The 142,842-nt window shown below is 45.6% G+C and overlaps 6 protein-coding genes and 2 long non-coding RNA genes across 16 annotated transcripts in view; 2 read left to right on the top strand and 6 right to left on the bottom strand.

Moving 5' to 3' along the window:
• The window catches only part of arhgef6 (Rac/Cdc42 guanine nucleotide exchange factor (GEF) 6), a 17,335-nt gene extending 14,033 nt beyond the window's left edge, over window positions 1-3,302 (bottom strand). The window contains 3 exon segments of the mRNA XM_029164552.3: window positions 1-63; window positions 1,681-1,764; window positions 2,785-3,302. The exon segment at window positions 1-63 is cut by the window's left edge and continues 22 nt beyond it. Of these exon segments, the coding sequence (XP_029020385.1) occupies window positions 1-63; window positions 1,681-1,764; window positions 2,785-2,949 (312 nt within the window). The 5' untranslated portion in view covers window positions 2,950-3,302.
• A 1,333-nt stretch (window positions 3,303-4,635) lies between these two features.
• On the bottom strand, window positions 4,636-8,101 carry rbmx (RNA binding motif protein X-linked). 2 transcript variants are annotated; one of them, XM_029164556.3, is made up of 9 exons: window positions 7,954-8,101; window positions 7,557-7,675; window positions 7,153-7,259; window positions 6,907-7,072; window positions 6,689-6,829; window positions 6,486-6,603; window positions 6,151-6,273; window positions 5,977-6,068; window positions 4,636-5,256 (listed from the first exon to the last, which is right to left on the bottom strand). In XM_029164556.3, the coding sequence occupies exons 2-9, from the start codon at window positions 7,663-7,665 to the stop codon at window positions 4,940-4,942; spliced, it is 1,173 nt and encodes a 390-aa protein (XP_029020389.1). In that variant the 5' UTR covers window positions 7,666-7,675; window positions 7,954-8,101; the 3' UTR covers window positions 4,636-4,939. The 2 variants fall into 2 exon arrangements, with proteins under 2 accessions (XP_029020389.1, XP_029020390.1); XM_029164557.3 differs by lacking the exon at window positions 7,954-8,101 and adding an exon at window positions 7,775-7,927.
• Window positions 8,102-10,224: 2,123 nt separating this feature from the next.
• LOC114863974 (transmembrane 9 superfamily member 2) lies at window positions 10,225-18,317 on the top strand. 2 transcript variants are annotated; one of them, XM_029164553.3, is made up of 18 exons: window positions 10,225-10,527; window positions 11,333-11,400; window positions 11,508-11,601; window positions 11,709-11,836; window positions 11,976-12,105; window positions 13,088-13,215; window positions 13,339-13,456; window positions 13,547-13,626; window positions 13,753-13,858; window positions 14,198-14,248; window positions 14,566-14,698; window positions 14,874-14,993; window positions 15,091-15,148; window positions 15,256-15,415; window positions 15,538-15,689; window positions 15,797-15,908; window positions 16,086-16,257; window positions 17,218-18,317. In XM_029164553.3, exons 1-18 carry the CDS (start codon window positions 10,390-10,392, stop codon window positions 17,283-17,285), a joined length of 2,016 nt encoding a protein of 671 aa, XP_029020386.1. In that variant the 5' UTR covers window positions 10,225-10,389; the 3' UTR covers window positions 17,286-18,317. The 2 variants fall into 2 exon arrangements, with proteins under 2 accessions (XP_029020386.1, XP_029020387.1); XM_029164554.3 differs by lacking the exon at window positions 14,198-14,248 and having other exon boundaries at window positions 10,226-10,527.
• Window positions 18,318-18,988: 671 nt separating this feature from the next.
• Window positions 18,989-22,183, bottom strand: gpr101 (G protein-coupled receptor 101). The gene has a single exon (XM_029164555.3). The coding sequence runs from the start codon at window positions 21,271-21,273 to the stop codon at window positions 19,999-20,001; it is 1,275 nt and encodes a 424-aa protein (XP_029020388.1). The 5' UTR covers window positions 21,274-22,183; the 3' UTR covers window positions 18,989-19,998.
• Window positions 22,184-36,997: 14,814 nt separating this feature from the next.
• zic6 (zic family member 6) lies at window positions 36,998-86,017 on the top strand. Of its 2 annotated transcripts, XM_029165870.3 has the most exons (5): window positions 36,998-37,400; window positions 46,445-46,538; window positions 46,993-47,072; window positions 82,044-82,781; window positions 84,556-86,017. In XM_029165870.3, exons 2-5 carry the CDS (start codon window positions 46,513-46,515, stop codon window positions 85,179-85,181), a joined length of 1,470 nt encoding a protein of 489 aa, XP_029021703.1. In that variant the 5' UTR covers window positions 36,998-37,400; window positions 46,445-46,512; the 3' UTR covers window positions 85,182-86,017. The 2 variants fall into 2 exon arrangements, with proteins under 2 accessions (XP_029021703.1, XP_029021702.1); XM_029165869.3 differs by lacking the exons at window positions 36,998-37,400; window positions 46,445-46,538; window positions 46,993-47,072 and having other exon boundaries at window positions 81,052-82,781.
• Window positions 69,718-74,953, bottom strand: zic3 (zic family member 3 heterotaxy 1 (odd-paired homolog, Drosophila)). Its single transcript, XM_029165873.3, has 3 exons — window positions 73,629-74,953; window positions 72,693-72,856; window positions 69,718-72,113 (listed from the first exon to the last, which is right to left on the bottom strand). Exons 1-3 carry the CDS (start codon window positions 74,617-74,619, stop codon window positions 71,931-71,933), a joined length of 1,338 nt encoding a protein of 445 aa, XP_029021706.1. The 5' UTR covers window positions 74,620-74,953; the 3' UTR covers window positions 69,718-71,930.
• Window positions 86,018-99,915: 13,898 nt separating the features above from the next.
• On the bottom strand, window positions 99,916-130,583 carry LOC114864977 (uncharacterized). The gene is made up of 3 exons (XR_008695835.1): window positions 130,400-130,583; window positions 118,392-118,461; window positions 99,916-103,727 (listed from the first exon to the last, which is right to left on the bottom strand). It is a non-coding gene; the product is annotated as an uncharacterized LOC114864977 (long non-coding RNA).
• Window positions 120,947-123,204, bottom strand: LOC114864875 (uncharacterized). 6 transcript variants are annotated; one of them, XR_003787428.3, is made up of 6 exons: window positions 123,057-123,204; window positions 122,536-122,599; window positions 121,898-122,180; window positions 121,615-121,760; window positions 121,396-121,486; window positions 120,947-121,278 (listed from the first exon to the last, which is right to left on the bottom strand). It is a non-coding gene; the product is annotated as an uncharacterized LOC114864875 (long non-coding RNA). The 6 variants fall into 6 exon arrangements; XR_003787427.3 differs by lacking the exon at window positions 123,057-123,204 and having other exon boundaries at window positions 121,898-121,998; window positions 122,080-122,180; window positions 122,536-122,744; XR_003787429.3 differs by lacking the exon at window positions 123,057-123,204 and having other exon boundaries at window positions 121,898-121,998; window positions 122,085-122,180; window positions 122,536-122,744.
• Window positions 130,584-142,842: the final 12,259 nt, after the last annotated feature.

Raw genomic sequence — 142,842 nt, 5'->3', positions numbered from 1 at the left:
CAGCAAAGTGTTGAGGACTTTGCCAAAATTCTCCCCAGTGTATAACCACTCTGGTTCAAAGCCCTGGGTGGAAAGAGCACACAAAAGATGATGCAACAACAACAACAACAACAACAAAAGTCAAATTTAAAATTCCAGTTTTATTGATGCGAGACCTGAGAAGCAGCTCAGTGCATATACAGGAGAGAGAGAGAGAGAGAGAGAGAGAGAGAGAGAGAGAGAGAGAGAGAGAGAGAGAGAGAGAGAGAGAGAGAGAGAGAGAGAGAGAGAGAGAGAGAGAGAGAGAGAGAGAGAGAGAGAGAGAGAGACAAAGTCCAGACTGGGGCATAAACAATAGAGATACACACAAACACAAAAAGGGATTTGCATAAACCCATAACAGGACAGATAAAAACTGACATTTTGAGTCTGGCCCATATTTTGTGCCTTAGTGGTCTGTGATAAAACAGACGGGGCCACACACACTAATTTGCAATTTGTAGACGCCCAGCGGCGAAGTGCTTCGTTCTCTGTAGGACGACTATCTTCTTTCTTCTAGCAGATAAAGTTTCACATTTTAAATAAAACATATTAAATGTAGAGTTTAGGTAGGACAGCTTGGTTGAAGAGCGTACCTGGAAATCAACATCCACATCCCCAGTTAAAGCTAGTGCAGCCGTTACATCTTTCAGTCAAACGAACCATCAGAAATAACTTTCGCCTGTGCAGAAACTTCAATAGTCGTCAATAGTTCCACTGGGTCAGGTTATGTAACATGCGCGACTGTAAAGGGCCCGTGGCGGCGTTTACAATCGGCGCACACAAATCATCCAAGTTCATAAAACAGGAAAGGATCCGAGGACTTGAGCAGTAATTGGCACTTCCTCTTTCTTGGTCACGCTGCAGAAGTGAAAGCAGCAAGACGGCTCTGTGTACAGTGACAGGATGAAGAGGCGCTGGCAGAACACGAGAGAAGCCCAGGATGGGCCGGGCTCGTACTGTACTGGCTGACACATGTAACAGAGGTTGTCCCAAAAAGAAAGCTTCGCCCTATGAGTTACTGGCAGACCACAAAAAGGCCTAATTATGGGCCCGGGCAGGGCTGATGGATGAAAAGCAGAGGGGACCTCCCAGACGCAACACGCCAGCTGGGCAGAGCTACTGAAACCGCTGGGCTTTGCTGTGTGCCAGGCTGGATGGCTCCATTAGCTGGTTAAAAGGCCAGGAATGTATTTAAAGCTCGCCGAGACGCGCGCTGTCCACTGCGGCCGCAAACAGGCTGGTGCAGAGACAGAGACAGAGACAGAGACAACTCCCAACATCTGCAAGTGATTCGCCCTGTTCCATTATTCAGACAGCCTGCAGAGTGTGACTATGGGACTTTCAACCTGCAGGGAGACGAAAGGCTGCTATCAAGTCACCAGAGCATGAAAGAGAAAGAAGAGGACAAGGAAGTAAACAGTGGGCAAAACTGTGTGAAAACAAGGGGACTGGTCATGAGGGCCAAAGGTCCCCTTCCTGTCCCGTCAGGGGGAGTGACTGACAGCGTGCACCTCCACATGGACGTATGAGGATCCATGTGGAGACCCGCTTCAACCCTGCACCGCGTTCCGACAGCCAAGGAGCTCGTGCCAGAGACACGAGCCTCGTGGACGCATGGGGACGTCCACGGACGCGCCTCCTCACAGTGGCTCCACTTACCTCCACTTTGAGGGACGAGCATCCTCTCAGGAACTCCCTGATGTTGGACAGGCAGTCCGCCTCGGTTCTCGGCTCCTGGCAGTACTGCGCACACACAGACCGCACACATATGTTAAAGATGCTTCGGTGGAGTCTGCGAGGCTTGTGCAACGCTTCAAAGCGGCGTCTACGGGCAAAGGCGCCTAAAGTAACGCGGGTTTAACGATCCGAGCGAGTAACTGTCTAAACAACTGTGGATTCTTCCTGTGTCCCCTTCATGGAAACATACCCATTAACAGCAAACCGCGGAAAGCTAACCCGATTCAAGCCAAACATCCGCTTACTTTTACCATCTTTCAAAATAAAATCCGTAAATAACGCCACAGTCGCGTTAAAGTTTAAAGGCGCATATAGCACGCATGTTTGGTTTGACTCTGAGGGCTGCAAGCTTCCACTGCTTTTTTAAATGGCAGTGTATGATGTGCAAAAGGAGGGGACCACGCATCAAAACAGCAACAGCGACCCGCTAAGAGAGACGCTGCTACTTCCTGTTTTATTTTGGCGTTTCAAAGTCCGTCTCAGAGGAGGTCGCACCGGGAAGAACCGAGCCTTTCAAGAGGAAGTGACGAACTGTCTTTGCAACTGTTATTTATCTTTATCGACTTTGTCAGCCCAACAACTAAACATGCGATATGAACGCTCTTTCTGGCGTCAAAGTTTAAAAGTGTGCGTCAAGTGAAAGGCGCCGCTCCGTCGTCCCACCGGGGCGCGTGTTTAGCACGAAACACAGCCTAGACACCGAAATCATCCTGATTTGGTAGGTGTCAAGAATGCGGAACATTTGGCTCGCTTCACAGGAAACCGCATCTTGAAATCTGACGTCTAAAACGCAGTCGCCAAACGCAGCTGCAATTCGATGCGTTGCGCTTTTACGCAAAACGAAAACGGGCGGCCGCAAATAAAGACAGGTTAAACAACTAATGCGGGCTAAAGAGCACGCAGGCCCTGCTGCAGGAAGAAGTTCCCGTCGGTGTCAGGCTCGTCAAACCCCTCACTTCCTCCTGCCCAGGGCGGTTTTATCATTTAATATGTGTTGACTCAAGTTGACCCAAATCCGCAGCTCACCTTGGGGGTGAATCCAGGTATGAGTCGCTCCGTGAGTTTGCACAGGACGACCCCATCCTTCAGCGACGTCTTCAAAAAGTCCTCCGGGTCCGCTATGTTCTTTTTAGGCGAGCTGAGCACTCCCAGTGATATCAACCACGTTACGGTCTGCTCCTCTGGATTCATAGCTCCACAAAACGATCATTGCCCGAGCACGCGTTTGTTTAGAAAAAAAAACTGGCGGCCTGTTCCGTATCAATATGCAACTCACATCCGTACTTCTGCTGCAAGTTAAAAAGAGAGAGGCGGTGGGGGGAAGGACGACACGGTTTCTACGCGCAAAACTGATGATCACCCCTACTGGCAAACAGGCACCTCAACAATGCACAGGAGCAATATTTTAATCATAGAGGAACACATGCTCGCAGAGGCATTTCCTGGTCAATTACATAAGTCCGAGTGCAGCAAAGACCAGGGAAAACTGATCTGGACCCTTTTTCTACGGGACAAATATACAACATATAGTAAAACACTAGAAATACATCTATATTTGGAAAATATACAAGACTGTGGAAACTATTTCACCTGTTAATAGGGATCAGAATGTTGTAGAATAAAAAAAAAAACAAGTAACCTCCATCTTATTTTATAAAAAGACAAAACAAACAAAATACTTTGGTATCAGATTTTATTGAAAACCACCCAGCATTGACTGCTGTTACATTCTCGGCTCGCGTGCTTCCTATTTCCAACTTTTTGTTCCACTTGAAGATTCAGTGAGCAGTCTGAAGGAAACCCTATACCATCATCTGAAAGACAACAAATTATATAATTTTTAAATGACAGCAGTGTAAAATCCATTACGACACACACCTGGTTGACATACCTGCATGAATGCACTGAGTTTTCAATGGTTTAACAACTGGAGGCCACTATTTGGGTTGGTTCCGAGGGCAGTTGCCTCAAGGTGCCGTTCATCCTGCAAGAGAAAACAGTATTAACACTTTTCCCTTTTCCTAATTATGTATTAATACAATAATCAAAGTGATATGTTGTCCTTGGTCCGACTGCGAAGTTGCTTCAGTGATCGTTTCCAGTTTGGCAGTAGGACGAGTGTGTTCTTCCAGAGGTCTCCATTGTTTGAACAGGCATGCTTGTGGAAATGGTTCAGATACTGGAAAAGGCTCTTACTTTCTAACTGGTTGCAAGTTGTCTCCCAAGAATATTTTTACACATACTTTTAAATTGATTAAAAACGTGCTGTGGCCAATACATTCACTCAGGTTGGAAGCTTTCAGGCAATCCCCATTGTTTTGAGGGGTCAGCTGTCCAAATGACTTAATATTTCATTGCTGAAAAGGGATGAAACTTCATGGCATGTTGAAATACTTTTGACAAGTTTAGCTGCTGAAAGCGAACTAAAATAAAAAGGCTCATTCAGCTCGTCTCTCCTTTTGGTCCCGAGGCAAACGTCTTGGAAATCACCTTTTGAGATTTGGAGATTGCAATACAGGACAATGAGAAACCCATTACAGATGAGAAACAAAGAGGTTTGCTTTGCTTACCAGCTGTTGACTATCAGTTGAGTTGCATTTGTTGTTGTTGCCTTTGGTTTTGTCGTTGCATGCCATCAAATGGCTCTAGGGTGATGGGTCCGTTTCCAAGGAAACTACATTGAAACATTCTGACAGCAACATTTCCCTATCTCCTAAGAACAGTAGCATCCAGCTGGAAGTACATTTGTGTTATGAATCAATGTGACTCCACTAATTACATAGTCCGAGACTCAAAGTTTTGCTGAGAACTTTGTTAATTCAACAGTATTTTACATTTGTGTTACGGTCTGTTTTTCTGAAAATCGACGAGGAGTGGTGAAAGGTACAACTAAAAGCTTTATTAGTAGGAAAGCCAGACTTATAGGGCATTGCAGATTCCAACAGCACTGAATGTACAAAAACTAACACTCACTGGTAACTGTACTGTTACATGAGGAAGAAAAATACTTAAAAAAATGTACACATAAAAACTCGGAAAGTCAAGATACAGCTCAAAGCTAAGCTTCTTAATCCACAGATTTAGACATGGCTAGTTTGTCTCGATGCCAGTTTTCATCCAAAGCACGTGTTTACTGTGCACGGAGACTAACGTTGGTTTTAATGCGGTTTCCAGGTTCAGTTCAGTATCTGCTGCGAGCCATTCCTCTATCGACTCGATTGCCACCACGGCCACCGCGTGGCCCTCCGCGACTTGAGCTGCTGTATGAATCACGAGGAGGGTAGCCTCTATCAACAGGGGGAGCTGGGCCCCTCTCCTGCCTGCCCATTCGCTCCCCACGGCTAGGTGGATATGGTTCACTCCGACTGCTGGGGTAACTGTCACGACCGCCATAGCCATCCCGGGAACTGCTGCCATAGTCATCATAACGACTGCTTCCACTGCTCCCACCATAGGATGGTGGGGGGCCCCGTGAGGGTGGGGCGCTGCGAGAGTTACCTGCAGGGTCAATGGGTCAGGTAATTGGCAAGGTTTAATTTATACATTCTCTTGCACGTTAAGGTGCGCATTTTGTGCCAATAGAGTTCTCTTTGACAAACATATTTAATGGATGACATGTTTACACGCCCCATTCTGTGAACGATCTTAAATTGAACATGGATATTTAGTTGGTATGTTCAGTAATATTTCCAAGCACAGGGAAGAAGCGGGCAGTGTTAACCATTTCAGCATGCCATCGGTTTGAGTAGCCACTGTCCTTTCAGAGCTCCAAGAGTTAGAACTGCAGGTCAGGACGAGGTATTCACAGTTGTCTTGACGGTTTGGAAGGTTACTCCTTGAGGGAGTGCTTTGCTAGGCAACATACTGAGTGGTAAACGGATGTTTCCAGGAACTTTTTGGATTTCCTCATTCTTTTGATGATTGCAGCTGTGATATGGACAATGAATAAATTTTGTTTTTTTCAGTTGGAATGCCAATGTGTAAAATTTCAGATTATCATGAAAATATGCAACTTCAATGCAGATCAGTGTTGCAACAGAGAAAAAGAAAAATGTTTAGAGAGTCTGAATGCAATTCCACTTCCTCTGGGGTGGGGAGAAACGTCTCGTAACTGTAGGTTGTGGTGGTCAGCGCTATGATTCGGTTGCTTATTTGTGCAGCTCTTCTTTGTGCCCAATAGTTATCGGTTGCTACTAAACTCATGGCCGAATATCTTACCGTAACCGTCATAGGAATCTCTGTAGGAGCCACCACTTGGACGATCCATATAGTTTCTGGGTTCCCGGCCACTACCGTAACCATCACGATCACTAAAATATTGAAAATAAAAAATAATTTATTGAATGTGAATTAGTAGGAGACACCTAGAGCTGTATGAAGTATTGCATGTACCTGTAGCCCCTTGACATTGATCCATAGTCATCTCTGGAACTAGAATACTCTCTGTATGAATAATCTCTTGGTGGTGGTCCATAGTCTCTTGAATCTCTGGAATTATAATCCCGACTAGAGTAGCTGCAAAACAACACAATTAATTTAACAGATGCAGCTAGACCTTACTTGGCCAGTAAACAAAGGAAGTTGTGATAAATCTACATTTATAGAATATAGAAAATTAGCATTTGCTATTTGTTTGTCCATGCAAAATGTCCAGATGTTTTTTTCTTATTTCAAAATCTTAGGTCTGTAGGTAGACAGGTTTCTTACAACTGAAAAAGTAGTCTTACCCATCTTTAGAGCTGTAATGATCATCTCGTGGTGATGGATAGTCATCTCTTCTGGACATCATGGAGTCTCTGCGTGGAGGGGGTGGACCATAGGGATCCCTGTCCCTTGACATGGGAGCTAAAATCCACACATCAACAAATAATAGATGACTTCAGTAAATTAAACCAACAAAATGTAAAACCAAGAATTTTCTCACACTTACGTCTGCTCATAGGACCAGAAGGGGCAGACCTCTTGGGTGGGGGACCTCCATTACGGACCGGGGGCCCTCTCTTTAGTGGAGGTGGGCCTCTGGATGACACCCCTTTGAAGAAGGGTTCTACATCCCCTGAATCATAGTAGTCTTAACAGACAAGAATTGCAAAAGTCAACACACCAAGCTCCAACTCACTGATAAATACAAACACACTGACTATTTACCTCTAGATGGTGGGCCTCTCATGCCACCGGGACCTCCTCTAGAACCCCGGGGGCCTCTGGGTGGACCACGACTGCGAGAATGCATGGGTGGATGCCCTCGTCTGAGGTTGCTCTCAAACTGAGGTTTTGTAGCTTGCTCCACTTTGATAGGCTTGCCATCAAGAGACTGCGGGTCAGGAACAATTAAAATGGTGATTTCAAGAGGATTCTTTGTGAAGACGATGACAGATTGAACATAGAACTTACTTTTCCATTCATCTCCCGCGCAGCATCCTTAGCATCAGCAGGATTTTCAAAAGTGACAAAAGCAAAACCTCTTGACTTGTTGGTTTCACGGTCCTTCATCAAAAGAACTGAAATCAGAGAGGGTTCATGAACATTTCAGTATTCAAATGCAAAAGTTATAATAAATGACAAATAAGCAGTGCACTGGTATTTATAACATAAAAACTAAATTGTTTAAATAGTTTGTGCGGAAATTGTTTTTTTGATTTGCAGATTTCATACTAAACCTCTATAAAGCAAACGAACAAAACTAAAAGAGAGCTTTTGAACAGCACCAGGAAAACTGCATGAATATACACAAAGTTTTCAAAGTTTGAAATATGTTACGAGTAAAAGGCCCAGCGGCGGGTGCGCTTATTTCAGACCTTCGACAATCCTGCCGTATTTGCTGAAGTACTGCTCCAGGGCCTTCTCGGTGGTCTCGGTGTTGAGTCCACCGATAAAGAGCTTTCCTGGACGGTCTGCCTCTGCCATCGTGCACAACCTGGGAAAAAAAGTTTATAGAGTTAATAAGATTTTACACAATGCAAACAATTCACATTATAGCCGTATCCCCTCGGTTTACTACTACCTTCTTACTCACTAAAGTATTGGGCTTCTAAACGCGCAAAATGGCGATAAACGTGCCAGTGGTTGTAGCTTGTTAAATGGCTAACGCTAGCTAGCAGCTACTTACAAAAGCCCAGAATTTTACAAATGCTACACTTTAAAAAGGCAAAAAAAATATTTTACTTCATAAAGACTATGCAAACTAAATGTTACCTGCTACTTTAGTGCGCAGTGTTAGCCCGCGGTTCTTGCTATATCAACGGTTTCTCGTGCTTCCTTGTCTTTCTCCTTCTCTTGCACTTCCGGCAGGTCGTTCGCATAATTGCGTAACACCGCCACCTACCGCTTTATACAGGTTACAACTCAGTAGAATCAACTCATCTAAAGCAGTCGTCTTCTTTACATTGTAGTATGTGCGACAACATCTTGCAATTATTATTCACGTAAAAAATTTCAGATTAATTGACTCAGCTATCAACATTTTGACAAGAAGGAAAAGTAAAGTTTGTGCTTCTGTTATGAAGTGATTAAGGTTTTCAATTATTTGAAAATTCTTTAGTGCAAATTTTAGTTGCAACACAACATACTATAGGCAATAGGCTTAGGTAGTAAAAGTTGATTACATTATGTAGTACTACACTATTTAAAGTACATTTTAGAGCATGCGCTTTGACTTGAGTTTAGAAACTTCACTACTACCAAATTTGCCTGGTTCTGTTTTGCTGTGGGTAATTATGGGTATAGACCAACAACTATACATTAGTCAGAAACAACAGGTTTTTCTAAACATTTAGAAAGACGTAGACTGTATTATCAAACGCAATGTCTTAACCCATGAGTAACATTTTTGGGGACTTATTATTTATAAACTAAATAGTCCAGGCTCTAATCTACTAATACATTTTGTTTGATGATCAGAAGCCTCTTCACTTTTCTGGTTTCGAAAGTAGTTAGTTAGTTTTATGTAATGTATAATGAAATTAAATAATAATATAACATAAAATGGTAAAAGCCTAAAAATACTACATAAGTATATCCAAGCAGGACACACGAGTAAAGAAGGCATTTTACTTTTAGCCAGGCAGATGTAATATTTAATCACTGATAATGCTATAACACAAAATTGCAGTCACCTAGAGGAACACCCAACTGGGTTTTAGGTATTTAGAATTGTTAGACCAGTTATACTTTCACACTTTCACAACCGCAGATACCGAAATGTGACAGCAATGGTCAAAATTCACAATTATGTTGATTGTTCATACCACACACACATGTTATGTAACAAATTGGTCAAATACAAATTGTGTAGCACATTTAACTATTATTAATACATATTGCATTACACAGCAAACACAAGCTCCTCCTCTTGCCTTCTGTGGAGATTGCCAGTGTACTTGTGATGGAAATTGTTTTTATTTTGTTTGCATACTCACTGAAAGCAGTGGATACAACAAGCTGAACTAGTTTTACACCTACTAACAGTATCAAACCAGATAAACCCACACCACGCCTTACTCATTCATTGCTTATTTCTGACAGTCTTCTAACATTCATGACAGTCAATCAGAGTGACCAACAAACATTCATTGTTCATTGAATTGTACCCTCATCCTTCCCTTCTTATATCATGGGTATTGTCCATGAAAATACAGACCTCTCCCTATTAGCATTTTAGACACACATGCACAAAAAGGTCAACACATTGTTATCAAATATATAAATATTGAATAAATCAGTTACTTAAGTGAGTTCTTATTGAAGCACAAAAGCACAAAAAAGATGAGACTGTAGGTGCAATACCATTCATATTTGCCAGTACAACACTGCTTTAAAACATTGTTTTGACCAAATAATTTCATTCATGTACATGGACTACACAATGACGTCCTTGCAGACTCCACCCTTCTAACCCTTTGTCACATTCTCTGGGGACGCATGAGCTGTTATTGTCCACAAACTGGCAATACAGGTGCAAGTTCCTTGTCAGAAATAGACACGTAGCTCCTTAGTTGCGCCTCCTTCATTCAGTCAGCAGTGTTTTACAATGATATCATGTGATGTGGTTTTTCTTCTGCTGGGTTCTCTTACCAACTACACCACCGTGTATATCATGAAGCATTTTTAATTTACTTTTAGTAGTTTTTTTATGTGTCATGCTGTTAAAAAAACAAGGATAAATGTCTGCAGAAGCAACGTCAGAGCTACTTCCTAGGTCTCCACACGTCAGAGAAATAGATCAAATCCGACTCCTCTTCTTTCAAAGTAAATTAACTGCCAAAGTATTTTGAAAGTGTACATATTTAAAATAATGTTTAACATTGTATATGTACGTAAGGTTAACGTAAATGCATTAAATCTGTATTATAAATAGAATAAAATAACTTTAAATGTAAAATCATTGAACGACATGCAGACTAATAAATGTACATATTTATTCTGAAGGTTGAAACCTTTAACTTCCGGTGTTACTTGTGTGGCTCGCCCACAGCTTGACAGAGCAGGTCAGACAGGTCCTAGACAGCGCTGCCACTGAGTAGCCCGTGGAAAGACCTAGCTAACCGGGAACACCTTCTGCGTTTAGGAGAACGAGTTCTTTCTTTTGACAGAAGTTCGCTTAACTAGCTGAAGGACCGCGTCTGCGATAAAATGAAGAAGGAGAAGCACTTTGGATTTTTGTTGGTTTATTTACTGGCCTCGTATTTCGTTGCGTGCTCGGCGTTTTATCTTCCGGGTTTAGCCCCAGTGAGTTTTTGTGAAAAGGACAAAAGTGAGGCGGATTGCCAGGTATGCTCATGAAATATCATTCTCAATTTGTATCTTCTACGTGGATTTTGTTCTGACGCGAGAAGGGTGTGAGTTTGCAAAATGTTATCGTCCGTAGTTGCTAGCTAATCAGTCCTCTCCGTAGGCCCCGGCTATTGCCTGGAACCAACCGGAACTCTGGCTTAGCATTGGGATGCATTTGTGGCATAATTCATTTATCAGTGCCCGCTGTCGTTGCCAAAGGCTTATATACGCACCCCGATGTGCCGTGTTTGACGGTAACCTAGCATGATAATGTTAGCATTTTTACATTGACTCAGCGTGGTTTTGACTCGTCGGCGCTCTGCTGACGTTACGTGGGGAGGTCCTGTTCAGTTTGGATGTCCGTAGGGTTTTAGCGTGCTGTTCACTACGTGACGCTTGGGTCAAGTAAAATCGAAAGAAGTTAAAGTTTTGTCTTCCCTTTATTTCTATAGTTTTCACTGTAGATCACAAACGACATCTACAGCAATTAAGGCCAGTTGTTCAACCGTAGCCTTCAAAGTTGTGCACATTCCTGTCATTCTTTCGACTGGTACCAGGTTCTGATCACCTGAATTGCTTTTCTTCCCTAAACTGAGCCCATATTGGCACATTTCATTTATTAAGGAGTGTAACCTAACCCAGGCCATCTGATTTGGGTTCATGTCATCAACATGTCATAACACTCCTTTATGTGTCAAATAGGTCTTACACCAAGTGCTGGTGTGGCATTTACCTTTTGACAAGGTGCACCTGCTTGTTGAAAACCTGCGATTTTATTTAACAGATGTTTTTTTCTTCACAGGACAAGATTCAACTGTTTGTTAACCGCTTAGACTCAGTGGAGTCAGTCCTGCCTTACGAGTATGATGTGTAAGTAACATTTTGTCTCTGCCTAATGCTCCTTGTGTGTTCAGATATGTGTTTAACAGCCCATTAACTTCCTCTTAACTTTGTGTATAAATCTGTATTTGTTAAAGGTTTGACTTCTGTACAGAAAAAAATGAAATCAGGCCATCTGAAAATCTTGGACAGGTGCTGTTTGGTGAACGAATTGAGTCTTCACCATACAAGGTGGGTCTTACCAGAAGATCTATATGCTCACGATGTGTATGATGTCCCTAAAATATTATGGCATCTGTATAGGTTTTTGCAACATGTTTCCAAAATATCTTTTACAGTTTAGCTTCAAAGAAAATGTTCAATGCAAAGGGGTGTGTACCAGAACATACAAGAAGGATGACCAGAAGGATACAGCCAAACTGGATTTCATCAAGATGGGAATGCAACTTAACTACCAGCACCACTGGTTAGTAAAGTGTTACATGTAAACTGCATCTGTAATAAGGACATTTTGTTTAAAAAATCGTCGAGCTGTGAGCAAGAGTACAAGAGGAGAAAACTGATATTTTGGGGGGAAGGTTGTTGAGATTAACCTCTATTTTTAGGATAATAGACAACATGCCAGTGACATGGTGCTATGATGTGGAGGATGGTCAGAAGTACTGCAACCCTGGCTTCCCCATTGGCTGCTATGTTACAAAAGATGGTCGAGCTAAAGATGCTTGTGTCATCAATGTAAGTTACAACTTCTGATTTTCTACCTTTTATTAATTAGTCTGCTTGTGAACTGATCTTATTATTTTCATATTATATACATGTAGCTGGAAGTAATTGGTCCAAAATGTATCATGATGACTACTACTGATGAAACCATCAGTAGTAGTAAAATGCAAACACACTGTTATGATCTATGTTTGCTAAATCAGAGTAAACTAAGAAACTGAAGAACAGAAGTAGAGCACCTAATTTGCAAATTAAAGGTTTTTGTTTAAACAACTTGGTGAATCCTGGAAGCATTACTAAACAAGCACACATGGTTAACAGCTAAAACAAATCTGACCCACCTTTCCTTTTGCAAAAGGCCAGTAACCTGTAGAGTAAATAAGCTGTAGTGACACAGTAAACATCCAAGTTACCACAATCACCTCACAATGTTCTCTGGTTTTACTGGTTTCATATCGGATAACACAATACCCTATGTTTAGTACATGTTGGGTGTGTTACTCACTGTAACAATATATCCCAGGTATATACAATGCTAGGTTACACCACATTTATCACTGCAGAAGAAATGTCAACATTCATATTGATTTGTGAAATGTTAAAAGTAGTTTGTCAATATGCACGTACTGTCATACAACACTGGGAAAAGATGGTGGTTGTGGTCATGGCGATCTCAAGTTTTCAAGTTCAAAAAAACAACACTGACACATCCTCAAAGGAATGTGTTCTGACATGCAAGAGACTGACCAATGCAGCGCCTTGTCAGGTTTCATACTTTACTGTTAGTATCTTTAATGTTTAACTCAAGATTTAAATTAGTGATGTGTTTTATCTCAAGCCAAATGTTGTTACAATGAGCTGCTACTAGCAAATCACTGATTTGGTGATAAGAAAAGTATTTTAATACCTAATATAGTACCTAATAGAAACAAAGCAAATATTGAAAGATAAATGAAGAATTGTTTGTTGTTTTTTTTGTTTGTTTTTTTGTCAGGCTGAGTTCAACAAAAAGAACACTTTTTACGTCTTTAACCACGTGGACATAAAGATCACGTACCACAATGGAGAGCCTGAAGGATGGAAAGGGGCCCGGCTGGTTGGTGCCACTTTGGAGCCTAAGAGGTAAAGATACAGTGCCACACTCTACTGATAGAAGTGCAATATGTCTCAACCTATTGACAGTCTACCATCTAAAATGAGGACCACAGTCACTGAGGTGATCTGATGAACTGTCTTTTAAAACAGCTACAAACATGTGGATAATGAACACACAAACTGTGACCCAACCAACCAACCAACGGAGGTCCCTGGGGAATTTACCAACGATGTTTCCATCACTTACAGCTACTCTGTCACATTCACGGTGAGCCTCGCTGAAATTAGTTCGATACCAATTTGTATATATAAATGTAAACATGTGTGTTTAACTAATAGAATTACATTTTTGTTACAGGAAAACAATGATATCAAGTGGGCCTCAAGATGGGACTACATCCTGGTCTCCATGCCTCACACCAACATCCAGTGGTTTAGGTACTGTATAAGTGCTCCAGCAGCTTTAAGATGTTGATGTTCCTTGTGCATAAACACTTCCTGCGTATTTGGTGCGTTTTGTTGATGCCAGATTGTGTCTCTTTTTTTTTTTTTTTTTTTTTTTAGTATCATGAACTCACTGGTCATTGTTCTCTTCCTTTCTGGCATGGTTGCCATGATCATGTTGAGAACTCTGCACAAGGACATTGCCAGATACAACCAGGTGGATCAGGTACAGACATTTAGTAGTTGAAGCCGATTCATGTGTGTGTTTAAAGCACTGTCATTAAAATGCACTCTTAAAGGCATCAATTCTTCTTTGTTTACTATAGGACCACACTACCCAGAGAAATATTATCTAGTTTGGCAGGAAATATTTCTAAGAAAGCACATTTCTGTTTTTTTCATGAGTTATTGGAGTTTAAACCCACATTTTACTTTAGTGGCTGTAAATACTTTTATCCCAGAGCACGAGATGGGATTATTAAAATGTAGCTGAAAAAGCTAATTCAGATATTAATCCATGGATGCAAAGTACCCAGAATTATAAGTGTGTTGTTACATTTTGCAGGTAGACTTGATAAAGGTTCCATCATCCAAGGAAAAATCATCTCTAACCTATGTAAGATTATAGAAAGCTACTTTCAGCACAACCTCTTATGTGGTTGAATAAGGTGTTTGGGTTTATAATTGCAGCAAACATGGACATTAAAGCCAGAATGTGAAGTGTGGTGTGGATTGTCTCTGATTTAAGAAATGTTTTGTTTTCCACCAAATGTTACAGCCTTTGCTTTAGTAAATGTCGTCTAATTTTTCACGTTACCCCGCTGCCAGTGTGTCAGTGTGTGTTTCATTCTAAGGTGGCATTGGTGGTTGGTGAACCTCAGCAGCTGGTGCTCTGTTGGTCATGAGCGTTGGGGCTTCTGCTTCCTTTTTCAGGAGGATGCTCAGGAAGAGTCTGGGTGGAAGCAGGTGCATGGTGACGTTTTCCGTCCCCCCAGGAAAGGCATGTTGCTGTCTGTGTTCCTTGGACAGGGCACTCAGATCTTCATCATGACCTTCATCACACTCTGTAAGAGCAAGATTACAACAGCAATATTGGGCAGCAAATAATTGTGACTTTTATTGCGGAAAACGATGTACGTGCACTCGTGGCAGCCTGAAAATCTGTCTTTGTATTCAAATAGTTAATTTGCAAGTTGCTTATTTATCCTGCTGACTGAACTAATGGCTGCTTGTCTACGTAGTCCTGGCCTGTCTGGGTTTCCTGTCACCAGCCAACAGAGGGGCTCTCATGACATGCGCTGTGGTCCTCTGGGTTCTGCTGGGCACACCTGCTGGCTACGTGTCTGCACGCCTTTACAAAAGTAAGAATGTGATAGAAGCTAATTGTTTTGCAAAGTCAACGCGACTCTGTCACTGTGGTATTTCTTATCTTAAACGTCTGTCTTGTTTTTCCTGCAGCTTTTGGAGGCGAAAAGTGGAAGACAAACGTTTTACTGACAGCGCTCCTGTGTCCCGGGTATAATCAAGAAGCTTCTGTTTCTTTCTCATTGAAACGTGTTTGCCGTGCCTTTGCTCTGTATATTGGTGTTGTCCATCTAACGTGTTCCTTCCTGTGTTCCTCAGTATTGTGTTTGCTGACTTCTTCCTGATGAACCTGATCCTGTGGGTGGAGGGTTCCTCAGCCGCCATCCCCTTTGGTACACTGGTGGCGATTTTGGCCCTGTGGTTTGGAATCTCTGTGCCCCTCACCTTCGTTGGCGCCTACTTTGGATTCAAAAAGCCTGTGAGTCGGGTCTCCTCGATTTGTTTATTTGTCCAATATGATAATATTAATTGTAGGGGAATTGTTTGTTAGGGTCATTAACAAACTCAAATTTGTTAAATAGTTTTGCTTTTTCTATGCAGGCAATTGAGCAACCAGTTCGAACCAACCAAATCCCTCGTCAAATTCCTGAGCAGTCTTTCTTTACAAAGCCGATCCCCGGCATTGTGATGGGTGGAATCTTGCCCTTTGGCTGCATCTTCATCCAGCTATTCTTCATCCTTAACAGCATTTGGTATGAATGTTGTCATTCCTGATTGTTAGTAGTCCCATGACTCAGCGACCGGTTTTACTCTCTGCCACGCATTCTCTGTTTGTAGTGAATGTATCGTTGTGTTGTAGGTCTCACCAGATGTACTACATGTTCGGCTTCCTGTTCTTGGTTTTTATTATCCTGCTCATCACCTGCTCTGAGGCCACAATTCTGCTCTGCTACTTCCACCTATGTGCCGAGGTACCTGAATGTTCAGACAGCTATTGTTATTTAAAGCTTTTCATATAATTGTACACTGTACATGTAAGTTGTTCAGCATCAGTAAGGCTGAGCTCTGCTTTTTCCATCTCGTCCAAACTGAATGTAGCATGTAGTTACTTCTGGATTGTAACATGTTGTCATTTGTCACTTGTGTAGGACTACCACTGGTGGTGGCGCTCCTTCCTGACCAGCGGCTTCACAGCAGTCTATCTGTTCGTCTACGCTGTGCATTATTTCTTCTCAAAGCTACAAATTATCGGAGCAGCCAGCACCTTCCTCTACTTTGGTTATACTATGATCATGGTCCTTATCTTCTTCCTCTTCACAGGTGAGGCCTCCACTCACTTTCACACTTAAAGCAGCTGACATAGATACTTGCATAGATAATTACTTGTCCTTACCTCACCACGATGGATTGTGTCATTCATGTCTGCTTGTAAATGTGAGTAACATTGTGTACTCAAATAACTCTGTAGCAGTACAATGAAAATACAGGATCTCCATCCTGTTCTAGTGGCACACTTAACTGGTACAGGACAGCTTATTGTTTGCTTATCATTTCCTTAGAGACAGACCCTAGCCTTGTAACCTGGCTCACATTTATGGTACTCTTGTGGCAGTTAATTATAATTAAAGTCTCCATGAACTCTAGCTGTCAGGACGATGTTGCATGTACTTCAGATCCACCTGTGTGGTTAAGACTATGCACATGTATGTGCCACACAAAATCCGACACAGGTTGACTTGGTCTCCTTGACCCTACTCAGCTCATCCACTCGTATAAGACGAAGGGTGTAAGTGAGAAGAGAATACTGACTGGCAAATACATGCAGAGCTTATATCAAGGCTCACCGTCACGGGGTGACGTCAGATGATGACATACATATTACTTGGCCTGTAGCCCTACTTGGCAGTGCTGCACTGTTTGACACTATCTTAAAGTGCTGTAAGTAGCAAGAGGATGAGATGTCAAAAGATTATCACAGAGAAATAATCCATTTTTAATCTAAATAATCCTAATCTTCCATTTTACCAGTTTTATTTTGATGTCTGTATTTTTTTTCTACCTCATCCCAACTTTGATCATAGTTTAATTCAGGATTGGGCTGATTTCCCCTATTAAGCAGTCACAACTCTGTCCAAAGTTAGTTTTTAAGCTCTTAGTGGATGGAACTTGGTTGCACTGTGACACACTAGGTTTGCTATACATCTTGCCACCAAATTTGTGTCAACTGGCAACAAAAAAAAAATTGTTTAATAGTTATTCCTACTTGTCTTGTGTTCCCAGGTACAATCGGCTTCTTCGCCTGCTTCTGGTTTGTGAATAAGATCTACAGTGTGGTCAAGGTGGACTAATGTACTACAGGAAAGACTGAGTCTGTGCTGTCACACTGGTTTGTGTGAAAGACGTCTAAATCACTTATCATTAAAACCTGGAGAGCAAAGAGCCCATTCTTTTTTTGTGCTTTAAACCTATGTTGCTACTGTTTTGTTTTCTTTTTAAAATATATAAAATTTTGTGTTCACTGTTGAACAGTAATCCTTTGAGTCACATCTTTAAGAATCAGAGGGGGTTCCAATGATCTAGTTTCCATAGTGAGTGCTTGGTTTTGGTGGATTTAAGAAAAATGTCAACATTTTTATTTTCATTTCTATAAGCAAAGTGTGTGTTATTCCTTCTCTATTCTCCAATGGTTCCGTGTTTGGTTTTGCATTGCCTGTATTGTAAAATAAAACGCGTGTAAATATACTGTATAGAGAGAGCAGGTTTGAAAGAATGTCACCATTTTTGAGCCGTCCTTGTGCAGTAAAGATGGGGCTAAAATGTCTAAATATCCGCCTTTATTGCGTTCGATAAGTAATAGAAAACAGAGACACTGCAATCATACCTGGCCATTTCACTGTACTTTTGGCTACGTTTATGTTTGCATAGAAACAAGTAGTGCGTGTGGTTATGAAGCACATGCGTGTTGAAGAAAATTCTGCTCCAGCTAAAGTATGTTACACTAAGAATGGCCTCTAAGTGACATGCCTGACCTTTTGTGGCCACATAAGAGATTCTTGCCTAGTTAATTGCCCGTTAATTTACTCATAGCTCCTATGTACCATTGAAGTATACCCTTTTAGATTTTAATGAGCAGTTTGCTGAGTTGTAAATGCATAAAACACTGCAGATGTTTGCTTCCGGCAGTGTGGAGTAATCACCCAAGGTGATAACATTTTTACAAATAAATGCAATTAATTTCAGAAGGCCATGTTTTATATGTTGGGGGGTGTGGTTGCAATTGGAGACATGTGTATATAACCATCTCAGTTTGTGAATGACAGCTGGTTGCATACAGACAGGGACCTGCATTGAAATAATAAAACTGCTACATATGAAGTGTATTAACAGATTTTTCTTAAGTTAAAACTTTAAATCTTCTGATGGTGCTGAGCGATTGTGTGAAGCATAAAGTGCAAGTTATTGTGCAGTCACGTTGGTTTATAGATGGTTTGTCAATTTCTCTAAAACATCAAAACTACATCTGATCGATTAAAAGTCTACACTAATTCAAATAATTCTGCAACTCTCCATCAGGTCAAAGACTTGCGATACTATCTTAAGCACTGAGTTTAAAGACTTGTCCGCTTACAATACGCTGCATAATAATTTAAAGCAAAGCATATTATCGCTCTGTGCCGTCCGATAACACTCTCGTAATGTCTCCTTTTGGCAAGTGACTTTTCATGTTTTCAGCTTTTATTCTTTTTATTTACCTTCATAGTTTTTAGATGATAGGTCTATGGGAGTCATTGGTCAACTTACTCGACCAGCTTCGTGTATCGTCATAGTTAATAATTTAAACTTTGATTAGGCCTCGACCCTTTTCAACTCTTAGGGCAGCTTCTTATTTTTTGTAACACATTTATTGTAAATTATAAAAGATAAAATTGTGTTCAGTGGCAAGTGTTTATTGCGATTTATGACGTAACACATTAAGCTGACCTGTCATATTCAAAAGCAGGTAGACGCTACAGTAGCTGCTCATCAACAGGAAAAATGACAAGTGAATGAATAAGGTTTTGCCAAATGAGTGTTTATCTTTTCTGAAACACAAATACTGAACCTGCGACATCCTTTGGCAACACATTTTCTAAACATCTCAATGATTGTATTTCTCTAAAATGAGTCATGTCAAGCACATAACACTTTGATTAATACTCATCACGTCGCCTTTTTTATGAACTAAGCGCCAGGAGGCTTCTTTACAAATTTAAACGTGTTCGGATGACATAAAAAATCTGTTACAATAGATTGTGTAGCGCAGATGACATTAAGCAGCACACATTCTGTTTGTTAATCACACTTTGCCATCTCCTCCGAGCGGCTGACATTTGAAAGGCATCAAATAAACAGTGACACTTGAACGCAAGACAAAATCCCGTCGACTAAGACTTCCAGCAACAAAGGCTAAGACAAAAGTGCGTGTGTGGTTCTCAGCTCCAGGAAACAGACGTGTGTGTGTTGTAACTGACAGGCACAACAAGCGGCGCTCTGGCTTATTAAGTCACTGCACCGGGGGCCGAGAGCACGTGTTCACCAACTGAACAGGTTGCGGGACTGGAGACGGATGCTGCAGTTTGTTCAGCGGGCATTTCCTGAGGAGAGAGTAGTTGTGCAGATTATCCACATTAATACTGTGTCAGAAACGACTTCTTGGGTTAAAAAGTGAGCGAACAAATGAAACATCAGCTGAGTTTAAAACTTCTTTTAAAATACTTTTTTTTGTAAAAGATGCTAGTTCAGTCTTTGCACATTTAAAATAGTAATAAACCTTCAAATCATAGCAGACAACCTGACAAATGGCCGATATAATAACTCTTAAAAATGCCCTAACAACAACCAACACTTCATAATAAAACAATACTACTTGATTCTATGAAAAAATGTAAACAATTAATATACTAATGATCATTTATGTGATTCTTCCTAAGTGGACAACCCTGTTGTACAGAAGGCCTGTTAGTTTCTATGTGAGCACAGACTTCAAGTAAGACTATGGGCTGTGGAGCTCGTGCAGGCGGCTCATGTGCTGCGCCTGCTGTGGAGCGCGAGCTCCCTCTCGGAGCCGATGCTGGTGGACGTGGTCTCCTTGCGGCTGTCCCGCGACCTCCTCTCGCACGTGGGCGAGGAGGACGTCGTGCACTCCGCCCACGTCTGCAGGGGGACCACCCGGACGGCGTGGGCCCCCGAGCGGCCCTCCGTGGTGGTGAAGCAGCTCTCCGCGGCGGAGCTCTGCCGCGCCCGGCCCCGTTTGCAGAAGAGGCCGCAGAGCAGCGCCAGGAACTCCTTCCTCACGCTGCGGTGCATGTAGCCGTAAATGTAGGGGTGCAGGCAGCACTGTAAGAAGAAGAGCACCAGGGAGAGGGAGGAGAGCCAGGCGGGTATGGCCGCCCTGGCGCTCATGGAGATGGTGTTCAGGATGCTGTAAGGCCCCATGCTGAGCACGTACGAGGCCATGATCACGAAAACCACGCGAGCCGCTTTGCAGTGGTAGTGGAAGCGTCTGTGCCGGACCCGGACCGCGTGCCCTCGGGCGGAGCCGCGGTCGTCGGCTCCGCCCCCCGGCCGCTGGGGGCTGCCGGGCCCCTGGAAGTCCTGCGGGCGGGCCCGGGAGAGCGCCTGCGTCTGGACGGGGTGCACGAGGGCGTTCTGCCGCCGAGCCGCCCTGAACACCATCCAGTAGCACGCCAGCATGACGAGCACGGGCAGCCAGAAGGAGAAGGTGGACACGGCGGCGGAGTAGGACAGGCTGGAGGACCACACCACCGCGCACACGTGGCGCCGCGGGTCGAAGGCGATGGCGCCCCAGCCGTAGAGCGGCGGCGTGCTCTGGAGGAAGCTGAGCACCCAGGTGCAGATGATGAGGTTGGTGCCCAGGTGGGGGGTCATGCGGGTGGGGTAGGACAGCGGGTGGATGATGGCCAGGTAGCGGTCCACCGACACGATTATGATGGTGTTGACGCCAGCGAAGGCGAAGAGGTGCATGAGCACCACCAGGGCCTGGCACAGCCGGGCGTCCAGGGGCCACACGCCGGGCACCGCCGTGGCGATGGCGAAGGGCATGACCAGGACGGTCTGGAGCAGGTCGGCCAGGAGGAGGTTGAGCACGAAGCGGTTGGCCACGTGGAGGAGCTGGGGCTTCCTCTGGAACACCAGCAGGACCACCACGTTGCCGAACAGCGACGCGCACACAATGAGGGATATCAGCGCCATCTTCACCGCGCTGTCGGCCACCGGGGACCAGGGGGCCGCGTCCGGGCCGGGCCCCCAGGGAACGTCGGTGCAGTTCACGTCCATGCCTGGTGGGTCCGTGTGGGGAGAGGCACGCGTGCCTCGGGTCCAGTCCGACTAGGTCAGTCCCATCTCCAGCAGCAGAATAAATGCAGAGAGATCAGCGGACGCGCTCCTCCTTGTTTATGTTATCCTCATGTAACATGGCATCCATGGCCTGGTAAATCCCGTGGAAGTGCCCATCGGGGGCCGTTACCGCTCGTCTCCGCCGATGGCCGCTTCGCCCACCCACAGGCCGCGCTCCTCCGTCAGCCACATCTGCAGCAGGAGAAAAGCGAGGAGGGGGGGGGGGCTCGTCTGGCGACAGCGTTCGAGCCGTCAGCGTCGACGGCAAACGTCCACCGCCGCGGCAAACGCCACTAATCCGCGAGGGGAACGACACCTCGCCGCGTCGCTTCGCCCGAGGACGCGCCGCGCGCCGCGGCTCCGGTTCGGTGGCAGCGAGCTCTCGCGGCGCGTCTTCGCCCAGCGGGGGTCTCTCATCCGGGACTAGCGCGTCGCTCCCGACGCCGCTGCTTTCGGATGCCGTGGCAGATGAAGCGTGCGTCGTTTGATGCGCTTCCACTCCCCCTTCGGCGGCATTAGGCTGCTTGCGCTCGGGTCTCGTCTCTGAGGTGTCAGAATAAACACACGCACGCGCACGCACGCACTCGCGCACAAGGACACCTGCGCGGAAATGTCTCGCTGCTGGAGGCTGACACCGACCTCCCCCTCCCTCCCCCGTTTTCTCCTTGTTGTTGTGAACGCGCACGACTCGCGCCGGTTCCACATCCCCGCGTGCCACGGTGAACGCGTCAGGCGCAGCACACTTTCCCCCGTCGTGTTAAATCTGTGGTTTCCCTCGCTCGGTGCTCCGCGAGAGAACACAACGGAGCAGACGCCGGCGTGAAACGCGTGGCCGTCTAACGCGTTCATCCGTGGCGTGCGGCGACCACGTTTATTTTTAGGCTGTTAGACGTGAGTTAACGAGGGAGGTGGTTATTAAAAGAGCAGCCTTTCAGTTCGACAATAAACTCGCGCGTCTCCTTGGTGACAAGCGGTAATTGATTCAGGCTGGAAACCGGAGCACGAGCGCAGGCTTTATGGTGATTACTGTGGCGTGAGCTGTGCGTCGTAACCGATCATCTGATGGGAATGTGAAATTTGAATGTTTCACTCATTGCGTTTGGTCCCTGATTCTCACCAAAGATGGTCTGACCTGAACATCCGTTCATTTTCAGCTCATTTCACTTCATTCATCAGATGAATTGTCGTGGTTTACTCCTTTTCCTTCCTTCTTTTCCATCTTACTTCAGCTCATGCATGGAGAGGAGAGAATAACACAACTTTTTAGTTCTTGCTTCACATAATCTCTGTGTTCAAGCAATTCAAGGGTTTCTTTACAAAAGAAGATATTATTTTCGCTGGGAAACCTCCATTCACAGAGCGTATTTCATTATCACAACCCAGGTATTTTTAGCCTGTGACAATATTAAACTGAAAACCATAGACTGAACAGGCTCAAGTTCATTATGGTGTGATGTCAATAGTGAAAAAGCTTTTACATGTAATGTCTCCGCATTTGGGGACCACTCAGTTTTTGATCAAATCAGCCCAACCTCAACGCTGAGTGTTCTTGTTTGTACAAACATTTTTATACCATCGCAGGAATAAAAAGCTACTTTCAGCCTTTTTAGAAAAAAAAGAAAGACTTAATTAAGATGCACACAAAACAAAAGCACTGCTACATTGTGCAATCCAATTAGTGTGTTGCTTACATGGCCTACTAATCAACACTCGTAATTAGCCATTTTATTTCAAGCCTTTGCTCTATCAGAAAGCCTTTTGATGCGACTCGAGCGCCCTGTGTTTCAGATTCAGATTGCAAATGAAACGCTGGTGACCACAAAAGGGTGGAGAGATGTTTCCTTGTTTTCCTGCTGAATGCACCGCGGTTCAAAGGGGACCAACGGGCCTGCAGCCTCCCGGGCTCAGCGGCTCCCGTTCACTGTCACTCACTGACACCTATGGGTCAACGCAATAAATCACACGGTGAACGGGGAGGCGCTGGACCTGCAGCCTCATGCGTCTCTGTCCATTAATTAACCAAATGCTTCATTGTAAACACCTCTCACACTCATTACATGAACTTTATGACTCAGTCACATGAACTACATCCTGTCCCTGTCTGCTGGCTGCAGATGAAGACTCTGGGCCTTACTACACCCCAGTGTCCAGTTTAAAAACCAATGTTAACCATTGGTAACTTGTTAACTTGTTTAAGGCTGGGAATTCTGCCAATACTCCAGAAATTCATGTAAATGTAGGAATCGGTATTATAAACCTTGTTGGCACGTTGAATTCGTATATCCTTCATTATCCCTAATTCATATCCATATTGCGACAGCATGAAAAGCCTCGTTCTCGTCTCCAGGCAAGTCCCGCGTGTCAAACTGACGAGATAAGCCTGTGGTGAAGCTGAGGTAAGAGCTGTTGTGAAATGAAAAGTACTTTTCCAGGATAAGGATTTCCTTTTGAAATGTCATCTCTTGTCTGTATTTATCGATAATCCTCACATTAATTGACAATCTCTGTATCTCACCACAAAAAAACATGTTGGATGTTTGACATTAAAGCGATTGCAAAGAAAATTAGCCCGTAACATTTAACATTTGAGTTTTTTTTTTCATTGTAGGCACAGTTTTACTGAAAAGATTCCAACGTAGTTTCTAACTCATGTTATATTCAGCTCTTTTCCACAGTCACCCAATAAACAGATGTTTAATTAGCATTGAATCAAATAAATGAGTGGAGCATTATTTATTGTGGCAGTTCACATCACAGGTTACTTTGAATTGATGATGTCCCCAAGTCAACTACACAATAATTACAAATGCTCAATATCATTAATATGTTCTGCTCTAAATAATTATATGCACATTTGTTGCATAAATATATAATGAGTGAAATATTTTATTTACACATCTCAAAATTATTAATATCAACTGTTGCAGCTATATTGTGCATAAAACAATAAAGTTTTTCAACTCCATAGAAGCATAACCAGTAATGTGTTTTGATCTGTTTCTTTGCTGTCTATTAATAGTTGAAGTCTAAATATCATTTCTATAAAACTTTTTTTGTGCTTCAGTATTTGAATATTCAAATTTCTCCATTTTCCATTTTCTTGTCCGCTTACTCCCTAGTGCGGGGTCACGGGGGTGCGGTGGGTAGCACTGTCGCCTCACAGCAAGAAGAATATTCAAATTTTATGAATCAAATTGAATCTTGAAATGCAAAAAAGTCTGTCTAAAAGGATTGTATCGTCATCATCATCTCGTCATTGCAGCTCCGTTTGCTGATACTTTTGCAAAGACCTGGCTGGAAACATCTCGGCTCAGTATTTGGTAGGAAGAATTTTTAGACTAGATGAGGTGACACAAATTATGTGAGTGTTTTTGTACGTCGGATGTTTACATGTACTTTATTTTGTCAGCCACGCGCAGACATGTTGACAGTAGTAAACCAGTATGTTATAAATATGATCAGCATGGTTCCAGAGGAGACGCGTAAATAGAAATGTCTGTAAACAAACAAATGACAAACAGATTGAGAGCAACCATCACAGCGCTGCTCTCTAAAGGGACCCTTTCATTTCATTGCACAATAGCAGTTGTCTCTGAAGCCCAAACATTTTAGAAGTAATTACTAGTGTTTTCCCCAGAAGGTGATTACTTTGCCACACTTGGCAGCCATTGTCACTGGCCGCGCACCACACTCATCAGCCCCACAAAGGGGAGAAGTGCTCGATTGATGATGAACCCTCTGTGGCTCGGAGAGAATTTAAAAGTACTTGTACAAGGCTCTTTCAGGAGATTAACTTGCAATAAGGGCTACCTGCCATGGACACATTCCCTGTATTCATGGTGGTGGCACAAAGACTTTTTTAAGAGGGGCACAGCTGCATGAAAGCAAATGGTGAATGGGGATAATAGTCACAAAAGACAACAAACCTCAAGTGTAAAGAAATAAAGTGTTTTTTTAAGATGGGAGACTTCCATTCAGGGCCGGGCCATTCCTTCCTTTGACCATTGAGGATCCGGCCACTCCACCACCCAAGGCCTCACTCTAATTATTTTAGTACAAGACATGTTATGGTGCAAAGTGGCAAAGAGAGAGCACTCTGGACCAAAGTGCACTTTAATTCAATCATTCTATTTGACAGATTCCCCCTTCAAATGGACGTCACACACCAGTAGACTGGCACAATCGGGAGGCCCCTGGCAAGGCCTGGGGCTCTTTGGCTGAGGTAAATAACAAAAATCACATGCACTCCTAGAAATGAGTAAATGTATAAGCAGGTATGAGTCGATGTCTTATTTACTCACAGGTTGTGCCACGTAATTCGACTGTATGCGGAGTTTTGTGATTTTCTTCATGTGGAAATTGTGGAAATCTTCAAAGGCTGCCGGAGCACAGCTACAGGGGCCCGGAGCCGATGCCATTCATTAAGCAGAGCTCCGGAGACAGACAGAGAGACTGCATGTGTCCTTGCTTGCCTAAATGTGAAAATTGCTCATGCCATTATTTCAGATGAGAAAGTGGGAACTGAATGGATTTGCTTTAATATAGCAGACATGGGATACCACATACAGAGAGGCGGAGGGGGGGGGCAGACTTCATTGCGTTTGCTCACACAGTGGAAAGGCCCTGACAGGTGTGCTTTTGTGTGCGTATGTCTATGTGCGGATAAGGCACTTTGTGTGCGTGTGTGCGTGTGTGCGTGTGTGTGTGTGTGTGCGTGTGTGTGTGTGTGTGTGTGTGTGCGTGTGCGCTAAGCCTCTCCACGCTGGGGCCGCCACTCCCTGGCGAAGAGAGAGGCCTTCTCACTTCTTCTTGAACTGGCCTTATAGCAGGCCAGGATCCACTGCTGACCTCGAGTCTCCGAATAACCGGCGCTGGCATGGAGAGCGAGCGACTGCGGAGCAAGTGGCGGATGGACGTGAAAAAACAACAGCATTTAGAGCTAGCACGCAGCGTCCTGGTAGTCTCTGTTGTTCGGATTAATTCTAAAGTGCACAAGGAAGTGGTCACTCATCGCCTGCACCTTGGTAAGAGCCTTCAAACTGTCTGGTGTAATATTTGAAACTACTCTGCATGTCATTAGTGCTTTTTTAATAGCAGAATAGCAAATTTGTGAGATGTTTATGTGATCTTGCAATAAATAACCTGTTCATCAAACACGATCGCACGTCAACTACAATCTACTCAGAAACATCTGAGGAAGTATCACTGCTTCTATTTGGACATCAGTGTCGTAGTCAGTGAGGTGAATGACATCCAGGGTCAGAGGTCACCCCACCTAATTTAGTGATGAGGGATAAGAGACCAGGGACTAATCCTAAAGCTGAATCTGAGTATCTTTATTGTAGCGGGTCCATTGTTAAGCGATGACAGGCTGCATATGTTACATTTGGTTTTTTTTTTAGCAAAATTCTCCAAAAGAGGAACGACAGTTCCTGGGTCATCTTGTTTTGCGGCAGCTGGACTTTGACGCAGTTTTATATTTGACCACTAGATGTCAGGGTTTGACTAGTTACAGCGCATTATCCTATACCCCCCCCCCCACAAACTTCACCAGCACCTGAGGGGGAAACTTGTGAGTAGCCTACACATGGTGTGACAGCTTCCCCAGGAAGCTCGGGTGACATTTGCCTCACTTAATGACACAAGCTAATTAATCATTAGCTGTCCCAGAGGTATTGCTGTTAGGGAGGCTTTGTCGTGCCTCTCCCCAGTAGGGGGTCCCAGCCTCAACATGTTATGTATGCATAACTGCCTCATCCCACGCTACAACGTCTTAATTCTGTCCCGTGTAGCTGGTGTGACGGGGCTGCACTCGCTCTCTTTCAGCCCTTCATCACGGATAAAGTGTAATCGTCTCAGGGCTCCGGCACCTCGACGTCTCCCAGCTCCTCGCGTGGAACGCGCTTTGCCATGAGGTCTGTTTCCCTGTTTTGCGTCAGGCTTAGCCGGTAGTGAGGAGGAGAGGTTTTATTGATGGATGATTGAGCAGACGAGGGGGGGGGGGGGGGTGGATTTGCTGCACCAACGATTTTAACTACATCACTTCATCAAGGCCCAATAGGCGCTTTTACAGTCGTATCAAACGAACGCGGGACTGAGGCGTCCGTCTTCTCTAAGCGACGCCTTTCATTGTCGTTTATCTGTAATGAGGTGCTGGTTGAAGTCCGCTCTCTCCCCGTGGCACTTTCCACGACCAAACGGCGGAGAAGCAAGAGGCGGTCGCTCTCTCCGAACCCAACTGGACATTTCCCCAACAGAGGGCGGCGGAATATTTGAAATATACTATTTGTGTGCGTACGTGGAGCCGAGCTAACAGGGTCGCGTGGGTTGCGGGTAATTATCTCTCTGGGGTGAAACTCGCCCCGGCCGCGCTTTGAGTCCGGCGAGAGCGTGCGAGGGGCCTTTGTGAAACATGGAGAAAATGAAACGCGCCCTCGGTGTGCGTCCGCGCCCCCTCGGCATCATTATCCCTCCTCCCCCACCGGGTGCCTGTCTGCCCGCTGCGTAGCGGGGGCTACAGGTGATGCATCAGGTTCCCTCTCCACCCGGCAGAGAGGAGGGCGGGTACGTGGGGGCCACCGGGGCCGCGCGCTGATGAGGACCTGGGCTGTGGGAGGGCTTTGAAAAGTGCTAGAGGTTTCGGGATGAGACCGGGCGAACCCTCGGGATGCCGTGACCCCTGACACCTGCTTTTTGGCCCCTGCGCTTTGTTCTGTGACCTCAGAGTGATATGCGAGACACTTTTCACTTGGACAGGTTGCAGGAGTGAGTCATCAAACCACTGCAAGCAGAGATTTTTGACTTTGCTTCCTTCCATTTCTATTTGTAGGCCCTTTTTTCTCTTTTGATGATTATCATGTGTGTTTCGTCCGTGGCGCCTTTGCATGCGAGCGGAAGCTCCCACATCAGAAACAATCCTCGTACCCCCCCCCCCCTGTTTGATACATCACATTTCATGCGAGCGCCCACTTATTGCTATGCAAAGGACTCGTAGGTGAGGCTTTAGCGCCCCTGCTCTGCCAGGTGCCATTTAATACCACTTGCATGCACACAAGATCCTTCATTTCCACCCGAATCACGGGGAAGATTTCAGTAAGCTACGCGGCGGCCGTTGTAATTGTAATTCCGCCAGTATAGGACAAACACGGGCCCTTTAACGGCGGCAAAGATGTAAAGTCAACTTGAATCCTGAGCTGTGGCGGCGAGAAGGGTGTCTGTAAAACAAACACGGGTGTCTGAGTAAACCCATCCTGGGAAGATGAGAGCGGCGGAGGCACATTTATATGCTATTATTGTGCTCACGCTATGTCACCTTGATGAAGCTCTACATGACTTTGTTTCTGCTCTTACATTTAAAATGCGGCCCGCTAAAGAGGATCTTTTGGTGCAAGACATCTAAGCCTTGACCTTGTGGGCAAAGGCAGAGTTTTCACAACGCTGGCAGGAGGCCCTTTGGACACGACACATGAAGAACCCAGAAGAAGACGAAGCCGAGGCCTTTCAGGCGCCCGGATGAATGTGCTGCCATGATTGTCGGTGTCTCCCGCCGTGGTTCCCTCCGGTGGGATCCTCCATCTGCGCCCAAAGTGGCGGCGCCGCCCGCTCCGCCGTGCCCGTCGTGTTTCTCTGTCAGCAAGTCACACACACACGCATGCACACGCAGGGCTGTACAAGTGTACCTGACAGCAGCAATGTTTGTGCCCTGGATCGCATTTAGCAAAGCACACACACACACACACACACACACACACACACACACACACACACACGCACACACGCACACACACACACACACACACACACACACACACACACACACACACACACACACACGCACGCACACACACGCACACACACACACACACGCGCGAGTCGCGTCTCAGCAGGGGGCCACGGGAAACAGGCGAGGACTAGTCAGCCCACCTTTACCTGCCAGCTGAGCTTATTAACAATGAATCCAATCGTTTCACGTGCGGCACACTTGAAAGGCTCCATAGCATGAGGCTGACGGAGGCTCGGGAACGGGCCTCCTCCCGGTTTCTGGCGGGGACAGTCTGTAAAACTGTCCTCCCGCTTCCGTCAGGCCGAGCGAGTCGCGCAGCCCGTCTCAGGACCTTCAGCGGCATTTGTTTACGCGCTTGTTGATCGCGCATCGAAGCGAGGCAGGCAAACTTTCCTGCCCACCTCCGCCTCGTCTGCAGCCGAGGCTTCTTTCATGACATCGGGGGGGGGGGGGGTTGCGTGCGATTCTCTATCTCGAGGAACCCCCCGCAATTACATCTGGCACGACTCTGCATGAAGCAGCGCTTCGCGCGCCTTTGTGCGTCGGGGCTTTGAAGAGCCGCGGCCTTCTATAAGTTTGCTTTTTGTCCCCCCTTCTGTTGTACAGCTCCCCGACCCCCCCCCCCAACACCCGCCCCATCCCCCAGCTCAGGACAGAAGACAGAATGTGATGTGTCGTCTCTCCCTCCACACAAAGCCTCAGTGCATTGGACACACCTTGGACGCCACAAAGGATGAAAAGCCCAACGAGGCTTGGACGCGCAGGGCCGCGCTGCCAAGCCCGATAAAGACGCTTCAAAAGTCCAGCGGCACACAGTGGTTCTGCTGCTCCGCTCTATTCTTTTCCTTCCCAGGGCCTCGCTTTAAAAAAGGGACGGCAGAGAGAGAGAGAGAGAGAGAGAGGCCGACACTTTGGCCCTCTGTATTTTCACCTGCGCGGGTCGGTGCGTGTGGCTTGTGGGGCCATGTTGTGTCTGCCGCGGAGCAGACGGTGTAAATGTGCGTGTAAACACCAAGATTAACGTTTGTATGTCTGGTTTGGGTATGAGTGCGGGATTAACCAGAAACATCCCGGCTTTGAAGCAGGCGGCCCATAAATACACTCCGCTGCCCCATCTCCCATCCCCTTGTCTCCTGCCTCTGAATCTGCCACCGCCGCGGCCTCCTCTACTTTAACTCGCGCGTTTATGTTGCAGTCGCGGGTTCGAACGTTTGCTGCTGCTTGTCGTGAATTTGAGACAATCAGAGAAAGAGCTGCTGGTGGTTTCCTCCCTCCTAATTTCTGTCCCCTCGTGAGTCCACAAAACTCACTAGACATCGTAAAACATTACTTTTTCGCCGGTATGGCCCTCCTCCTTCCTCCTTCCTCATGCCCCTCTCTCTCTCCCTCGCTCGCTCGCCCCTTCATTCCCTCATTGAAACAGATGGCGTTTTATGCTGGGCACAATCAGGACTATTCAGCGTCAGGCTGGGCAGGCCCTCCCCACCTGCGCTCAGCCCAATCACAACCTAATGAACACATTGGGAACAGTCTGTTCCAAATTACTCCCAGTTGGAGCCAGGGCCACAGGTAACCCCCCACCCCCACCCTCACCCACCCTCACCCACACACACACACACACCCTTGCCATCACACTCTGCCTCTTCCCCTCCACCTCACCTCCTTTGCAACAGTCTCCTCGCCTGAACAGATCGGCTCCAGCGCTCAGACCCTCAACTCTGACTCCTAATGAAATCAAGATTCTTATCTGGGCGCTGTCAGCATTCCAGCACAGCTCGGCGGAGGCTGCGCGTGCGGCCGTATACGTTACGCGCGGGCCGATATGGATTGACAGCCGACGTGTTTATGTGTCGGAGCTGAACCGGTCGCACTTGATACGTGTCTGACAGCTGCTTTTCCATATGCGTGTGGGAATCTGTGCTTTTACTAATAATTGTCCCACACACCTGCACACACACACACACGCACACACGCACGCACGCACGCACGCACGCACGCACGCACGCACGCACGCACGCACGCACGCACGCGCGCACGCACACACACACACTGGTGTTAACCAGATCAGATGACTTGTCAGCATGTTTCCACTGAATCAAAGGGCACTATTTATGTATTTATGTGCAAGCTGTCACAACTTATATGTTGTTGCCCATGTTTTATTCATCTACTTAGGTCGAAAAAGAGAAAATGACTTGTCACTTGCACCTAAGGAACAGTATTATTCTGTGTGTGTGTGTGGGAGGCAGCTGTATATCGTAGGCCGCCGACACCAGAAGTGTGCTGTGGCCAACAGCCGCTGACATTCTTATACACCCTCCAACAACCCCAGGGACAAAGGAGCCAAACCAGGGCGCCTGCCTCGTCATGTCCCATCATTTGCCAGAGGACCTCAGGAACCCCGGGCCACGTGGGTGTCCATCACTGGCTTTGACAGGAGCGCTGCCCCTCCTGACTGGCCTTTTTCACTGTCCCCCTGCTCGATCTGCACCTCAATTGGCCCTGCACCGGTGGGCGATGCCTTCTCCTTCTGCCGCATGTCAAAAAGAGCCAGGAGCCACAGAGGAAGTGCAAATATCCTCTAATGGCCTTGATCCAGATGGATGCGTTCGTGACAATAGGCCCTCGTGCCTGCGGTTAAGGTTTTTTGTCAGTGAGAAACGCAGAGGCCACCACAATAACACAGCGGAATTATGCATGCGGCCGAGTACCATTGACATGTTAAAGAGCAGTTGCCAGTTGCTATGATAATTAAGTTAGCTCATTCTAAGGAAGAGATCTCTTTTCTCTCAACATGTATTTAAAGACACTTGGGGCACATGAGGTTTAAAGACAATAGACATAGGAGGAGAAATAATGGATTTGCTTAACACAGGGCTCTGGGTGAATGCTGCTTGATGGGCCTTTGAAGGGGGTTATGGATTTTATGGACTCCCTCAAGGAGCTGACCCATGCTACGAAGGCCATGATGATATTACCTTCTGGAATATCACACTTGCCATAAGTGATCGCTTGATGTTTGCTTACGTCAGGGGGCGTCTGATCTCCCTCAGCTTCTACACGGCCGCGTTGAGACTGAGCACTTTGTGTACAGCTGGGGCGTGTTTGGCCTGTAACACAAAACCAGGAAACCTTTGAAACTGAACCAAAGTCTCTTCACGAAGAGGTTGGAAGTTCAACGCTTATTTGGAGACTGCGAAGCTGGGAGTCCTGGACACACTGGGGCGGGTCACGGACTCCAGAAGCATCCACGCGGCTGTGGGTGGATTCTAGACGGGGAAATGATGTGAGCCTCGTTCTCTGTGTGTGCACATGTTTAAGTGAGCAGGCCGGCGCCCTGCTCATTCCACATAGATACCCATGCAAGATGTGTGATTGTGCTGCCATGCTAATTTTTCCCTTTTCCCTAAATGCTGCCAATCTGACACAGCAGACAGGCGCTGAGTGAAAAGGCTTTAAACGTGACTCTAGCACTTTCAATGCAGGTCCGTGTTAACAAGATTGTAGTTAATGGTTCTGCTTTTATGGCGGCGGTCACATGTATAATTAAGCTGCTGTTGTATTTGTCATAAAAATCTCCGGGGGTGCAGGAAATGTTGCCGGAGCCATTTTTACTTTGAGCAGTGGAAAATTAAAACCGTCAAAACCTCACAATGTTGTTTTGACATCATTCCAGTGTTTATGGATTTTCCTGTGCGCGGTTGAGGTTTTCGTATTAAAAAACACTTAACGGTCTCACCTTGTGTTTGTTGGGGGAACAAAGGTTGCAATGTTTGCACAATGCAGATTGTCCCTTCTGGGAGGTCTCGCCTCCGGTGCTTCTTGTGCAGCATGTTCTGCCATTAATGGCTGTTTAGCGTTACCTGCATTGTGCCTTGACTCTACAGTCCATGTAGCAATGTTAGATGCGTGCATAGTACAAGCGATCATAACTCCATCATACAAGGGGATTTGCTTCAGTAGCAACCAGTATGACTATGAAATGAGGGGGGGTCCTGCTGTTGAAAGAGTTTCCACAAAGCCACACTGATAACCTCTTACCCCAAATATTAGAACATCTGGAGCAGATGTGTTTCCACGCACAAGGCACAAAGACACAGACGCTGAGCTCTAAGTGGCCTCTGCAGGATTATCTGCAAATCACGCGACCGGTCCGATCGGGTTTAAACAATCGCTGTGACGGTGCAGATTTTCCGACTAGCGCTTCGTTCCTTCGCTTCGGAGACACCCGGAGCCGTATTAGGAGTGGATCACTTAGCGGGATTACGGGGAACTTCATGCAGCAGCTTGTCTGCGGAACGCCATTCACCGCTGCGGAGGCTTAGATGGGCTGACGTCTGCTTCAGTCGCGTGACCCCGGCGATGTCTATGGAGATGAGTCGGGGCGTCATAGACCCGGTGTCACCTCCGCAACGCCACTTCTCTGCCGCGGTGATGACTCGGTATCTATGCTAATATGAGGATCAGCAGGGTGGAAAGTACATCTGGCTGGCGCTTGTGCCTTATCTTATCACTTCTCCTGCCCTGATCCCTACATACATGCTGCGCTGCACACATGAAAGGATCCCAGCCCGTTCTCACTCTATCTCTATCTCTACCTTCACACTTCGCCTCTACCTCCATATCTATGTCTCTTTATTGCTTCCCTGCATCCGCTAATGTTCCGCTCTAACCCTCTGCTTCCCAATCTTAGGCCCTGGACCTGCCATTGAAATGACAAGATCGGCTGAATTAGACCTTCCCAGATTATTTCAGGCCTGTAAATCTGTAGCAACGTAGGAAAGTCCACGTTGACATTTCAACCCAAACAATCATTCATATGTGGTTGTTATGTCATCCACTTCAATCTTTGGTCAAAAATGGGTGCGCCCAGACAGTAAATCCTGTCTGACTTAACTAACCCCCCTCCTGCTGCCTCATCCCTCTTAGCCTCTTTGTCTCCATCACCCCCCCCCCCCCCCCCCATCTCCACCCCTCATCCCTGGCATGATTATTTCTTATCATGTATTTATTTGTTTAATCCACCCCTCCCCCTCCCAACACTTGGCGCCCCTCTCCCTATGCATGAGATGCCTGTCTGGCAGTGAGGCCCCCTTCACCGTCCCCACCTCCCCCCTACTTGTCCATATCCAGTCCCCATCCCATCCCCACTGAGCTCCAGCCCAGCCACAATGGGCGGATGTTGCTTCCAGAGCCTCGTAGCTACATTTGGAGGGGTAGCTCCCCCCTCCCCATACTCACCATCCCCACATCCCTCCCACTTGCATGTGGCCACTACTAGGCAGCCTCCATGCAGACTATAAATAATGGATGCATTAGCATGCATGAATATCTTTTTGGAAAGGGGGGGGGGGGGGTGCCTTAATTCATTATTAATCCCCTTCAAGGCAAACTGGGCCGTGGCTCTGGTAAAGCTGGGGCTCTGCTAAACCCTGATTTTGGGACTTCACTCATCTACACTGAGCTCTTACTCCCAAAATAGGTGACCAGCTCCTCCCATTGAACCATACCCAGCCCCCTCGCTATCAGAACTCCTCCTTCTGCCACCTCAATCTCTGCTAAAACACATCTGGAGAGTGGGGGTAATCTCTCATTTTAGAGTGGGGGGTTAAGGATAAATTGTGATTCCAGGCTGATCATCTCCAATAACATCCCATCGGTTGGTTGAGGTGCATTTAACTGTTCATCCAGATCTTGTAGATGATCTTCCTTAATATGCCAATGCAGAGGCAAGGGGGTGTTTCTGTTTGGAGCTGAGCAGTTGCAGAACTCCTGACTTTGAGTGAAATTTGCTTCGAGAGCAAGGTTTAGCTGAGGAAGAGCGGAAGTTGAGGCGGGGGGTGTGAGGTGGGGGGGCCAGGAGGGTGGGCTGACATCAAAAATGCGTAGAAACCTAGTTAGACAGCATTAAGTCGTGCATGTGGGTGGTTTGCAGGAATTATGTATTATTTTTAAACCTGGAACACTATATGCACCATTGAGGATATTAGATCAAATACACGGGTTATAGGTTAAGCACATGTGTTTCACGGAGATAAATTCCCGTACAGTGAATTAACAACGCACGTGGTTTTGATTGTGAGTGTGTTTGTTGCCGTGCCAGTGAGTGTTTATGAGCGGGCTGCAGAGCGCGTGTCAGCGAGTGTACCCGTCCGATCCATAGCACACGCTGCTCGGCGCCATCCACCCGCCTTCCACCACTAGGTCGCACTGCCTCCCTCGCAGGCTCCCCTCCTGCCTGCCACAGCCTTTTGACTGATCCAGCCAATCATCAACCTTTGCAGCAGTCACATCAGCGCATCACCCTATCAAAGAAATCCAACGCTACACGCGTGAACGTATACTTGTGCAAAAGGCTGTATGCATCTGCTCAGTCCTACACATTCTGGATATGTGCCTGCTCGTATTCACATTAATACAATGTACATAATCCTGTTTGTTTGACGTGCCTTAGCATATAAATATAAATAATCCGCATAATAAAGTCAAATACAGCTTCATTATTCATGTAGAGCAGCTTTTGTATATTTTGCAGACTATTAATAAAGTATATTAAAAAAATGTACCCTGACATAAATAAAATGAGTTCTCCTTTAGGTTTTTGAGTGTTTTATAATCACGACAGGATGAAATCTTAGCTAAAGCTTATACAGAGCCCCAAAAAAGGTAGAACCAGAATGTATTTGTTGAAGAATTAACTTTTATGATCAACAAATTCAAATATTTACAGTATCTGGTGTTTTTATGCTGAACTAACATTGACCAAACTGAGAAGTCCACAAAGCATAAATGTTTCCAGAATAAACAATGTGAGTCCAGAGAGGAGGGGGCAGAAATCACTAACAGCAAAAGTATTTTTAATAAAATATTTAGTAGAGTTTAACCACAAGAGCAGTATTTAATAGGTATTTTGTTCTTTACAGCCTATCTGCAGCGAGCATCTAGCAGTCTAATAAAGGGAGCGTTAGCCTCTCCCCGGAGACACAATATTCACTTTGGAATTGAACAATCTTTTATGTGAGTAATGTTGTGCACAGGGGGCTGCTGGGTTTCCTCCTGCTGTCCGTCAGGCAGGACGATGGCAGCAGGGGTTGTTTTGTTGACACAAGGAGGACCTGGTGTCTGGAATGTTCTCAGCTAAATGTTTGGATCTCGGGTCTTCGGCACGAGGCCGGGGTCTGGTTGTGCGCTGGAGGCACCACACTGTGCCTCTGAACTTCACTCAACCCCTTAAATTCCTCTTCCTGGGCAGGAAATTGAAATATTGTGCAGTATTGGCATGCTGATGGTCATCTATCACAGGGGCCTGCGAGGGGACGGGGGTAAGGAGAGACTCTCTGTAGATCAGAGATGGGCTGCTGGGCGCGGGTTCAAAGGTAAAGCGGAGCAACCTGGGTGAGGAAAGAGGAGAGTGCTGTTGGCAGGAGTCCACTCTTGAACCAGCTTTCATCACCTGCCTCGTTCAGCGTCGCTGCCACACGGGAGCGGCGGGTCTCCTCCAGGCGCCCGCAGCACAAATGTGTGCGTCCTCATTACGGCCGCGCTCATGTTATGTGTTTCAAAGGCCACGCGGACATTTAAAAGCGACTAGTGCCTTGGAGAAATAGTGTGAAAGAGATGTAAGGATCCTAAACCGGCGCAATAAACATTAATGTAGGTGGGAGGTCATTGAAATCATTATTTGACATTACTATTAATGTGACGTCAACAGGTGATGCTTTGTGTTCCTGCTACTCTCTCCGCATCCTGACCCGTTCGCTGGGTTTATGTCTAGACAGCGAAGTGATGATGCTGCCTTCACCGTTGCATAATCGTGGCCGTAAATGCGCACAGCGCACCAGGAAATGAAACTCGCCGGCGCATCACGGGGGGGTAGGATGATGTAGATGTCACTGGTTATATAAATGTATAGGGCACAGCTGGGAAGAGCCAGATGCGGTGATGTTTGTCATTTCAGAGGCGCGTCTTCCCTCGTCCGCGTCTGGAAACGTCGCTCCGCCGTGACCTTGTGAACTTGCCTCGCGCGTGACCTCGACAACTGCCTCCGGCGGCTCCCAGAACGCCCCTCCGCGTCCCCGGGCTCATTTGGACAGGCGTTCTGCCCAAGCAGGAAGTGACATCAACGAGTACAAACTAGAAATATGTCGCAGGACGGAGCGTTCAGGATGTCCAGGAACGGTGCTGGTTCAGGAGGACGCCTCGCACCGGCTCCACAAAGTGATGCTCACTGAAGGATGCGGGCGAGCGCCGCACAGGCGAGACAGACAGACGCAGTGGAGGCTGAGTGAGTCCCACCCGGACTGAGTGCTTTAACGCCGTCACTTCCATTCATGCAAGTTGTAATACGGTGCCATACTTTGCTCCGCTCAGAAGCCGCTGACGCAGCGCGTAACGGAGACGACGGGACTCGGCGTGTTGTGTGTGAATTAACGAATTGCGTCCGAGACGGGGGTGAGGAATGTGGTGCGATGAAATGGAAAACACCTCTGCTCGCGCTTGAGTGTTGAATGGCAAGTGCGGGGAGGAGGAGAGGGATGCGCGCGCGGGGCTCAGTCGCTGCGCGTTTGCGCCGGAAACGCGGGCAGCTTGTTTAAACGCCGGGCTGCAACGTTACCAGCAATGAGCAAGAAAACACGCGGCTGGGACGAAGTTTACCAAGTTGGATGAGAGTCGCGTCGCCGTGTGAGCGTCCGCTCGGCGCGTGAATGGCGTCTATTTTTATCCTCCCGGTGCGTGCGCGTGTCTTCCGCACCGGGGAGGCTCTGACGAACCCCGCCGCGCGCGCAGACCGAGAGTGGCGCAGTCACGTGTTGTCTGCTATTATCCTGCCCTGCGCCAGGTACAGCCCACCGCTGCGTCCAGGCGGCACCGGGGAGGGGTTTAATTAAATCCGGTGTACGACTATTAAACAACAAAAAAACATTTAAATATTTGCTTAATAAATATTCAAATTCGCAAAAAAATACATATATATGTTGTAGATGTAACAAAAAACATTGAACTGACAACGCCTTTATTGTCTCAGCAGTGATTTTATATAAGATGGAAGTGATTTGTTGAAGATGAACAAGCTGCTGGCATCACCTCATCACCTGACTGTCAGCCAGATGAGATGACGTCAGACTTTGCCTTATAGCTATAGTTATTCATAATATACATACATCCGTTTAGTAAATGTAAACCCTTCATATATTTTGCTAATGTTAATATAATAAAACTGTGATTTAAATTGTACTGCTGGCTCCTGTATTGGTGAGTGCATATATCTCTGCCTGGGTATACAGCTAGCACACAGCTAGTCTAGCTGCCTTGCTCATGGGCTTTCTCAGATCTTCACATCCACAAATTGCCCTATTGTGGGATAGTTTAGAGTTAAATGCTCCTAGAACTCATAAAACTGAATTCAAGACCTTGTGGGAGAAAATGTGAGTTTTCTGCCCTGTGAAATAATGCATGGGCTATAAATAGTGCTACTACTGTATAAGTCTGGCACGTGTGTGCAGCAGCCTATGGGATTACTGGTGTATATAACTCACACTGCTGTTGCCTGCCTGTCTGTAGTGATAGCTTCATTATTCATGGTTGCGTGTAGACAGCAGCGCTTAATCTCAGGGTTTAATGGGGCAGTCTGTGACTCTGGAAGTAAACACTCGTGCTCGGTCAGCTTTATCAGGCCCGTGTTGGGGAATGGAGAGGCACCAGGAGGAGAGAGAGAGAGAGGAGGAGTGGGCGAGCGAGCACTGCTGAGCTGGGCCTCAGGGTGGCAACAGCAGCTCAAACCCCCATCCAGTCCAGCGGTAATTAGCCAGACTGGACCAGGGAGCGGGGCCGTATATTGTCTGTGGTGAAAGGCGGTGGGCGGGGGGTCTATTGGCACTCGACAGGTGCAGCGGGACGATTGGCGTCAGGACTTGAGGGAATGGAAACCAGAGATGAGGCCAAACGGCGGCGTCTCCGGCGGGTCGGCCGCTCGCGTTCACCCCTGAAGGCTCCGCGAGAGCCTCTTCCTGCCCTGACCCCGTCTTCCCGGAACGTACGCACGTGTGGACGATTACCTTTGTGTGTGTGTGAGTGTGTGTGTGTGTGTGTGCGTGCGGGCACGTGAGCTCCCGCGCGCGCGCGAGACAGTTACTGGTGTGTGACACGCGGGGTTAAAAGATCAGTAGGGCGTGTTTTGAGTCGCTGTAATCATCTGTCTCACTTCATCTGCCTCACGGGGAACACTGGGAACACTGGGAACACTACTGTTACAGGACACGCCATGAACCTTTGACCACTCAACTGTAACAGGAGCGGTCCAGAACCCGTCGTAATGTGTTTTGACATGTTTTCAATGGCAAGAAAGATTCTGCCGCGTAATTAAGCTGAGGAGGAGTCTGGAACGGGCTGTAAAGAGGACCCACATGAGGACCGTGCTCACCGTCGGAGGGAGGACGAGCGGCATCGCTGACCGGGCCGCGTTTTTTTCCTGCTTCCTGCCGGTTCTGCTTGAACTCAATAATCCTGGTTACAACCATTACAAATCCTGCTGTCTTGACTGGAGAGCCCAGACAGGAGACAGGCCCTGAAACTGGGTTTCATTTAGCATTCCTCTGGGCTTTACGGGCAGGTGTTTAACATTACACCCGGGATATTTATTGGCAACTTTAAAGGCAACTTTTTTTCTGCTTACTTCTCAATTAGCCGCTCAGACGTACGGTGTGTGCGCCCCGCGAGCGCGCACCGGCACACAAAACGTGACATACGAGGATGTCCCACGCAACGGTGCAGGGCTGACAGTCCGGTTGCCTAATGGAGCATGTTCTCACTTCTTTCACCAACTCTGTCACACACTTTATGGCTTTTGAGACACAGATCGACACCCCTTGAATCTACCCGTGACCCGTGACTGTCTTTATCCGGCCGCATGCTCTCTCCTCTCCCTTCACCCATTATGCCGGGTCAGTGTGCGATGCGGGCTAGAAGCAGGGTTAGAGGCGTGATGGGATGTGTGGCTTGTAATTACTGAAGCTTAGCCGGGCCGGTGGCTGTGATGTGCAATTCTCGAATCAAGGTGCAGCCTGGAGACTCGGTCGGCCCGGCTGCTGCCCTCTGCTACTTGATTGCTGGCAGCTGGGTGAGTCATGTCAAGTGGCAGGCTGGGAAATGCGAAATCCCCGATAAAGCACAGAGCCCTAAAAAGCCATGAAGCTCCGGTAATGAGGAGGGAGACGGGTTTAGAGTGTGGGCACGCTTAGCGGGCGGCGGTGGCGCTTTCTCCCTCTTCTTGTTGTGTGTGTGTGTGTGTGTGTGTGTGTGTGTGTGTGTGTGTGTGTGTGTGTGTGTGCGTGCGTGCGTGCGTGTGCGTGTGAGAAGAGGTGAGGGGTGTTTGTATATTTGACTTTCTAATCCTGGATTTAGAAGGATTCAGCCAAACTCCAACAATAGAGGCCTGCGTGTTTAAGTCTGATACAGTTTTAGATACGGCCGCCTTAAATCGTCCCGGGTCGAACCCTGACACAAATCGTAAACCTGCTTCCCATGCATGCCGCGTCTTTTTTTCCCAGGAACAATCCTGAAAATCATCATGATTTCTGTCCACGAAGAGCAAAATAATTCCTTGTGTTCGTGGCAGCTTGAACTCCACCGATTGTGGAGCTGTTGTAGCAGTTAAGCACATTCCTAGTTTTGTGGAGGCTATTATGCATCTTAATCACCCCCTCAGATTTTATAACCTCCCCGAGCCTTAGTGTGTGGCTAGAGGGGACCACATGTAGACGGAGAGCAGGAAATAATGGCACGGCCAGGACTTCCCCTCATCCCAAATAACCACCGCTGAGTGTACAGTATAATCTCTTTACATAGAAAGGAAATAAGCAGATAAACAAAGTATTTAAATTAGATTTACCATCTTAGTAGTAGTTTCTAAATAAATCCGTAGATAAACAATATTTATCAAGAAGATACGTTGAATTTTTTTGCCTTATTTTAAAGCTATGTGATTAAATTTGCAGCTCCTAATTATTCCCCATGAACCAAAATGACTCCGTACATATTTGTTGGTGAGCGCTGTGATAAATGCGAGGCCTCGTGCAAGAGCGAGCAGCAGAGTGAAACAGACCCGGACTGGTTGATGGAGCAAATTAGACTCCTGTGTTTCCCTGTGTCCATCCATCACTCCTCCCTCACCTGCTCCCGGGGCGCGGAGCTAAACACAGGACAGGGAGGTGCGATGACACTGCACCGCTTCCTTTTTGCCACAGGGTTCTCGCTCTTAACAAAGCTGCCCTTTAGCCTCCTCCTCCTCCTCCTCCTCCTGTGGAGGAGCTGCTCCAACCGCTGCGTTAGCCGCCGTTAACGGAAGCACCTGGGCGCCCGGAGCCGTGACGGACGACGCGCCGTCACTCCGGGGTTGCACGGCGCCGCCGGCCCAGGTCACAGCCGCTGTCTGTGGAGCGGAGGGTGGGAATGGGCCGGCGCACAGAGAGTCATGGCTTGTTTACCCTGCGCCTGATGGCCCCCCGCCAGCAGCTACAGCAATTATCACCTTGGAGGAATGTGGGACCCTTGTGTTAAATTCCCTTTGACCCCCCTGTTGGAGGAGGTCGGGAGGTGGGCGCTCCCCCCGGGGGGGCGTGCAGTCGGTGGGTGCAGGGTGGAGGCCGCTGCGTGTTTATGCGTGTGTGCTGTCCCAGGAGTAACCGACCGCCGTCGCCGCACACCCCCAGCAGGGCAAACGCGATTTGCATGGTGTGTTTACAATGTAAATTGGTTTCTAAAGATCTCAGCTTCCACCAAAGGTGGTCTGGGATCATACGTGTGATGTGGGTCTCATGCATGTACGTTTAGCTTACTTGACTGTTCTGCCGGGGGTTCGTTTCACTATTACGTGTAGGAGGCTTCAATAAATGAGCCCCACCGCTGGCACACTTTGAAGAAATGAGCGTTTGCGATTGTAATGTGTGTGTTCGTCTCAAGCTGTTTTTAGTGCGCTAGTGTAAATTACGAGTTTACAAGTCGGCGTAGTGCGCCGTTAATGTGCATGTGTGCGGTGAGGGAGAATAAACATTTTAAAAAAGGAGGGCGCGCGCGCGTGTGTGTGTGTGTGTGTGTGTGTGTGTGTGTTCTCTCTGATGCGCCACGTTTCAGCAGTCGTGTACGTTTGACATGTTTGGGCTCAGGCGTCTACCCAGAGACCCCCCCCCCCCCCCCCCCCCCCGTCTTCCTGGGCCCCGTATCAAATGTCTCTGTGAGTGTGAAGTACTTTGGAGAGTATCACGTGTGTTTTAGGGCCTGACGGTACCGTGGTAATCAATTACGCTCCAGGCGTACGCGTTTTTACATCCTCTTTTAACGGCGTCATGGCCGCTGTGGACACACAAATGCTTTAATGGCAGAGTTGACTTTATTTTGGTATCTGATGGAAGATACTATGTCTGTGATGTAGTGCACAAAGTAAATCTTCTCCTGAAGCGTGCTGGCGACTGTCACCTCGTTTAACCCTCAGTAGCCCGTGTTATCCGGGCATCGATCAGCTCCTTGAAGGCAGCCGCCCTTTCCCCGCAGTGTCATCAGATCACCTCGCCGCTTCCAATTAGCCGTCAGCCCAGACCTTTATGCACCTTATTGGCTGGACGGAGCAGCAGCAGCGGGCCAGACCGGCGGCCAAGCCCTGTCCCGACGGTCTAACGCGCTCATCATTTATTCATCCACGCACACCCAGACTGCAGCAGGACCAGCAGCTGCCAGCGACGAGGGCCACGGACCAGAGTCAGAGCGGAGCGAAATAGAGAGAAAGGCCGGATCCGCTCATCATCTGAGTCCTGTTGTGAGGAGTCTGTTGTCATGGCGATGGCGATTGTTCCTACAGGTGCTGTTTTTCTCTGTTTCAAATTGCACCGCAGTGCTGGCCGAGGGGCTCGACCGGAGGCTGATAAGGCGAGGGGGCTTCGCGCGAGGCCTTCGTCCTTCAGACGTTATTTCCATTTGCACCACACTTGTTGTAAAGGTGATCGCCGAGCTCGCGTGTCGCGTCTCCGTCTGTGGGCCGGGACAGACACGGTTCTGCTAACCGCGTCTCCTCGTCTGTGAGGAAGCCCCCCCCCCGTGTCTCTCAGCACACTCACCGCCGCAGCACTCATCCACCAGCAGCACTCACACACACACACACACACACACACACACACACACACACACACACACACACACACACACACACACACACACACACACACACACACACACACAGGCACACGCTTTCGCATGAATACCCAAATGCAAGGACTTCAGCCTCGGCGGGCTCACGCACGCAAAGCGCCCGCTTACTCACCCAGGAATTATTGTTGTAGTAAAAGTCGCTGGGAAGAGAGAGCGGGGGACAGGGGGAGTGTGATTCCCCCCCAACAGAAGCGGGACCCAAGCGTCAGGACAAGCCATCGCTTTAACTTGTAGCTGTTACAGTCAGTGCGAAAAATAAAGTTGGTGAAGGTCACAAATAATAAAAAAAAAGCCCTTACACTTAAATGCTGATGTTCACGTGTAGCATTAACATGATGGTGTTGTTGATTACGTCTCAGGTGGACAGCAGCACTTACCTTTAATGCACATGTAGGTAAATGTACAGTGTGTATAGGTCAGCAGCTTACTCATCATTAATGATGCGACAGATGGGTTCTGGAGTGTGTTGTCCTGCTACTCTCACTTTTCTCTGTCTCTCTGTACTTCCCCTGCTGGATGTGTGTGTGTGTGTGTGTGTGTGTGTGTGTGTGTGTGTGTGTGTGTGTGTGTGTGTGTGTGTACTCTCTCTGGTCCACTGCTTTGGCACAAAAAGGAAAACCGGGCCGCCCCATCCTTTGTGTCGCTTCTTGTAGGAAACTAGTAGCAAATTATGGCTCAATGAGGCGTTGCTGTTTTGTATGGTCTGATAAAGTGCAACCGAAACCGTTTGGGCTGCACTGGCCTGTTGCTGTGTTTGCCATTGTAGCTCAGCCTTTGAATTCAGGTCTGTGTGATGCTTGGTTAATGTTGAACATTAGATGATGGGGAGGAGGGGGGCCGCGGGGGGGAGTTTCTGGAGCTTCTGTCCGCCGTGTTTAATTGTGACGAGGGATGATTAGAGCTCTGTTCAGAGCTGAAGGAGCGCTTTCTGCCTTTGCTTGCTTTCAAGGGTTTCAAAATCCCAATATTGTAGAGTTCTCAGATAGCGCCAACATGACACACTTGTCAAAGTGATCAGAGCAGGGCATATGTGTGTGGGTGTATTGAAGTGCGTGTAGGAAATATCCCAGTTTTTACTTCAATGCATTCATCCAACACCTGCAGTAACTTCTGAGGTTGGAAATGTGAGGGGTGACTCACAGACTCTGCACTAATTTCAGGAAGATTTTGTACTCGACGGATTTAAACGAGTAAACTGGAAGCAAACAAACTACTTTAATGTGATCTTAAGACTTTATTTGATCATGAATTGAATCTTATCCAAGCAGTGAATATTTTTGAATAATGTGCACTCGTTCAGTTGAAACGTGTGCATTGAGTCACGTGCTAACGCTAACGCAGACCTATCGCTTCCATAATTACGCGGTTACGTGTAATTCGGTCGCTCGTAAAATCGGCTTGATGCAACTTCAGACTCCTGAGGGCTGAGGGCATTTTGAGGAAGGTTGCTTTGGCGCGGAGCATTGTTCACACTGGCTCCGAGGCCTCCGAGACGCGCAGGAAACCAAATGATTTGAAGGCAGTTCAAGTTCGGCGAGTCGAGCAAAACAAGCGCGTGGCTGGAGAGACGGACAAAGGCGAAGGGTCTGAGGTGTCCGTGGCGCTTGTCTGAAGCGGTGATGGGGCCCCCATGGGCGTCGCTCCTCTCCAGGGGCTGTTGGGGTAATTATCTGCCAGGGTGCACGTGTCACTGCACGCGTGTTCCTGTGCTCATGTCTCAGACGTGGACACGAGGTCGTCGCATCCTGCAGGCGTGACCCCAAACAGGATGAAATGCATATGCATTTGACCCAATATGCTCCTTTATGCTTGCGTCCTCCCAAACATATAAGCTCTAAAAGTCCATGGAGTCCAAGAGGATGTGGGAGCCTGAGAGGAGGAGCGTGGCTGAGGGAAAGAGGCCGAGGAGCCATCTTTGACATGGGGCATGGGGCCCAACAGCACAAAGCCCTAGTCCCTGCTCCTCCAAGTGGAAAATGGCTGGCGAGCAAGAGGAGGAGGGGAAGGCAAAAAAAAAAAAAAATAGAAGAAAGGAGGAGGAGGTAGAGAGGGAGCGACAATTAGTGGGATCTGCTAATCACCAGGGCAACATTCATTTAATTGACATGTGAGATTTGAATTCATCTAACAAGTCGATAGACAGAATGACAATGGAGCAGTCGCCTTAGATCCGCTGGTGGAAGCGACAGCTGAGGGCTGAGCCCGAGCTCTTTGTTCGAGGTAGCGGTGCTGTTGGTTTGGAAGATTATTACTCATTGAGCCCTTGACCTTTTTGGATAAGTAACTCTACAACTGTCCTTAACACACGCGCACAGCATAGCGAGGGCTGTTTGTATGTGTTTGTGTATGGCCTTGTTTTTTTTTTTTTCAGCAGAAGGCAGAGTGAGTAAACAACTTCTTTTTATACCACAATAAACCTGACCCTGATAATTCTAATGACTTGGAAGAGGAAAAAAAACACACAAAAGGAGGTGGGCAGAGCCGAAAACTACGGCCGGTCTACCCCTGCTTTCACAGAAATCAATAAGCTATTTAAGGTTATCAGGAAGCAGCATCTCTGTCATTCAGCTGCAGCAGAAGGTAAAAAAAAACAAAACACGTCTCACTGCGCAAAAGGAAATGTCTACAAAATGCAAATGGCTGCTTAGAGCTCATTTATTCAGGATATTACAAAACCCGCTAGAAATTGGAAACTGGTGGTCGACATAGTTGGTCTGCACCATTGTCTGTCAAGACAGAATTATCTTGAGAAATATTGGCTGGATTGCTGATGTATTGGCTTCAAACATGTATGTTCCACTCAGGACTGTCTGGATTGGAGCCACCGTCAGGTCACAGTTTTAATTGTAAAGTTCTTTGGTTTATGATAAATTACTGGCAAAACCATTCCCATCAGCCTTGGCTGTAGCAACAAGTATTTTGCATTGCTCCGCCAAGATTGCATTCATTGTGAACAGAATGCGAACGTGAACATGTTAACACTAGGAGCGTGTTGGCATGCCGACGCACACAGCACTATGCTTAATCTACAGCTCGTGGATAAAAGCAGGGAAAATGCTAATTATTGCCAGTGAAGTATCTGAGCCCGTCCTAATGTCCCTTTAAAGTCTGACATGTGGTTTGTTCCTGCAGGAACGCCTCCATAAATGGAGTCCTAAAGGGGCGGGCCCAGGTTTGCCACTTCCTGGTTTGGAAGCAGCATGGTCAGGTGCAGCCTGGAGCTCAGGTAAGAGTCAATGGAGTGCTGAAATGAGGATCAATACGCAACAAATGCACCGTTATAGGCCTCAGATTACACACAACACACACACACAGACAGACAGACACACAAACACAAGCAGAGCCTTGACTCCAGCTCAAAGGCCTCATCAGGCCTCATCAGGCCACAGAGCGGCCTGCTGCACTCACCGCACACCCACGGGTTCCACATGTGGAGAGCCGTGCCAGGTGCTCCTGCTTTCCGTTTTACCTCCAAATAAAGTGGTTTAGTTAATCTGGCTAAGCGCTTGCCTTGTTTACAACCTGTCAGATCCCACTTTGCCGCGTTTCCAAATCCGTACCGGGCGATTCTGACTGAGATAATGTGAAGGCTGGACACTGCATAAATTAGACTCCTGTTGTATTAAGACGGTGTTTTTTCTTTATCTGAATCAACCCTGATGATCTCGTGTCTCCGACAGATCGTCCTCCCACTGGTTTCTGGGCCTGCTGTGTCTGGAGCTGACTCACGCCCGTTCTCCTGGACGCCATCGAACCAGCGGTGAGTCCTCGACCTTCAGAGCACTGTAGGCACGGCGCCGCGTTTTCCTGTGGATTCATGCTCAGTCCGGCCAGTCAGTGCTGCTAATCTGCCCATTCGGTAAAACCTCTTTGATTTGGGACTTCTGAATGACCTTCCTACACCGTGTGACCCAAATTTACTTGTGGTTTTGATCTGTTGCCCTTATAGCACATAGCTCCATTGTCAGGGGTGACTTTGTCGAAGTGGCAGCGAGTCAGAGGAGAGTCAGGATTCTTCCAAGTCTTTCAGCCTGAGTGTAATCCTCTTCCTTTATCTTGCTGGCTGATCTGGGCCAAAGCACTGGTGTGTGTGTGTGTGTGTGTGTGTGTGTGTGTGTGTGTGTGTGAGAGACAGTGATTCAGTGACTGCCTGCTTTTTGTGGCTCTCAGTCACGTTTTCTCCCCCTCGCTTGCTGCGTCGCTCCTCTCCTTTAATTCTCACTTGTGCGACTGTCTTCCTGTCACTTTCTTACCGAGTGGCCTCTGCTCCTCCCGCGTTCACCTCCTCGCTGTTTTGTGTGCGCGCGGGCGACAATGATTGCTGACAGGATGCTACACATTCCCTGTGATCTTGCACTAGTTGTGTGACAGGCGACTTGGATTATGTCTGAGAATTACAGCTGGATTGGTGTGTAGGTGTGGGGGTATACTCTTTGTGTGTGTGTGTGTGTGTGTGTGTGGGGGGGGGGTCTCTATCTGGGGCATCTGATTTGCCCCCACTAGCACGGGAGCCAAGCACGATGCTGATTGGACAGATATATGGGAGCTAGCGTGCAGGTCTCTATGTGCATTCGCCTCCCAGAGCGCTGGCCAACAGCCCCACGTATTGGATGTTACAGTCGGGCCAGTGTGTGTGTGTGTGTGTGTGTGTGTGTGTGTGTGTGTGTGTGTGTGTGTGTGTGTCTACATGGCTCATCTGTGCGAGGGAACTTCTACCCTGTATAAGCAGATCTGCACTGTCTCCATGATGGTGAAGCGCGTTTGCGTCTCGCAGACTAATCTTTAATTATTAATTGCGCCTTGAATTCCCGATCGATGCAGCAGCAGCAGCAAAGCACCGTTGGACTGCGAAGACTCAGACCAAATACTGGGCTTTAATCCACATATACATCAAAATATATCCAGCCTCAGCATAAAGAAGTCTTTATGATGGCGATAGACTGAATCAGGACTAATGATTTACTGTGGCGTTTGTTTGTTCAATCCGTTTAAAGGGAATTGCACGGTTCTGTTAAAAACGTGGTGCGGTCATGTGGGAACGATGTGCTGATGGAGGAGTCTCAGCCATCGTTAAGTTTTGGGTGAGTCGGCCTGGCTTCAGTGTGGTAAAGTCAGACAATCAGAGGAAAATGTATTGTATTGTATGAGCATCACAGCTGTCAACAAAGACAACATCACCGAGGTTCTCAGTATGTAGTTGGTTAATTCATATTAATATTGTAGGTGCAGGTGTGTGCAGCAGTGAAGATGGAAAACCGCTAATAACAGCCTGAAGAGCTCTGTGACAGTGTGTGGCCTATGAGGCCCGACTCTGTCATTACACCGGCCGCTGTGCTGGGCTAAGCCTACACACACACACACACACACACACACACACACACACACACACACACACACACACACACCCACACAGTGCCCATATGGACGTGCAGGAAGCCGACACATACATATTCACACACAAAAGCGGCCGCACGGCTGCACACGCCACACGGTAGGACACATACACGGCGCCGCGGCGCCAACCCCAGACGGCGCTCCTCTGTAGCACCTGTTAAAAAATTGAAGGGGAAAAATCACCTGGCTGCTTTCTCGATCTTCCTCTGAGCTGAGCTTAGCTCGGACCAACCATCTGCCTCGGCAGCTCCGCTTCCCTCCCTCGTTTCCAACTCTGCCTCTCTCCTAGTCTTTTTTAAAGCGTGTCAGCAGTTACCCAGCACAGCAGTCTCAGTGAGGCTGCTAACGTGGCTAAGTGTCCCTGTGCCTCCTAGTTAGTGTATGCCGTGTGTGTGTGTGTGTGTGTGTGTGTGTGTGTGTGTGTGTGTGTGTGTGTGTGTGTGTGTGTGTGTGTGTGTGTGTGTGTGTGTGTGTGTGTGTGTGTGTGTGTGTGTGTGTGTGTGTGTGTGTGTGTGTGTGTGTGTGTGTGTGTGTGCGGGCCTCACAGATGGCAACGGGAGGGGAGGGAGAGTTGGAGGGGGTGATGGAGAGAGCTGTCTGAGGCTCCAGCAGCTCTCATGTCTCTCAGGCAAGACGGTCCGTCTGTGGGCATCTGCACTGGCAGCCCCCCCCCCCTCCCCCCTCCTCCTCCTCCACCCGGCCTCCCCGCTTTCCCTGTCCGCCATCGCCATGGCCGCGTCGCCATCCAGCGCCACAGCTTGGCGCCGACCTGCCGCGCGGAGACGGTTTCCCCCCTGACCTCAGATGTGCCGCCGCGCTGCCAGGCGGCGCCGCTCGGCCCAGCAGATGAGCGCTGTCTCTGACGAATGCCAGGGGCGGGCTACATCGCGGTTGCACGGGGTAGAACTTTGGAGGTGATTAGACGAGCTGCGTTTCGATTGCTTCATTCTCTCCGTCGCCGGCTTATTGATCGCTCAGGCAGCGTCAACATTGCATTTATGACATCGGAGCGCCTCACTTTCGGCAGATGGGCCCAGCGACTTCTACTCATCTTCTCACATTAGTCTGTGAAATTTGCTTATCTCACATTTTTCTATCTACTCACCCTTTAGTCTGATAGAAGATAAAGGATGTGGGATTTTTCGTAGAGGACTCAAATGTGCTTTAGTTTTTTGTTAAACTAATTTCAGAGCATATTTAGTTTGACCTCTCGACCTCCTGCACTTAAAAAGGAACAGACACCAGTCGTCGTCTTGTCTTCCAGTCAGTGCAAACTTTTTTGTCGGTCAAGATTTCTGAATAAATTATAGCATGTTGTACAACACCAAGCACGCCCACGCACTAATTTATCCAAACATTCTCATTTAGTATTGCAGTTCTGTTCAGTGCAGCGCGTACGGGCCAGCACAGTTGACACATCTGTTCCCGAGAAATTCATGGAGGTTTGGGTGCCGGAGGTGTTGGTATGCACTGATTAGCGCTAGGCTGTCTTTACCCAGCCGTCAGGTTTCCTACTGGGCTTCCATAAACTGTTTACTAAGGAGTCTGTTGCCATGGTTTTCAGCCATGTTCCAATCAGTCTTTTTTTTGTGACCACTCAGCTTTATTTATTCCTCAAAAAAGCCCATGCCTTCTGCATCACCAACTGGTGTACCCCTCAGACCAATTGTTCTCGACCATGTATATACTGAATTTCATTTATTTGCAGGAAAGGGTGCTTGGATGGTGATTTAAGCCTGATTGGATGAGCTCTGGAGAGAGAGTCATTACAAGCTGACGCTTTTGGCTCATGGGTGGTTTTGAAAGAGCGGCTTAGATGAGAGGAAGAGATCACTATCATAATAACCTAATGACACTGTTCTCGGCGCGCGTGTGCCAGGGTCCTAGTTAGAAACACATGTTCGCCATAGATTTGATCTTCCTCAAAAATGACATTTTCCAAAAAAAAAAAAACTTACCTTAATGACACCCCTGGGCAAGTGATGATAAAAGTGAGATAAGAGGAGACGGTCCTTTCTCTGATCTTTCATGTGCCGTCTTTCTCATTCTTTCATCCTTTCAATTTCCCCATCTCTGGGTCTCTCTCCTGTTTTCTGTTTTAATAGCGAAGAGAAATTCTTGCGCAGATCGGACGGCACCGATATGAAGCCAGAGGTCAAGAGGTTTGACTTCCTATAGGCGGTAGGCTGCATCTTTAGTGTTTAATAGTCTTGTAAGCTGTTTATTTTGGCCCTTTGCACCCATCTTAACAGGAAGCCGTATCCCTCAATTGGATTACAGCTAATTAAATAGTACACACATGTTGGTCAACAGACATAGGTGTCATTTACCCCCTTCCCCCTGCCTTTGTCTTGCTCTCCTCCTCCTCCTCCTCCTCCTCCTACTGTCAGTTGTTTCTTTAAGTGTTATGTGCTCTAGTTACTTCTGAATAGGTTCTACTTATAGTGGATACTTGGGAAATCTAGTAAAGGAGCAGAATGTCAAATGATAGTGGTTGGTTTTTCAGGTTTATCAGTTTCCCTTGAGTTAAAGCCAGGAAGTTTGTTTATTCTTGGACACCCCCCCCCCCCCTTTCATCCCGACCGGACGGCTGTGCTGCGGTGACACAAGGTGATGTGTGACTGTGGGGGTGTAAAGGTAATCATTTGGTAATTAATGGCCACCAAAAGGAAACCATTAGTGACGTGTGAACTTGTGGTACCTGCTCGGCGTGTGAAGGAGGCGGGGAGGGGGGGAGCCCGGTGGAAAAACAAACTTGGAATTCAAGCCGCACCGTGTAATTGGAATGAATTTAATCATAAAGGATATTGGTCCCAGAGGTGTTTTGAGGACTGCGTTTATTTGCTGGATGAAGCGGCTGTGGGCGTATTACGGAGTGAAATGTGCTGCGAGTTGTCTGTGCGCTGAGCTTTTGCTTGTTTTGCATGTCAGTCATTATTTATCGGTCAAATGCATGAAAATAAAATGTTCCCACCTGTAAATGCTGATGTTGCTGAGACAGTATCTTCTATCTGTGACGTCTTTCCTGCAGCTCACTCGCTTTTACCACTTCTGGTAAAAATGAATCCTCTCACTATTAGTCAATCACTTCCCCCGACTTGTGTTTACTCTTTTATCTCCTACTCCCCGTCTTGCAAAGGCCAGGCAGCAGGCGACATGATAGATTTCAACAATCTGTTTTCTCTGGAAACAGGCAGCTGTTGCTCCCCAATCTTTGCCCTCCTGTGTGATAACATCGCTGCGGTGGTTGCGGTTGTGCTGTTGTGGCTCGAATGTTCCAGGAAAAACATCCTGAGGAGACGGATGAAAGTGAGTGACAATGAGATCCAGGGATCACTGGTGGAAACAATGAACACAAGAACTTCCAGGATGTCAGATGCTAAAAGTCTTAAATCCTCTCAAATTCCCTTTACTGGAATCGGGCCTTGTTTAGAACTATACATGCGCAGACGTGGTCACATGACTTCACAAACCTCTCAGACGCGTATGGTGTGTGTCTGACTTGGAAAGATCCTATTTTAAATCTCTAAGTCTCTGCTGAATCAGTGTAGAGCGTGTGTGTGTGTGTGTGTGTGTGTGTGTGTGTGTGTATTGTTCTATAACCTGAGGCATCTGTTTTACATTACTGTTGCCCTACATATCGGAGGTGAGGTGGAGACACATCGAGAGGAAAGCTCTAATTATTAATGAATAATTCTCAACTACCTCCTCGATGTAAAGGCTTTATTCAACAGCAAATGCACAGCGCGCGCACGCACACAGAGTCTGAGGAACACGCTCAACGCTGATCAAGCCAGGACAGTCGTTTTGCTGCAAAACAGAATAGTCAGGGGCGGTGGCAGAAATACAGGCAGGTTGCCATGAAAAGGGAATACACACAGATGGCCTTGACAGACTGACAGACAGAGGATGAGGAAAAGTAGACAAATAAAGAGGCCAAGACACGCACGGACGTATGTGACGGCTGCAGATACCTGCACTGAAGAGTCGGCTCAGGAGTGAAGATTCCCTGTTTTGAGGAGCAGAGCTGCGTGTTGGATCACTGAGCTTTCTGTTAAGTCTCTGCTGTTGTGCTGTGATATGATGACTTTTTTATGATCTGCCGTGTTGCTCATTAATTGCCTTAATTTGTCCGTCTTTCATTTTGCCGACTCTATTTCACCAATATAGGACCTGTGCTTGTAATTTGGGAAATCGACACGTCATGTAAAAGTTTCTAGGACACATTGACCCTAATATATACCGTCACCATAACAACCAAGCTCATTTTCATCCAGTGACGCGATGCACAGGATGTGAAGAAAAAAATTAGTGAATTTATAGATGTGTACATGATAATTTCCGTACTATGCAACAAATGGATTTTCATGATTTGAATCTTTTTTTCTATTATGTGTCTAAGTGCTTTAGGCTTCTTTTTTTAATATGACTCTGAACGGCCTTTGTAGAAAGGTATAGGTTTTAGTTACATCTACGATGAGTGAGAATGCATAAATGCAGGTTGGGGGCTCCCGGCAGGCCCCTGCTTGTGGTGGCTGATGTTCTGTCATCATTGGGTGATGCTGAGCCGGCTCCTGCTGGGTCTTTTGTCACCACCGCTAATTGAGTGATCCTGGTGACCCTGTCGCTGATGCCTGGTAACACGTCAGCAGGAGCTGGTGTCGCTGCCCTCCACTTAAAGTCGTAACTAGACGTCTGGCTCCGTGTGGCGTGGTGGCGGGATGCGCCCGGTGCATTGATGGATGAAATGATGGGAGGGGAGATAATAGACCCAATGTGGATGTTCTGGCTGTACCCTAGTCAGAAAGCGAGGTTAAGTGCAGTTCAGTGGCTCACCATCGCCGGTCTCACCTTTTCTGTTTGGTTTCCTTGCAGAGCTTGAATTGACTGAAATCACAGTGCTTTAAGTGAATAAAAGCATCTAACTGCCGGCCTGTGGCTTTATGGAAGTGTGGGTGGATTCATAAAAGAACGTAGGGAGACATAAACGGTTTATTCACTGAGGAATTTTTATTGCTGCAGGTAGGAATAATGAGGAGGATGAAGGGATGGAGGAGTTGTTAGACCATTTGGAAATTAGTATGCTACAAACATATGAGAATAACACTTGACAGATGCTCATAGGGTGATATCTTGCCCCATCTTATGATTTTTCATTAAGTATGCTTTAACAGCTGCACTTGTACATCTCGCTCAGTGGCGACAGTTGTAGCATGCCAAGTCTTCAGAAAAAAGAAAAAGGAGAAAACATATTTCAATGCATGCCTTTGGAATCTCTTTCAGTGAACATGTGACACTTTTCAGATAAGTGTTTTTGTGTTAACAAAATGGAAATCTTAATTTTGCTAAGCTAATTATAGCTTGTAGCCTGTTGCTAAGCAACCTAATGACAGGAGACAGCGGGGAGTCAAGAATCTAACCTTTGGCTGGATAGAGACTAGAGGTGACATTTCGATTTCCTTCATATCAGCCTCCATTGATGCACTGCGCTCCGACTGTGGCTGTGCTGCACAGTTCAAATGGCGTAAAGCGTACTTTAAAGTAACAGTGTTTTAAATACAGTAATAAGGACGATGTTTTAAACAGTTTGAACGCGGAGCGGTTATGAGAGTCCTTCATAAGGATGTGGATGAATGGCACGGCTCTGCAGAAATGTGGCTTCAGCTAATGTATGTCATCACACGTCTACTCCCAGGACACGACATGTTTCTGAGAAGTGCATCCTTCACGGTTAATAACATATAATAGCCTAAACCTGGACTTAGTTATGAGCCTGATACTTCTGAGTGATTTTCTTCAGTTAGTTTGCCTTTATTCTGTTAGTTGGGTTGATGCCACAAAACTTATGAAGTTGTTCCTTAAGGAAAGCTGGCATATTAATGCACCAGCTGTGCAAAAAGAGGTTACTTGCATATCTACATAATCATGCATGGATTGCTTTATTACATGGTTTCCTAAATGCATGTTATAATTGTTTGCATCCGCGGGGCTGAAGGCGAGGTCTGTGCACTAAAAATGTCTTTGTGGCCGTCTAAATTTTTCCTGCCATCATTGAGGAGCACTGTGGGGGGGGGGGTCCGTGGCTCGGCGCCAAAATAGTTTTGAAGTATCTGTGAAAAGACCCCTCTTAATCCGTTTTATTTGCTCTGCTACCTCCGAACCATTTGTCCACGCAAGCTCCCAAACCCTCCGCTCCACCCGGCGAGCTCCACCCGGGGATTTAGTGCGGCGGAGCTGCAGAGCAGAGGTGCAAGAGCCCACAGACAGTTAAAAAAAAAAAAAAAAAAAGCCATCTGGCCGGGGGGAGCAAAGGGGGGTGGGTAGGGGTGGCGGGGTGGGGGTGCCGGGAGGTTTGGGGCGGAGGAGTCGTGCTGGGCAATCAAAATGACGGACAGCGGCGAGAAGTGTTTTGCGGGCTCCCACGTACATGCAAAGTAGCCCGACTTGGGAGCTTTCGCAGCTCCCTCCGGTCCTCAGGTAAACACCGGGCGGCCGAGGTATGCGTGCTCCCTCTCCAGCTCACTGTGTGTGTCTGTGTTGTTGTTTGTGTATGGTAATAACATGTTTGTTGGCTTGCTTTCGTGAAAAAAAAAAAAAGAAGAAGAAAAAACAGCAGACTTTCTGGTGCTTATACCCGTGTCAGCGACTTGTGTATTCGTGTGTTCCACAAGAAAGGCCGCCAAGTTTATTTCAGTAGTTCTTCTTCTTCGATTTATTTATTTTTTCTCCCCCGTGGAAGGTGCTCGACCGCAGAAGTCAGGATTAGCAGGTGAGACAAACGGCATTTCATATTTTCGCGGACTTTCAAGAAGCCGCCTCGGATTCGACACAGGCCCAGTTCTAAGGACACTGTGAAATGGGCGCACAATCGCTCCCCTCCGCTCGCAGCAAATATTATAATCCTATTCTCTTATGCTTTCCATCTTGCCCTCTCTCCCTAATGTTCGCCCCAGTGGCGGCCCCTTTCCCCCGAGTGAAAACCCCTCAAAATGTGTGGAGGCTTCATTTTTCATTCTCCCTTTGGGGCTCTGTTGTCAGAGAGCAGCCCTTAGGAAGTCTTTATTTCTGCCAGGCAGGGCCTCTTGCGTTCCTCCACCCTCTCCCTCCGTTCTCATGGCTGTTCCCCCCACCTGCTGGGATCCTGATCCCAGCCAGGGCAGGGCTTCAGCGGGGGACAATTACTGCTGCTCCGCGGCTTTGATCATCTGACCACATGGAAGCATAACAGCTGACCACATGTTTCAACAGACAAGAAGAAGAAGAAGCACAGAGAGAAAAGAGGAAGAGTTAGAATGGGGTGCGAGGAAGAAAAGAAATCCCCTTTTCATTTAGGCTGAGCCCAAAGTTCTATTGCTCGCGGGACGCTTTACAGAGCGTAATCCAGAATGCTCAAATCTGTATCTCAGACAGTTTCCTTTGATGGTGATTATTTATTTGGATCAGGGCGGCCATACTTATTATGGACCATGTCTGGGTGGAGCGTCCAATAAAGTTCGGTTTCAATTTGCCACTCTCTCTTTTGTGAGTGCGGCCGAGGGAGAGAGAGAGAGAGAAGCAATTTGAGGCAGCCCTTGTAAAAAGTGAGTGCTAAGTCTGCTGGCATTGTCGGCCAAATTGTCAGGAGGCCAACTGGGCTCTGCTGTCGTGTTCTGGGCACTGTCTGCCTTTTCTCTCAACCTAGGCCTCCGTTTCATTCAGACGGCTCCTCCACAAAGTCAGGAGCTTTTCATGCGGGCCGAACGGGGGTTACCGTGGTAAACTGGCGCGGCTGCAAAGACACCATCGCATTCACATCGCACATAATAAATCCAACAGAGGAAATGGTTACTAAGCTCCTCGGGCAATGGTACATATGAGTTAGCAAACAGTCCTGTTGTATTTCACCAAAACAAATTGTTGACGCTGATAACTGCTCTCATATTTTCTGTTGATCAGCCTTTTTTTATTTGTTCTGTGGACGTGAAAGTCCCGCGCGCTGGAGGTTATCTGCTGTCTGGATCCGGGCCGAGGGGGTTAGATGGGAACTGACAGGGCTCGGGGCGAGGGGAGGGAGCCGCCTCTGCTTTGGCTGTCAGGGATGGCCTCTTGGAGTGTCCCAATTGTGGAGGAGATCACTTTACCACATTAAGGGGTGTCTCAAAAGACCCTCTTCAGCGGCACTTTGGCCGGACTGGAGGAGCGGGGCTTGTTTTGACTGCTCCGCCACCTCTCATTGTGGCCGCGCCGCCGGCCGACAGCGCTGCTGCCGCGGCCGCGCCGGCGCCGCCGAGGGACGCTCGCGCCGCGTACGCCCGTGCACGGGCGGGCGGGTGCACGTGGGCGCGCACGCACGTACAAAAGACCATGGGACGTGCTGGTAAAATAAAGAGACACTTATTATCTATGTAATGAACATAAAAATCGAAAAGACGACTGGAATGAAATTTTTGTCATGAGTTTTCAACCGGGTTTGAAATCAATCCCCATTTATTTTATCATTATGGGCTTCTGTCTTTTATTTGGGGATTTTGGAATAGTTTTAGCTCAAACTTTGTCCCAAATCAAACTGGAGCTTTTTTGTTTCAGTAAACGTTAATGTGTGATGTTGTTCAGTTGTTTTAATTGAAGCAAATAAAGTGAATTTTATAACTTGCTGTTTGTTTGTTCCTCTTCCGGGTCCTTTTCACGTTTCCCCTTTTAAAACCCGAGCTGTGTTTTTCCCCTGAGGACGAAGGGTCACTTTATGATGTGGCCTCTGCCGTTTGTGTATCCTGCCTTTACTTCATAATCATTTTTATCCGGCAGTTAAAAATAATTAACAAGTCATGCTCTTCTGTCGTCCACCATTTTAGGCCCTCGCTCCGGCAATGAAAGGCCTCTCCATCAGCGCGGTCGCGTAATAGTGTCAGGGCGCATTTTAAAGTGCAGTAATTCAGCGGTTTACACGGCCTCATAAAATACCGACATGCACCGATAATGAGAAGCATGAATGGAAACTTGGAGTTCCCTGTGGCCCCAGAGCGTGCGTGCACTGGGGTGCGTGCGTGACTGAGTGAATGGGGGGGGTAGAAGGGGGCAAAAAGGGAAGACGAAGCAAGAAAAAGGGCAATTTCTCAACCCACACGGGCGCGTTCTTCAAAGAGTAAAGAGCTGGGACCGAGGTGTCCCCCGGCTTCCGCCGCTGCCTGGTGTCACGGGGGGCAAAGGTCGCGTGGCGCTCGTAACTCCAGAGCCCTGGCGTTGACCCGCCGGCAGGCAGGCCGTGTACATGCACACGCTGTACGCGCGGCGACTGGAGGCGTCGTGCTCGCCGGGCGCTCCGCGTGGCGATGCGGCGTGGAGGTGGCGGCAGGCAGCGTGAGTCAGAGCAGCAGTCCGCTTGCCTCGGCGCTCGCCGGGGATCTGGTGACGCAGCAGGTAGTCGGAGTACAGATTGAAAGTAACTCGGCGTCTCTGCGCCCCGAGAGCTGTGTTCGGCGGCACGGCTGTTCCTTTTACTGCAGAATCATTTGCAGGAGTTCTTATTATCTACAGATGGGACGGGTTCGGCTGCTCGGCTCCCAGCCGTTTCCTCATAGCGTGCGTCAGAATGCTTGATGCAATGCGGCTTTTAGCGGAACAACCCGCGCGGCCTCGACTTCACGACGACCGCGTCCATGTTGGAGTGATGCTCGTTCACAGTTATAGGCAGCGACTTGGCTGGTGATGTGACCTCACAGGGAGGTTACCACCACTAGGGCTGCTTTTCATCTCCCATGTGTTTCTGTTAGCGTCAACCAGATTGACTTCCACCAGATTTGCACCACTGTCCGTGTCCCGACCGCTCACTAACCAGCAGCCGTTGGAGGCCTGATTCCTGTTCGCGGCCCGGCAGTCACATCTGTGTTTATCAGGCCGCGGCATTGAACGTGACTCAGCCAATCCAAACTATCTGTTTCCCTATATCTCCTATTGCAGAGGTAGTGTGTAAACCAGTATTTGTGCATAGCAGGCAGTTGCTGGAGCCGGTGCCAACGAGTGTGTGAATTACACCCGTGCATAAAGCTGTCCTTGTGTCCCGCTGGCCAAGAGCTACAGGGAAGCTGGAAATGATCGTAAATTAAGCGGCACTTGGCTGAGGAAATCATACGAAATCTGGGATTGAAGGGAACATTTGGAACGATTACGGCGGAGCGTAAGAGGAGGTCCCGCGAACGTGAGGAAGGCAGACAGAGGTGGAGTGCGAGACTACGTAACAGACGGGCGGAGGAGACGGAGGAGAGGTCACAGTCGTAGTCACTGTACGAGTGGCGAACGCGGGGCCCAGCTGATGCCTGCCACCGCCGATGAATTATTCACTCACTTGTCAAATCAATAATGACCCGGTCCTTAGTGGCCCACTCCCCTCGTGCCCTACTTATCGGTTCTGGGGGGTGGAGGCCGCGGCGTTCTGACAGGAGCTTGTTGTGCGTAGAGGGGGTGTTTTAGCAGCGTGTACGCTCATTGTGCGGCAGGTGCCGCCCCCTCGCTGGGTTCAATCGCCGGTGATTTGTCTGCGTTTTTTTTTTGGGGGGGGGTTGTTTCTGGGAAAATTGCAACTTCGAGCGGCACCTTCCACCGAGACCGCATTGAAGTGAGCGCCTGTGATTAATATGGCGGCCGTGTGGAAATGGAGGTGGGGAGAGGCAGAGGTGGGGTGAGGTGAGGGGAGGGGGGGGTGGGGATTGGGTGGTGGGTGTTGCTATGGCTTTGAGGGCATGGGCATGTTTGGATGGCACCAACCCAACTCCCCCCCCCCCCCCCCCCCCCCCCCCCCAACTCCCCCGCCCCCTCTGCCTATGTTCATGTGTCAGTCACTGTCTTGCAGCCTGTAATTTTCCATCTACTGTAACAGTCTGGGCACATCGCCACCCAGGGAAGTTTTAAAATAAATAAAGAATTCATTAAATAATTAGTATCTCCACAACAATCTCTTTTGTTCTGTCAATCTCCGCGCACTCAAAAGTCACGCTGAGATATGGAGAGAGAAAGAAGACGAGGAAGCGGCGGAGGGGGAGAAGGGGGGGAGAGAAATTAGTGGAAAAAATCAATTTGAAAAAAATTAAAAGCATAGAAATTTTGAAATGCGTTTTACTTATCTGCCATTGATTGCATCTAATTGGGCCTCATTTCCTGGGAAAAAATAATGTGTGCATTTACGTGCGTGCATGTGTACGTGCATGCGTTTATGTCTGTGTGTGTGTGTGTGTGGCTCTGTGTGTGTGACATTTCCTAATGGTTGGGTGCATAGATGATAACCACTTGGCTTGGAGACAGACAGATATGAAAGGCTGTCACTCTGATCAGAGACAGTTATAATGGCACGGCGTCGTGAGTGCCTGTGTGCGGGTGTTGATAGGGGCCCAGCCATGCTTCCTAATCAGAACCCATCCACTTGCTGGGTGCTCGCGCATCCGTGTGCTGGCGGGGACGGTGTTTACGTTGAGGGAGATGGAGCAGAACCACCTCCCTGTCCCCTCGGAGCCTTGACATTGCCGTTCCCCCTCCTCCCCCATCCTCCCCGCCTGCTGCGTTTTGCAGCTTTACGCGTTCCAGCGTGCCGCGTCCTGTGCGCGTTAACCAGGTGAGTTAGTTAGACTAAATTACATAATGTGACAACAGCACCAGTCACAACAAACGCGCGCAAACTGCACTGGCATGCGAACCACCAGGTTAAAAAACCCACCCTCCCCAAAACGCGCCCACCTCCAGGACGCACGGAGTCTGATGACGCTGGTGGAGTTGAAACATAAGCTGCGGGTCCAAACGTCCCACCAGTGTTTTATTTCTCTCCAAACACACACACACACACGCAGTTTGGGAACGTCGCCCTTAAACTCTTTTCAGCTCCCAGAAGCACTTCTGTCCGTCACTCCCGTCATTTTACTCAGTTGAACGAGTCGACATTTCGTTTTTTTCCCTAAAATTAATGGAGAATTAATGATTCCGTTATTCCCCCGCTGAGCGAGGAGGGGGGTGGGTTTTTTTTAATCGCCAAACCTCTAGAAACTGATTGGAGCAGAAAAAATACGCCCAGTCCCCTTCTGCCAGGCCTCACAATGGAGGCGCTGATTTTTTTGATAGGGTCCTGTGCTGTCAGGGGGCCAGCTGGAATTAGAAGTGGATTAATAATTTTAAACAAGGCTAAACCGCTTGGACTGTCTGTGTGTCTGCTCTTTCCAGCGCTTAGCCAATGGTCCGTCTGCTCCGTGACCACATCAAAACAATCGCACAACGCCAGATCTTCCTAACGAGGAGGCTGTGCCGGAGTTTGTGGTCTTGAGAGCGCACGTAAACACGGTGCTTTAAAACGATTTGGCGACGCTGCGAGTCGGAGAACAAGCAGGGATTATCACAAACGTCTATATTTACGTCACCGTGGCGGCAGTTTAGGTGCTGTGCTGCTACATTAAAAACTTTTTATTTCTGTTACACGTGTCTTTATTGCAGTCTTCTTATAATGGATCCGCTATCAGTTCACGTCTCTGCTGCACCCGTGACGCTGCTCCGCCTGCTCTTATTAATTACTCTATAATAAACTACCTGCGCGTGAGTCGCCTCCGTGCTTTGTGGCGCGACGGACGGATTGAGTTGGTAGGAACTGGTCCAGTGGCCGCGTGGAAAGCCAAGACCACCAGAACGGTGACCCCAGTCAGGGGAAAGATTAGGTTTAGCACCAGTGGTAGAGTTAAATGGTGATTCGTGGGGATTTGGGGGGGGGGGGTGTTTGGAGTGATCTAAAAGCAGGCGTATTACCACCCGAATCTGGGCATAGTAAAGCCTGACAAATCAGGTCCTGCTGGTGACATCGCTCACAGAACGGAACCATGTCTCAATAATCCTCAAGTGTGCGTGCGTGCGTGCGTGCGTGCGTGTGTGTGCGTGCGTGTGTGTGTGTGTGTGTGTGTGTTAATGCCACAAAATGGAATAAAGAAAATGGCTTGAGAGAGTTTGTAAGTGCGTGGAAGGATCTCCGTGATCTCTTTGGATCCACACATGAGCAATAGGACAAATCAATTGTAATAGTTTTCCAACTTTGCCTTTTCTGATAATTGATGGTGCTGACGACGGTGCGGGGCCCGTGAACGCTGCCACGTACCGCACAGGTCATTTCCATTTGACAAACATCATTTTGGATCTAAATCAATTTCCACCGCTTAATCCCGTAACCTGACAACACACACCCAGAAAGCTAAAGCACGTCTGCAGAAAACTGGGAGGGAACGACTATAACATAAATCCATACATTTTTTCCTTTTAATTCAGTCATTATAAAAATGTTCTGTGAATGTAGCAGGGACATTAGCCCCCTTCTGAGCTATTATCCTGGCTGTCTGGTGTTGCAATTTCACACTCCACTGATTCCGACAAGCAGTAGAGCGTCTGCATGCCCCAGATTTCACCTTATTTAGGTAATTCAGAAAAATCATTCCCAAGACAAGGTGGGAGACAAATGAACCTGGGCACTGAGCTGGCACACGGCTGCCAATTTCAACAGCATATCAAAAGCAAACACAGTGAGGGGAGATCTGGGTCCTTCTCCTCATAAAAGTGACTGTAAAACGCTGGAAGTGAAATTGAGCTCTGGAGATTTTACTCCACGCCATAAACCTGCGGATTTTGTGTTATGTTACCACTGAAACGACCCGCTGTTCTTAAAGCAGCTCGCTCCCCAAAACAGCCAAGTAAGTTTGTGCTATTTGTTCATCTTTCTGCATTTCTTTGATGTCCAGAGGTCACGTTGTTTGACTCTCCGCAAGGTGTGAAGTCGCTGCCACGTCTTTAGCTTCCACCACCGTTCATTTCTAATGCATGAACGTCGGCGCGGTGAGTGAGTGAGTGAGTGAGTGAGTGAGTGACAGGGGGAGTGATACATTATTTATGCTCCGCACGAATGAAAACAAAGTGCCTGCGTCGTAGCGCGCCTCGCTTTTAAACCGTGTCCTGAGCCGCACGCTCCGTTACAGCCCGACTTTTTGTTTGGGGAGAGGAGAAATTGGTCCAAATGAGGTAAATTAGGTTATCGTTGTTTGGCCCTATTGTGCACGAGAGCCAAGGCGTCTCCTTTAAAATATTAATTACAGAAGAAAACACACCAAAATGTGCAGTCCTGCATTTTTAAGGTGAAGCTGTGATATAATTAAGCCCCTTTAAAATCAAATTCCTATCGTTTTTTTGACGACGCTCACTAATTTATGAACGGCTGCTTTTAATAAAAGGACTTTTCTGCCTGTCACATCGGTGCTTGGGAAAAAGTCTCCACAGTAGAAACTGGCCTTGTTTTGGTTGAACTTTGTTTCTTCGACACCGCAGCGCAGAAACTTTTCAAGGACGAAACAAGTGGGTCGTAAATAATTAGCAGCGCGCACATTTTTTGTTCTGCTGTTTTGAGTTGTACGAGGCGGTAAAAGACAGAATACAGTGACCAAAAACAAACATCTTATATGCTTAGTAATAATAATAATAATAAAAGTAATAATAGTAATAAAAGATTGTTGCTAAAGTTATAGTGTAATTTTTAGTTTATATTTTGTGTCAATTTTTAATTTGTAAATCTACGTATCTGAAGAATGAACACTAAAAAATAAAAATATAACGGATAATTATTTTTAAAAAAAATTCTAACGTGCTTTAAAAAAATAAATTGGCAGAAAAGTTGAACTTCTCATAGAACTTTTTAAAGATGTGGCCTGAGGTTTCAGGTTTCCCTCACCCGCTGAGCTTCACTCTTTCCACCACGAGACAGCTATGTCAGCGCTCATCATAGCAGAGGATGGATAGAGTGTCTCAAAGATGCAAATGAAAATATTTGGGTAGGTTGCTTTTTAATAAAGCGGAGATTAGTTCCATTCTCCAGGACAATGTGTGATGTATTAAGGGGAGATCCGTGAGCAAACTTTGAAAGTACACTCACACTGTTAACCTGGGGCTGAAAATGTGTTCTTCAACATAAAAGTGTAAACTTCCCCATATTTCGTTTTGTGTAACCCACTAAGATTAACAGAAGCTTTAATATATGGTGAGTACGCATGTAATGCATCACACTTTTCTAGTGGTGAGAAACAAAGTCCCCTGTCTTTTGTGACCGGTCCTCAGACCAGAATTGAAACAGGAAAAGCAATTATTGGAGCGCTTCTCCCACAGGCATTGAAAAGCTATCAGCATGAGGGTTGGGATTGGCTTCGGGGACACCTATGGCCCCATGCATTATCCTGGCATGAGGTCGCTTTGGCAATCGCCTGCCAATTTCCACCAGCACCTGGCTTTCCCATCCCCCCCCCCACCCACCCCTTCACTGGGCCCTCCTACCTGGTTCCCCTTTCTCCTCCTTACACCTCCTCTTTCCTATCAAGCCATGTGTGCCTGTTATCTTCCCAGGATGGCGGCCATTAATAGAAAAAGCCCAGAATCTGTACCGTCCGGTCGGTGTGGCGTACGTTGAAGGTGTGCAATCACGCCGTATTGTTTCCCGTCGCGTCGGGGCTGATTGTTGATACTTCTAGGGCAGAGAGTACCTGTCGCTCCTGGACCAGAAGCCACAGAATACATCCGTGGAACGCCGTCACTGGTACCGTTTGGGCCAAAAGGCACAGTGGGAGCATCAAGTCTGGATGAGTGGAAACGTGGGAGGAAAATAGCTGGTGCTACGTCTAACACTTTTTATTAGGGCTGTGTATAAGGCAGCTGTTGAATATCACTCACCTTTACCAGCGGAACTGTCGCTCCTCAACCAACCCAGTTCTTTCCCACAAGGCTGTTACCAAAACACATCTTTATTACGAGAGTCCCTGTGTTGGGCTTCCATGGGCCCGGGCGTCACGGCAGCGGCCTTGTGCTGACTGTTGCTGTGATGGATCCAGGCTCCTGTTTGCGATTATGCGTCATACTTCTCTCTTTACTCACAGTCATCCTTCCAACGGCGCCCGTGGCCGTGCAGCGCAGATGTTGGCACGCGCAGATGTTTTCATGCGCCCTGGCCTTGGTTATCCACTGAGAGCTTGAAATGGTGCAAATCTATAAAAGGACATTTCTGGTTTACTCAAAGAGAAATTGCTCTTTAAGGTTGCTGTGGTGGTGTTTTACGTTAGGCTTCAAAGGCCTCGAGAGAAAAGTGTCAAAAAACAAGCAGATGTGTGTGTTTGACATTCATGTTAAAGGTCAAAGTGTCACAGCGCCTTCAGATGCTGTGACGATACCAATGTGAACTAAAGGAAAGTAACAGACTGCCTCGAACAAACACCCTGTTTATTATATCCAAGTGGCTGTGAGGGTGAATTGGGCTCATTTATTTATTTATTTCGCTGCCGAGATGAGCAACTGCTCTGTCAGAAGTGTGTCTGCTTCAGTGTTGTGCACAAGGCACAACTTGGAAAAGTTTAGCATGCAGGCATAGTGAAGAATATTTAGTTTCACAGAAGGTGTCAATATAGCACCACGTTCTGAATCATAACAGGTCTGTTCAGCTTTCAGAACTGTTAAGCTTTTGGGAAAAATGACTGCAGTGTTCTTGGAGAAGGTGGCCACCAGCAGCCAGTGCCGTCGAGTCTCTCCACTCATGCACTCGAAGCAGGTGGTATTAAAGGAAATATAGACGGCAAATAAAAAAAAAAGTCGATGTTTATTTCCAGTAAATAGCACCGTTTAAATTGTGTCTGATAAATGCTCATCGCGGAGACGTTGCTTTACCAAAGCGCGTGAACTCTGCCCCTAAAAGCAAAACTGCTGGAGAGAAGTTCTAGAAATACGATTATCTCGATTATCTTCATTGTTTCTCTGTCTGTGTTTATGTGACGCCGGGAACCACGCACGCACGTGCTGTAGCGGGATCAGGCGGCTTGTTATTCATGGTGCTGTCCCGGCCTCATGCATATCCATAACGGATTAAATATTGCGCAAACATTATGCAACCGGTGTTTGCCATTTTTTTGCGCGTTGATTGGCATTTCTGGGGCACAAATCGGAATTGTGCAGGAGACTACACAATTCACGTCGACTTGTGTGTCTTGTGCTGTGGGAGCGATGCTTTTTTTATTTTTAGGCGGAAAGAACTTGTGCATTCATTCATCGTTCCATCTGTATTCATTTATTCATTCATACACAACAGGGGAATTATCGTCATTACCGTAGAGCAACATATGGAATGAGATATTAAAACCAGCGTGCGTGTTTCAGTCCCCACTCTGCAGAAGTGCGGGCTTTGCGCAGGCGCAGGAAAAACACCATGAGGTGCGATGAATGAAGTCTTTAAATAATGGAAAGGCACTCTTCGATTCTCATTCATTGTTTCCAGAAAAAGGCACATTAACGAGCATTGTTCTCTTTATTTTGAAAGGGTGATGAATATGTGAGCGCTGCCGTCCGTCCCCTGAGGGAGGAACCGTCCTGTGAGGTGGAGGCAGTCCCGGAGCGGGGAAGCTCACAGGTGGAAAGTTTGTTCCGACTGCTGAATAATGCCCCGTCCTTTTGTTGACACTGCAGGTGATTTAGAAGTCACACACACGGTGGTAATCTCCCTCTCTCCCTCTCTCTGTGTCTTAATTGGGGATTTAAATGCTGCGGCGGTTCAGGCTAGACAGTGTTTAACACTTCAGCTCTACAATAAACACCATACATTCTCCCATAATCTGCAGCTCAGTCATCCATAAAACTTCTATTCCCTCCTCTGAGGGGACTTCTTGTTATTGCGCCAAGCATCGCCGCCGCAGCGCTCAGGGCGCAGCAACGGACCATTAAAATGATGTCAACTGCTCATTTGCCCGTTAACCACATCTCAGAGCCTGGAAGTATATCTGTCACAAGACAAACGCAAAGCGAAATTGCCGAACATCTGCTTTGCTGAACAAGCGTGCGCCGGATCCCCCACTCCGGGGACCTATTAGCGTCTATTCCTGCGCCTGCTCTGATAAGGAATTCATCAATTTCCTGACACCCCACCAGATGTTGGGGAATTAGCCTTGTCTCCCGTTGGACAGCCTACTAATAGTTTGTCTTTCAGCGCATAAATAAAAGTTATATTATTTACTGCGTGGATGCTTTGTGTGTTCAAGGGGCTGTGCAAAGGCTGACATTAGCTTTAAATGTGATGGGGCAGATCCGGGGTTTTCTATCGTGCACACTTGGCTGTGATATATGGAACAGGAGCCATACGCTCGAGTGATGTGTGGCTTCGTTAAGCGTCGCGTCATGCTGCTATCTGTCTAGGTTTAAGTGCCTGAACCGAAGTCAGTGAACATTTCATAATGTGTCAGCACTGGCAGGCCGAGCACTTTCACTCATTTCCTCATCAGCACGCACGCCTGCAGGCTACACTATACAGTATGATGATGTATGTAAATGTCTCTAAAGAGTCAATTGAAGAATAATTGAACTCAAAGACAAAGCCATTGTGTTAATCAGTTTGCATCACAAAAGCCATGAAACACGTCGCGATATAAAGACACACCGCGGATTAAGGTACTTTGTGAATGCATATTCAACACCCTGCTGGAGGTGAAATAAGCATCAATAATTGGCAAACGCAGCAACTTCCGCGCAAATTGAAGCCCTCGGTTCAGTAATTATCAGATGTATGTTATTTTTCCGCGCAATTATTTTTTTTTTATCGAGCGATATCTTCCTGTATGACGCTAGAAATCCATCTCACTGCGACGTAATTGTCACGGTGCGTTTAGTGGCAAAAAAAATAATAATTCCGGTTTCCCGAGCAGGCTTAATGTCTCGATTAAATAACCACACAGGTCTGCAGTAATCCTTTATGTTAACCGGTTCCGTCGCTATATGTGGAAAGATAAAGCCCATTTCTCACACTCTTTGGTGTCTTGTTATTTGTTTTGAGCGCAGTTCGTCAAGGCGCCCTGATAAAGTGCCCGTGAGCAAGAGCTGTGCACAAGTTTACTGTAAAGCTTAATTTCCCAGCTCGTTTCAAGTACATTGAAGTTTTGCGTGTCCACCTAGTTTACAAAAAAAAAAAAAAAAAAAACAAACCCGCGTGCTTTCAAATGAATCGAGATAAAGTCTGCGTATGCGGCGTCTAATAATTACTAAATTTTTAATGAGTGAAAATTAGCCACTGGGCTTATTAGGATCTGAGCCGCCGTTGCGTGACAAAAGGCGTCGGGGACTGCTTGTGTCGTTTATCCTCTTAGAGCGCGCTCTCCCGCTTAGCCAGCAAATACTCTGCGGCTGAGGAGACGGAGGAAGGTAAACGGGTTGGTGTGGACCAATCAATCCGATATCAAACTTCAGCGGCAGGAGCGAAGGAGCACAACTGAGTCCTATTTTCTTCTCCTGCTCCCACCGCCGCCCCCACCCCCACCCCCACGGCGCCCTTGCCTCTCCGGAGAGCGCGCACGCCCTATAGGCGCACAGATTATAGGCTACTGCGCGCCGCCAGCAGTTAGCTGCCATCCTCCAGGTCCGGCACAACAATCCATACGATTACTGGAAATGAGCGAGCGCTGATGTAACGCAGAGCCGGCGGTAACCCGCTGCAGCGGCGGCGGCGGCATTGTGGGTGATACCGCCGCTAGTCGTTGCACAACTGCGTCCGGTTTCCAGTCCAGTGAGAATCTGGCAGAAAGGGAGCCTTTCATGTTGGCTCCTTTCTGGGAATCGCCCTCTCACAAGATGCAGAGATGATGACATGTGCTGTAGGTGCTGGGCGTCGTCACACAGCTCATGCAAGGGCACGAGCGAGTCCCGCAGGGGGACTGTAAACGCGCTGTCTTATTTGAATCACTAATGATCCACTCGCTTGAGGATGACAGTGATGACCTAAATTCATCACTGTGATGTAATGGCGAGGATCCCCGCATAAATGTTGACGTATGACTAGGTTTTATTGGTTTAATCATTAGCACGCGCCCCTTCCGTCGTGATGATCGCCTCTAGTTCGGGTCATCTTCCCGTTTAGCACGTCCCAGATGCTTGCGTAAAGGTGCGGTCTCCGCGCGAGCCCGCAGTGTTCCGGGGAAAGCCGGGTCTCAGTTATTTGACGTCACGGTGTCTGAGAGAGGAGGCTCTTGAAATGTGCGACTAGACGAGCCAGGAGCAGGGGAGGGAGGGATGGGGGAGGAGGAGGGAGGGAGGGAGGGCGAGATGGGGAGGGAAGTGAATAGAAATACAATCAGACGGAATGCGAGGCGCGCGCTTGCGCAAGAGTTAAAAAGGAGAACGTGAATCAATAATTTTAAATCTGTTGAATAGTTGCAAGATATTAGTTGGTTGCGGTGGAGAGGTGTGTGTATGTGAAGGGGGGGTTGAAGCCGCCATGTGGGGGTTGGGGCAACAAAAACTCCTTCTTTAGCATCCAAAGAACAGCAGCCTTCATTTGACGAGAGTCTTTCAAAACGTTCTGCACATTTATTGCATTTACGCGGATATCGTTCTATGAAACCCTGAACAAATGACACTGTAATATTAGAAATCCCGGCTCGTGCCGGCGCTCCTGTGATGCAGCAGGATTTTCTCGCCACCTGAATGCTTATTATGGCGTCCATGGACGTGTGGTAACTCCTTTGGTTGTTTTTATGAAGCGGTTCCTTGTTATTCGGGCGGTGGGAGACGCTGGAGCAGAGGCAGTGCCACTTTTGGCAACGTGTCCCACTACGCGTTCACGGTCACAGCGTGTCCTCAGTTGCCCGTCTTCCAGTCTGCATGTCAGGATTATTATTTCTAAGCGCCTCCCCCCCCTCGCCCCACTGATCATCCACCTCTCCGTGTGAACTCCACTGTCCTCTCTAGCACCTTTCCAACTTCTCTCACAATAATTCTAATTCACACACACACACACACACACACACACACACACACACACACACACACACACACACACACACACACACACGCGCGCGCGCGCGCGCACGCACACACACACTCACCCATATTCTAAGATGGCGCCTTAATCAGTGTCAAGTTCAAGTGACTTCTAGTCTGGTACAGTGTTGACTGTGTGCATAAAGATTGCAGGCAGCAGAACAGATACAGTGACAAGAATCAACGTCGCAGTCCGCAAGTCACTTTTCAATGTTTTTTTTTAATTTCAATCAAAATTTCCGTTCACATTTCTTCATAAATAGTTGGTAAAACAAATCAACCAACATACAGTAGCCTAAAAGGTACAAGGAATCTCTGCCTCTGGGAGCTAGATAGGCTAGCGCATAGGCCTGCTGCTGTAACATGGTTTGCCTCAATGTGGCACAGTGACACAGTTCATCAGTATAACATTTTGCTCTTCAGGAATAACTTGTAGTGTGACCCATTTCTCCCAGAAAGTGTTACAACATCACATTCTAGCTGTGTTTATACATCAGATATTTTGCTCTGACCTCTGGACATGGGGCAGAAAGGTACTGGGAATAAGAAAAAGTACTTCTTTTAAATTAAGGTATAGAAAATAGCATATAAAACATATATTCCTTAAATTATTTAAATAAACGTATTTCATATATCACTGTCACGAGGTACCGTTTTTTACATTTTATTTTAAAAGTAGTGCTGGTGGTCTGGAATTGTTCTCGTATGAGCACAATATACTTTGTGTATGCATAATATTTAATTCTTGAGAATAGGTTACAATGCAATGCTGTAACTCTTTTTGCCATTGAGCGTATTTTCCCCCCAACCCACATAGATCTAGAATTCCTTCCACTAAATTTCGTTAAACATAAAAAAAATGTCATCTTGACAAGTTATTCACACAAAACAAGCAAATGTGTAATCAAACTGCTCTATATGCAACACCACAACAAATAACACGCTTAGTTTCACAGAAGAATTACATTTAAAACAATGCAAGCTGACAGACAAAAAACTTTTTTTTATTTTTGAAGATACTGTGTTGTGACAGTTCCATTGTTGCCGATGCACACATTTAAACATACTTGCACAAAGACAATGCTGGAATTATAAAGATTGCCATACTGGCGCATGTAGTTGGGTGCTTGACCCGAATTTGAAATACTCAAAATACTGTCACCTTGATTTGGAAATAATGAGCTTTGCACACTCGTCTAAAACCTGTATAGGAGTGCAATAGACTGATGGGTGTTGTGTTTTTTCCTTCAGTACTGAGTTTATGCTAAGAATTGATATCTATTTCTGATTCTATCAAAGTAAAATACACAAAGTTTGAATTTAACCAAAAATAAAGATATCAACAGAATCGTTTTATAGCTTTTCAGCTCAACTGAACTCAGTCCTACAAAGTCAGTGATTTACATGTCAATGGTCTCATAAACAAAATAAAAGTGGCGGAAATATCTGCATTATATATAGACAAATCCATAATATTCATATAGACGATTTATTCGATCCAAATAAGACACATGTAGGCCTATTGGTTAAAAAGAAAACAAAAGGATACAATCGCGATGTTGGAGCTTTAGAGTTTATCATTTGTTCACTGTTAAGCTGGTTATGACCAAAACTGTACAGTTCTTGTTAGAAAACATTTCCATAAATATCATTTAAGTTTCAGAACTTATACCCATAATTAAATTACAAATTGATAAATATGGCATCATGGATATGTATTTACAACGGTATTAACAAAAGGCAACGTTATATTCAACGGTAACAATCGTAACCTAATACCACATTTCTCCACCTGAAAACGGACGCTGACAACAGATTCGACCCCATCAAACAAGAAAATACATTCACGAGTAAAATATTTATTTATGTTTTTTTTTTACTGTTCAAGTTCATGACAAAGACTTTGGCACGTTTCTTAAGACTGTTTGAAGTTCCAACAATCAATTGAAGAGGCGACAATAGCGCGTCACCGTCATATAAAACAGCGTGAAATAATCTTCCTTTTTATTCTTTTTTTAAATAAAATTTTGAGAAAATACATAAAATGAAAAATAAAACAATTCTGAAATCTGTAAACTAAAATAAAAAAAACATGTATTTATACTCAAAGTATTATGTTTCTTTAATCGGGATTTATTTGTTTTCCTCATAACTGCGGAATAAAAGTCTAATTTCGTGATCCTGAGACCGACGTGGCCTGCTTGGTGCTGGCTTTTGCTCTCATCTCCTCCTCTTGTTGTTGTTGTCGTCGTCCCAATTCCATTTGTGTGTGCGCGGGCGCGTGTGTGTGTGTGTGTGTGCATGGGCGTGTGGTGAAATGAAGTCGAATAGTTTTTTAAGGTTTTATCCTCATTTATCCTCGACCTCGTGGTCCACATTGGGGGAGAGCGCGAGAGGGTTCGCTCTTCTGACTTCAAACGTACCATTCATTAAAGTTGGGTGCCAGTCCTTCGCTGTGGCCGGACGTGTTTTGCACGGCTGACGGCGGTGTTTTTGTCGGGTCTTCGTTGCTGGCTGAGACCAACACTGGCGGCGTGGACGACTCGTACCCGGAGCTTGCTGCTGGAGAGGACTCGGATCCTTGAGACTCGTGTACCTGCGATAAATTAGAGGAGGAGCGTTTAGTGAGGCTGAACGTATGATATCCAGTTGGAGTGGCTAGATAGACGCTTAATGCGGATTAACTCTGGCCTTTATAGGGCAGCTACAACAATAAACACAGTAAACTTGAATCAGTGCGTCACGGCAACTTGTACACTGCTAAAACAGATCCTCGCGTGCACCGTATTTTCTGTGTGTCCTCAATGTAAGTTGGAATAAAGTAAGGAGCAAAAAAATCCAAGCGTTTTACGCATTTCTTTAAAACAGTATGTGCGTCCATATTTATTAAACTAAGCAAGGGAAAAGTTGTGAGTCTCCTACACAAGTAAAATATTCACAGCTCATTCATTATTATATTTCAAGTGTTAGTAACGGAATGAGTTGCGCGTAATGTTGTTTTGCAGTGTTCGAGCCCAACATCTCAAGAAGTGCCTGAAGTTGTTATAGTGCTTGTCTGTGGCAGAGGACGAGGGGGTGGGGTGGCGGTGGTGCTGCGTGCACGCGTGCTCGCTCGCTCGCTCGCTCGCGCGCGCGCGTGTTAATGTGTTTAACGAGTAATGAAGACGTTAATTACCTTCATGTGTTTCCTGAGAGAGCTGGGGTGTGTGTAGGACTTGTCGCACACTTTGCAGATGTATGGCTTGTCTGATGTGTGCACATGCATGTGCTTTTTCCTGTCGCTGCTGTTGGCGAAGCGTCTGTCACAGCCATCAAATTCACACTTAAACGGCTTCTCACCTGCAGGATTAAGCACACACACACACACACACACACACACAGTGAATAGCCCGCACCAAACAACCTCCCGTTGTAGCACCACCTGTAAAAGCCGAAGCTCTGAGATGTAAATTGTGAGCGGCCTGTTATATAACAGAGTAACCTACATTTTGGGGGCGACATGGATACGGCTCCACTACTACACGCTGCTCTGTCAGGCTTTATTTATTCAAGAGGCCTGCTGCTTCATGCTACTACTGACCTGCTCTGTGCGTCTACACTGGTGTAGTAAACACTGAATCAACAGGGCATCTCTGCACCGCGCACGAGCCCAACTACGCTGGGATTTATAAACGCACACACACTGCTATTATTGTTGTGACGTCTATAAACGTGCCGCCCGAACGAGGCGAATGGAGCTCACGCAGTCAAACTTTATCAATTTGGCAAAGTTTCTCTGATTTGCGTCACTAACGCACAGCGTCAAGCACAATGGCTAAAACAGCAAAGATGCGTAAGGACGCACTTCATCAGCAGAAATACATTTATAATTCCACTGAACCAACACTTTGGATAACTTTATTTAAAAGTGGGATAATTTAGTCTGCCCAAACCGAACTGAGAACACAATGTACTGCTGTTTAACGTGACAAATGTGGGTCTAACTTCTCAAAAACAACAGCATGCATCTCACAGTGTGGCCCCAGCGTTTCTACTCAGCTCGCCCTGACTCCTTCACTCCTATTTTTTTGTTTTTTTACACACGCCGCGTCGTGATATTGTCAGTGCCTACCTGTATGTGTTCTTTTGTGGATTTTCAAATTTTCCGACCTGGCGAATATTTTCCCACATCCGGGGAACGGGCACGGGAACGGTTTCTCGCCCGTGTGCACGCGGATGTGGTTGACGAGTTTGTACTTGGCCTTAAAAGATTTCCCTTCTCTCGGGCAGTCCTCCCAGAAGCAGACGTGGTTGCTCTGCTCGGGACCGCCGACGTGCTCCATGGACACATGAGTGACCATCTCGTGCATGGTACTGAAAGTCCTGTCGCAAGTCTTTTTGGGTCTGTTCATCTGGTTCTCGTCTATCCATTTGCAGGATAATTCTTGTTTTATCGGCTGCCTCATGTATCTAAAGAAGGCCCCGGGACCGTGGTGCGTCGGCACATTCATCCCCATGTTCATGTTGATAGGGTGGTTGTAGTTGTGGAGCTGAGCCCCGTAGGGGTCCGTCCGAGGACTTGCGACCGGACGATACGGATCAGGTCTTCCGAAAATGTCCCCGCGTAAGCCAAGATGCATTTGGCTGTTAACAACGTGTCCACTCGGTGAAGTGTGGCTCACCCCCTGGTCGTGGAGTCCTGGAAACAACAGATGTCCGGGGTTATCGGTGATCCCCGGCGGCCCGTGGAGGCTCCCCGCCGAAGCCGCAAAGATCCCATGCTGGGCACTCGGCGCCGTGGACTCTCCAACCCCCCGGTTCCGCAGGAGAAAGTCCCGTGTTGAATTGAACGCTCCCCCGCCGTACGAGCCCACCTGCCCGCCGTGAGAGTGTCCCAGGGCGGCTGCATATCCAGTGGCTTGCGGGGTGAAAGCTGATGTCTGGCCGGAGGCGATGTCGTGAGCCACGGGGCTGATTTTGAAAGCGGCGGAGTGGGAAGATTCGGCGAAGGGATTCAGTCCCAGACCCGGGTCTCTGTTCCCGATTTCGTGATGCCGCGGTGTCCCAAAACCCCCCATTCCTAACGATGCAAACTGCGGACCGCTATCAAGAAGCATAGTCATGAGCTCGATGCAAACTTAGGAGACGGGAAGAAAACAAAAAACAAAATTAAAATCCAGTTTCTCGGGGCGCGCGAGCTGCAGACACCACGCCGAGATTTACCACGCTCTGCGAAAAAAATCCTAAAATAAAAAAGCCAAGCCAAAACGGGAAAAATCCTGTGCGTAAAGAGTTGGGAGGAAAAAACTCCCGTTGACTGCGATCCGTGAGAAAGAGGATCAAACTTCCCCCCCTTTCCAGGCGGATGATGTCCTTGGACTGATAAAGTCAATCACTCACTCCCAGAACATAAATGAACTCGGGAGGCAGTGCTACGACGGCCAATCAGCGCTCAGCTGTCCCTCTGACACGTGACCACCAAGGAGGGCGTTAATTGGCTAGATTTCGGATGATTGGCACAGTTTGGTATTGAAGATGGCAGGTCTTCTCAATTGGTTTCATTTCATTGGCCCGTACAAGCACTATTTTGCAGGTATAACGGAGCACTCTGGCGCACATCCTGCGTGCGTACTGTGCAGCGCATGCTTTATGCAGCGTTACCTGATTTATGCTCCTCAAAGAAACAGCTGCATGAATGAAAATGAGCAGAATTAACGCAGATTGTTATTTTTTTTGCAAAGTTACAGATAAAGTTAATTCCGCAACATGAAATGCGCTTGGTTTGTCACGTGCGTAAAACTTTTTCACATATTTAGTAGTAAGGTTAAACTTTTAGATGACTACTTTCATATTAAAGGTGGGATTTTCTATCTATCTATCTATCTATCTATCTATCTATCTATCTATCTATCTATCTATCTATCTATCTATCTATCTATCTATCTATCTATCTATCTATCTATCTATCTATCTATCTATCTATCTATCTATCTATCTATCTATCTATCTATCTATCTATCTATCTATCTATCTATCTATCTATCTATCTATCTATCTATCTATCTGTTGTTTGTCTCTTTTCATGTCACCAGTTTGGCTCTTATTAAGTGAAAACTTGAATGTACTTGGCACTGTTCCAAAATGTGGCTTTCTTGAAGCCGCTTGAATGGAAGGGAGGGGGTTATTTTTTTTGCAAAAGCTCTATAGGGTGTAAGACGGAGAAATAAAAGACAGAAAGAAAGATGGCAGTAATTGTAATATCCTGAGATTTTTTCGCTCAGCCAAAAAATTCGTGCCATTGAGCAAGTTTCACAGGGCTGCCGCTGACTCGCTGCAGGACACATAAAATCTGATCAAGTTCAGAGACGCGTTGAGTGCTTCAAGCGGCGCTTTTTAACTCCAAGCCTTTCACGTCCTTTCCCCCTCAATCTGTCCCAGGAAAGAGTTCACATTCTTTATTTTAGGGGATCTGGACCAAAAAAAAAAAAAAAATCAGCAAATCAGTCCTTCATTCTGCTTTCGCCCTCATCCCGCATTCACTCCCAGAACATTTCCTCGAGTAAGAGATATATATTGGTAAGGTGAGTTCGCTCTCCGTTGTCTGTCTGTGTTGCTAGGAGGGGGCACAGAGGTGGGTCTGTGCGAACCGCGCGGCGTGGAAGTGTGTAAATCAACTTTCTCTTGTATTTAGCCTGTGGAGGTTACATGGGATTTGGTTTGGTTGAAGTGAACACAGCCCGCTCGGCGCTTAGGCCTGTTACTCATATGGTAATTTAATTGTTGCAAAGAGCCGCATACCTCTGTTTTTCATAGCCGTTGTGCAACAACACTTGCGCTTTTTTTGTACATAACCTGAACAACTTGAAGCAAAACGGCGAATGAGATTCACGTCGTCGCTGCAGCCCCTCACCTAACCCATCGTCTGCCTCTCTCTCCCCCTCTCTCTCTCTTTCCTTTTCTCTCCCTCCCTCCCTCTGCCTGTCTCTCTCTCGCTCTCTCTCTCTCTCAGCGTAGCCTCTCACAGTTTACCTCCCCCCTTTGCTCTCTCATAGTCGTCTTCTCACGCGGCACACATCTTGCGCGTGCACACACGCACACACTCGCTGTACTACGGGCACACTCGCCCAAGAGTCTTTTCCTTTGCAGTTTTGCAGCGTGAGATTTATAGCGGCCTTCGTGAACTTCCACAAGTGACAAGCGGCTTGTTAGGTTTCCTATATTCCCTTCATATTTTATTGGCTGGTTGAAACGTGAAGGTTTCGGAGGCTACTTAAGGTTACGTGCGGCGTAGTATTCGCAGCCTTATTATCACGATGAAATACTTAATGAAATCATTAAGCAGCGTGGTTTAGATGAGGCACAAATGCTTGGGCGGCAGAGCCGCGTATCCACGGATCCTGTAGAAGGAGAGCTGTCATCAACTAGACCTAATGTAAAGCAACTGTTGCTCCAGAGTTAACTTTCAAACTACTGCAGATCCTTTCGGGTACATACTGGCATTTGTTAAACATTAATTTAATTTGATTTTCAAATGTGGAATTTGACCACGGAGGCTTCAAAACGTGGATGTTTTCCCAAAAGCATAAAACAAAACAAAGTAGAAAGCTCGAGTCGTGGCAGCACAAATGGCGCTTTTAAAATTCTTTTCATTTTCCTCTTGAAATGAGTTTCTGCTCCTTCATGCCCGGAAGAAACGCAGCGTTGGCGCCTAATTCTTTCTGGACGGTGTAAATGTGGAAACTTTGAGACACGGGGAACGTGCCGTTCAGAGCTGCACCCTTCACGCCACTTCTCTGCTCAGACGCGTTTTCACCTCAGCCTTTAACTTCAGCCGTGATCATTTTAAACGTTCGCGTCCACTCAATCGCGCAGCATATTCGCCTTCAGTGTCTGACACAGTTGACTATCATTTAATGATTATTCCCAAATTAATGATATTTTACAGAATAATGATAATTCAAGGTTGTTCTGTGCTGTGTAACATTTAATTATTTAGTTTTCTGTGTTGGGACGTGCCTCGCAGGCGTTGGAATATCTCATTGGTTATAATGTGATATTCTCTAAACGGAGCATGCGCGTTGGCTTAAAATATGACTGTGTTGTAGTGCGTATACTTCTGTGACAGCAGGCCTGTGCTGTTGGAAAAGAGCAGCACACAAACACCAGCCTGAATGGTAAAAGCACATTTTCACATTTCTACGTGTATTCTGCCCAGATCTGTTAGTCAGCAGCTGTGCAGCTTATTTCAGTGCATAATTTAAAAATGGCCTACATTCATGATTATTTTTCTTACACAGTCAAACTGGCCCATGACAGCTCAGCTGTGATTTGTGGTTTTACTTGTACAGCAAAGTGTTTTTTTTTTTTTTTTATAAATAATTGTGTGTTGCCTGTCCTCAAGCCTGCACTATGTTTAACTGGCTCAGGCCACTGGTGCTATGGACAAGTTTGTGGGTTTAAAGTTAACTCACTAGTGGCCAGACACAAGTTAAAGCTTCATTCCCCTAAAACAGCAGCTGAACCAGTGAATGTACTTACTATTATATATCCAGCACTAGTGTGTGTGTGTGTGTGTGTGTGTGTGACGGTCAGTGTGTCTGCACAGTTACTGGACGGGACCGTGTCGTGGTTCTGTGGTTTGTGCTGAAACTCTAGTAGGTTTTTCGCTGTGTTTTTAGTGTAGCATGTTCCACATTGTCAGACTCTTTGCACCGTGGGTTAATGAGAAAATGAATTGCTGTGTTGTGTTGTGTGCAGCATGGGGTTTATGTGTGTGTGGGGGGGCATTTTCCACAACACTGCTGAGTTGTCTGGGTGTGCGAAGCCACAACAGCACAAAGCCTCAGGTTCTGGTCTGCATTAATACCATAATATTTCACTCAGCTAAATAACATAATAAAATAACAGCTTTCCTATGCTTCAGCATGAATGTTTACATGTAGAACATTTGCATGCGCTCAATTACAGAATACTCCGCGTACATGAGAAATATTTACACTATTTGTTATCATTTTAAATACATATCAGATGTTTGGTTTAATTTCTGTGCAAGCGATGATGACTATGATTTTGTTGTAGATACTACCGCTTTTACGCGTATAATCAATACACTCAATCTCAGTATTATGTTAGTATTTTTCATTGCTCCACATCCTTTAAGACTGTGACAACAGCAAATCGGTGTCTGCATTTCGTTGATTATAAGGTCAGTTGGGTCTTGAGTGACTTTTTGGAGTTCACCTTCATATGGCTGATGGAAAGGACTAATGACCTCTTGCTGTGATTTACTGGAGCATCTGTCTGCAAATGGACTCATCCCAAACCTGTTAATTCATCTAAATTTCATAAACCCATGGCAAGACTGCCATCCCTCATCAATTATCATATCTCAGCACACTCACTGCTAATTGCAGCAGTTGTTTAAACATACACACAAGCATAAAATGGCACAGGGATGTTTTTCTTTGTTTGTACCACATAAATTACAGGCATCAACTGCATGTCTATATGTTGTATACGTACATTTGGAGAATTTTTTTAAAATAAATCTGTGCCCGCTTAATTTTTGTAATATTTTTGAGCGGCGTTCACATTTTCACGATATACTAGACCTAATAAATTTGAATTTTAAAAAAGGATGCGCTTTGTATTTTGAGTGTGTGCGAATAGGTTTACAAATATACATTATATTACAAATATGCGTTTTATGATTTTATAAGAATTCTGTCCCACTATTGCATCAGGTTAGCTGGATTTGGAGTCTAGTCCTTAACATGATGTTAAACTGTAACTTTGGTCCTACTGACATTTGACTCCTGCTTCTTTGCAGTGAGTTGGTCCAGTTTCACTGTAATGGGAGCAACTGGAGCCATACGCATGTAAAGGCTGCTCCCTGACATAAATGTTTTGATGGTTGTGAGTGATATTTTGTTTGCAACAGTCACAAAGATTTTGTCTGGTCTGTCAAGCAACAAATGTAAATGACTAGAATCGTAAAGCTGGAGAGTTGAAGGGTCTGCAAATGTCAAAATACTGAAAAAAAAAGAAAAAAGAAAATCCACTGCAGTTATTTGAGAACAAATAGAACTAATAATATTGATGTATTGTAATGAGATTTTAAAAAATAGCAACAAACAAATGTTTAGATTATTGTCTCACAGTTGCTTGTTTCAGATTATTTATCTATTAAGATGTATCACTTTGAGATTTAAAATATCTACCCCAACTTTGGGAAATTATAAAATGTAAAACTTGCTTTGTAAATTCACACATACATTAAATAATTAAATTAGATCCATTTAGCTGAATATGTTTCTACTAGACTTACATGTGGTCTAAGAAATTAATATAACTTCTAATTTATGGAAAACTGCTTATTAGGCCACACTCTTATTAGGTTATGACCACATTAAGAGCCATTTGAACACATTAGCATATTTATTATTTAAATAATCTTGGCTCTTTAACAGCACATTACAGAATTTTACAGTATTATCTGCAGTTCTTTAATACGCCCATAGCGCACACTTCAGTCATAAAGTGCAGTTATTGCAGATGGTCTCTGTTCCTGTTTTGTCTTTTTGCTGCAGAGGAAATTCTGGAGTCATCTGGGGCGCAGGTCTGTCAGTCCTTTATGCTGTCTGAATGACAGATTGGAAACTCTCGGTCTATTTGCCTTCAACCTTCAATCATTTTCGGAAATGCATCGGGTTAAAGGTTGACAAACATGAGCGTCCATTACAATCATGACGGAATTAGGCCAGTTCTGGGCCTGTCTACTATTTTGCGGGACTTAATGTCAAGTGGGCCCCTTGCTTTGTCTCTGCCTATGATCCACCACAGGTGACGTCAGCATAACAATGTGGAAAAGGATTTTTTCACCCCCTTTTTTATTTTTTTTAAAGGATATGTTGAAAATTCTGCCAGGTACAGTCTTTGGAAATAATAGGGGTTCACTTTAAAGCTCTGAGCTCCAGACTAGAGCCCAGGTCACATTTAGTAGATTTCAATAAAGGCAACAGATAAAAGAATGTGGCTAAGGTGGTTTAGGGAGAAGAAAGTGCGTCGACAGAATCAGAGCCCAGTCAAAGCGAGGAGTCGTGCAGAAAAATGTGCTGCAGTCGAGAAGCGTGGAGAGCTTGAAGCTGCTGTCCTCACAGAACCCCAGAAGTTGATGCGAGTTTCCTAAGAACTGCGCAGCCTGTCGACTGCTGCTTGTGATGTCTCATAATTCCCGTTTTAACGTAACCGATTGTACGTATGCGCTGTCCTGCAAGACGCACGGTGTGCTTTTGATGATTCATAATTTATTTAGGCCTAATGAGAGCGTGTTTATGTGTATAAATAGTTCAGAGTGGACTGGAAGATAAAATAGTGCATCGTGTTCTTCAGTTTTCTCCAGTGACACTGCTTGATCGTGTCTCTCTTAAATATTATTTTTCCAATAAACGGATACGTTGGTGCCTCGTGCAGAGCAACTTGTTGCTATATGGAAGTTTTATTTTTTTAACATGAGACCAACAGGTACGTTTGGACAAATGCACATACTATAAAATAAAACTGCAAAGCAGCTTGAAGGCTGCGGTGCAAATTGCACGTGGCAGCGCAGTTTCAAACGTTGTTAAATACAACATCACTTCTGTTGATAATTAAAATGAGACGTTATTGTGAGATAAAGGCTTCACTCCGTTTAAAAGAGAGCTTTCAACAGGTTCTGCCCTGTGCTTGCTCCTGTGTAGTGAACTATACGGAGGCTTCACTCTTTTCCGAATTTAATCACTTTGCTTTTCTTTTTTTTATCAAATGATGCGTTTTACACGTTAACTTGTGCACTTTTCACATTCGGAGATTTAGAGATTCAGAAAAGGGGTCTTACGAGAAATTAAAAAGGCAGTAATATTTGGGAGTAACGCGGCACATTTCAAAGCATTTTCTCTGCGATATTTGAAAACGGAGTCGTGCAGCGAACGCCTGCGTGTCCCTTTTAAAACAAACCCAGCGCCTGTCAATCACAGCGCATTCCAACCAATCCCAAAGCTCCCTTTTTAAAAGCAGGTTTGCCTGCTGTGCTTTTATATTGCACCATGGCCTGTTTCGAAGCATTTTTACTACCACGGTTATTGCCACAAATCAAGAGGGCAAAGTGAACGGCATGGGACTCACACCAACTTTATCGAAATTGAGTCTGGTTCCTACTTCTGCGAAGTTCACGGCCAAGAATTTCACATGCAGATGATATACAACAGGGAAAATGGAAACAGACTTTCTAGGTGTATCCTGAGTGCTGCATGCGTTGATTTTGCAAACTCATAGCCAAACTCACAACAAAACATGACAAGCCTTTCGAGGTTTAGTGGCTGCCCTCTCTCTTGCGTCAACCCCGGGGAGAGCAATACTGAACCCAGCGTGGTGCTGCCACCTTTGGCAGGAGAGCACATGGGACACCCCACTGGCAGTTCCTTAAAACTCTGCCCCTCGCACAATTTGCGAGACTACCCCGAGACGAGGTCCGGTGCATATGTTGACCATTCGGTTCCCAATTTTTCAGACTCTGGATATCCCAGCCATCGGTTAGAGCACAGCCCTAGGGGCATTATCATTGGAGCCAATCTTTCTGGAGCCGGCATGCCACCCGTCACTGATCAACTGGCATCAAGAGCTACCCAACATGGCGGGATTGGAAGGTACCGCGACTTTCCTGGCTGCAGGGACAACAGAAGTCATGCTTTTTTCACGAGTTACCAGGAGCAGGCCCACGCCTCCACGGACCCATCTCGAGACCTGGGCAGCCAGATGATGCTGGGTCTCCCTGGCGACCTCCTCACCCGGACTCACCCCTACGGCCAAACGCTTAGCCCCAAGGGAAACCAGCAACTTGTTACACAATTCCTGGGTCTGTACAAACCCCTGAACATGGCAATCCAGCGTGGAGGAGGCGACGCGTTCTTCAGATGCTCTAAACAAACAGTGAAGCATGAACTGGTGTGCAGATGGAGTGACGGCCAAGAAGGCGCTGGGAAGCTGCCCTGCTCCAGATCCTTCGGGACCATGTATGAACTTGTCACCCATGTGACAGTGGAGCATGTCGGAGGACCTGAGCATTCTGAATATGTGTGCCACTGGGAGAACTGTGCCAGGGAGAGGAAGCCTTTCAAAGCCAAATACAAGCTGGTGAACCACGTCAGGGTCCACACAGGGGAGAAGCCCTTTCCGTGCCCCTTTCACGGCTGTGAGAAAGTTTTTGCAAGATCAGAAAATCTAAAGATCCACAAGAGGACGCACACAGGTTAGTCACTTATCTTTATACAGAATCGGAATAATAATAATAATGATTGTGTAATTGTATTTTATTTTTAAAATCGGTCAGAAATACGTTTAAACTTAACAAACGCATTTTATTATTATTATATTAGGCGTATAGAATTGGTTGAGCATTTTATTGAGCGTTATTAGTGTTATTTTTATTGTCAATAATATTTATTACTTGTTAATATTATTATACAGTTATTGTTAATATTATTATTTATTATTATTGTTATTATTATTAGGAAGAGCCCTGTATTGTAAGTGCACAGGCTGTGTCGTTACGCAGAGCTCCTCTGTTTTTTGCTGCTTGCCGTCTGTGTTCTTGGCTGATTTTGCTGGAAAGAAACATGTGTAGGCTCGATGCAGGAACCACAGATGAGTAGTAGCAGCACAGATACAAACAGAGCAGAGTCTGCAGGCCTAGTGGTTTGGGTGCCTCTCCCACTTCATTCAGGGAAATTATTAAATAAATGCCGGGACACCGGAGAGTTGTGACGTAGCCGTTACGCTGTCTCTGCCTCCCAGGGACGCGTCTCCTGCGCGCAGTAACACAGGCACAGCACATCACACCATGATGCAGTAGGAAATATAAACGGATGACCTCACTCAGCAAAAAAGAAATAAATGACAATCTGAGCACAATGAGACAAACTTCAAACAGATGATTTATTTATGGGCTTATTCTCGTTTAATTCCCGTCACTACCTTTAATGAAGCTCTGTGATATCAGCTCATAGAATGTGTTTAATTTTAATAGAATGACATTTTGGGGCTTTTTATTTTACGCCCTGACGTCAGCACAGAGTAGCGTCTTGCTTGAAAAGGCGTTAGTGCTCATTCTTATTTTATAATTATTTTCCCACGCGTCAGGGACCTGAAGTACAAACATGCTCTCGCAAAAATGTAATTAAGGGGAAATGAAGACACTTAAATTGAATATATAACAAAGAAGGGCCCGTGGAGGAAAAGACGAGCTGAAGAAGAAAAATATCTGCTTTGTGCTTCTGGTCTAAATAGTTTTCCTAATGAAAACAAAGAGAATGAAGACAGGAAAAGACGCACATGCGTAGTGCGTTAATTAGACATCACTTCTAGGAAAAATTAGATCATGAAAACTCAGACATCCATTACAATGCCGGGATATAAAATAATAATTTAAAACAAACTATTTAATTTTATTCATGAGCCCAGCTTTCATTGATAGCCCGCTACATCAGTGTGTGTAGGAGGAACAGACGCGCGCAGCTGCTGGCAATTGTGAGCTTGAACATCAATTAGCATTTTGATAGCTATAAATCACCCCATGCATGATAACTTAATTTAAATAAACCTTTACGTTTGACGTTGTAGGTTCGTCACAATGTAATTTATGTTTAACCACAGCATTGTTGCTTTACTCCGCAGACAAACCGCTTCACTTGTTGCAACCACCAGCAGCAGAACTTCACAAACTAGTGTCAAGCATGCAAATAAATGACTGAACTAAACTTTCTGCACATTTGAAATAATAAAAAGCAATAAATATAAAATAAATCGCACCCCGTGAATATTTTAAGCCCCGTTTTTGCAGAGTCACTGGAGTTCGACACTGAAATGACTGAGGCTGAATGTGCATTTGGGGTTTGTAGTGTCACTTTATGGAGTGCGCACACTTCACCCAGGCTGCACCTGTGGGTGTTTGACGGGGGAGCGCGTGCGCGGCCCCGTGAGCACACTCGTAACTCGCCGTCATCTCTCTCTTTGTGCACGTTTAGGTGAAAAACCTTTTAGATGCGAGTTCGAGGGCTGCAACCGGAGGTTCGCGAACAGCAGCGACAGAAAGAAGCACTCGCACGTGCACTCCAACGACAAACCCTACATGTGCAAGGTCAGGGGCTGCGACAAGTGCTACACCCACCCCAGCTCCCTGCGAAAGCACATGAAGCTGCACTGCAACAAGACCCACGTCCCCAAAAGCGGCGACGCGCGTCCTGGCGACGGGGGTCACGCTGCGGAGGCCAGGTCAACGCGAGTCCCGGACGGAGGCCAGATCAGCCCCCCCCACGCCCCCGCCTCATCTCAAGACGTCCCCCTGTCCCCAGAGAGTCGAGACGAGCCGACCCCCAGGTCACGTTTCCATCACACGTTTGACAGCAGTTTGGACTACTCCGCTCACAGGTCACAGCCCCTCTTGGACCCTTTGTTGTTACAAAGAGGCAGCTACAGGTCCCAGTCCTCCCAGTACCCCTGCAACCAGACAGGTCACACTTTCGCCCAAAGCCCGAGGACTTTCCCCTCCACTTCCCCTTTTCAGAAAAGCATCGTCAATGGTTGGTACACATGCCACAGCGGCGTGGACTCCTTCCCACCAAAGCATTGTAATAACATCCCGTCCCTCTGACTTTCTGTCGGGCCGAGGTGGGCGACCTACAAGTCTGGGGGCTAGTTATTAGTGTTTGGGCCCAACACTTGCATCTGTATCTCCTTTATTCTCTGTATTGTTGTGCCTGTTATATGGGATATTTTGTGACAAGTGCTGAATTAGCCGATTTGAAACCCTTTGCATTGCTAAATGTGGCGAGCTTTAATTGTTGTTGTGAGGCCTACACCACCCCGCACTGACCTGCAGAAACGTTTGCAAAGTGTATATGCCTATTTGTTTGCTGTGTTGCATAATTATTAAAGCTATATATCTTACGTGAGACAAAAGATGACAAAGGATTTAATGGGAAACGCGCGCGATTAGTCCTCTGAACGGGGCCGTTAGTGAACAGTAGAGGGACAAAGCGTTGCTGAATGTAGCCCTACGTGCATGGGTCCTCGTTGAATGTAACGTAAACGTGACGTGCGTCTGGACGTGTAGAGACGTTGTTCGTGCTTTTTCCCCCGTGCGCGTCGCGCGGTGAAACGACATCTGAAGGATCTGCGCCTCACCTTAACGCGCGAGACCTCTGAAACCTGCGCGACGAGCCTGAAGCGTGAATTTCCTTTTAATTAAAATACTGCGAGGCTCAGTAGGTTTTCTTCTCCTTCATTAGGTCCCACATTCATTACACATTCGTACTTCTGTTTGTATTATATGTATATTTCACATTTCTGTGCACAGTGTGAGCATAAACCAGTGTTCGTGATGCTATTAAAAGCGTTTAATTAGCATATCAATTCCACTGTACATAAGCCTACTGTATAATTAATTATGTATTCTATATTTTATTAAAGTGTCTATATTCTCTTTGATCAGCCATGTGTGGTTAAACCCAATCAATGCATTTCCATCATGAACTTTTTTTTTTTTTTTGCATAAAATTTATTCCTATGCGTGCATTTCCAATTTTGCGCACATGTGAGCGCCTCGCGACGTTGGTAATTGTCACGTGCGCCATCGTGTGTGTATTTGTCAGGACGTGAGCGGGTCTTCACGCACTGAGCTGAGTTCAACTAAGTTGAGCCGTAACATTGAATCAAGTCAAGATACGTAAATCTGGCGCACATTCGGTGATCAGGCTGCACACCAGCCGCTCATCTGCGAGGTTACGTTCCCTACGTGCGTCATACGAGAGTGGTTTATTTTGAGATACAGTTGTAATCAATCGCCCCACGATCACGCATCACACACATTCTCCATTTTGCTTTGTAAATATTTTCTTCAAGTCAAGTTTCCCCAATGTGATCCATGATTTTTTTTTAATTTACTTTCTGTTTCTCTCTACCACACGAACGTCTTAGCCTGAAGGGAAACAAGATGCTAACACAAGTGGAACCAAAGTCATATTTTGTTGTATATAACTGTCTTTACATACAGATAAATGGAACATTTTAAGCTGGGTCTGCGAACAGTTGCTCAGTTTTACTTTATTAACGGTAGAAGCATTATACAGGCTTATTTTTGTTAATATTCACTCCATTTATAGACTTGGTTTCAGAGTTTTGTCTTGTTTGGCCTCTTCCTCTCGCCTTCCGACATAAATGGAGCAGAAACAACTCGGTGAACAGGGGAAATGTGTTTTTGGAAGCCTTTTCTCTTAAGCCAGCTTGAACTTTTTATGACTAGTCTCGACGCAGAGCTAAGCTTCTCTGCTCTGAGCTGCATTCATAGTCAGAAGCCCCATCACTATTACTGTGGAGAAATCATCCTCGGTTCCCATCATTACTTAAATGGAGAGTGATTGAACGTGACCTGGTCATCGTACAGTTAATGGGGCGTTCACTGGCGTGTAGCTAATGATGCACAAGGCATTTGTACTGCAATAACTTGATTATTGCAGTATTGAGTCCTGACTCCACTCTTCTTAACACCTTTATTATTATGCAGTCTGAATGGGTCACAGTAATGATGATTAACACAATCCGTAGCCAGGTCTCTCACCCTGTACCTGCAGATGTTGATGTTCACACATCTGGAACGATGACACACATTCAAACCAGCTCACTAACATTTCTTTGACTGAGGTGCAACTAAGAAGCTGCAGAGGATGTGAAACGTTGGTGACCACGTTAATGTTAACACACTATGTTCTTTATAGGTTCAGAGGATGCTACTGGTTCCAGATAAAGTGAGAAAATAGACCCACAAATCTGACAATTTTGAAAAAGTTTTGTTTCGGGTCATTAATTCCACATTTGTACCAAAATAACTGACGACAAATGTCTGAGAGTTTAATTCTTTTTCTTGTATTTCTGTGAGTGTCTTTATTTAGTGAACTCATAGTGTAGGTTTTTTCCGGATGTTGCAAAGCTGTGATGAACTTGTTTGCGCATCCCGGTGCTGGTTAGAAGTATATGTTGCTTTATACTCGAGGGGATACGTCTTTAGGGAGAGACGCATTTTTGATGCTGCTTTTTTTTTTTTTTTTTTACAAAAGCCCTTGAGTTTGACTTCAGTTAATTTTTAGCTTTTCATGAAGCATCTATCTGAAAATAATCTACAAGTCTGAGTGTCTGCATTTTTGTTTGCATTTGTGGCCTTCACTGGGCACGACTGTCTTTTAAATGTGAGTTTCCGGTTGATCAAGGTGGATGAGGATAATTTTGTTTAACACTTTGTGGGGAGGTGTGAGTTGACCTCAGATGGACTAACCATGCTTGGGCTAAAATATCTGAACTATAAAGTATTTGTTTTTTCAAGGACTTATTTTGTGATCACATTTAATGACGTCGTGCCTGAAATTCATGAAATCGCTACATCCAGTATTAAACGCTTCAGGTGTTACATTATGTTTTAAAATCATCTCAGGATATTCTGTTGCTCCGTCGTCTCATTTTATGCCTAAAAGCACAAAAGCCAATGAGCAAATATCACTTTGCGCACAAATAAGCCGATGTATGTGCGATTCGGGGCGCGTGTCGCGCCGAGCAGCGACCTCGCTCTGGGTGCTTCCCGGTACTTTTTTGTTGTAATTCCTGACCATGCTGTGGTAATATTCCATAATCACTGATCCCTGCCACGCCCTTCCTCCCAGAAATCACTCCTGATTAGACCTTCGCTTCCCCACTTTGCCACTTGTCCACCGCCATCTTTACTCCGGCACGCTCTGCCTAGCAACAAGCGCGGGCGCCATTTTGGATCGGGGCATACGCCAATTTAATGTAAATGAATTCATTTCACCTTGGGATCCTTTGAATTGCCGCCGCGCCCCCTGGGTCACTGTTATGCCATACTCGGGTGGAGCTCCAGCTGTGTACCAGGGGGTGGGCTGCTTTGTCACTCCAGGACTTTGGTTTTATGCATCATCATAACCATGTATGACACCTTGCGTAACTTATACTGCGCTGCTCCCGTATTTTCCCCAAGTAAGGTTGAAGTGCAAGGCTGTGTCAGCGCCGACTCTCGGACCAAGTGTGATTTTAATTGGATCTCCGGCTTCTTCCCCATCCTCCCTAGGTCAAGCTTGTGCTGCTGTTGCTGCCCAAGTTGCTTTTTTTTTTCATCTACCCGTCTGTGCCCCCCCCCCCATCCGTTTTTTTCCATGTCCTCTTGTTCCTCTGTCTCATCTGTCTCTATCCCTGCAGCTCCTGGCTATCTCCACCCGCTATGGCTGCATGATGGCCCCCTAATCTCTGCCAGTTCGCTTCCATGGTAAGTAGGTGTTCATCCACAGATTCTCCCTCAAATATACGTGGCGCTTGTCTTACACACGCTTTTTTTTTTTGTACACGGCCCCCTTCTCCTCACGTGAAACATGGAAAACTGGATGTTTTCCCGGCACAGCTGCAGGTGACTTTGCATAATGAGAGTAATAAATGGCTTCCAGAGCAAAAACTGTGTAACACATCTGTCACCGAGATGAAACAATGAGGTGGATTTTGCAGCTCGAGTCACTCGCGCCTCTTTGAGGAGGGAAACCAGCTCTCGGCGCAATCATCATTACATCGCCATGATTGTTACTGCGATTGTGGCGATGATATTTCCCGTGTACTAATCGTGAAATGCCCAGCGCTCTGCTCTCACGATTTTACCCACGCTGATCCTTTGGATTTCTTTTCATTTTCATACGCGCTGCATTTTTCCCCTGATTTCAGTGGTGCCAGCCCCCTGTGTAGTCCAGTCTGTATCCAGGCTTATTAAACTAGGCTCCTATTCACAGTTCCCAACGGTCGCTCCACTGTCAACTTAAGCCCAAGCCCCTCAAACACTCAGCTTTCCCTCCATTGTTGCAGAATTCCCCAAAAAAGCGAGTATGGCTTAGCAGCTGATATGCAGCGGGATAGAGCCAGACGCCCCACCCATTCTCATATCTAATGCATATTTGTCTTTTGATGAATTGCAATTTGCCCCTGTGGATGGTTCTTAAAAAAAGATGTCTTTTTTAACTTTGTTTCATTTATTATCCATGCCTTACATAACAGGGATTTTGACAGTTCCTGACGAGCCAGTTTAAAAGATAGCACGCCTCTCATGAGCTGGTAAACTCAGGAGGTAGCCCCGCGCCCGATAATGATTATCTCACTCACGGAATAAACAAACGGAAGGCAGAAGTTGTTTTATTTTTTTGCTCTGGCTTGCAGGGTTTGTTGTGGCCTGTTGCACCGCAGAAAGAAAATAAATATTTTAGTCTATATCTTTCAAAATTCATACTTCTAAGGTTTTTGGGGAGTTCGAGTAGGTTGTGTGGGGTGAGCAGACCTTTGAACATCTTTCAACTCCTGCAAGCTCCAGGCCTATGAGATGTGATGCCATCCTTTTAAGAGGGTGACCATAACTTTGGTCCCCTTGCTTCTAATCCCTCCTCCAGACCCTTGTCATCAGAGATCAACCAGTCTGAGCCTTAATGTCCTCCACTCGCTGGCAAGGGCAGCTGCTAGCTTTCATGTTTGTGAAGAGCCAGATGAATATGCTTAAATCTGCTCGTTGGAACGGGAATTGATGTCTTTATCTTCATCTGTGCTCAACAGCTCTACTGTATATGATCTCTGGGAAATTATCAATCACATTTTACAGCTCGGGCTTAATGACTCACGTTTTGCAGCGCGCATTTGAAGGGTTTGTTAGAAAATATCAAGCCTTTGATTGCGATGCCTAAAGAGCACAATGCGCTAGATTTTCCAAAAAAAAAAAAGAACCTTGCAAGAAGACTGTAAGTGCCTGTTGTCTTTGCTGTCGCTCAAAACTATCACATTTCATTAGCAACAATCCAGTTCTGTTGTGAGATACAGCATTTGAATGCTTTTTTGTATAATTTCTCATATCTCTGTCGTTTGAGGTTTAACTTAAAAAAGGGATCACATTGATCGTGGTCCAGGGTGTTTCAAAGCCGTGCGTAATCGGGAGTGTTTAATTTTATCTGTTGCAGTATGCATTGCAAGGCGGCTGTGTAATCAAGCCTGTGAACTCAACATCTGAAGGAAGGATCCTGTTTCTGATCACATCCCCATTGAAGTCCATCCATTCGCCGAACACAGGCGCGCTGATGAAGTCGAGCTTGCGCTCCGCGGTGCGCGTCTGTCAGATTAACGCCTCCTGCCCACGATGCTGGATGCAGCTTTTTTTTCCAGCCCCGTGTCCAGCGCCGGGAGCCCGCGGGGCCACGTTGCAGTGGAGCGCTGTAAGTGAGGACGGATGCCGAGCTCGCTGTTAACCTTCAGCGGCAGAGCACCCCCAGGCCTAACTCTACAATGATGGATGCAGGGTGGCGGGGGTTGCGGGGGGGCCCACACACACAACCCAGGAATTCCCCTTGGGCCTTTTCAATTACAGTTAGACCGAGCTCCACGCGGTGATGATATGTTGCTTTAAGGCTGTGACATTAATGGAGGGGACAAATGTGATTTGGTGTGGTGTTGACCCCAAAGTTCACCAAAGACACAGAAGCTCTCACGTGGCACGAAGACGGGCCACAAGCAGTGAACTAAGGTGATCTATTGTTGTTTATTCGCTGTCCTCGGTAAAAAAAAGACAAAAGTGTCATTTAGGTCCCTCTAAGGGTGAAGACCCATTGATGCAAATAGTTTATGATTAGCCACAGGATAAAGAAGACGCATGGGAGGAAGCCAGTGGCTGCGTTGCCGAGGAGCTCAGCTAATGGATTTAAGGCAAAGCCTCGGTCGTCCCTTCATCTCTCCCGATGATCAATACTTTAGGCAGCGTAGCCAGGTATTGCATAGTGGGTGCATATAGTCATCTCAGGATCAGTGTTACTCCAGTATCACTTCTGACTTGCAGCTGTGAAGTTTGCACCTTTCCACAGATGACTTTCACAAAGAACAAGGCAGCACCGACTGTATCTATTTGAGTCTGCAGGGAATAAAACTTAGTTCTAGGTATGTTGAAGAGATGAGAGATCAAACCCCATCTCCTATGCAACAGCGCTTGACGATGCTCAGCTTCATTGTTAAGGGGGGGGACTGTGGTAATTAGCTCTTCGTCCTCAGTGTCGCAGCATCTGTTACATGATCTCAGCTGCTGTTGTGAATCCTATGCTACTGCTCCTTCGGTTGCGCAACTGACCCAATTATGCAACCCATCAGTGAGTCGGTGGGGTGTGTCTTGTAAGTACGACTCTGCAACAAAAAGAACATATTCCCTGGGTTATGCAGTGCTTTCAGTGGAACAAATAAAGAATCCCCTCCCTGCTTTGATACGTATCGGGTCAGAACCCAGACAAACTCGCACTCCGAAAAGTTCTGTTCGGAGCCTCGTCCGACTGCGAGGACATAAATCATGTCTGAAAATGTACAGTAGGACTTTTAAGAGCATTAGCATAACAAGGCAGAGAATAATTAAATCACTTAAAACCGAGCATGTACTGTATTTGACTTGCATTATTACCACTTGATCAAACACATTATTAACTGAGCTCTGTACATTGGCTTAGTTCAGTATACATTTCATCCAAGGGGCCATGAATAATGCCCGCGAGCCAGAGCAGGGAGAAGAATGGTGCCGTTCCCCTCGCAGGCTCATTACCACGCAGCTGTACTGTAAGTACCAAACTGTGCTTTTCTCTCGGCGTTTTTGAAATGTTGTGCATTTTGTTGCTTTTATCAGCACATAAAGCGAAGACGCCAGCCCGTTAGAGAACCGCCGCGGATCAGGAACCAGCGTGGGCTGTTGGTTTTACACACACGTGAACAAGACGCCAGAGGCAAAGTGAAGTCATTGACATAATTATCTAAACACATTTTATTATTTATCTCCGTAATAAAAACTGCCTCCGCTGTTATTACATTGTAAATCCATCACCCAAGATGGCTGTGATGTGATCATATCACACTCCATGCATCACATCTTATACCTATTAATTGATGCTCTCCTCTTCTATCAGCCCAGTTTAATTTGTGAACAGCCTGAGTGAAGATGGAGGCTAATAAATGTCTTTTAATGTCCCCAGAGGAAGCCAGATGTTCAGGGTGGAGTAGTGATGTGTGTGTGTGTGTGTGTGTGTGTGTGCGCACGTGCACGTCTCCAAATTTAAAATGAAACATAGGCCAGAGCAGCGTGGAGGACTGACGTCGCCGTGTATTCTCGCGCACAGATCACAGAAGTTATGAAAGACTGCTCTTTGATCATTGCCATTTCTAAAATTATTTCCTTTGAACATTTCAAGTCACTCGTGCTTTTATTTATAAAGCCTATTTAGACAATCAAGGAGTTGAAAATAATTAGGCTTGCGTGCACACGAGTGTGGACATGTACTCCCTTTCAATCAGTTAAACCCAGCTCTGTTAATTAAAGTTCTGAGCTCTTTCTCTGCCCAAATAATTTTCTTATTAGCTGCTGCGTTCCTTAGATCTGTTGTCAGCATAGCATATTTTCTTTTGCTTGTTGCTTTCTATTTTTTCCCCCCTCAGAAATCCCACTGACCCACATAGTTGATCTCCTTTCAAATGTACAATATAGATGGTAAGTTAAAGGAGGCGAGGGTCTATTATTAGTCCCATCCGAGGTGCAGGCTCCTCCTAGGTGCTGCTGAATTCCCTGAGTGCAGGCATTACCATCTCATTTGGGCGAGATTACCTCACGCGCTCCAGCCCGTTTCATCACAGGAGGCGAAGGCGAGCAGCGCTGCGCTGAGCCGAGCTGTCGCCGCTGACTGTACGCCGGCAGAGGGTGGAGACGATCCAGGTGCATTCCAGAAACATCACACATGACAACTTGTGATGCCACCTCACTGATGTTTCCCTTGAAAGGTCTTTCACTAACAACAACATGCTATTGATCCCCGCCACTATTTTAACAACCCCCCCTCGCGCCGTCTCACACATACACACCTGAGTGGGTGCGGATTGAAAACGTTAGCGGCTAGCGGCTAGCGGCTAGCGGCTAGCTAGGAAGTCAATTAGGCCCCGCGCTTGTGGGATCGGCCCCGGAGGGATCCCGCGCGGGGACGCAGCGATAAAAACATCAGCATCGTAAATATAAGGGTTTTATGCCTCATCGCTGAATTAATATGCAATACTTAGGTTTTTGTGCTGATTAAAAGGCTGCGGCACGTGATGAGCTATCAAAACAAGAAATAAACTACTCGGATTAAAATTCAGCTTTTAATTGGATAGATGAAAGGAGCAATTAGTTGCAGTTGTGTAAAGTGTTTTTTTTCCCAGTCAGCTCATCCTCATTTATCAGAGGATAATAATACATTTCAACCATCGCCCTGTTTCTCTCTCTCCGTTTGCAGCGTTTGAGTTAAAATATTGTATTTTACCGATGGCTGTGCGTTCGTCACACGGCAACAAGTGCACGGATCTTTGGTGCTGTCTACAGTGAAATGACACTTGTTACTCTTTGCGAACACTCTGCAACAAGCCACAAGGGCCTTAAAAGAATTAGCAGGTGAATCCTGGAGTTGAGCTGCTGCTCCAATAAGTGCAGGTTCAGTCCTGGTATGTGAAGTCAGGTGTTTGTGTTGGTTTGTAATTTATTTACCAAGGTGTGCGTGCTTTGAAACGAATGCCTCAGAGTCTCGTTTCTCACAGCGTGAACGCTTTTGTAACCATTTTACTCGGCGTGTTTTCCTATTTAGTTTTCATTGTGGGGTTTGATTTTAGAGCAGCATTTCCTTGAATACGAGAGAACCTTCTGCTTCGGGAGGCGTCCTTAGAAAATGGTAAATTCTGATCGGGTTTACTAATTTCCTCTGTAGCTGTTGGGCAGGTAAAGTGTGGGTTTGTAGCTTGGAACAGGGAGCTGGTTTGCAACGTTAAAGGATGTGTCTGTGATTCCTTGACCTTTGACCTTTCTGCTGAACCTACGAATGCACCATAAGTCTCAAAGGGCAGGAAGTGACGTATATAACATACTTTTTGAAACATTAGGATTAAATGTTTTAACAAATCAGGTGGAGCCTTTGCCTGTTGCTTTCAGACTTCCTGCACGTTGCCCACAGTCATATTTGTATTGTATAAACCAATACAAATGTCCATTAGGACACACCTGCCACTTGCAGGCTGTCAGGAACAAACTTTCCATCCTGTTTCCACTCATCAGCGTTAATCTGTGAGCTCTGTTTGTCTCCGCCCCTTGTGGGATTTCAACTCAGGCGTGACTTAGACATCTGTTTATGTGGCCGTGCAGCAGAACTTTAAAACCTGGGCCAGTGAACGTCAAACGGTGCGGTACGTGACCGCGTTCAGCTGCCTGTTGTGACTTCAGAAGTGAACCCCTAAAACCTTTGTGCAGCACATCGCCGCTCCACACCAGGTCTGTCCGTCTGTCCGGGACAGGGCGTCTCAGAATTAAGACGGGGACACAGATTGTCCCCAGTCAGACTTAGCATGTGCGTTTCGTGATTTCAGGGACGGCGCCTCGTGAGCCGATTGTTTCCTGAGCAGCCTATTTTATGTCTTTACCAGCTCTTAGAGTAACTTAATTCTTGCGCAGAGACTGTGATTTAGTCTTTTCTGAGTGTACCGGGACATGTTTATGGGCTAATAGGCCTTTGTTAGTAGTACTCTATTTATTTAATACAATTGTAATGTGAACAGAAGGAATAATAAACAGGCTGACTAAACATACGATTCTTCTTTTGGGCTGAGAAAACCCTGTGTAAGGACACAAAAGGGGGGACGTTTCCACTACAGAAAGTAAATTCTTTTGAAGTGGAACTAATCATCTGAGGGATGGTTCTCGTTGTCCTAACAACGCAGCTGAATTGGAATGAGCCTCCTTTTTTGTGGAAGATATGTTTTCTTTTTTTCATTCAGAACTGATGATGATAGTAGTTTCACGCCCTGTCCACCCACATTGTCTGCCCGAACTTCTTTGCAGATAAGTCTTTACTCGGAGACGCCGAACACATGGCGGGTGACTCTTGGACTGTGACGTCAGCCGCTCGCCTCTGTCTCCTGCTTTAATGCCGTTAGAATGAAAGGGGAATCTCTCAGCAAATCCCCTTCAATAACGCTCCGTCTTTCTGCGAGTGTGAAAAGATCAGGACTTTTAGTCCTATGTCATAATGTACTGGTCCCACTTAGGTTGATGCTGCTCTTGGGTTTAAAGTTTGCATATGTACATCGCAGAGTTTGTGCTTGGCTGCATTTGAACACATTTTTAAATATTCTGTAATTTATAGTTTTAATAACTTGGTTTCTTTTATGTGTTGCAACAAATTAAATGCAGTAATTAAAGCTTCTACTAAATGTTTCTCTAGTGACAAACAAAAAAACTAATGAATCTCTTTTTTCATCTATTCTGCATTTTTAAAAGCTAACTTGTAATAATTACTGTTCCAACTTAAAGAGTGTGTCTTGTTTTATTATTTTACTTTTCAAGATTTAAATCACAAGAATGGGTTAAAATGGCCTAAATCAAAGGAGGAGCCACATTAGCAGGCTTTGTATTGTAAATGTCAAACGATGTGGGTCTAGGAATGATGAGGTCTCCGCATGTGACAGCTCTTTTGTCTGAAGCTGAGGGGCTGTAACTGTGCCACACTCTGGGAAATGAAAAAGATAACTCCGGCCGTATGACCTCGGACTGAGAGAATTCCAGCGTCCCCCCGTTACTAAATCTTTATCTCCACACAGGCTGTATAGCTTCCACTCTCCTCCAAACTGTCAGCCTTTCTACTCGTCCTATAGCGCTCCAGCCGTTTTATTGTCTCAGTGGGGGAACGGGGTTCAGGCAGCAGCCGTCCCCGAGACAGAGGTGGACTGTGTTGGCTGCTGCGCTAACTCATCGTCCGAACCCGTCGAAGGCTCTGAGGGAGCAGCAAAACAAACACAAACACTCCTGCTTCAAAACACCCACCTCCAAATGAACCACAATTAAGAGTCATCTTCATAGAGGCTCCGCAACCTGTTTGAGGCGCGTTATTTTGCCTTTCATACGTTTTCACAGCTTCCATGCTACATGTTTAATGTGCATGCAGACCTGTGATGGCTATTGAAGCCTCCATTATTCAGACGTCCTCTCATAGATGTTTTATTAATTGCACTTTGAGGACAGCGACGGAACAATAGGTCCCGGGGTTTCATCATGTTTTAAAATAGACCCTGTTGGAGATATTTTAAATCAAACATTTTTTCCTCTTCCAGAATAACAGCCTGTCGGTGGCAAGGCAAATTAGACCCAGCCTGAGTCTGTGTTGGTGACTATACTGAAGTATTTGTACTGGTGAGAGGCAGGTGGCAGCCAAATGAACAAAGTTGCTCTCAGTCGAGCGGCGCGCGGCACCCGGCAGTCATAAATCTACATTCTGTTCCGTTAATGCTGGAGCTCTTCCACACATCAATTAAAGTGTATTTAGACTGCTGATGCAGGATTTGGCAGCGGCGTGTTCACAGGGATGTCACGCAGGGGTGGATCTCTCGCTACGGTGACAGGACACGGCGAAGACAATGACGGCAGGATTAGCCTCGACTCCTCTCTCTCTCTCTTTTTTTTTTGTGCGGGAAAACAAACGCCGGCACTGTTTTGTCTCGTCACCGTGCGCCCGCTGCACATTGTGTGTTCTCTGTTTGCAGCTCTTACTGACTGCAGCAGGTTAAAGCAGGACACCGGCAGATGAGCTCGTGGCACGCTTGAATGTAGGCCATTTTTAGTCTGCCGAGTAGAAGGCATCCGGTCCTTTTGGAGGAGACAAACTTGGAAACCTGGAGGAGCCCTCGTCTCCTCTCTTCACCTAGAAGCCGCCTCTTTTAAAAACCACAGTTCTACTGTATCCTAAACATGAGCAGGCGGATCTGGGAGGAATGCGAAACGCTTAGCAGCCGCTCTGCCCGGGAATGCATTTCCTCAACAATGCGATTGATGGGTTGTGTTTCGTATTATCTTTAGGTCTTCCAAATATCCCTTGGCTTTGTAGTATTTTCGTCGTTTTACATGCCATGTGGTAGCTGGTTGCCATTGTCATCACGGCAGACTGGGAGCCGGGGAGAGGACGCCGGTGCCGTGCCAGTTGGCTCAAGTAGTGAAAACACAAGGCAGACACAGCACGATTCTAATCTTCATCATTCCAGACACGAGGGTCACTTTTGTGGCGATGGCAGTTTTTGTGTGTCCCATGAGTCAGGAGACGGTCTGCAGCCACGTAGAAAACACATGCGAGGCGGATGAGCGCTCACCCTCCTGTGTTTTGTCACACGTGTGTTCTGCTGAGATGAGCTCGTGATTCCGCTCTGTTGTGCTCAGACTTCCTCCAAAGTCTAACTCGACTGCAGTTAGTCAGACGAGGTTGTGTAACCCTGGGTGAGCCAGGGGCACCACAGTGATCAAGTAAACAGGAATAGCACAGGTCTATTATTGGTCTATTTGACAAATAATTACATACCTCTGTTTCTTCCTCTTGCACCTTTCCCCGGAAATATATCAACACAAGCGGCAGAAGGGTTGGTTTTGTGGCTGTTTATTTAAGGAGTTATGTGTTCTGTCGAACTAGATTCTGACTAAGATGGAATAAAAATGACACTTCCGCGGTATGGCTCATGGTATAGCTTCATCAGATCTCACGCAGCTCTCCGGCCTGCGGACCGATTCTCTCGGCGGTGATTTGTTTGGTAGACAATAGTCCGGCTACTATCAGGGGCCAAGTCATTATCTTCTGCTCAGCAGGTGAAGACATTATTGGAGAGTTGAAGTAATGATATGTAATGAGCTCCCTGTGACACATGTCTAGCCAGCCGTGCTGTCATGGGGCCCATTAATAGGTAGCAGCATCGTAATTACTTCTGGTGCTAACCTTATAAATATATTAAGCCCTGTGTAAGTCGTGCATTAATGGTTGTGCAGTGGCTTCACTTTGTGATGAGCATAGCTGTGCATGCATACCATGAGACCACTATGCATAATGTGCACACTAGTGGCAGGTCCCCATTCAAAACGTGCACACGTACAGTTATCTCCGTACAGCGAGGAAATAATACCATGACTAAGAGAGGATGAGTCGTTGTTGTTTGTTGTGTTCCGGCTACTAAGTACATTGAAAGCCTGTGACACAAATACATGGCTGTCTTAATAATTTATATTGGAAATGGTTTTGATGTTGTACCCCACTGCAAACACTTGGAGCCGTCTGCAGGTCTCCTAGCAACAGCAAACAAAGGCCGGACCCATCTCAAGTTTCCCGTGGAGCGGCCGGTCCGGCGTGCCTTTGATCTTGACTGGGAAAATAGCTGAGTGGGCACTACTCGCATTTGTCTTTCATTTACTCCCCCCCCCCCCACACACCCCTCCCAAAATGTTCCCCGCAACAGCCAAATTGTCATCTGTCCCCAGCAACCAATGCCTCTCCTGGATAATCGGCCATGGCAAAGGAAGTCTCTGCAAAGTTTAGTGGAAAGCGGACGACGTAGGAGCGTCACCGGCGGTTCCTCAGCGCAAAAACACAGAGGTGGTTTTCATGCCTTTGTTTCCATTGTGGTGGTGTTGATTCGATCAACTTGAGTTACAGAAGTAAACGCATACATCATCGTCAACACTGCCTTTGGAGGAGTGTTCAGCTTTGTAAAGCCGGGCCGAGCTTCCGTCAAGGACCGAGTTTGCTCCAATTTACGCTCGAGAATCTTATGTAGGTTTCAAACGGGGGCAAATATTTAGAGCTTGATTCAGCTTTTAATAATGCTTTCGAAGTAAGGCCCAGCCAGGAATGGGAATATAAATAACGCCCTCATAAGATGTATAATCAGGAGCAGGGATGCATAGAGCAGTGTATCTCAGGGCTACTGAATGTTATCTTACTCCAGTGCTCTGCTCTGCTTTCATCCAAAACAGCTCAGACAGCTCAGGAGATTAAACAAATTGAAGTGTTACACACTGTTTTGGTGTAATTTACTGTAATTGATGTTTCTATGTAGTACAGAGGCCTTCTAAAGCAATTGCTTGTGTTTGTAGGAAGACATGCAGCCCAGTGGGGTGTATTGACTCAGGCTGTTGACTAATACTGCTCTATTGGCATGTTTTAATGCACTCCCATTGTTTGCTAATAGACTCCTCTGTAAAGCTAAAAGCACACCTTCCACACGGCGCAAAATTGGGATCAGACTTCTTCTCGCTTTGTGGCGACGGCAGCTTTTTGCCTCTGATGCGAGTTGGTCAACGTGGGCCGTTCTTCCCCAAGCAGCTGATTCTGAGATGTACTAAGATCCTTTACTCAGCAGTAAGACGAGTCAGAGACCGGGGTTAAATATTCTATCAGCTAGGAGTCCAGAAGTAGCTAGAGATCCTGAGGTAGTGATATCAGTGCATTTGTTGAAAGTCAGAAGAAGTTTAAACAACTTTATTAATCACATAACACAGAATACAGAGCAATGTGTATACAGTCATTTTAGGTTTATGAATAAAATCCATAGCTGTAAACAAAAAAATAAATGCAGCAATACAGAAGTTTAACGATGGACAAAAGACAAACATTCAACACGTGGAGTAGATGAGCAAATAAAGTTAGTAGCTTTCGCCATGTGGTTGAAGAGACTGTTGGTGAGAGCAATGGTGGCAAATAAAGTGAAATCTGACCTAAATCATTCAATTTAAAATGTACTAACGGGAAGCGACAGCGAGGTAAATTAGGTTTCCTTCACCAGATTCTTAGATTTGGGACAAACGTGTACGAGAAGCTCATGCAACATACAACAGACATGAGAAATGCCTGAATATTTTATGCGCTGGCATATTTCTTATTGAGAGGTGGGATGTGTTTTAAAGCTCGGGACCAAACTGGTACCACCTCAAGTTACAGTCCTTTTGGTAATTTATTGTTCCAGTAAAAAAAAAATGAACATTGACACTTAAAACACCTAACGATGACTGTATTATTTTCCGAACCGTGTCATTGAAGCTGGTTTGTTTTTGCTTTACACTGATACTTTTCTACAAATGTCAGCTATGATTTAAAAGATATATTGCTTCTCTTCAAAGTTACATGTAAACACAAAACCTGCAATTAATCACAATTTTCTAAATATCTTACATGACAGTGTTTTGTTAGCTGCGTTCTCCATCAGTGTTGTTTGTGATTTTGTTTTGTTTTTTTGGAAAGCAGAAAACCCATATTTCATCTCTTACTCTGATGCTTGTTTGTGCGGAGCCTGCCTCCTATTTTGGTTTGTCAAAGCTGAGCTACAGACGAGCAAGGTTTTAAATTCTTTCAACATTCTTTTGTCTAAGAAACTAAGGTTTCAGTTGTTGTATGTATGAAATGAAGGGGGGGGCACCTTTACTTCCCATGAATTCGCTTGTGTTATGCACAATAACAAATCTTCCATTACTTCCAGCCTTCATTGGCCACTTTATTAGGTACACCTGCACAGTCTAGTTCAGTTTAAGGAGCAGCTCATGCGTTCATGCTGCTTTTCTATTATTCGTTTTAAACACGCTGGGACCACCAGACCTCAGTAATAAACACTTTTTGGCTTAAAACTGATAAGTTAGAATCTTTTGACAGGAACAATAAGGCAGAGCATCGCTACTTGGCTGGGTTAGACTCTACAGGCGTCCCTAAAAAGTGGCCAGCGAGTGTCAGAACCAGAGGGGAACAAAAAGCAGGAAGCAGCGTGACGAGCAGAAGGTTGTGGTCTGCTACAGAGGAACGGAGCCGCTCAGATGAGCGCGGCTGCGTCTCCTCGCAAACGGCTTCATGACCAAAAAAGACCTGAAACATTCGCTGTTACTTCTCAATTTCAAGACGTCTTTTCCAACTAAAAGTGTTTTTGGGCGGGTGGGTAAAAAAAAAAAAAAAAAAGACACACACACGTGAGGCAGATCTTTCTTTTTCTCTTCCAAAAACCCAACAGACCTATTTATTTATAACACGTTTCTGGTTCAGAACACTTAGCATCAAGTGTCATCACATTACCCCTGACAAATGATAAAGCATGCCTTCATGCTTATCTGCACCAAGCCCTGTACAGAGTTGTACCCTTCTGATAACAATGTTGGGGTGGAGAGTGTATTAATATCCTCCTGAGCCACAAGCATGCACATTTACTGTCACCTTAATTCATCCGTTTATATGCTTCCCAAATATAGGTGTCCTCAGAGGTACTTACTGGAGCCATTTCAGTATTTAGCCACACTGCAGCGAGCAGCTAGAGCTCCCGCTGTCTCTCAAAGTATTGTTTCAACACTTTTTCTCAGTCAAATCACTCAAACTTTTTTTATGAAACTAGAACTGGAAACTAGAGCAGGTTTGCGACACTGTGAGTTGAGTTGTGGTTATGTGCGGCGCATAGAAGCAACGACAACTTGACTTAAAAGGAGGGGAGGTCCTTGAAATCGGCGGCATCAGTCGGCGCTTGGCTCGCGTTTGAAAGAGCATTTTCGTGCCTTTGGTGGTTGGAGAGTTTACAGCGTTTCGCAGGTACCTGTGTTTTAGCCATCACGTAAGGATGAGATGATGATGATGAGGCCGTTTCCAGCTCTAATGCGTCTTCTCGTCACACTGGTTCATCCACACATCCAAAGTTGATGCAACAAGTCACATCTTACCCTATATATCATCATTATTTGGGCGAACTGGCCCTTTAAGGCAAAAGTCACTGACTGTGCTGTGGTTTGTTGCATTCTGCCAACAACATTTTTCCATTCAGGCTCACGTTCTACTTAGTAGATGGAATTTAATTATTGCTTTTTTAATCCTGCTGCGGTGGAGCACGTTGTGCGAGCTGTCGGCTTCCTAAGTCCCACTGGTGTTTGTGCTCATTTGCTGATGATTTAGTCGCACTTCAGAGGAGCACAGTTTAACTTCCATCTGTGAGAGACGCTTCCGTCTGAAGCTGCATTAAAGGGCGCCGCTCTGACTGGTGGAGGGAGGCGGCCCGCGGTCCGACGGCGCGTCACAATATGACTGACAGACGCTGGCGCCTGTTCTTACATGGAGCCGCGTACGTGACGCGACAGAAGTCAGGGGCTCCTCAAAGTGTTCGGAGGCAAAACGTGCAGCGGCGGATCCGCGGCGGCTGGCGCGAATCAGCATATTTAACATAGGCGCTTAGCATATGATCGGCTGGCGGCTGCCTCCACTTGGGCGCACGCGTTCACGCCGGCGCCGAGGCCGCTGGGTTCGACGTCTATCGATGCTGCAGGTTTTGAACGCTTCCACTTCCACCGGGTTTTGAGCCTTCTCAACTGTTTCCCCCTGGATTCTGTGCGCGTATGAGGAGCTATAGAGCTGCTGGGGCTATTCATAGAGATGCCAAAACATGTTACACCATCTCAATCTGTGTCAGCCTATATGCTATGTACACTTGGAAGAAGTCGGTGTCTGTTTGTGCCATATAGAATTATCACCTCTTAACTATATGACATTTCTGGAGAGAAAAAAACAATCATGGCACAGACGGAGTGGGGGTGGGGTGGCATTTGTCAGTGCTCTCGTTGGGGTTCAAAAGTAGAACGTAAAATGTCTGTCTTTGTCTAATCCAACACGTTTTATTTTTATAACTGAGAAATCTGTTCAGGGACCCCAACATTTTTTCCAACTGTCAGGGTGTCATTTGTCAGAAAAAATGAAAAAAAAAAGTGAAACTCGACTCCCACCCCCAGTCCTTCTGTATGTTGTGAGGTTACAGCTATTTCAGACGTGCGAGGCGGTGATGTGTATGTTGCACGCGTGGACGTCAGACGCCGCTGATCCCATAACTTCCCCCCTGACACGGTCGCACTCCAGCCTCATCCTCCATCACTAAACGATGGCTTTTAAGGAGCCAAAGCCGTCGGACTGGAGAGACTTGTCCCTCGTGATTGAGACGTTAACCTTGGGGGCAGCCTCTTGCTCCTCACCGCCTCATTTTCCCGTGCCCGTTCCTCCTCCTCCAGCTCCTTCGCCGGCTTCTTTCCCTCTTTTCCTTTTGCGCCAGCAGCCTGCACAGCGAGGCCGTCAAGCCATTAGTGAGTCCCAGCGCTGATAATGAAGCCACAGAGGTGGTCTGAGCCTGTGTGGTGCAGGAGCTGGAGCACGGGAGGAAGGTAGATTAGGATAATTACCTGGCCATGGGGGCATGATGAGAAAGATGTCTCACTTCCTGCAAGGCTCCATCAGCGGAGGAGCACAGCCTAATAAGGTGCGACACCTTTTTCCTGAGATTGGAAAGAATAAAGCAGGATTGGAAAAAAAAATTAAGGATTAAAATGGGAAATAACACTTATTGGGTTTTGAATGGGGAGCGATTGCCGGTTCCCTTTGCAGATGCTGCCTGTGTGCGTGTGTGTTGGTTGTGTTGCCGTGGTTTACGTCTCTCTCCGCATACTGTAAGTCCTAAATATCCACACTCACGGGTACTTTGAAGAGCCTATGAGGTCAGGTTTTAAATTATGGTCTGCACCCACACTGGGCGTCCTCTCCCCACTCCTGTAAATCCATTTTCCACACAATGCATTTCAAATCAAAGCTGCGTCACCATAACACGCCTTAGGAAACATTAAGCCATAGTGCGTTACTTTCATGTATGATAGCATAGCCCTGTATGCTTTGATGTGCTCACTTTTTTTAATGCTTTATTAATAATAACATACTAGCTGCTTCTCTCACCGGCGTCAGCCTCTGCTGCTCCTTTCTCTCCTGCTGAACTACACCGCTCACTTCTCCCATGCCTCAGCCCCTTCATCCCTCCCCAGGCCCTGAGCCTTGTATCAGGATTGGCCTGTTTGTGTTTGGGAGGGGGATTAGTGAGGACTACACGGGCCTCGAGATGAAGGGAGCGACAAAGGCCTATCAGAGGGCAGCGAGTGCAGCGAGCCGCGTCCCCATTGGCTGCCCGGCAAATCAGGCACGTCTCTATTTCTCGCAGCCGTCCTCTCTGCGAGTGCCCGGCTTTCGTTTCCACGTCCGGGGAGCGGAGGGGGGGGGGGGGTAGGAAGAGGGGGCGTGGGGTGTTCTGTCTGAGCCTCTGTTGGGGCATGTAAGTGTGCGTGCGTGCGCGTTCGCTCGCATGTTGCACGCACTACACACCTTAAAGGGAGCGGAGGGATGAGCATGTAGACACGGGTAGCGCTCGCCTCCTCCGAAGCCGGCTGCAAATACAAATACATGCCGGGTGTGGACCTGGAAAAAGCCCACCACCGCCGCTGGGAGACACGCGGAACTCAGGACACGGGCTCATTTCAGCCTCGGGCCCAGAGTCAACTGGGACTCACACTGACCCTTCGCATGAACAGCTACCATCTCCGATTTCTCATTTCACTTCACTATTCTTCACAAATTACAAAGCTTCTCATAGACCTGCGTATTAAATATGTTTAATGCACCGTACTAACATTAGTGTTATACGATGCCGCATGCATAGGTTTAACACTGTCCTGTTATTATAGTGAGGCAGGGGCTCCACTCTCCTCGTCTATAACAGAGCCGCGGGGTCCGCGGGCGCGTTCGTTCCCCTCGCTGCCATTCACGGCCGCCGCATCGATCGACCGGGGGTCCGCTTCAAAGGCCTCCTGCCCACTTCCTGCCACCCGGAGTTCCCTTTGGAACAGGGGCCACGCTTCCCTTTCCATTCCCTTCACCCGCCGTTGCTCCTTAAACGAACAGGTTAAGGACGTGGCGTGCGCACAACTCCTCTTTGTGAGCCGCTTCAACCGCCTTCTCAGTCGCCCACATGAGGATAGAGCGAGTGAGAAATCATTCCCATCCAAACACCCACAGTTACTCATCTATTTGATGTCAAGCGCTTTGATTTAATTATGGCCCAGGAATGCATATCCCTCTGCATGGTAATCATCTGGTAAACTTTAGCCAGATTACAGCTTGGTTTCCATGGACAGTGGCTGAATGAAATAAAGGATTTCAAAGTCTTAAATGTAGCTATTAGCATATTATTTATTAGCATAAATGCATTATTTGTCAATATTAGCAATTATTTAAAAACTGTATGAAGCAAAGGACTGAGGATGCTTCAACTAACCAGGTACTTAAGTAAACTTTGTGGCTCTCAATAAATGACCCTCCTATTGAACTACGGTATGAATCTCTCTGTTTTGTTCCCGTTTGGTCAAGTTGACAAATGGTGGGTTATTGAATGCACATAAAACTCCGCGAAGGCTGTCGGACAATTAGCTCCAAGAATACATATTAATTGATCAAGATTTGTGACTCTTGCTTACTGCGCCCAGCCATTTTCCCCTCCAATGCATTAGCAGATCTCAGTATGTCCGCTCCTCTTGTGAACAGGGATGAGAAGGAGATAGAGGGAGAGGAATTAAAGGTCTGATGAGTTTGGCAAGGAGAGGATGGAGGCTGAGACAGATGGCATGAAGTCTGCAGCACTCTGGCGTGGCTTGTATGGTGCTAAAATCCTCCTCTCTCACATTCCAACAAATCCTACCAGGAGGCTGGGGAGTCTGTCACACCATTCCAAGGATCCACACGGCTCCCTTCACCCCCCTCTACCCCCCCTTCCCCCCCACCCGCAAACCCTCCCGGCCTCTGACCACGCTTTGCATTTCCGCTATTTTATCCTCACATATGTATAGATTCACACATTAACATGTATAGATATGGACAATTTGGATCTTTACAGGGCTGGTATGATAAGAAGCACCAGGGGGGTCCAGATATGAAGAGACACCAGCTGACTGCTCTTATGGAAATGGAACCAGGGGTTTGATTGAGAGAGGTGGCCTTTACTGTTACTCCAGTGTAAAAAAGGCTTATTCAGTAAACACTGGGCCAAATCATGGGGGAGAGAATGCGCAAACCATTTGTAGCAGAGGAAGAAGACATAAGGAGCTTTTGATTAGTTTCACCACAGCCCGCGCTCTCCAGCAGAAGCACAGCAGCCCAATCTCAGGCCAAACATCCACGGCCCGGCGCTCGCTATCAAAGACCCCCGTTGACCTTCCGGTCCTGCGGGTCGGCGTAAACGTGGCTGAACCAACAGCTGGATCACCGACTGGACCGTCTCAAAGTGATTGATCTAATAAGAACAGTCTCATTTATTTTACACTGCGCTCTCTCCCCATGTGTCTTTCTCACTGCCTTCTGTTTGTTCTAATGAAGGGCTTCTAAGATGAGTTGCTGCTGTGCGGAGGTCATGGGGGGGGGGGGTCCAGAATCACATTACTGTTAATGATAATAAAAAGAACAATCTGTGCTAAACCTCTTGGATGTTTCCTTGTCTTTTCCCATATGGAATAAATGTTTTATCTGCTGTTGTTTTGAATATCTTTATGTTTGAATAGAAGTCTGTGCAATTAAAATGCACACTAAATATTGTTTAGTTCTTCCTTTTTTTTTATCTTTTCCTCCATGCGAGCATTTCCTATTGACAAAAAAGGCTGCTCTGATAAAAGGTATACAGTGGTGCGCCATCTGGGTTACAAAGTACACCAGCAAGCACAACATCAGGCACATCTTAAGGATATGGCGCTGCAGAAGGAAACATATTCCCTACGGTAACATTTTAACTGCACAACAAATGCCAAAAAACATTCAAAATGCAAACATCGCTTTCAACATTAGCAAAGGCTTCCGCGGGAGTCAGACTTCACTGATGTCGCTTAAAGTTTTCGCAGACAAAAGGTGAGAAGAGTTCTCGGCTTTTCGTCCAACTCCACAGAACTTCATTTAAAGCAATTAAGTGGAATCTGTTTTTAAATCCGCTCGGTTCTGTGTTTTTGCAACACGCCGCGTTTGCCGCATGACAACTTTAGTGATGCGCACGTGACACAAAGACTCAACGCTCAAGTGCAATATTTTTACAGCTCTACATGAATAAAAACTTCATATTAGAAAAGTTTTGAAGTTAAAAGTAGAGAAATCTTTCACCAATGACTCCCCTGGCAGCTCTGGGAGACTATAAACATGTTTTGTCTGGCGTTTGCAGGTTTTCTGCTGGTGTGAGCCGTCGTCCCCACGTGTGCGACGCTGAAGCGTTCCGCTGGTTTTGTTTACGTGAGTGTGACATTCACGAGGAGATGCTCGGTGACTCCCCCTCCCGTTGCCGCCGCCGCGCGGGCAGAGCTGCTGGCCGTCCTTCCTCTGTGGCGGGTCAGCGTGGAGCCCCGGAGCTCGTTGGCGGCGCGGCGGCGCTGGGGGGGGGTGTTCGATGGCTTCGCGGCGTGACTCCTGGCCGCGTCCACCTTCCCACCCCGGCCCGGTAAAAGGGCAGGGACGGGGGAGCCCGGTGTCTCTGCGCATTGATCCAGGGCCAGCCCTCCATTAGCCGCTGTCAGAGCTAAAGGTCAGCTAAGGCCAATGGATGCTCAGTGACAGAGTGACTCATTCTCACACCTAGAGACCCAGTCTTTGTCACTTTGGTCTGTGCTGCCCCCCACTCAGGCCTGTCACATGGCGATGGCCAGTGCTACATCCACCCTGACGGCTGGATGAGTCCTGCCCCCTAAACCCACTCAAATATCCCCTCTTTTTGTTCGACGTCAGCCACATTATGCATTAGTGTTGCTTTTACCGATATTGCGATCTCCTGCCAAATTAAAAGAGCCTTCCTTTTTAATTTTCCCTAACAGAAATTGCTTAATAAATAGGCAGGCCTTGATTTGCACTGATGATCACACGGCAACACAATTGCACCAAATTGCTCAGCCAGAGACGCGGTGCCACATCGCGCTCATCGCTGAGTGGCAACTACTGCCTGGTGTGGTTTACATTAATGCAGCCGGGCTGTGAAAGGGGATAATTGTGGTGCTAAACGCCGCGGAGGCTGACAGGATCCATTTCTTGACTCGTCGAGGGCAGCGGTGATGGAGAGGGTTGCGTGGCAGCCTGTACACACACACACAGAGGCCCGCGGGCTTATTTGCACCGGTGCCCGTGCACACATGTGGGCACATGAACACAAACACATCAGCCACACTCCACATAGAGATGATTGTCTCTTGCCTCTGTCAGGTTGTGTGTGTGTGTGTTTTTTTCTCCAGCCACGGAGACCTCATCCTGGGAAATTGAGCAATTTCTGATTGAAAACAGTGCTGGTAATTAGAGCACTCACTATTTGTAACCACTTGGCATTGCATTAGTATGCAAAGCTGGCAGCCAGCTTATCTTGGGGAAAACGTTTGTTTCCTTAATTGCCCTCTTAGGACAAAAGTGAAGGGGGTGGGTGGGGAGGGAAGGGAGTAAAATGTTAACGTGCTGCAGTAAGAATGGAGCCTGGTGCGTTGAGGGGATGTGACTCCCAGAACACAGGGGTTAAACTCCACTAATAGGCTGCACACAACACACATGGGCACACACGCAGGCACAGAGTCGCAGCGGAGCACTCATACACCCACATATGGGCACACACTTGCGTTGGCACATGGGCACATGGAGACGCAGACAAAAAGACAACTATGACGAGCGCACACATTCCAGGACACACGCGATTAGGCACAATTAACATCAGAGAAATAGTGTACACTGTAAAATTAGACATAAAACAATTATTCGCCACACTAATGAACTGAATGACTCTTTGTTTCGGAACAGAGCCTCCACAAAGATGTAGCAGGAGAAAATTAGCTTCACTCAAACGTTTAATTTCATACGTCCTTTATGCTCACTGTAATTCACTTGAATGTAAAACTTTCTTTGCATTAATATTGTTTTTAGTTTTCATACATCTCCTACCTACATGATCCCCCTTCAGTCAGGACGAGGATAGATATGAGTCAGATGCTGCATTTTGTTTGACGGCACCTTTTTCTCTCCACAGAGGGATGAGGATGATGAAGGATGCAACTGGACCGCGATGTGACGGAAAACAAACATATTTCCACGCGGCAATGCGACTATTTAGGAATAAAAAGTGGGAAGCAAATTGTTCTTTTTCCCACCAATGACTCATGAGGCTTTGTACTTTGAAGTAGCTGCTAAATTACAATGATTTCCCCTGATTGTTGGACATCAGCTACATCTCAGAGGAGCAGAGAGTGAGATATTCTCTCGCTCACAGAACACAGAGGAAATGATGTATAATTAAAACTTTCCATCACATGCACAAACAAGGGCAAAGATTTGCTTTTAATAACCATCTGTGTACATATGATTTCCCTCCAACAATGCTTAGATAAAACATTTATGTTTGTAAAATGTAATGAGTTTTCAGAAAATCCATATTTAGATTTTACTAGTTTGAATAAATTCGGTTTTCCTGCTGGATATTGTTCCCTCTGAAGAGACGAGGCTTATTCTTTCTGGAAAACTAATAAGGCAGCCATAGATGATGTGGCTTGTGTGTGTCTGTGCCTCACAATTAGCCCTTCACTCAGTCCAGGGACTATTATGTTTGTATTTTTTTAATTAGAAAAACATTTGAAGAAACATAATAAGCTGTGATGACCCATTGAAACGTCCTCTTTGAAGAAGTTTTCAACACATGTTGAAACTCCTCGTTCCAAGTCCAGTGCGTTTACTCACACGTGGCACGCGTGGCAGTCAGCGCGAAAAAAACTTTTTAACATAATAGTAATTGAAAGATATCAAATTAAAAAAAGTCCTGCAGCCGGATGATAATACGCGTTGTATCATCGTGATAATAATTTGCTCCTGATTGTATCTGTGCTAATTATGCGCCAATGGAGCCGCTTTTGCCAGTATATGATCGTTACGTTTTAGATGAGGGGAGGATTATTTACTGTAATATTTCTCTTCCCTGTGCAGAACAACGGCTCAATGATCATGTGCCGAACCACAGGACAACGTCATACACGAATGCATCAAACGGATTCTCAAGATTGAACATTTAACTTAACTTTGCTTAACATTTCTAATAAGTAATAATGTAATCTATATATGAAAAGTCTAAATTTAAAGTTTTCATTTCTACATTTGAATGGGAGCGAACGAAGAGAAGCTGCACGCTACAGGTGGATGGATAATGATGAAAACATCACCTAGACTGTGGGCCTATAGCCAGGCCTTCTGATGTACTCAGCGTCTCATTAAAACGCCGCATTAAAGCAATCACCTTTATATTAGCCATTAAAATGATATAGGCTATTTCGACGTTAATTGGTGTCCGATGAAGCAAAGTTTCCTCTTTCTTCTCACAGATCTGTTGCATTCCATGTTCCCACGAAGACTTTTTAATGAGTGAAACAGGTTGATAAAATGAAGCTGGAGCTGTGTTTCTCTCCCGTCTTTGCTCAAAACAAAAATAGAGAATCTAAGATGAAGTCAAACGATAAAAACCCTTCAAACCCGCTTGGCAGGACTGAAAGACGAGGGGCCGTGAGCTGCGCACGTTCTCAAATCTTATTAGGATGATTGATATTAAGATAAATAGCCTACGTACTGGGGACGTTTTAATTAACCACAGCTAATAAACCAGTCGTTAAAATTATTTTGCCTAATTGGTCCAAATACTGAATTATTAACAAATATGTGCAAATGTTTATTTTTACACCTTGATATACAGCCTGCGTGCACTCACATGCACACGCCACGGGTGGGCTTGAAAGACGGCGTGTGCGCGCGCGTGTGCGCGTTGAGGTGGTGTGGAGAGTGTTCGGCGTTGCCACATTTCCTCCCCAATTTCATATCACTCAAATCAATCTCTGTGGCACCTGTAAATTATGTTTGATTCGATAACTGGGGGTTTCGTCGCTTTCTGTGGCTCGGGAGTGTTTTTCTACGAATTTTACGTTTCATGTAATGACTTTAAAACATCGCCAGCTTTTTTTTATTATTCTTTTTTTTTTTTTTTTTTTTTTTTACAAACCGAAACGTGAACGCAGCAGAGGCTTTATCGTCCCTGGCTAAAAGTTGCGCAATGTAACACTTCCTTAACGATGCGAGGGCCAAAATGACTTTAGGAGAGCTGAATCCCTGTCCGTGTGTACACACTATGTCCGACAAAAGCGGGGGCTAATCCATCTAATTTACACAATGCACAGGGCCCTGTTTACACGGCTGCACCCTCACAGGGCCTCTGCCTCTGCCTCGTCCTCCCCGCGTTTCAGGCCGGACAGAGCTACGGCATTTGTTCTCTCGCCGTTTCCCTCTCATGCGCGAATGAAAGGAGAAGTGAGTGATCATTGGTTCAGTCTTCGACAAAACCAAAGCAGTTGACGTGGCACTACACAGAGCGCACATACACGCGCCTACATCAAAAAGAGCATCACGATCGTTCACGTGCTGCTTAGTGTTCGCCTCTCAGATAAATCCCGACAGGTTTAGGTTTTATCCAGACAAAAGATTCGAATCAGGGCTTTGTGTCAGTACAGTAATATTAGGCAGAGTAAAATTAATAAAGGCAAGATGGCATCGAATATATTAGTCACTAACGTTAAATTACTGTGTTTGGATTCATTTATTTTCTATTTTGATCCAGCTGAATTGGTACGGTTCACGTTCAGCACCTGAACACATCACACGGACGAGCAAGAGCAGAATCAATCAAACGACCAGCGACCACCTTAAAGCAAAGGATTTACTGTAGTTACCAAAGCTTATCTTGTCTGCTTCGCAGGAGCCTCGAGCTTTTGTCTGGAGGATGATATCAGTAAGTCACGATAAATGAATGCACATGTACGTCGTTAATCCCCAAATATCAATAATTTCCAACATGAGCTCGAACTATGGTCTCCACAGAAGTATTCAGCATGGTTGCTCACATGTTTTCTTTTCCACCGTATTTTATGAACAGATAATAATGTATTGCGTTAACACATTGTGCGTGGGCCTGTTTTAACAGATAATACCGTTTTATGTGACAAATGGTCACTATATATACCAAATAGTGACGCAAGTGCAACTGAAATTTACTGCAATTAAATGCATGTTTATTAGATATCAGAGTGCTGATTATTTCTTGTTTGACTCGAAAGCATTTAAAAACTATTCCGCTAATTATTAGACCTCTACGTGAGGCTACAAAACAACACGAAATGTTCCCAAATTATACATTTTTCCCCTTTGGTTCAGCGTTTTCAGGAGTTGTTTCAACAGGCGAGTGTGCGTTTAATAGCGTCAATCAAATCTAGGAACTAAAGGGTTAACAAAGGCAATTGCTTGAAAGGACGATTGCAGTTTCTTTTAAAAATGTCTTTTTAACTTAATCATCTATTGAGCAGCTGCGTTGATTTTTTAATTACTTCCATTACACACAGATTCCTGTTTATTCCACTTAGAGCTCTTTATATCTTCCTCGTCTGTAGGTGTGTTTTACTGTTTCCATAATTGCATTTTTCCAGAAGGGCTGGGTAATTACTTTGGCACAGCCAGGTAAATTCCTGCGCTAAATTGAAAAAAATTCCGCTTTAATCCTCCCTAAATCCCAATTCTCAGGACACGGGGATGTGAGCAGTGGCGGAGTCATGCGGAGCCCCGGTTGCTTCTTCAGGTGAGCGTCGCGTCGCGGGGGGGCGGAGGATCTCCTCTCGCCGTCATAAGCATAAAACAAGATTACTAGATCTTTATCAGCGAGCGCCCCCGCCCCCCCCCCCCCCCCCCCCCCCCCCAGAGAAAGACAGGTTCACAATCTGACGCTCAGATGAGGAATGTTGCAGGAAAATGAATCGCAAGTTGTTCTTTGGAGGGTTGTATTTTAAACTTAAATGGATAAGTCACAAATAAACTTGTCTGCATGTTTTCCAGGGGTTTCATCTCTTAAACAAAATAGCAAGTGAGCTTGTTTATGTAAATGAATTCATGCTTGATATCTTTGTTTTGCATCCTATTTGAAGAAATAGAGGCTCGTAACATTTACCTGGCTTTAAAAATAACACCTTTCCCTTCTTATAAACAAAAAAATTGTATATATATCATAACTAAAAATCCGGGTTCCAAAGTCGAATCTGACTTGCAGGAGTAAATACTGGCAGAAGTTTGTACGTTCCACTTGTCATGTTGCTGCCTGAATTTACCTTCCCCATATCTTTAATTTGTAGTCACCAGGAATAAAAGGCTGAGTCTCAGCTCTGGCAGCTCCCATGTCAGTCTTTGCAGGAGTGGGTGACAGAGAACAGCGGAGGCAGATAGCATGCTAAAATCGCATCACTAGAGACCCCACATCAAAGTAGACCAAACCTCATATTGAGTGAACTTTTAAGCCAGAAAGGCTGTGTGACATCAGAGCACCTAAAATGTGACTGTCATGTTTTTCAAACTTCGCTGAACACAGCCTCAAAGACTTGAGAAGTAGTCAATGGCAAGCTCTGTTCAAACACCCTCACTAAGATTAGCAGTCTTTGTCTTACAGCAACCTCAAAGACCAATTAGATTGAGAGATGGGTGTGACGAATTTGTCAAAAATAAGATGATAGATATCACTTTGGCAGCGAGCAAACATGGTTGGGGATTTCACTCAAGCGCAGTCATTGACAAGGCTCTGTCAGAAAATGTGTCATCTTCAGCAGACCTGCCAGTTGACAAGGATGCAGCTTGGGATTGAGACTGATCAATTCCCAAACTGCCAACAAGACATGGCTCTGATAGCAGCACTTTATTTGGTGAAGTGAAAAAAGTAGTATTTGCTTGGATATATTGTCAACTTTTTATTTGTTAAGAAGCCGCGTCCCAAGATGCAGATATGAGAGAAAGTGCGCAGAAGGCGTCGCGTGTGGAGGGAAGTGTCACATTTGTGTAGGTCTCAAACTTTACCATCAGAGTTTTGACTTCTGCGTGGACGTCTAGTGGAAGTGGTGCACAGTGCACGTGTCTGGTTGTGTTGTTCAATGTCCACCAATTCAGCCCGTCTAATGCTGGAGCCCGTCGCCGGCCACCGTTTCTAAAGTGAAATCCGATACTCAAAGCACTTTCCTCTTCAAAGTAATCTCCTGTTGTGCTTTGTGACCACAACAGTGTCAATCTCATATTTTCAAAGCCTCATCTCGGCATCAGCTTTGAGTGGCTGTCTATAAATGTCTCCAAATAGAGTTGAGGCTTTGATGGCCGGTCTGAAAACAGTTGGGAACGCTATGACAAAATCTGAATTCCGAACGCCGTTCCTCTTGATTTGGCTGAACGTGAAACCTGACCTGTGATTTGTGAAATCGCCTTCATAGGCGAAAACTGCGTCTGATGCTTGCGAGAGCGAGCTTTAAAGACGGGTGGCAGCTATAGGAAGGAGAATCCCAGTCAGCTGTGAGCAACAACTCGAGCAGACCCTCAGAACATCTGACGAATCATGTCTGAATCAGCGGCGACAAAAAAGTGCAAATGAACCGTGCTTCTAATCAGCTCTCTGATTTGCCTCAGTTAGCTCGAAAAATGTGACTTAATTGATCAAGCAGTAGATTGATGTAATTAACCATAAATTTTGATTAAAAATAATTGTTTAAATACGCAAACATATTATGCTGATTTTTACTCACACTTAATCAAATATGTTTCTTTGCAGACACTGATTTTCAAATGATGCTTTGAAAAATCCACATTTCTTTTGCATATTTTTTTTAATCTCTTAAAAAAATCTATTACTGCCAAGCACACGGGTAAAACTGCCCTAGTTCAGGCCTCCCCTTTACAGTAATGTGCAATGTTGGACGTCTGCTTGTGTTGAATGTCTTTGTGCTCAATTTCTACCACCATGAACCATGTATAGTTGTTTTCATGGCTATAATAGAGGAATATATGAGGTTTCTGCACCCGTTAAAGCTCTTAGTGTTGTCGTAGACAATAGCCATTGGAAAGGCTGCGTTTGAAGCTCGGCCAAGTGATTGGGAATAATCAAATGACAATAATCAGATGAAAAGAGAAGCAATCTCAATAAACTTTGTCATTCAGCCATTCAAGGTTCAGTCATATCAGAGGTATTTTGCATAACTATGAGACCCTGGTTCTAATCCTCAAAGGGTTTTGGGGCTACTTGGCTTTGCACTGTAGTCATTCAAGGTCGCAACCCGGTAGGAAATATGGGCTGCCATAGCAACACAAAAATGCCCTTTAAAGGCTTAGCATAATTCTTCCCTAATAGAAAAATAACAGCGGCAAATCCCATCCTTAGTGAACTGGCTTATTTGACAGAGGCAGACTCCCACCTGTGAAGCACATAGTCACCACACCAATGCGCTAAGGCTACGATAAGATGAAAAAGAGCCCATCTCTGGATGGGGATGGGCGGCCTAAGCTCAAGCCAAATTCTTTCTCTTCTCTGAAGCTGAAAACAGCCCACAGTGTGTCTCTAGCTAGCTTTAGCGGTTTGAAGCTGGACAATATGAGCTGCCAAATGAATCATACTCTCTATATAATACTTATCTTTGAAGTGCTTAAGCCATACTCTGAGAAAAAAAAACTTTGGCAAGCAAAGATGGCTTATATCGGATCAAATCTCAGCGAGTGAATTATTTTTACTTTCTTTGTTGGAATTATTCAAAACCAAACGAGATGTTTGACGCGTCATGCGTTGGTGCATTCACTGTAACTGTCAGCAAACGCTTTTAGCCGCACTAGTATGAATTCGATTGGCCTAAACCTGCTTAATAGTCACCCCCTCTCTGATTGTGATCACAAAATATGTGACACCCCTCCTCCCACTTTGTTGCCAGGTACCACCGAGATGGATTCTTGTCACCGTGTGAGTTGCATCAAGATGATGAGCACCGGGGAGAGAATAAATTACCGCCACACTTTGGAGTGGGAGGCATGTAAGTATCAGCCGCTACAGCAGTGCATTGCTCTCTGCGTATGGAATCACTAATGAGGAGCGATATTCAGTGATCTCGCAGCCATGGTGATCCAGCTAAAATCAAAGGCTTTATGAAATCATTACTGTCAAAACTAGCTAAGAGAATCAAACGATTGCCCAACATGGATTTTCATAAGAGGTATATGGTGCTGTTTTGTCACATACAAAAGCTAAGGGAGAGGGAGAGAGAGAGAGAGTTATAGTCGAGCGATGCTTCCTCCGCTGTGCACCTGAGTCAGCCATTCGTAGCCTGACTGGATTTCTGTTTATTCACTACATTCGGCAGACGGAGCCTCGCTGTCAGGCTCAGACACAGCATCCGTGCTGTCAGTGTTGTGCTGCAGACGCCAGCCACTTATTCAGCTTCATTTAAAGGGTATTTGAGCTGCACGGTTGCGGATGAGTCCCGCTATCTCACTCCTGACTGTGCATAATCTCGTCGTTGCCGGAGATGGTTTTTCCGCTTCATGCCGCTCAAGAGCTCGTAGTCGAGTCAAGACGACAAAACAGAACGGAGCCAAAATGATCATCAGAACCGCTCTGGGAGGAAGATGCTGCACCTCTGTTGTTACCAGCTGCTCTATCAGGCACAGAAATCTCTAAGACATAAAACAATCCTCAGTTTTAATAGCTTCATTGAATTAATACTACACTTGGCACTCTCGATTCTGGCTCTGATAACCATCAGGCTAATATACCAGCACTCTGAAGTACCTATTCTAGTTTTACTTATCAACAGATCTTTTGTTTGATTCCCTGCTTATTGTTCCTGGCCTTTCACTCTTTGGAATTCTTCTCCTGCTATATTTGGCTCCTCGGATCACCGGATTCCCTGTAGTCCTGCATCTTGCTTGGTTGGTAAATAACAGAACAGAGTAATTAAAGCAATGCTGTACAGCCGACTGTCCAATCAAAGGCCGGAATCAACTCTCTGAAGAGAATCCCACTCAACATCGGCCCGTAAGACGCCCTTTTCCAGAATCTTGTGCCGAGCACCTTCCTACATCAAAGCTTGCTCAGCAAGCGTGTCTCGGAGACTCACATCTCGAGGAAAGAATGGCCTCTGCTGAGATCTGGACACCTCTGGCCTCATTTAACGTGCGTGGTCCCCTCCCCCTCTCCAGGCCTCCGAGTCCGAGGGTAGAGTGGCTATCTGACGAGATCACACAGAGAGGTGCGGGAACTTAAAGGCGAAGAGTTACTGCGCATCCAACCAGGAGTCTCGAAAGGATTCTATGAGAACATATTCAATATGCCAGTCAGGGTTTTCAAAGTGCAGCACACCCTCTAGCCCCGGCAAACTCAAAGGGCATCAGTGCATCTTCAGTAGCAAGAATCTGGCCCCCATTAATTTAATGAGTCCAGGGTATTAGTATGCCATAGCAAGCTGTGAAGTCTCTCTTTTTTCATCTCTGGTGGAGTTTTAAGGAAAGATCCACCAACTTGGGAGTGACAAAGGAGAACAGAGGACGAGGTGTGCTCATCTAATCTGAGATCAATTTCTAGCTGTCAGTCCTCAGAGGGCAATTTCCAGTGGTTAAGATGTCTTTGTGCACACTGGAAATCCAGATAAAGAACGCAGAGTGGCACATTTACTGTCACCTGGAGAACTTTGCTGTCTCTTTACCATGATTGCATCCTCAGACAACAGACATGAAACTTGTAAAAAAAAATAATGGCCTGAGGATTGGCCCTCCGAGACATATTAGCATAACATATTTGGAAACACGCTGTGGTCATTATAGCACCGTGAGCATTTTTTATTCAAATCTTGTCTACCGTCACTTCACAGTTAATTAGCTCAGTAAACAGCAGCGTTGTCTTCTAAAGCTGTAACACCTGACCTAAAGACGAACACGCTGCCTGTCCATACCCAACAAGCTGACATGCAACTGACAGTCACCTGTAAGAGATTACAGAGACAGCGGAGGTTGCCAGGGCCTGTCAACCAGGAAGTAGCAGCTGCTGGAGCTAATTAAAGGCATAGTAACACAGTAAGAGAGCGCAGCTAGAGCGACATCAAACACTATTCATGCCAGTCTGGAGTCTCATCTCTGGGATGTGGAGGCCCTGCGTGACCCGTGCTGGGAGCCTGCTGGGCTCTAAGTCTGACCTGTGAGCTGAGGGGTGAAGCAGAGCGGGTCAGAATCACGGTGGGGTGCACCTGGGCCAGACTTACCTGTGCCTTTGTATCTGCATACCAAAACGTGGCCAGGCACTTGGGTGGGTGCGAGTGCATGGACTCTGACCTGCACAACAAAGGGAAAAGAGAGAGCCCGGGTGAGGGGTCACAGGGATGGAGGAGGCTTACGGAAAACACACGCAGGACACATTGACTAAACATGATCAGAGGGACACATATGGCTCAGCTGAGGTGGAACCAGATGCCCTCAGACGTCCTAATGAAATATAAGTCCATTGTAAACACCTTGTCTCAGTGCGGACTGTGCTGAAGTTATGCATAATTTAGCGATAAGCCTCAATTAGGATTCAATAACACTACATTTATCTGCTTATCTCTAGATAAAAAAAAAATACTTACATTTGCCCAGTTACAAATTAAAAAGCAGCTTCAGATTGTCTTTCTCTCACACTGAGCTCAATCATAATGAGCACTCTCCATGAACAAAAGTACCTGAAGCCCACTGAGGAAAGGTTGTTCTAGCCAATATTTATAGACATGCGATAAAAGAAAAAAGATAAAAGAACAGATAGTTGACTCTCCGCCGTCCGTCTGTTTCTTCTGAATCTGTATGTCAGTTGTAGAGCCTGTGTAACTAACCAGAGAAACACATCCAAACAAATCTCTTATGAAACTTTTGCTCAGTGTGAAAATACACCACATAAAGCAGTAGAAGACCCCCCCCCCCCCCCCCCCCCCCCACATCCCTTAAGACTGAGTTCTGAGTAAATAAAATAGGAATTATCTATTTGAACACCGCACTGCATTTAAATATCACCAAAACTTTCCCCCTGCGCTCGCTTTGAAGTAAGGCTTGAAGATGACGGGGTTGACGAGCACAATCACATAGGTGGCAGTCGTATCTAAAAGGAGCGTGGAAGGGACGGGGATGTGGGTGACTTGGCCTCGTTCGGTGGGAGGCTCCGTGTGCTCTGCTGCGGCTCTGAGGGGCCAGTCCCCGACCCGGGCCCACGTCGGGCAGCAGGACGCACGCGGGCCGGCGCGTCCGCCGCCGCGCGACCGTCACCTGAGACAGACGCCAATCTGCCACCGACTCAGGGAGGCGAACGCCGCGCCTCTGACATATGCGCCGAGCACGTTCAAAATGACACCGTCAAAACAGGGCGTCGTCGTCTCGTCTCACAACACTTCGCAAACAGCAGCGAGGACTTCAATCCAGCCCACGTTGGGGACGCGACGTGTCTGCCGAGCAGAAGGACGGAACAACAGGAAGGAGCCTGCGCCTGGATCGTGGGGGCCTGCCATTATTCTGCCACCCTGGGCAGCCCAGGTCCTCTTGTGGTGTAAAATAGAGTGAAGGCAACTTTCCGCTTCACGTCTTTGTGGCTTCATGCACATGGAGGCTGGCTGTGAGGCTATGAGTGCTGTGTTCTTTCAGCAGTCGTCGTGTGGTCTCAATCTCTTTACACGTTTCACTGCCAGGCTCCTCTCTACCAGGCCTCCCCAAACTGTGTAATCAGCAGATGTCTTTATAGAGCAGCCCACTGCCACATGCACACCCCGTATTCTTTGCCAATTTCACTTTGGCAATATATAAATTTTTTTCTTTTAGATTATTATTATTCTTTCGAGCCTGGCAGCCATGTTGGTTTTGTGCTTAATATGGCCCGAGGTTTCGAATAGTGCTCCATTCAGCACTTTGAATTTATACACCTGAATGATATGTCCCAAGTGTACTTAGACCAGCCTGTTCTATTATACCACAGACCTGCTGATTTAAACAAATCCACGTGAAAAAGAAAATCCTAAAGAATTCTTCAGTGACCTTCATAAAGACACAGTCAAACCAACAGCAGGTTTCAGGGCTCAACGTCTCACATGATGAAAAAAAATAATCGCTGTTAGTATAATACGTGGAAGGAAGGCAGCTGCCTTTTATGAATATTCTGGTACAAGAAACCGTTTCCTGTAAATTCCCTATTCACAAAACAAGACATCGTCGTACATGTAATTAAAACACACTACGTAATTACATTGAATACGTTTTATGAAACGACCTAAAATGCCCAGTCCTACGAACGGCTGAATTAGACTCAAATACTTGTCCTGTGCCGTGGCTCTTTACTGACAACACTCAAAAAAAAAACTTGTTGGATGAACATAATAAAATTATGGAAAGTATTTCCATCTAATTAAAATGCGTTAAGATAGCAAGAAGCTATTTTGCTTAGTGAACCAAATGTAAACAGGGTGAAGCAACATGATATATTCATGTTAATGTTACCTAATGACCATGGGTCAGTCCCACTAATGTTTTTAGGGTTGATTGAACATAATTTTCTTGGGTTATTTGATCATGTATAATATTAATACTTGTTACTTAATTTTATAGGGTAGTAACAAGTTAATTTAAATTAATTAATAAATTATGCTATACTAACACAACCAATGTAAAGTTATCAAATGTTTTGTGCCAACATTAGCTTTTCAAAATTACATACAAATAAAGTAATCTTTGAAACAGTATTTCTATTATGTAAACTAACATATATCCCCAGCTGGTGTGTAGGTTGGAGAAGACACAAAGCACATTGGATTTAGACTGGTTAGAATACTTTATAAGCTTCATAAAAACGATAAAACAGCTTTCAAATGTCAAAGGCAGCTACAAAATGTCACTAACATCCAGTATTGTACATACAGCATTGGGCCAATATTTCAAACAACTTTTAGTGGAGGGTAGCTGAGGTTGAGAGCATATAACAAGAGCAAACAACAACACAGCAAGTGGGACACTACCCAACTCATCCAGGACTTGAAACGATGACTACATCTTCAGGGTCATCATCTGCCTCTGCATCTTTGTGAATGACAAAAACTTCAAGAATTGGCTCTATCATGGCTTCTTCAAGGCGTCCACGATCTGAAATGTAAAATTAAATAAGCGGATGATGTTATATAACACTTTAACTTTTAAAGCATATATAAATCACTTTGAAATTTTAAACTTACATGAAATAAATAAAAAAAACATTCTTACCATCCATTCTTTCACAAGGTTGCCAGGATCTTCATTGAGGAACACACACTGGGCTTAAAGGATGTACTCTTCTGACATCAATGGAGTTAGTCTTTAGGACAAACAAAGTAATCACACAAAAAACAAAACAATTTTAATCTATTTTAGGGAACAATTTTTATTCAAGTGAGTAGCTGTCACTAACATATTACGACATAGATTTTTTTCCCATCATCATACCTGGGTTATGGGAACCATGATGCTCTTAATCTTTTGTCCTTGAATGCCGCCTTCCTTGCCAAACACCGTTTTCAGGTCTGAAGAATAACCATCCAGCATGGAGAAGAACTGTTGCAGCAAACTGTTGTAGTCCTCTTAAATTTATTCTTAAAAAGAAAAAAGTACACAAGTTATCAATGCACTGAATGGCAAATGTGTAAACAATACTTTGATACATTTTAATATATTTTGTTTGTCTGATCAGAATCACATTGTATATATATAGACATATTTATTGACCAACCTCAGAAACACAGAAGAGAGCAGGCCATCTGGTTTTGAACTCTGTGATGAAGGGTTCATCTCTGATAACTTCTTGCCTTGTGTTTGCGATAGTTGTATCTACTAGAAAAAGTCACGCTGCACTCCTTGCATCTCCAAATACCTTAGAGTCTATTTATCTTATTTCTTTTCATTCCCTCTTACCTTACTTTTTCTTAAACAACTTGTGGACATGTAGACATCTGACGCGACACTAGCAGATGATTCCCTGTCCTGCTGTCTCTTCTCAGCTCTAGAATGGGACACTTTCACAGAATGGCCATTGGAGGTAAACACCAAGAGACACATTTTAGATGATAAAGAACAGGTTTCAAGTCAAAATAGCTGTAATAAATTAGGAAACCAATTATGTGCTGTGAAATGAGTACACAATCTTATAAAAAGGTACAAATGTTAAAGCTTAATTAAATAAATACTTGTGTAAGCAATTTGATTATTTTCCTTTACCGTGTGAAACAAATAGATTTATGATAATACGATATACAATGCAAACAATATGTAGAGTGAAATAACTCAAACACCATTTTGGTAGGTTTGTGTAAATTACCTCAGGAAATGCATAGCATGACAGCACATTTCTATTTAATGTTCATGGGTTACCTTTCCATTAGGGCAAGTCTCTGTACTTCTGTTTTCCGTTTCCAGTAGTTCTCTGCTCTAACACCTGCGGACGGAGAGTATATGTCAGAAAATATTGCACCAACCTGAACAAATGCCGCTGACTCGTAAAATCCTCGTCGCATCCAAACCGACCGAGGGGCAACGCTGATGTCGGTTATTTGAAATTTGAAAATCCCGCGCCCGCGCGATGAACTCGCATTGGAAATACGTAAAAGTCTCATTCCTAACTGAGCAAAGATCGCCGTTTAACGGCTATAAAATAATATAAAAAATTACAATATATATATATATATTATTGCAGATAAGCTTATTTAAAACTAGCACGTTCTCAGTGTTGTACGGAAGCTAGCTAGGTTAGCTTGTGAGCACAGGCGCAGTCACATAACACGGATACGTACTCTAGCTAATTAAACATCCAAAATGCTAAAAGGCACTATATATAGCTACTAACAACATTTCTGCACCCATGCGGTTTTTTATTCAATGGACGTTAAACTTACCTTCTTGCACACATCATGAACAGGTGTTTTCCTTTACGTCAGGATCCTGAAGAAGCGGCAGGGCCGTAGTCCAAGTTGTGAATTTGCTCATTACTGCCACCTTCAGCTCTGGACATGTTGTTGTCTAAACCTACTTTTATTACGTTGAGTTAACATAAAATATTGATGTAACCTGTTGAAGTTGTTACATTTACGTGATTTTATTATGTTCAGACACAAAACAAGAATTTATATTGTTGAAGTTGCATGTTAAAATTATGTTAATGTAGCATGCACCCAATCCAGGTTTTTTGAGTGAATACGATAAAATGGCTACAACAGATTAGCTACCGTATCGGCACCGGGTTAAAATTTTGCCGTACGTAATTGTGTAAAACTGTATGCTAGTGTAACCGATATTGTTCTCGTTGCAGATTTTCCATATTTTAAGCACAATTTGAGTTACTGTACTGCCCGGGGTTAAGCTACGCAAACAGTAGTTTGTGAATTAGCCCCGCGTGTGACACGCTTAAACATTTATTTGTGTGATATGTCAGTCGAAAAAATAAGTACACTCTTAGACTTTCACTCGTAAGACTCTTACTTGTGCTGTTTTACGGTTTCGTATTTAAACAATTTGGCAACTTCAGTCCGTGCTACAACTAACTTTCTTGGATTGAACACGGGCCCATGTGGCGTAATCTCTTCGTTCATTATGGGCATGTTGCAAGATGCATTTTCAGGTCCACGAGCACCACCTGGGCACCATCAGGCCACGAACATGCCAGTGCTCCTAGTCTGTCACCAGCTTCAACGTTGCTGCGGAAGGTGGCAGACTTGTTATGGGCTGGGTACTCGTGAAGTGAGCTGTCAAAATTAGCAACATTTCTGGTTTGTTTAAAAGGCAAAATGGGTCACAGGCTGCGGCAACAACTAAGACCCAAGAGGGATGCCATGATGTTCATGGCTGAGAAATTATTCATTGCTGTTGTTATCACATGTAGAAAATATTTTCCGATTTTGCTCATTATCATCTGAAATAACCTGTCAGTTAGGGGAACTAATTATTTCACATAATTATGTCATATTAAGTCATATAAACGTGGTGATACTTCTGTCACTTACTCCTTAATGTCTTTACTGACCTTTGATAGTGATCACGTTAATGACAACTCCACAAATTCACTTTTATTAATTGGGGATTTTGCAACAGTAATGACATGAAGGGAGGTGTGTGTGTATGTGTGTGTGTGTGTGTGTGTGTGTGTGTGTGGGTGTGTGTGTCTAAGTGGTGATGTTAGACTTGTACACTTGGCAAGCATTTTTTTGTTCGCTCCATTTGGTGACAGATTGGGTTTAAATAACATTATATCTTCACAGTTGTGACTCACAAGCCTCAGCGTTACAAAGTCAGGGTGAGGTTTAGCACTTCGGATCAGGCTAAAGGAGGACCAGGTCGCCTCACTTCGTCTTTTGGTTTATCACGTTCTGCTAGGCCCAATGTGGGACTCAATTAAGCATGTCTTCAACACTCTCGTACTGTGTGTCAATGAGTCCAGCCTTTCCTAAAAAAAACAATTATTTCTCCAGACGTCTGCCACTGATCTCTCTATTGCACGTTGACAGTTTGAGAACGGCTGACAAATGACAGCAACATTCTGCTTAAGCGACGGCGCTGAGTTGTTTAGAAACGTTTAAAAATATAACAAACTAACCAACAAAAGAAGAATTAAAAAAAACGGGTTTGAGTTGCGACATACCGTAGATTCGTGTTCACAGGTAGCCAATGATTACAGGCGTGTGGTACAAAAACGAAACATAGCTTCACACTGATTGCGGCGTGTTGCATTGTGGGGTGCTAAGCATCGCTCAAACGCTTCCAGCTACCACGCTAACGTCGACGCTACTGTTTTCAGCGTGACTTTGAATCTTTCGTTGGAGGTCGTAGCAGGGTGCGTCTTTCTCCTGAACCCCTTGCAGGAGAGCATGCGGGGGGAGCTTTTTTAATATCGACGCTCCGGGCTCACAAAGCTCCAGCAATGTTAATGTTGCATTAACTCTCTGAACCAGTTTACATTACCGTCGGCCCTGCCCCCCTCATCGGCCATGTTTGTTTTTGCTAGTGTTGTGCTATCAAAGGCTAACTGCTTTACAGCACCTCCTGGTGCTCCCCGCGAGGAAACTTCTCGTTTTGGAATGAAGAATTCACGCCACACATTTAAAGGTAATAACAACAGCCCATTTCGCTATGTGTGAATTTTTTTATTATTTTCTTTCTTTCAATATTTTGAACCGTAATTATACTACTGAACGAATGCAGAATAGGACAGACCTGTAAAATCACTAAACCAGGCTAACTGAGTCGTTTCTGTTGATTCACTTTACATCTTCTCCATCACTACTTATGCGCTTTAACCTTTTTAGCCCAAACTAGCCTTCTAACCAGATGAAGTTCTAACTGTGACGTGTCTTTTGTAAGCAGTAAGCATGATGTACTTGTTGTCCAGACACACTGGAGTGTGGCCTTTTGCTTTAAGGCTTTGCCTATGCTCTGCTTTGGCGCACTTGTTCTGTCCTGAGCTGCCTGTCCTTCAAATCCAGGGCTTAGTATGAGGTGGGGCACGAAGGAGGGATAAGGGCTGTCACCGCCGCTGCTGGGGTGTCTGCACCAGCAGTGGATAGAAACTAATAAAGACGCACACTGGCAGGACTCTGCCACCAGGCAATGAGATGTCACCCTAAACAAACTGCAAGATGTTGGCAGTCAACTTCCTGGTTATATAACGCTGACCCATTTAACTGAAAGAAATGTTCTAGAGCCCTCTCAGTTTACTTGGTAAAGATGTTCTGGTTCCGAGGGAGCAAAACAGTCGGTGTTTGCTATTTATAAATTTTTAAGTTTAATTTACCACCAACCAATCACTTTATGCTATGAGTCTCTAAAGTTTTTGAACATTCAGACGCAGTGTTAGTTTTTCTCTCTACAACAGAGATGTTTGATGTTGGCTAGCATCGATGCTAGCTGCAAATTTGTTTTTTTTAATACAAGTTTACTAGACCTCACGACTTCATCAGTTTAACTTTTGCTTTCAAACTTTAATGTCAAAGTCCTTGGAATGTGCATCATTGTCAGCAGTATATGTCAACAGGTCACACATCACATATGTCAACTTTATAAATACTGAGTGACATGCAGCAGATATTCTCCCTCAAAAAGTGATGTGTGGCAGCACGAAGCTCCATCAAATGTTGTCATGGCAGGACAGGTAACGCCACAGAAAACAAAATTCCAACCAAAATATACTTCAACAGTCAAAATAGAGTGCTGAAAATGAACAAACCTGGCTGTTTAGCCTAGATGTGACTGAATGTCTTCAAATTTGAAGGGAAATGTTACAAGGCAATGAAACGCAGAAACCAGAAAGTGTCAGTCCATCAACGTTGAAGTGAAAGTGTAGGTTAAAATGACAATTCACGGTCACATATTTTGTAATTAACACAAAGAAGGTCAAATCATTTATTTAATGAACATTATATATATCTCTCTCTTAATTTATTTCCAAATTGTTATGTATTGCGCTAAATGAAACTGCGATAAATAAAAACGCTCAAAGGTATATCAGTTATGACCTGATATATAAGGTTGCTTTAATTTGACTGTGTGAAATTGGAACATCTTTGAAGAACATTTGCAAAATCCTATTCCCTATTTATTTATCATCAGTGGTGTGACTCTGACGTCTCTCTTTCATACACTAGAGTCATTGCTGAGTTCATGTAAGGTAAATTTATCAAAAGAACGTGACCAGAAGCTGCAGGTAAGCCAGTTTAACTCAACAAAATGAAACTGCGTCCTGTGATGTTAGCCTGAATCCTCCCACTTTTCGTAATGCATTACATATGTAGATACTGACAGTGTTCAATTTACTCTCAGCTATCATCATCATCATCGTCATCATCATCTCTTCACTATTTTCTGTACGTTGTTATAGGCGCCTAGACAAAACAAAACACAAAACTGATATCGGTAATATTTAAGATATTTTAGCATAAGCGGAAGCTTATAATATAGGCAAACTATTTATTATATGAAGTTTGTGAAAGTGTTTTTGTGAAAAATTATTTGGTCGGAAAAATTTGCTAAATCTGTAATTATCGGTAATAATGACAAATAATAAATAAGCCTACAGTGTAGCAAAATCACGACCAAGTAAAATAACATTTTTAACTTGCCAAATAAGTAATTGTATTCAAGAATCGCTGGTAAAAAAATATTTGAATTAGCTATTATTTTTGCAATGTAACAACCTTTGTAGGTTTATTTTCACTTTATTTGTCTGCCAGTCATACAGTATACTGATTAATTGTATAGTTTAAAAATCTTACTCAATATACAGTATATAGTTCAAAAATACAATTCAATTTATGGTAAAATAAAATTTGAAGAATATATTTTTTTTAAATCAAAATCTGTTAGTTTTAATACATTCCGAAAATTATTATCGAGTGTAATTTTGTTTTTTTTGAAAAAGTCAAACCGTATTTTTAACAATATTTTGTTAAAGTTAGTATTACTGTGCGTGTTAAAAATAAAAATCTATTTTTTTCTTGTTTTCTCTAAAAGATAATGAACATTTTAGTTTTAAACTATTATACAGACCCAACACAATAAATGTAAACGTAAATTGTTATAACAAATGCTTGTAATTCGTATATAATTCATATTTCAGCGCTATAAAGAAACTTGTATAAGAATTGGTGAAAACTTTTTCAGCTTATGTCAGACAAATGGTATGTGCAAGTACAATCACAGAGCAATTATGCATACTTGTGTTAGTTTAGTTGTTTGCTGAAGAAGCCATCTGTTTCTAGGTTTCTTTGTAATTCTTTCAGTTGTTTTCATATTTGTGAAACTTCATGCACGCCTTCAAAAGACAATGAAATTCATTAGTTCTCTATTACAAGGTGGTGTCTAATTGGCAGAAGATTCTTTTATTTCAAGTCTTTTTGTTTCTTCAAGGGACATCGTCTAGAATGGGAGGCTCTCATAACAATCTAATAATATGCATTGATAAATAAGAACCAGTGTTTGTGATCAAAAGCTGAGTCAAATCAGAGATGTTTCTCTAAGGTTGAAATACGAAACTTCTCAGTTTGCAGAATGAAAGCCCACCATCTGTTTTTCTATGCTCATCTGTAGAGAGGACATTGAACTGTCAGCAATGTCCCGCCTCCTTATCAGGACACTCACATTTCCCCAAAACACAAATCTTCATTTCTTTACCAGTCTATTGTGCCTCTTTCATTAAGTCAAGTGTATTGAAAATACAAACAATAAGAATTTGTTAATTTGACTGAAATAAGTTGCATATCTTCCATGTTGTTATTGTAATTTGTGCGATGTTAATCTAAAATATTATTTATAATCTAAAATGTCTAAATATAAAGTTGTAGTTTATGCACATATTCTTAATATTCATTTTATTTCCATCTTTTTGTTGAGCTTTACTCCCGTCAACCAACAAACAAACTTTAAACATTATGGAGCATACAGTAAAACCCTCAAAATATTTTCACATGCATCTCCACTTTAAGATCTGAGATGAGTTATATAGCAATCGTATCCTTTATATCTCGATTACAAGAAGACTCGCTCTCTCACGATTTCCTAACACATAGGGAGAAAAAAAGCATAAAAAAACTCTGAAGGCTTTCCTTGTGTCATTATGTGAAGGCTTTCACTGCAAAGTCTCAAACAGACTTTCATATGAAGCTGTCACATTTTACTCATCTCATAACTCACAAATCTGGCTGAAAATATTTCGCTCACTCTAATGCCGAAGTCTGTTGAAGTGTGCTGTTGTTTTATTTACACCATTTGTCTCTACGTCGCGCAAATTGTAAACAACCTCATGCTAAGAAAACAGAATTACACGTTTTAAAAGTCAATCCGAAGCTGTAATGTCAGGAAATCTTTGAGACAATGAACTGCTTGTATATAACTGCACACGCTGTTTATCTAAATCGTAAAGTGCAAAAAGACTGGGAAGTATTTAGTTGCTCAAAGGAAGCAGACAAAGAGAGAAATTGGAAGATTCAGGGCGTAGAAAGTCACGTATGTGCTGCTTTCAGGCACCATTCAAAGACTACCAGCTCCATCTTCTTCCTGCCCTGTTAGCTTAGCAACAGCGGCCATTTTGTCTGCATTTGCATTGCTGTAAATGTCTTCTTCAGGTCATGCCACATTTGTTTGAAATTCTGGTGAGGAGATGGTAAGCCCAATTTCATTTGAAATTTCTGCAGGACTGAGATCTCTTCATTTGCGCCTTTAACCCAAACGCAGAGCGAGAAATGTAATTTACAGCAGCCATGTGCTGGGCATGTTCTGGGCAGTAATGCTTTCATTTCCTGCTCAGAATGTACAAGACAGTATTTAGCGTTTAACCACATGGCTGTCACACAAATGCGCATGCATGCAAGGCGCGAGCAGTATATGTGCGCGCACGGATCTACACTAACGCGCACGCACACGAAATAAGATGAGCTGATCCCTTCCTTAGATTCTGCGTCAACCACCCGCTGCTCCCACTGCCACACTGCGTAGACAACCAACCACAGGATGTATACACCCAGCTGTCCAGAGGTCACCTTGGTTTACTTGACTGGAGTGGATGCACAGAGGCAGAGACCACCACCACCCACCACAGCTCCTCTACCAACATGTGTTCAGCTCTCTATTACCGGATCTTTAGTCACGCTGTATGGGTAAGTAGCACAATCTGTACTTTTTTACTCAAGTCAGCTGTGCCAAAGAGCAAAAACCGTGATGGACAGAACTGCTGAAGACGTCTCTCTCTTATGTCTTTCCACTCTTTGAAAATCTGTAATTTACACTCACACATTATCAATTAGTTATAGTTCTACCAATTAGCGTCTTCCTTTTCAACTTTGCCAGAATTATTCACTTGAAATCAATAAATTTTTTATCTAGTGTTTCACAGAACCACTAGACTTGGGCTGCTGGGAGAGTAGTGTTAAACACTTTCCTCCAGCCCCTTTGCTGAGCCTCAAATTTAAAAAAAATGACCCTACTGTAGATTATGGAGATGGACAGTTACATGCATGAGACGTTTTGCATCTTAAGATAGATGTCGATGCAAATGCTCAGAGGTCAATGAAATAAACGCAGCTTTACCCACTAAAACCTGCTCACGCGTTTTCTTTCTCCACGTTTCAGAAGTTGATAGGCTCATTGTCACTTCTCAGTCTGGAGCACTGTGACTTGCTTACATGTATCAGGTACCAACTCGTCGATTGTATGTCACCACAGAAAGTTCTGCAAACATACACACACGGACACTCACCTCTGCACTGCAGAAACACACCACTATGTAAACACTGGAGCCCATCTGATTCTGGTAAGGTCCAAAATGTCCATGTTATTGGCACAGAGGGGTGAAAAGACTGGGAGTGAGGCCCGCTGACTGGCTTTCTGTGTATCCAGAGAGCTGCCCTGACCACCCTGGTAAATATAGGGGAGCAAATCCTTTTCAGGTTGAGAGTATGACACGGGACTGCCACATAAATCAGTGCAGGCCCTGCCCGGCACAGGCTGGGAACGCCATGGGAGCGGTAGGCGGCTCTACGGTGAGGTTTTTGGGGAAGGATTATGGATTGAGACGTACAGCTGGGAGGCTAAAGTTACACTTTTCATTACCACTTCGAGGGGGTCTTGGCTGCCTGGAAGCCAGTCAGATTTGTGAGGACCTCGTTCTCCCACTAGAATGGTTGTAATTCTGCACCTGAGGATAATTGTTTTTGATATGGCAAAAACAATTTGGCGAAATGCGATGGGAAATGCAGTTTTTTTCTCTTTTTTTTGCCAATGGAAGAATGAAAAAAAATAAAGGAAAGCGAGAGGGCATTGTGAAAAGTCCTCATTCACCAAAAGACTAGAGTAAAGAGAGAGCAGTATGCCCCCTTCTGGCTCTTTTCTTCTCTCCCTCTTTTCTTCTCCTTTTTTCCCTGGCGTCTGGAGATGTGAAGAAATGTCTTTTGATCAACTCTGACAGAGACTGGGCCATGTGAAGAGGGTGGCTAGCGGGACTCTGCCAATCCATGCAAGGCAAAAATGTTCCTAATAAGAGAGTAATAAGCTAACGAGTGCTGGGTGTCTGTCTGATCCGCATTCTGGGTACTGTTTGTGCCAGCACACCCAGTGCCTTCTGACGTGTACCCGACTCGCACCAGCCTTTGGACTGTTTGCCAGGTCACTGCATTTCACCTGGCCCGTCCCATATGCTCTCATCAATGGTGCAATAGTCTGAAAGTGAAGTACCTTGTGGCACAACAAAATTGGAAGTGGGAGTATTTCTATTTCTAATTTTACACACATCGCAGGATTGTCAGTGTCCAGAATGTACAATATGTTTTGTATTTGCTTTGCTCAAAATATACAGGCTTGGAAAAATAAAGTGCAGGGTTGGTTTTGAGCAAAGCAAATTTGTCTCACCTTGCCCACACAACATCAGCCTGGGCTATTTCCACAAGTGACTGCTTCCATTGTATGTGTAGGTTTGAAGTGGTCACATATCAAAGGGCTTTGACTCTGCAGGGTGGATTCTCTGGTACTCTGTACAGCACAACAAGGAGATAGTTACTGCTCACAGCTTCCCTCTGCAGCACCCTAGCTCAAATAAACACATCACCTCCACTGCAGGGGGAGGAGGACAACAGCACAGCTGCCAACCCCCTCTGTTTTTTCCAGGAGCAGCATCAGCCAAGTCCACAGTGCTGCGGGGCATCCCAGGCATGAACAGGTGCTCCGTTGGTGGAGTTGGGCCGGGTCTTAGGCATGTCTCTGGGCCTGTGCTGCATGTGTGAGGGCTGGTGAGCATGGGCTGGCCAGACTTTAATGGTGTGTTGGTGAGTCCTGGGCCCAGCTCTGGTAATTATGGTGGGGAGAAGGCGATTAGGCAGCGCTGAGCAGCCCAGCGAGGGGGACGGGCCTACGCCCAGCAGGGAGGGGAGTCCTGCTACGGGAGGGACCAATCAAGTGTAAAGCAGAGTGCAGACCTTGGGCCTTGGTTCAGTGGGAAAGGGTTTGGCCACTGGTTCAGAGCACCGCAACTTTCACGGATTAGTAGAGACACTATTCTGAAGACTGAAAGGGGGAACACAGCACGGAGGCAGCATCAATGCATGCGTGCACGCACACAAACACACACAGTCGCACGGGCTCTCTCTTTCTTTTCCGCTCTCCCTCTCTCTCTCCCATACAAAACCCACCAACAGCTGGGAGGAGGGCTACAGCCGTTGCCATATTGCCATAGCAACGGCATATCTCACATTTAAGCCCAAATGAAGACACTTTGGGCTGCAACCAGGATATTTATTCTTCCAGTTAATGGAAGTATTTTAATAGTTGCTCTCCGTGCTCGCAGAATGCTTCCCCCTGACTGAGTTAATGAGCTGCAATTGGAGGTGCTCGGTGCATCAGACAAGCATCTTGTCATTTTGTGAATTACTGGATATCTACACTGCGAATTTAACTGGTGTATTTGTATGGCAAAGGAGCTTCCTTATCTGATGCAGGAACCAGATTTTTGGTTACTCTTCTTTGCTGCCTTTGGTCCACTGTAGAATTCATTGCAAACAAATGAATCACATTTGGGGAAGCAATTTCAAGCAAAACGATTGTGGTCTCAAATTAAACATCTTTCACTGTTCAGTGCTTTTTGCAGGTTCACCTCAGTGCAGTGCTTAAGCTCTACATGCATTAGATGTTTTGATCCATTTGGTTTTAAATGTAAAAGTAAAGTATTTGCAAAGAGGAAACGAGTTTAAATAACAAAAAAAAAACAGAAGAAGAAGTAATTATTTAAAGGTTTGTTTTAAGGACAACTTCCTGCAGTGTTAAAGCTTTAAAAGTTAGTTAAGTTGATTCACACATTCAAAAAAACAGCTTCCTCCTCCGTTTGCTTTTGTGCATCAAACTAATAAAACATCACCAACAAACATCTGGTTTCAGCTGTTTCTGCTAAAGGATGTATTGGAAGCATTACAACAGCTTCGGTTTTCCTCGCACGCTTGTTTTCATTGATTGTTTTGGTTGCTTTTTGTCCTCATTTTGAAAATAGAGTAAACACGTAAACAGTGACGCTGATCTGTTTCTAGATGGGGCTGGGGGTACGGGAACTCCGCTGCTCCTCTGTTTAATGGCGTCTCTTCCCCAGCGTGCGTGCGTGTGTGTGTGTGTGTGTGTGTGTGTGTGTGTGTGTGTGTGTGTGTGTGTGTGTGTGTGTGTGTGTGTGTGTGTGTGTGTGTGTGTGTGTGTGTGTGTGTGTGTGATTTAGCATTCTTTGAGATGAGGAGCGTCTGCCTGTATCCAGGGGCCTCCCCCCACCCCATCTCACGCTTGCCTTCGGTACGATCACTCTGCAAAGCTCGCTCGCTCTCTCTCTCTCTCTCTCTCTCTCTCTCTCTCTCTCTCTCTCTCTCTCTGACAAACACTTCCTGTCACTCTCTTGGTTTCTCCCTTTCTCTCTCACTGTGCATTGCTCATCATGCTTCATCTTTGAAGTCGCAGCTTTCTCTTTCCCCTTTTTTTGTCTCTGTGTGGCTTTGATGCACTAACATTCTGTGAATAGTTCTTCTAAAGCCCAGATCCTTGTGCCTTCTTCTTCTGCCTATGCCAGTGTTGGAATGGTGAGTCTCTCGCCTTTGAAACGACGTCCATAAATTACAACTTGTCAAGTGTCATTTTTCTTGTTTACAGCCATTTTGGGCTCCCGCTCCCCCTTGTTCCTCTCCTGTGTTTCACATTTAATTGCACCAATAATGTTGGTGGCGCTCACCAGCTCTGCACATGCAGCTTGTTGCCACTAAGGGGGTGCGGAAACTATTAAAATATTTTCCAGGCTTTATGAGTTTTATGTGTGTAATTTGTGTGGATATATCCCACTGTGTTACCACCAACCAGGAGAACAGAATGAGATTGTGCTGTGGCCTGTGTTACAGTAGTGAGAGGGAGTCCGGAAGAAGCACGGGGAATGGGCTGAAGGCTACGAGGAGGAGGTACAAAGCGCTGCGAAGAGGGAGGAAGAGGGAACGAGAGGGAGAGTTAAGTCTGTACAGGAAACCTGCACTAAGTGTTCCTAAAGAGCTTGTTTGTTTTACTCCCCTACACAAACAGCGTAATTTATTGCATGTCTGCTGAAGTCAGCAGCCCTTTATAACCCCACAATAATTTCCCATATGTTCCATATATCACCACAGAGGGAGGGTGGACGAGAGAGAGAGAGAGAGAGAGAGAGAGGGCAAAAAGAAAAGAAAAACCAAAAAGGACTGAGGCAGCAAACGTTAGCGCTCACACAAAGACGGGCGCACACGCGAGATGCGGTCAGTTGCTGCAGGGACAGCGCCGTTGTCTTATTTAGACTGGAGCTGGCGAGCGTGGACGTATGTGCTATTCCCCGCACATCGCTGCACCTGTGGGTGGGCTGTGAAATATTAAACACTCTTGTTCGTGCTGTTTACTCTCATCATTAAGTCAGAGCCCCTGGTAATAGAAAACTTCTCCCCTCTGGATCTGCAGCAGGGAGCACCTTGTAAAGGCCTGGCACAACCTCCACTTCCCCGTTAGGACCAGTTTGTTCTTGTCAAGACCCATGTGCCATGATGCGGCTGACGAGGTGTAGGCGTTCTAAAATAGGAGGGATTTGAGTCAGCAGCTTCCCAGAGCTCCGTCTTAGTTACAGGGCTTGGAATGAGCCACGATAGGCAGACTTTTACCTGCGTTGGGTTGATAGGCTGCGATGAGTGTGTGCCTTTGTTTACTGTATTTGTGAGTGCGTGAGCCAGTGCGTTCTTTAATCTACACGTTGGATAACACACCATCACCCTTTATTTAGCGATTCATGAGCAAAATAAAAATAATTCATTATAACACGCTTTAGTGTCTCTGATGTTTTTGTTGGTCTTTTACCAACAGTTGCAACTTTTCTATGACTCTGTTTATGATTTGAACTGTGTAATTGTCATTATATGTTTTTACCAGCCTCCTCCTACAGATGTCGGCATGACAAAACTATGTAAAAGCAAGTAAAAACACCAAACAACACATTGCAAAATATTTTTCAGCATTGTACAATACTTATTTACCGCTTTGAGTTAGTTTTATGTCAAATCACGTTGGTATTACTGTGCTTAGAGCCCAGATGTGACTCAAACAGGCGGTTCCTCGTTGGTCTGGTTGATTCATCCAGCGAGCGGATGGGATTGTGGAGGTGGGGGCCGGTCGGTGGGGGGTCAGGTTCGGGTGCCACAGAGCCGATCGATCCCCAGCTGCAGGTGGCCGAGCTGGAGAACAACACCAGGCAATCCAAAGCCTGTCCTGACTGCTAAGCAAGCGGCCTACGCAGGCAGCTGCACACAGGCAAAGCGGCACATATGCAGGGACCACGCACCCCAGCAATCATCCCATCAGACAGATGTACTCACTTGAGAAAATAGTTCGACAGTTGTTTGATATTGAATTCGATAGTTTAGTCGCAAGCCACCGGCGCTGAGTGCTTCATACAGCCGCTGTGGGGACCCTTCAGAAAATAGTCACGCACATAATAAAACAATTCAATTCACAGCTTATTATTACTACTAATCTTCATTTCGCTTGAAAAATTCCAACATAATCACAAAAAAATGACATGAAAGAGGATTTGTGGATGACAAAAGTAAATAATGGTGGTTGCTGGAGACGGTGAATCATAATGTATGCACTAAAATCTGTTCTATTTGTCCTTGCATAATTAAAAGCTCAGAGAAGGCGCCTCTTTACAGAAAGGATGAACATTTTGTTGTGTGGAGGCTGAACTTCCCTTTTTACAGCACGGGCTTGTGTACAATAACAAACAATGTGATTACTCATAGGAAACACATTCACGTAACACAATGGTTAAACCTATTTTTCTACTCATCCACAAACATGTGAATCGTTTTTTGTGTGAGCGGCCCCATCGTCATTCACACTGAAATAGGTTACGCATTGACGTTTAAGTCACAGGCGGAGTGTGAAACCCCCCAAATCCTTTCATGTCTGTTTAAAAAAAAAGGTCTCTTGTTTAGGAAGACATCTTTAAAATCAGCGTTTGTAGTGGCAGTCACTACATTCCAATGAGTTTAAGATGTAATAGCTTAAGAAATGGATGAAAAGCTGAAGTCGGAACACTGGAGAAAAGGAGTCAGTCAGGAAGAATGGGTATTTTACTTTAAAGTTTGCTGGAGCCTGAGAGCTCTGTCAGTTCAGCAGACATACAAGTTAGCTTAGAATGAGAGGAATGATTTTGTGTTTGGGTCCCTGGGGATGGAAAACTGTCTGGACACAGTGTGCAGTCAATAGCAGATCGATATCTCTACAATATCAACCAGACCCGACCTGACTCCCTCCTCCCACTATCCCAAGCACAAACAACATGAAATGAAATTTTATTTGATGTTGCTCTGTGGGCAAATGATTGAAGGTTGCCTTGGGCTAAAGAAGATTTGGTAGGAAAAGAAAACTTTAATATGTCGCCAGCGCTAATGATTTACAGGCACTGCAGTGAGGATCACAGATGTGTTGATCACAAGTATCTGTAATCAGATGTATTGCTGCTTAGTATTGATGTAATATATTACTTTTATATTGCCTGTTTTATTATAGGCCTGCATTTAGGAAGGCAGTTTTACTGGATCTCCAGAATTGAACAGACCAGCGTCATTTGGCCTTTCCTACCAACATGGGGGAATTATTATAGCATCAGCTGATAGTTTAGCTTTGATGGATCCATCGTGTTACAGCTGAGGCTACAGTACCAGTCTGGCTCGTGGCTGCTTATACGAGCTGGTAGAATAGAGGGAAGAGAAAATTGGTTCGCGCTTGAAACACTCAGTGCTCAGTGGAAGCTTGATGAAAGACATATCCTCAGAAATTTATATTAATGCTCCCCAAAGACTTTATCAGGATTAGGGGAAGATATATTGCAATGGCTTGAAATGATTCTGCAACTGCCACTTGCCAGATAAGGGCTTCTCCTATTTTGCTTCTCAGTGGGACAGATTCCTGTAACATATAGCAAATAAAGACACAGAAAAAGAGGAAAAACATGTAGTCGATCAGAGGAAATGAGAGAAATGTCAAGGTCTTCTCTTCATTACCAAAATGGCCTCCTCAAAACGCTCCCTGGTGAATTACCGCTTGTGAATAGGCTGCAGCATTCATCCGCTATCCTATGCAAACAAGTTGTCCAAGTACCACATTGTTTCAAAGGACCTTGTGACACACCAAAAAAGCAGGCAATGTCTTGGACACACATGCTACCCCAGACTCTTTCACACCCAGGCTAAACGTTTAGCCACCCCGGCTAATTAACTGCTGTGAAAGAGTGCGCATCAAAGGGAGGCGGAATTTGAAGTCTCTCTGACCAACCCTCGGGTCCAGAGGTCAGCCCTTCTCCAAGACAGAAGTTTGGACATCCTGGCCCTGGACCTCAGGACGCTAACCCTTAACCCCTGCTGAAGCATATCAAAGCTCCAGCAGCAGAGGGCTGCACAGACGTCCCCCAACAATAACAGGAGGACATCAAAGAGCGAGTTGGAAAAAGACAAGAGGGAAAAAAAAATAAAAGCGAGCCAATATCAAATTCCCTCTTATTCTACAGATATTCCAAAAGATGAATATAATTAATCTCTCCAAGTTGTCATGGGTCTAAAAGGCCCTTGCTGTGCTGCAGCCTCCTTGGGGCACTTGAGGAGAATTATGTGATTAAACAGACCTGTGAATTCTGGACACAGGCGGAGAGAAGAAAGCTTCAGTCCTCTTCATAATGCCCCTAATGAAGTGGCTGGTGGCTCCGTCATCCCTGGCTGGGCCCTGTGCAGCCTGTTCACAATCTGTCTAATGACAGAGTGGGGGCTGCCGAGCGCACCAGTGCTTCCCAGTAAGCCACAAAGGGAGATCACAGGCTCCATTGTGGCTAGGCACAGGAGCTTAGCACTCATCAGGCCCAATAAACCTGTCTCTAGTCAGGGTAGGACACACCCCTCCGCCCCATCCAGAACACGCCTTCAGTCATTATGACATCACAGTGACATGGCCTCATCACCTGCTGAAATCAACTTCCACACACACTTTCTACTGTTTTTATTTACGTGTTGACACTGGGATAAGGAGCCTTTTTTCCCTCTTGGCCACTGCTGTTGTGTGTACTGCAGTGCACATAATGTATGGGTATGTATCTGCATACACTGGGTGTTTACTTGCCCGCCCTTTTGCCTCCATTTTAAACAGGGCCGCTCCCCTTGGCCTGCGCTGCCTCCCGGAGCTCCTGCCAAACGTATGCAAATGAGCATGTCCACAATGGTGCCCACAGCTGCACACAGTCGGCCAAAGACAGAGGACAAGGCGGCCGTCCCTTTCATCCGTAACCCCTGATCCCCTCTCAGTAACACGTCATGTTCACCCCAACACTGGTCCCCGCCAAACAACCATGTCGCCTCCTAGCCTAGATACCCACTCCATACAGCTTTTCTTTATACAAACAGATGGGCCTTTGGCCTGGCTCTTAGGCACGTTGGACAGAGTGTCCAGAATGCGCTTAGACGCTCTGCACCGTGTTCCACATACCTCCACCCTGTCCATGGCTCTTGAACCTTTGTTAGACCAAAGTGAAAAAGGAAATGTGGGGGAAAGTAAACAACTTGTGTCTTTTTTTTCTCTGTACTCTTTAAACAGGCTTTCTTCTGTGGTCATTATTTGGGCAAAATTACTGCGGCGAGCGGACAAGGACAGAGGGTGGGAGGAGGGAGGAGAAGGAGGGTTACCCAAAAAGAGTGGGGGTAAAGAACCTGATTGCTTTAATCTCAGTGCTCGCGGCGCACCCTTTTCATAAAGCTCTTTGGCCGTGTGATTCAGACCCAGGCCCCAGTGTTCTGCGCCCCGCTATTGTTCTCACATGAAAATCAATTCCCTTGAAGACCCTCCTTAATCCCGTTTTTGGCGTCAACAATGGCCACTTGTGCACGGCCCTGATAGACTAAGAGCTGGGATGATGCGGCTGTCTGCTCTGATTCCAGCCCATTCAGGTAATGGCGGCCTGCGTCACTTTGTAGTGCCAAGTGCAGGACTCGACAGGAAGACGTTTGCGATCATAATTTCCTGCAGAGCAGAGGCCCAGGCACCCTACACACCCACAAGACTTTTAATTAGGGCAGACAACCACAGAGATTAGAGATCAGCCTGTAACAATGACTGTCCCTTTGAACGGGCCTCAGCCTCTGTCCCCACTGAGCCCATATGGAGCACATAGTGCTATGATCACGCTAATAACGATCACCTCAGCAATAGCACACAGCAGTGGTCTCCACACTGGAGCGCATGTTCTGCAGATCGTGCTGTCCAGCAACTCGCGTGCATCTGCAGGATTCTTTGAATGTACAGTAAATGCAAGATACGAGAATAGTAAGGTTGCTGCCAGTAACAGTAATAATTGTTAATTAGAGTCAAACTCTAGAAGAACGTAGTTTATTTGTCTTAAAAGTAGGATCAAAGCTCAATCTGTGCTGTCTTAAAGACAACCCGGAATGGGTTCCTGCAGCAAGCTGTTCATAATTCTTTGTTTAGTTTTAGGTAGACTTCTGTCTGTTTTCGTCTCCGAGACAAAAACAGCCATGCCTCGGCCTGTCAGGTACTGGCCTTCAACGAGTTCTGATCCTGCTCATATTTTATTGGATTCATACATCAAAACCTTGCTGTTTCCATGATTGCTGGACGCCAGATCGAAGCTTTGATGCAACCTTCCCCTAACTCTCCAAAGACCAACAAAGGCAGCAGAGAGCAGCACCACAGCAACAATCCCCCTTAATTACAGTCAGAGCTATATCTAAAAAATCCTGATGAGGGATACAAAGGCCCAAGTCTACAGAAGAGATTTCATTACTCGTTCCTCTCCTTACCTTTTCTGTGTTTGGCAAAGAAAAGGAACAAAGGAGGAACCCTACTGATTGAAAACTAGCAGAACAGTGACACAACTGATCGCTCATGCATGGCTGGGATTAGGATAAAAGTAGAAAGAGCATGGAGAAGAAAGCACACAACAAAAGAAACAGAGGACTGACAAACTTTTTTTCTTTTGTGGTGAAAAGGATGGAATGAAAGATCTGGTCATACGAAAAGATAAAGAGGGAACGATTACCAAACAGAGGCGGTCCTTTTTAGCCTCTGTACGCCTCCACTCTTGTTCCTTTTAACCAGCTACATGAAAGATGACTCTTGGGACTCTGGTGCCCAATAAGAGACAAACACGCTGGATGAAAATGAATTGTTTATCATGATATTAGTATTAACTCATTCATTATTTGTTGAAAGTCAAGTCACATAAGTGCCAGTCATCTTCAATGTGAATTTCTAAGAGCGCAAGAATGGAGCGTTGTCATTCCCATTGACCAACTGGCTTGTGAAAGTTGTTCATTACACACTAACTAACAAGACAGCAGTCTTTTCAGCCCCTGCCGCCACTAAATGGAGATCATCCAACAATACTTAGAGTGCCTCCCCTGCCTTTGGCCTCGGTTCAGATTCTATTCTATTCTTTATTTATCTCCCTCAACAAAAAGGAGGGGAAGGCAAGTGATTAGAATTTCTGTCTTTGACTTCTCCTCATTTAACGGGGTATTTGTGAATGTGGGGAGGTGATGGCTACGCCTCTATTTCGCCGGCTCGTTTTAAGTGGGGCGCCACTCATCCTCCCTCAGTTTGGACCAAGGGTTAGTTGAGGGGGGTTAAGTTAACATGTCTGGAGGTAAATGAGGTTGAGTGTGAAGTGGAGCATAGGTTTCCTAGGTAGGAGTCCATGAGTTTGCTGCCATTGTGGGGAGAGAAGCGACAACTTAAGTCTCAAAGTCTCAAAGTGTTTTATTCAGAGAAAGGCTTGTTTGCAAAGTAATTGGCTTGAAATGCACTATGGCAAAAACAAACAGCAGACAAGATGTCAAACAACTCTCCCTGTTCACATAAAGGCAGTTTATAAGCTGGCAATATCTGTTTCCTTTTATGTCTGCACTTCTTCTCTGTCTGCATCTCATTCAGACCCTGATGCTTGAACAACATGCTTAGTTATTACAGTATATTTGATCTACAAGTCAGAAATACGCAGTATTTTGTAGGCTTGTAAATATTTACCTACTTAAAATAATTGTTAATGGTTTCGTTTTAGTGTCAAGCCGGAGAAACGCTAATGGATTAAAGTCTAATGACAGGAGTAGTGTGATGTCCTTCAGTTCATAAACAATGAATGAGAACTTATTAAGTATTAATCTGATGTTATTTGTTTTATTCTGCAACAGACAAGGACGGGTGTCACATCAAATCCAGTAGCCACTAAACACTAATCATGAGCCCAGTGTGGGCCTGTGGTTGAACTGTAAGCAGGGAGCACTGTCTTTCCTTTGTACATTTATTGATAGCATTATTGATAAGGGGATAATGGCCAACTTGGACTGCCAGGATTTGGCTGAAAATAACACTGCTGTCCATTATTTTTCTAAGTATCTCTTGTGTGCATTGATGGATGCTGAATAAGCCAACAATAGCGAGAACTAAAACTCAGTTTGATGGATATTGTGTGCAGCAACACACCAGCGAGTCTGCAGAGCGCCTAGAAATCCCACAAATACAGTTCAGCATAAATGAGAGGGATGAGTTTTTAAGTGGTTGCTGGAAGAACGCAGTCGACTGTGCATGCACCAGTGACAGATACACACAGCCGTATGAAGGCTCCGTGTGGTTGAATCTGTAAACAACGCGTGGAGGTTCGCACTCCGAGACACGTGAAAACATGCAAACAAACACGGAAACGTCAGGGCTGTTTCTGTCAAACTTCTATTTGAAGAAAGATACATGTTGTTCAATATCTGACACTTTTTTAAATCAAGTTAGTCGAGAATTAACTCATTTCTTTGATCCAGTTCCCAAAAGGCTCTAATCGATTGTTTAAATAAGAAAGCAACTGACTGTAAGTAGCTCGAAGACATACAATGTATGAAACTGTCAGTGAGCAGAGTAAACAGACACACAAAGCAAAACTCTCAGTCAACAGATCGGCCATTGTTGCACATTATTCATATGTTTGTTTAGGTGCCTCTTTCTCCTTTGAGGAAGTTCTTTCTATTATCCTGAAATATAAACCACGCACGTCGTCAGAGTGGCTTTTTGGAAAACAATGGTGTCTGTCCTCCAACGCAGGGGTCTGCCGGGGATTTGTCTGTGCCACCCCCAATTCTCCCGCATCTTGTCGATGGCTCCTCTAATCGCCATGACTGGCTGACCTTTAGGTTGGTCCCCTTCTGGGATTTACAGCTTTCACTGGCTTGACCTTTGGCACCCAACACTCCTACAGACACTCCCTTCATATGAATCAAGCCCCGGAGCTGGACAGGAGCCACTGCCGACCAATGTGTAGGCTGCTACCGCTACCTCAGCATGTCAAAACCTCTCTAGGTGGTATGATTCAGTCAGTGGTTCATTAACCCCCACCTCCAGCACCCCCCCTACTACCCACACCTCCATAAAAAGTTTCCCCAACGGCCTGGAGCAAGGTAGATCTGCTTAAAGCTCGGCCTAATGACGTGTGCCATGGTAGAGGAGGCTAAATGCCACCACCACATGTGGGGATGATTACAGGAAGTGGTGCAGAGTTGCAGGGGACCTGAGGACTTTAAGAGTGGGTGTAGGGAACTCAGTTGGGGCACAGAGGTAGTGAATTCCCACAGGCCA

This window comes from Betta splendens, chromosome 10 (assembly GCF_900634795.4).
Source record: "Betta splendens chromosome 10, fBetSpl5.4, whole genome shotgun sequence".
Taxonomy (NCBI): domain Eukaryota; kingdom Metazoa; phylum Chordata; class Actinopteri; order Anabantiformes; family Osphronemidae; genus Betta; species Betta splendens.
Note: the sequence above shows the minus strand (reverse complement) of the source record. Positions and strands in the feature narration are given on the sequence as shown.

Coding starts and splice junctions, on each gene's coding strand:
- rbmx (XM_029164556.3), bottom strand. CDS start 7,665: ATGGCAGAGGCAGACCGTCCAGGAAAGCTCTTTATCGGTGGACTCAAC. Junction 7,073..7,152: donor CGCGGGAGATGAATGGAAAA/GTAAGTTCTATG, acceptor CCTGACCCGCAG/TCTCTTGATGGCAAGCCTAT. Junction 6,604..6,688: donor TTCTGGTCCTATGAGCAGAC/GTAAGTGTGAGA, acceptor TGTGGATTTTAG/CTCCCATGTCAAGGGACAGG.
- LOC114863974 (XM_029164553.3), top strand. CDS start 10,390: ATGAAGAAGGAGAAGCACTTTGGATTTTTGTTGGTTTATTTACTGGCC. Junction 12,106..13,087: donor AAGATGCTTGTGTCATCAAT/GTAAGTTACAAC, acceptor TTTTTTTGTCAG/GCTGAGTTCAACAAAAAGAA. Junction 14,699..14,873: donor CATGACCTTCATCACACTCT/GTAAGAGCAAGA, acceptor TTGTCTACGTAG/TCCTGGCCTGTCTGGGTTTC.
- gpr101 (XM_029164555.3), bottom strand. CDS start 21,273: ATGGACGTGAACTGCACCGACGTTCCCTGGGGGCCCGGCCCGGACGCG.
- zic3 (XM_029165873.3), bottom strand. CDS start 74,619: ATGACTATGCTTCTTGATAGCGGTCCGCAGTTTGCATCGTTAGGAATG. Junction 72,857..73,628: donor CCACAAAAGAACACATACAG/GTAGGCACTGAC, acceptor TTAATCCTGCAG/GTGAGAAGCCGTTTAAGTGT. Junction 72,114..72,692: donor CTCTCAGGAAACACATGAAG/GTAATTAACGTC, acceptor AATTTATCGCAG/GTACACGAGTCTCAAGGATC.
- zic6 (XM_029165869.3), top strand. CDS start 81,827: ATGACAAGCCTTTCGAGGTTTAGTGGCTGCCCTCTCTCTTGCGTCAAC. Junction 82,782..84,555: donor CCACAAGAGGACGCACACAG/GTTAGTCACTTA, acceptor GTGCACGTTTAG/GTGAAAAACCTTTTAGATGC.